The 144,179-nt window shown below is 42.1% G+C and overlaps 1 protein-coding gene across 1 annotated transcript; it reads right to left on the reverse strand.

Moving 5' to 3' along the window:
* Positions 1–4,042: 4,042 nt before the first annotated feature.
* On the reverse strand, positions 4,043–109,580 carry VIPR2 (vasoactive intestinal peptide receptor 2). The gene is made up of 13 exons (XM_050942268.1): positions 109,347–109,580; positions 101,846–101,948; positions 75,100–75,207; positions 71,399–71,496; positions 33,817–33,914; positions 28,987–29,128; positions 25,706–25,856; positions 24,225–24,285; positions 22,882–22,951; positions 16,002–16,093; positions 10,475–10,604; positions 10,346–10,387; positions 4,043–8,751 (listed from the first exon to the last, which is right to left on the reverse strand). Exons 1-13 carry the CDS (start codon positions 109,395–109,397, stop codon positions 8,578–8,580), a joined length of 1,320 nt encoding a protein of 439 aa, XP_050798225.1. The 5' UTR covers positions 109,398–109,580; the 3' UTR covers positions 4,043–8,577.
* Between the last annotated feature and the right edge of the window lie 34,599 nt (positions 109,581–144,179).

Raw genomic sequence — 144,179 nt, forward strand, 5'->3', positions numbered from 1 at the left:
TTCTAACCTCCCATTTGAAGTCCCCATGCATTCCTGGTTTAAACAGAGAATGGCAGCCACTTAGGGAAGCATGGAGCAGCGAGGGGGGTTGTATGGGGAGGTTGTGTGTGTGTGCGTGTGTGTGGAGGGGTTCGAGGAGTGCAGGGAAAAGGAATGGAAAGGAGGACTGTCTGAGCTGTACAGTGGGAGATGTTAGGGAGGTTTCATCTCTGTCCTCCCAAAAGCCTCACATCCATGCCCCACCATGTCAATTCCCTCTGTTAAAAACATCCCCACAAATGCCTGGGTAATCCAGGCACTGTTCCTGCTGCCTTGCTCCAGGTTCTCACCCTGCTGACACCGGCCTCTGTGTGCGCAGGAAGGAAACCAGGCTGTGCTGGATGGGCAGAGAGATGGGAGACAAGGAGATGATACAGGGGCAGTGAAGGGACTACCATGCAGCCAGTGCTTTCTGTGTCCAGAGTAATCATTGCCAAGGTGCCAGTAATAGTAGTGGGGGAGGGCTGGGCTGTGAATTACAGGGATGTTGAGAAATTATTTTTTAAAATACACAAAGAAAATTAAATGCCCTAAAATGTTAAGAACACAGAGTTAAGGGTACCCAGTGATGCCTCATGCTCTTCCAGAATGTGGAGAGTGGCTAAATGTAAACCTCTGAAAGCTAGGAAATACAAAGTTAAGGTACAGGTCATCCCTCTGACGCAACCTGAAAGCTGCCCTGTTTGCCTCACTATGTCAAGACCACATACCAGCACTGTACCCTCAGAGATGCTACAGGACACCTTGGGAACAGAACACATGAGCACTGCACGACAAAGTCTAACGCTCTGCTAAGGGTTAGGTTGGATGTAGCAAAGAGGAACCACCAATACCTGCCTACATTCAAACACTGCGCACCCCAACTCCACACAAACAAACCCAACTTGCTAAATGGCCCCATCTCTTCACCTGTACCCTGAGGAGTCCTTTTGAGATATTGCCTTACTTCTCACTAAACCCTGGAGACCACTGCCATGTATGCCACCAGCCTGCTGACAATCCCCAGGGCAAGAAGACAGCCTTGGGCACCTCTACTGACAGCATACAAAATTCAGCTGAAATGAGGCATATTTGATGATTCAAGATACACATGCACATTTCTTCACATCACAGTTCTCGCGTCATCATTCCAGCTGATACTTCCACCATTCAGTCAGTACAGCTCCCAAAATATAGCTGGAGTGCATGCAGATCCATGCGGTAATTCAACTCTGTGGAACACAATGGCACATTCTTAGTCCTTCCTCATAGCTATTTATTGCAGATTCATAGATTTTATGCCCCAAAGGGGCCCTTAGATAATGTAATCTGACCTCCTGAATACCAGAGTCCATAGAATTTCCTCGTTACTCCTGTATTGTGCCTATCAACTGTGATTGACTAAAGCATTTTCCAGTAAGGCATCCAGTCTCGATTTGAAAACATCAAGAGATGGAGAATCCACCATCTCCCTTTGCACTGCACTTAATGAATCATTGCCAATGGTTACTGCCAGCTTCACGGGGGCAGAGTTAAGGTTGCACTGTGGTGGTGGGGGGTGATGTGTACCATAACGTTGTATTTCCTGGTTCAGAGGGTTAAGTGTAGCTGCTGTCCACATTCTGGAAGGGCATGAGACATCACTGGGCAAAACCCTTAACAAGGTTTGGGGGCATTTACTTAATTTTTGTCAGTATTGTGAAGCAGTGCAAGGCATTTCAGCGGAGACAGTGGTGAATGTAAAACATTGACAATAAATACAATACCCATCATCATAGCATTTCTCATGAAAGACTTATTTAGTTATCCAGCTCATGTGACTATGACTCCTCCCTCTTACCCCTCGTTACAGGTGTTAAATCCTAAACACCTGCCTCTTCATTCTTGATATTTATACCCTTTGAGTATTTGTGCCCAGTAAATCTGCTTCTCTTAGTCACCATTGAGCCCAGCTGTACTCACATAGGCATATTGGGCCAAATTCAGGAGGAAGGTGTAGGCCACACACCACAAAGTGCATATAAATCTAGTTAAATTTAAAAGAGACTACAGTGGTGTAACGCACATGCTAAACAGCCATGGGGGTGGGGGCAGAGGGAGTAGGAAAAGCAGCTACCATAAGGGTATAAAAAGAAAGAGTCATCTTACACTCTAAGGGGCAACATTAAGGTGTAAGTTACACTATATCACATTATCATCACATATCACTTTACACCTCACTTCTGAAATGGACCCAATACGATCGAATGTCATTACATGAGTAACGAGTCTTGAATGATGAAATAGACAACGTGCAGGAGAGGAATACACCAGTGGCTTCAGCAAGTTGAAATGCTGAGGATCTGGAATAGGGGATGAGCACCCAAGTGTTGCTGAGAGGTGAAATGGAAGCGGCATCCGCGACTGAAAGAAGGAGAGGGCCAAAATTAATAAGTGCTGCGAGTGTGGATCCCTCACAGTGGGTGGGCCATAGGAAATGAAGCTTCATGGGACACGGGGACCTTAATGCTGGCCAAGAAACTGGTCAATCCCTGCCCCAAGATAATTCTTGGATGTCTCCTAACACTGGGCAACATTGATTTAACTACAATTCAGCCTGGGGCCATATAAATTACAAAATTTAAGGCTAAAAGAGCCCACCATCTAGTCTGACATCCTGTATATCACAGGCCACAAACACCTGCACCTTAAACCCAACCACCAAAATTAGACCACAGCCCACAAGAAATTAGACTATTATGAGCCAAAGGAAATAGGTGGTTGGGGCAGCCAATGGAAAGGGGCGGCATGTCCAGGTCTTCTGCTGCAATTCGGCGGTGCGTCCCTCAGTCCCTCTCTTCCCCTTTGAGCTGCTGCCAAAGTGCCGCCAAAGAGGAAGAGAGGGAGTGAAGGACTCATTGCCAAATTGCCACTGAAGACTGGAGCGGCACGACTGAGCTGCTGCTGAAGTGCCACCGACTGGCTTTATTTATTTTTTTCTGCTTCACTGCTTGGGGCATCAAAAAAGCTGGAGCCAGCCTTGCCCTCAGATCCCCCTTTGTAAAATGGGGATATTATGTCCCTATCTTGCAGAGGTGCTGGGCAATCCAGACTGTGAGGTACACAGATTCTGTGGTAATGGGGACCACAGAAATAAGAATGAATGAATTATAGTTAGTACTCCCAGTGAATAACACTGGCAGAATCAGGCCCTGTATTAGGACATAAAAGCATTGCATTATCGATGGAAAGAATGCCTTCAATTTAAACTCAAGGTTGGATGAAATTTTAAAAAAAAGTTATGCTCCTTTGTTTTGGTAAACTGGCTCCTAGACACAATGAACTTGTCAAGTTAATCAAGACACAAGTAGAGCTAACTTGCTCTCTTATGCTAGGGAGATACACAAGATCTTTGATTAGAATGTATGAGCTCACTCCTGTAAATTAGGTCTGTTGCAGCTCTGCTGACTGCTGTATCACAGACACTGGGAATATCTGGGCAAATGTATTAAGCAAGAGAGGCAAAGACTGAGAAACTGAGATCAAAATGCATGCCCTGACATAGGGAAAATACTGATTCATTTGGATCAATCGTGTATATGTGTGCGCATATGTCTGCAAGCAACTGAGAGAATATTTTAATACCAACACAAATTCACTGGAGTTGAATAAAGATTACCTACTTCTCAAAGAAAAATCTCAGGGTTACTTTTTTACATGCAAGGATTAAAGTTGTTTACTAAAAAGCAAAGCATTAACTATAGACACATCTCTTGGAATACCTCTGGCCTGACATATCAATGAGCATATGGATCATGTGACCAGTTGGGAGGTTTAAGCAGTGCAGGTGTTGAACCAAACCATCCACAAATACTATTTTCTGACACTATTTTCAGTCTATTATGGCTAAAGTGTGCTACAAAACTGAGTAAACTGCATTCCTGTTGTTAGAATAAAGCATGTGAACATCTGCTTTTTCACAGATGTTGCATGGAGTAAACCCCAGAGAAATCTGTAAGCATTATGACATTATAAATCAGTAGGATAACAGAGACCTCAGATGCTGTATTACAAGTATGAAAAGCAAATCTATTTACACACATTTATCTATACATCATCATAATCTGTACATTTTGTAAAAAATACCATTCATTTACATCATGTTTAAGGTTTACTGTACTTGACACATAAAAACCATTATCAATACAGAGAACCAAAGAGAATGTGTTAAACAGTTTTTTATGCGAATGCACTAGGAAAAAGTTGCAGGATGTAAATAATCTTATTACAGTACATATAGAAATGAAGCAGTTTTATACTTAGTAGCTTAGTATAAAGTAGCTTACAAAGTAGATGTACCTGGATTATGTTTAATTACACTTTAGTATAAGATGTATCACTGGGAAAATACATTTTTATACTAGCTTACTAAAGCAGACTCTGGAATTTTCTGTGTTCAATGTTATGGTGATGTAGTCCTCATAACACACTTGTCAGAAAAAGTGTTTATCTTGATGTTTTATTTAAATCACCAAAATAGCACAGTGTACTAAATCATGCAGTTTGGTAATGGCAGTGCAGTATTCACTACCCAGAGATTATCAAGGTGTATATAGGCACAGATGGTAATTTAAAAGTAGTCTTTTGTTGGTAAATGACACAGCTTGCTGCATCACTGCAGATACAGGGTTGTAGTCTAAGATTATGGAATGATAACCTATAAATACAGAGTAGTTCTTTCTGCACATTACTTGTCAGTTCTACTTGATGTTGCCAGAATAGTTTAGTATTTGATTATCATTAGGGATGTGTTACAAATTCTGCACATAAAGTGGAGAAGGAGAATTTTGGCTTTTGTCGTTTACACATTGTCACTTTCCCTGGGTGTAATTTGGATGAGGTGGGGAGATAAGTTTGGGGGATGGCAGTTTACACATCTCATCCCCGAAAGTTGTGAAGGGCCAGATTGTGGTACTACACTGAGAAGAGCCTTTCTCTGGTCTGCTAAGGCCACTTTGTACTTCACTTTTGTGCCAAATGCCTTCCCGTCCCCAGTGTCAGAGAAGGGAGAGGGCATTCCCAGAGTGCTCTAGGGTAGGGAGAAGGGTGCAACAGAGTTGAGCAGGCATACTCCTTATCCACTACTGGAGTAGGGTCTTTGTAGAGCCTTACAGCAGTGGCATAAGTTAGAGTTGTTCCAGAGCAGCTCCAGCTTGTGCTAACATAGGGTAGCTCCAGATCAGGGAGACACAAACAGTTACCTGTGCCCCATCCCCCAATCTCCACTCTGTCCAGATGAAGAGGACAATGTATTGATGTCAGAGGAGCTATTTGTGATGTGCAGTGTTATTCAGAATAAGTAAGAGAAACACAATCTGGCCTTCTCCCCATGCCTTAGACACAGGATCAGCCACAACCTGTCCCAGTGTATTTTAGATGTAAGAGGTATAATGAAACTGAAAACCATGCAAAATCACCAGGTTTCAGGTTCTGCTAATGACTCCAAGATCTCTTTCTTGAGTGGTAACAGCTAATTTAGACCCCATCATTTCATATGTATAGTTGGGATTATGTTTTCCAATGTTCATTACTTTGCATTTATCAACACTGAATTTCATCTGCCATTTTGTTGCCCAGTCACCCAGTTCTGAGAGATCCTTTTGGAGCTCTTCACAGTCTGCCTGGGACTCAACTATCTTGAGTAGTTTTGTGTCATCTGCAACTTTTGTCACCTCACTGTTTACCCCTTTTTCCAGATCATTTATGAATATGTTGAATAGGACTCATCCCAGTACAGACCCCTTGGGGACACCACTATTTACCTCTCTCCATTCTGAAAACTGACCATTTATTCCTACCCTTTGTTTCCTATCTCTTAAGCAGTTACCAATCCATGGGAGGACCATCCCTCTTATCCCATGACTGCTTACTTTGCTTAAGAGCCCTTGGTGAGGGACCTTGTCAAAGACTTTCTGAAAATCTAAGTACACTATATCCATTGGATCCCCCTTGCCCACATGCTTGTTGACCCCCTCAAAGAATTCTAGTAGATTGGTGAGGCATGATTTCTCTTTACAAAAACCATGTTGACAATTCTCCAACAAATTATGTTCATCTCTGTGTTTGAGAATTCTGTTCTTTACTATAGTTTCAACCACTTTGCTTGGCACTGAAGTCAGGCTTAGTGGCCTGTAATTGCCAGGGTCATCTCTGGAGCCCTTTTAAAAAATTGGCATCACGTTAGCTATCCTCTAGTCATTTGGTACAGAAGCTGACTACAGTTAGTAGTCCTACAATTTCACCTTAGAGTTCCTTCAGAAAACTTGGGTGAATACCATCTGGTCCTGGTGACTTATTACTGTTTAGTTTACCAATTTGTTCCAAATATCTGAATATTTTGACCAACGTTAACCTACAAGTATCACTGAACAGTCAATTTTTTAAAACTTTTTAAGTTAGCTTGACAAGTGACTGTCTCTACAAAATATTCTGAGTGGTTTAAGGTAGAAAAGGCTGGTATGAAAGTCCCTTGATTGTCAGATTATTTTTGTAAAACAGGAAAAGCCTTGGTTGTGCAACAGTAACTATTTGCCTTTTGAACCAAGGCTACTGTTTGTGAATATGGCAATAAATAGACTGTTACACAAAACAATATTATTTCTATTACTTATTGTTACTTAAAATGAACTACAATACAGGGTGTTTATTGGTAATACTAATTAGAAGATATGAATTAAGTGATTATTATTTAAATCATGGCAACTGTCACATAATGTACAATTTCCTGTTTGAAATATTGTGGTAACACTTCAGTTTATGAGGCAAAATACTCATGCAAATGCACAGTATTCACACTTGTTATTGAGAGAGGACATGGTCAGTTGTGACACGAGAGGTAAACATAACAGTGCTTATGTCTTGTAAGATTGCAGAAGTTGTGTGTGTATTTATAAGCACTTGTCAGCTCCGTGTCTTTCATTTCACTGTGGGTACATAAGGGGCTTGAGGTTACCAAAAATGCTTTCAATTTATGCCTTTTATGGTCATTTGAAAGGGATTGTGTCTGTTTTTTTTCTGGCCTTGCTGGTCAGGATTGCATTTTCAATCACCTCACAGATATAAAATGGCATTATGTTGAAAGTATTTACATAGTTCATTAAACTCCAGTAGTATTTATAATTTGATACACTTAATTTTAGCTGCCAAATGTGAAGTTCTAAAGATATATTTTAATAAAATCATTATGTATAAAAACATGTTTTCAGTGGGTGAGTGGGATGTCCATTCCTGTTTAGCCTTCACTAGGCTGTTCTATTAGGAAAATACCTCTTTAGAAAGTTAGGTAATAAGAGATTGAGGTGCCCAGTTTGTTTCTATGTGTTCCTAACTCTTTTCTAATGTCAGTGTGGGTTCCTTTCTGTCTGTTTATCTTATATGATGGACATCTATCATAAATGTAACCAAAATATATTTTTCTTTTGAAGCAAAGCAAAGAGGATACCATTTTTGAGAACTCATAGAACCTGATGGCTAGGGTATTAAGGTTCAGCCCTGCCTTTCTGAAACACACAGATGTACTGTCAGGTAGATAGAAAAAAATCAGATGGAGTAGAAGTCATTAAAAACATTAACATTTGCCAAACATTACCACACAGTTACCAGAGATATCTTTGATTTTTAGCATGGGGTAAAACTCTAGTAATCTCAGATACCACTATTGGCAAATGCTGACTGTTTAATGATGACCACTACTGTGCATTGGGCTTTTCTGTAAGGACTGCAGGGCTAGCCCCACATTCTGCATTAAGATATGTAGAAATGGGCATTCGTGCAGGAAAGCAGGATCAAGCCCTTAGGATCAAATATTGCAGTGAGGTAGCTCAGAATTGAATTAGGATTTATGTAAGGAGCTAAGAAGGACTAACATTTTCCTCTGTGCAAAATATGGACTTATAATGCCCTTCACCTGTATGCTAAATTCCCACTGCCATTAACTGGATTTCCATATGGGGATCAAGAACATACATATGGCCCTAAATATATCTATTTCAATTTTGTTTGCTATAGTAGGGTCTAGCGTCTCTGTGAAAGAAACATTCTATTAAATATAGATGGTATATATGATATTCTCTCTCACTTCCCACCCTACCTCCTTACACATGGACCAAAGCAACATACATTGAGCGGGGTTCAGCATACATTACATATTAGAGAGATATATAAATAGAAATATAGCATTAAAATAAATTATATTTAGAATAGTTACTTCTAGTACAAATGACAGGATGTAATGTGAACAGGACTAAATAAAAGCACAAAGGCTCAGATCTCCAAAAGTATTTAGGGCCTAACTACTGCTGCTTTCAAATCAATGGGCGTTAGGCAGCTAAATGCCTTTGGGGAGCTAGGCCAAAATGTCTGCAAAGCCGCCTGCCCATCTGTTACCTGATTTGCTGTGCCAGGCCATTCTCCAGATAGCAATATGTAGAAAAGCAAAGCATAAATGGTTCATTTTAGAAAATATTACATTGAGCTCCATATAGTGATAGATCCCATAGTCTTTAGTTTGAGCTACATGGTTTATATCACTGTGGTCTCTGTCTGCATAAAAGACTGCGCCTCTGAATTCCGATGGAGCTGGGAGACACTTTCTGAGCCATTTCGAGAAACAGAACAGCTATGGAGTCTGTAGTCGCGGCCCACTGTCTGGCTCAAACACAAACTCCGCCATTTCCTTTTCAGCTCACCTTGGACCTATATTTAAAAAATGCATGTGAGCTAAAAACGCACTTTACATGGGAAACATTTGTGCTTTCATTAGTGTCACATGCAAACTACTAAAATCTCTATTTTACTTGAAAACAAAATTGAGTCAAAGAGTCTCAGAAGAGTTATTAATAATACTTTGAACTCATATAGTGCCTTCCATCCCAGGACCTGAAAATGTGCCATAACCCTTTGGTCTCCTGAGAAGTAGGAAGAAAAATAAAAGTAAACACAAGTCTTCTAAATTCAGATAGGCAGCACAATCTTGAGATTAAAGCACAGGCATAAGAACCTGGAGTCTAAGTCTAGCTTTACTATGGATTTATTGTGTGATCCAAAGAAAGTCGCATCACATCTCTTTATCTCCCCAACTTTAACCTGGGTGTAATATTTACCACAACTGCCTCTCTAGGATATAGCTCCAAAATCCTCAGGTGGCAGCGTCTAGCTATTATTATTAATAATAACAACTCAGAACTCTATTACCAAGAGCAGTTGACTAATGCATTTCCTAGCTCCAGAATTTAAAGTGTATTGACTTGTCTGAAGAATGATAAGAGAACAATAAAAAGGGTTTGTAAAAATGGTGGGTAGCTATTTATGATAAGTTTTTACAGATGAGTAAGCCAAGGCATAAATAATTCAGTGACTAGCCCAAGATAATGCAGCACATCAATGTCAGAGCCAGGAAAACTCAGGAGATCTGGCTCCTAATCCTTCACTCTAGCAATTGCACACACTCCGTCTGTGATATACTCTATATTATTTAAAGCGTGTTTCTACTCTGAAAAGTGACTGCGCAAAAATGGCATCTTCTTACTCAGCGGATATGTCCTCGAGTCTATTGGTCATCATTTGAAGTCGGATGACAGCACTGTGAAGGAGGGATCACATGTGCCAAGTCGTACAATAAGGGCTAAATTGTAGTACAAGCTGAGCATCCAGAAGCTCCCATTTAGGGACCTAAGCAAGTTCTCAGATTTTTGAAAGAGCACAGGCTCCTATGCAGGCACCTGAATGAAGTGGTCAGATTTTCAGAAGCACTCTGCACCCTGCAACTCCCCACTGAGAACAACGTAAATCATCAGCATCACTGGTGCACTTCAAGAACAATAGGAGCTGTTGGGTGCTGAGGATTTTTGAAAGCCTGGTCCTAATTGTGCAGGCTGAAATGTGTCCCAGAGAATTTAAAAAATTAACCTTTGAAAGTTTTGTAATGAAACCTTAGGCCCTCTGAATCCAATAAAAAACAACAACCTCCCATTGACTGCAATAGGGTCAGGACTTCACCTTTGGGATTTTCTTAGATTAATAAACAGTAAGAGTAGAATTTAATAACGCTTCCTGGTGTTAGGGCTCAGACAGAGTTTAACCTCCCTTCCCCCCACAATTATGCCTTAGTATGGTGTTTTTTATATCTAATATAATCCCCTTTCATATAGAAATCACCATATTCTGTACAATAATAACCCACTGATACCTTTTATGATTTATATACTAGAAAGCTAAGGCTGCTACTACACTTATGGCTACTAAATTGAAAACATTGTTCAATATCACTGGGGAGAAAAGGGAAACTTACTTCACTGTTCAAAAAGCAGTACAGGACTGCAACAACCAGCCCCTGTAAACAGACAATGTGTATCAGTTAGTACACAGCTCTGAACTCAATCAGTAAAAGATTTAAAATTTGTAAAGGCTTAGAATTTACCTGAAAAGATCCCAAACATAGCTCAAAAATTATCTGATAGTGACTGGAAATGCGTATAGGAAATACAGCAAACACCATGTAGTGAACTCCAAATAATGGAATAAGCAGCAATGTTGATTTTGCAAGTCTCCTAAATAATCAGAGCAGAAGAATTGGAGCTTAATGGAGTATCCCAGCAAAGTCTTGTTTCAGTAACATATATATTTAGTGCACTATTGTTTTTTTTTTTTAGAGCAATCCTGTAAGCCCTCAAACAGTATGATCTGTAAATTAATATTCTTCATAAGGGCCACTCATACCTACTGAAAACTATATTTTCTCTCACATCTTTGCTATAGTAAGCCCCACACTAGCCTTATAGTCACCGGGTGAGATTCTGTGCTTGGTTCAAAGAGCTATAGCGGCTTTAAACTATCTTTGCACCCTCCTGATTTTGGGGTTGTTTCAGGGGCTAGAGAAGCCCCCAGCATAACTCAGACAGCCATGTGAGGGCTGTCTAAATTCAGAAACCTCCTTGGCCTGTCCTACGGACTGTACCAGGTTCCAGAAACTCCACAGTACGGTGTGCTGTAGCTCCATCCTTGACATACTCCTCTTGTCCACAATGTGGCCCCTATGTCCAGGTTTGTGAGGAGATCCTTGGACAACAGCCTTATGGCTGCCTTCCACAGTGCTTTCGTCCAGGCAATCATCACCCAGCTGGACAAGAGGCTCTTAGGGTGACTTATGCTGCCCTGGCTCTTTTTAGATTGCATGAAGTGTCAGAGCATAGTAGAAGATCTGACCCAAACAGTAGGGAATACTGGAGAGTTATACAGACATCTTCATTTTCTGTAATTTGAAAATTAAAATACATTTAAAATGTACAACATGTAAACAGTGCCTAGAGAATGTGATCCCAGAGCAATCCTTCAACCATGGCATTTCATGAGCAGTTATACACTGATCCCAGAGTCCTAAAACCTCATATTTATACTGATGATATGAAGCATTTACCCTTCATTACTTAAAATTCCAAGAGTTACGTAACAATAATTATTGAGGTACAAGAGAAAATTATATAAGTATCTGGAGATAGAATTTTAATTTATTAAGCAGCATGATTTTGTCAAATTGACAGTAAACCCTTGAAAAGGTGGGAAGCTAATTATCCTTTAGCTGTCACTCATTTCATTTTAATAACATAAACTTTACATATTATATGGATGCCTGATCTTAGATAAAATGCAAAAAGTTACAATGGAGAGTCCAGTGAGTCATCACTGTCTTGACCATAACTAGACTCAGCAATGAAACAGATAGGCTGTCTTGAAGCAACCATCTTAAACCCAAACTATCTATTTAGGAGACTAGGCATTTGAAAATCCTTCTATTTGAAAGTGACTGTGCCAGTCCTCAAAGCCCTCCACGGATCATGCTCAAAATATTTTAGAGTCTGCCTCTGTCTAAGTGACAATGACCTTCTGGACAGCAAAGGTCCTCAGGAATCACAATATGTCTGGACCTAAAGGTGAAACCAATGACAGTGGAAGATAGGGCTTCCTCAGCAAAATGTCCTAGCTTTGAAATTCACTACTGGAGGAGAGGAGAATGACCACAAATCTCACTGCTTCCAGCTTTCATGCCTTCAATATAGCTTTCTGACCACCAAAATCAAACCAGCAGTAAAGCAGATGAAAGAGAGAAGAAGGAAAGGGAGCAGGTGGGGAAGAGGGAAAACAGAGAAGAGGAGTGAATTGGGAAGGGCAAAAAATAAAGAATAATAAAACCAAAATAATTAATCAGAACAAATTAGTGAATCAACATCTGCCCCTATTTGGTTTGTGGGGGAGTTAGAAAGGAAATAAGAATCTTGACAAATGGATAGAAGTCAAATTTAATTTACCTCCATATATATATAAAATGACTGGCTGGGTAAAACCCAATGGTCGTGGCTTGGTCAGCCATGGTCTCTTGTATGACTTTTTAAAATTTAATGTTTCCTTGTAGTCATTTAGGAGTCAGTGGTCCCAATTTTTACAATTATATCTGAATTTAGATTAAAATTTCTAATAAATATTAGCAATCTTTTTCATTATCTTTGGCCATATAGCTTACATTAACCCATCTCACATAATCGTGAAGACTTTAACTAAAATAATATGAATGTTATGAAAATTTATCTTTGATTTCTGTTTGTGGGTATCAAATCAATCTCAGGGCAGAAAGTGTACTCATGATCCTACACCCTACTTAAGACTTACATTAAGGGATTATGAATAGTGTAGGACCTGGCAGGGCCTTCTACAATGGGATGAATTTCATTCCATGGATGGAGGCATGCTACTGATGTTGTAGAGGAACATTAACTTTTTCAAAAGTGCCTAAATTATCTAAAAGCTAAAGTCCCATTTTCAAAAGTGACTTAAGTCCAGATCCTCAAAAGATATTTAGACTCCTAACTCCCACTAATTTCAGTGGAAGCTAGAAGCCTGAATACCTTTGAGGATCTGGTCCGTAGGAGTCCAAGTCTCACTGACTTTCAGTATCACTTAGGCACTTTTGAAAATGTAACGCAATATCTACTTTTCCTGGCAGAGCCTGGTGCGACTCTTTCCAGAATGCATAAAGATATGTCGTGCAACCACTTTATCTTGTCATATGTCTCCAAAACTAATTAATGGACTATGGAATACTCACTCATGTTGCTAAGCAGCCTCACTGAAATCAGTGGAGCTAAGGATATTCGTAAGTGCTTACCAGTATGAAAGAGGGTTAGACAATCAAGTCCTAATTTAACAAAAAACCTCCCTATATCCACATCAAAAATTTCAGTTCATTTAAAGTCAAAGCCTCCATGATGATCCTGACTTTTGCAAACCACACAAGTTATCAAATTCCAGGATATTTACACAAACTCTGTACCTTGTGATCTCATGCTTCACTTTCATTGTTTCTCAACTTTCACATTAGCATTTTTGCTTTAATAATCTTTGACTGACTGCTGAGCTAACTCTATATGACACTGACACTTTTATGGAGGAAACATCCATACAAAAATAGCCTCATGCCCCTCTGCATTTTAGAAACTGCATTTGAATGTACATAAATGAGGCTTCTGGACCTTTAAATTGCTCTTCAGAATCAATATTTCTCAGTGAGCTTGATCTACCACTCTCATGGGTGTCTACAGAACAGCAAAACACCATCCAAACCAACATTAAAAACCAGGCAACCAGACTCTAAGAGCAGAGTTCACACTGACGAACAGTGAAAAACAAGTCTGCTTCTAGTAAGCAGCCTACACTGTAAGACACTGAGATGCCCTATGGAGGATGCTTGGAGCAAAACAGAGCACATGGGACTGAACAGAAGTATAAAAATGAAGATGGGGCGGGAGGGAAGAATAGCTCTTGCAAGAAGAGGTGACTGCACAGATGTCCTGCCCACAGTCTGTTCAGTTTTCTGAATGATAAATAGGAGACCCCAAAATCTCAAGTCGGGTGGTCCATGGATTGAGCTGGCCATTCAGCATGGTCCAACAGGGCAGCTCAAAGGATTCAGGATGCCTGGGGTCCTCGGTGGCGTGGAGCCCCCGCTTCGGCGGTAATTCGGTGGTGGGGAGTCTTTCTGCTCCAGGACCTGCTGCCGAAGTGCCCCGAAGACCTGAAGCGGGGCCCCCCCGCCATCGAATTACTGCCGAAGACCCAGCTCTTCGGCGGCGGGTCCTGGGGCAGAAGGACCCCCTGCTGCGGGTCTTTGGGGCACTTCGGTGGCAGGTCCCAGTGCGGAAGGACCCCCCACTGCCGAATTACCGCTGAAGACCTGGAGCGGAAGAAGCTCCGGGGGCCCGGGCCCTGCAAGAGTTTTCCAGGGTCCGCAGAACGAGTGAAGGACCCCGCAACAGGGGCCCTGAAAAATTCTTGTGGGGGCCCCTGTGGGGCCTGGGGCAAATTGCCCCACTTGCCCCCCCCTCTGGGTGGCCCTGTGGTCCACTGGCTGAGACAGCAAACATGCCACCTTCACAGAAAGCTCAGGTATCCCCAGCCCAACCTGCTACAATCTCTACTGGTGGGTTTCTTTGTCTTGAGACATCACAATCCCTAACCACTCAATTACCAAAACAGGGAAGCAAGGTATCATCATATATATGGATCCATAAGTGAGTTGCTCCTGAAGCTAGCTACATTAGGGGCAAGGAGGAAAAGCAGATCACTTCAATGGAACACCCAGCACAGATGTGGCAGCATGTTTAAACTGCTATCCTAAAGCCCCTCCTCTGCCCCAAAATATCATGGTTGAAAGGGACCTCAGTCATCTAGTCCAATCTACTGCTCAAAGCAGGACCAATCCCCAGACAGATTTCTACCCCACTTCCCTAAATGGGCCCCTCAAGGATTGAACTCACAAGCCTGGCTTTAGCAGGCCAATGCTCAAACCACTGAGCTATCCCTCCCCCTGTACTCTACTGAACAGTATGGCTGCCCCTGGGTCGGGGTGTAAAAATAAGCACTACACCACAAGCCTAATACTCCAGAATGCCTAGACATTACAATATCTTATTCACTACATTATTTTTGTGAGACCTGTCACATCCTATTGAAATCAGTACAGAGCAAGTAAAACCAAGTGTGAGGCTTAAATGGACAGGCTGGTATATAGTGCCCACAAACTAAAGACAGTTCAAACAACATCAGGTGAAAAGCGCACATCCATCCCCTCATGTGACTTAAGAGATGATCCAAGGAGGTTTGTTGAAAATTTTTGTAGAATATGGCTGGATTCTTAAATGACTTGTGGAAACTACAGGAGAATTTTTACAACGCATATTTCCATATTTTTAAAAGAATTGTGATGCAACAGTAAGGTGCCAAACATGTCACTCTGGTTACAGAAAATATACACAGGTTTTATTGGGTATTTTTCATTTTGGCATTGTCAGAAAGTTTCTTTCGCTTTTTAAATATGTACAGCAACAGCTTGTTTTGGTGAAGTGTACAGGTAATTAACAAGGAGCCCTATTAAAAAACTTACTGTGTGTGACTAGATGCTTGGGGTTTTCAGTGCTCAAATTAGACTTAGGCATCAACATGCCATTTTTTGTTCTCAAGTGAGCATCTACATTGGGATCTGGGCTTTTTTGGGCAGAGTCTGTCTTTTTATTATATGTATAGAGCTTAGCACAATGGGGCCCTGATTCTGTATTGGAGCCTATAGGCACTAATAAATTATAATTAATAGTAGTAGTAGCAATAATAAATATTAACCTTGTTAAAGACCTTTGTTCAGCAAAACACTTAAACCCATGCTTAACTTTCAGCATATGCTTAAATCTCATAACATTGTTGATTTCAATGTGTTTACAAGCTTTGCTGAATCAGGGTTCTATCCCCAGCTATCCATCCATTTGAAAATGGGTCCCATTGTATCGAATAGTTATCATAGCATCACAACACTGGATGGTTGCTGGCAGTCTGCTCCAACAGATGAAATCTTTAAATAGATTACTTTCACATATTGTATGAAGTTTCTAAAACACATTACTCACTTGTATTGTGACTGATCATTGCCTCCGACATCGGGTGATCTTAACTTTTGCAGTAAAATTCTTATAATACTAATGAAAAGTATAAAATTCACCTGCAAAAGAAATTATATACGTAAGTGACTTCAAAAGCTCCTCACTTTAGTATGCAGTGTGCTGGTAAGAGGTAAACAAGCCAGATTAGTCAGTTCATTAGTGAGCCTGGAGTGCTTGCTGCCAGAACATGTTAACTTGCCCTCTCTCAGATCTACTGCCACTTTCCTGCCTCACTGACAGTTTGTCACATCCAACAGATCTCTGCATGACTGTAAATACCACTATGGAATCATCCTCTGAGATACTTAAAAGCCGACAAAATCCCTTTCCACCAGCAATCCCATTAAAGGGAAAGTTCTCAAGCATGGGGCTTTGGTCAAGTCTCAGTACAGCCTAACGTTATATTAAACCCTTTGGTGGATTTACCACTGGATGCTGAAGGGATAATGCACACCCTATTTATAACTCTTTCCCACACTTGGCCCTTAACTCCCCTGTCTGGAGTCATGGAAGGGAAGCTGTTGTAGAGGTGACATGTATTCATAAATCAATGATGAAAAGGGCCTTTTCATATCTATCTAAGGTACTGATATGGCCCCTGCATTACCATAGTAAGTGTAAACCTCACAATCTTTAATGTATTTACCCTCACGACTCCCCTGTGACAGAGGCAAGTGCTATTATCCACATTTTACAGATGGGGAACTGAAGTAATTGGATAAAAAGAAGCATAATCTGACCCAGGGGTGGGCTTGAACTCAGGTCTGGAAATCAGAAATTGCTGCATCTGAATCCTATCTCCCATAATATCTTCTTCTGTGGTCTTTGGCAAGTCCTCAACCCCTCTGCCTCAGTTCCCAATCTACAGAACAGATGCCTTAGTGCCAGGCATGTAAGATGGTGCTGGATTGTGTAACATGGTCTATAAAATACTTTGAACATGAACAGTGACATATAAATGTTAGGTGAGGTATAATATCCTACATCCATATAACCTTTTTCATAGTGCTTAACAGCAGTAAAGTGAGCTAACTCAGATCACGGATGCAGAAGCATTAAATACAAGAGGAAAACATTCTGGTATTGAGCCAGGGACCAATATCTTATTTTTCATATTTAAAAAACAAACAAAATAATCAACATAATCACCAATCTGTGCACACAGCTAAACAGAACCTGCATCTTGGCATGGATGTAGCCCTAGTCTCTCCCCACCCTAGCTCTGCCCCTGGTTGTTCAGTCTAACATTTTGACTGAAAGCTCTTTGAGGCACCATGACTTTTGGTGTCTTCTATGAAATGCCCAGTATCATTTTTAAGTGCAAATAAATAATAAATGATTATAATAATTGCATGTCATTCTGTGCCTTTTACTGTTAAAGGAAATGCTAGGGCTAAAGAAGGGATGGTGGAAGAAAGTGACAGGACACAGGATCCCAATTATATAAAAAAAGTCACGAAAATTAGGTCTAAATTTTTTTGTAAAAGAGTAAATTAGAAGGGGACCTCATGGAAGTAAAAGAAACAAACAAAGAGGATAAATATGCAGCCTGTCCATATGCAGAATTCCCAGTGAAGTCACTGTTAGTTCAGCAGAATGAGGCCTTCTCACTGTTGCCGTTGGGTCCACAGGTTTGTGTAATGAAGCACAGTACAAAGGTCAGGGATATACATTTTATAAGTATGTATGTTAAAGTCAATATGGTCTAATGGTTAAGACACTGTGGTGGCAGAGAGATTCTATTCCTGGCTTTTCTACTGACCTCCTGGGTGACCATAGGCAAATCACTTCATCTCTGTTTCCCCTCTCCTTTTGCCTGTGTTTATTTAAATAATTGGGGCAGGGACTGTTTCTTGCTGTGTATTGTACAGTGCCCTGTCAAAATGGGGCCCTGGTCTCAGCTGAGGTCCCTAATTTCTCCTGTAATACAAACTATTATCAATCAAAAAACATTAAAAACTGTGGTCCTTTTTTAAAAGTCAAATAAAATAATTGGTTTTCTGAGCCAAAGGCATATCTTGGAGCACTATATTTGGGTGAACTATATTTTCAAGTGTTTGTATCTAGATCTCTTTTGAGGCTAGTCAATTTTTTCTGTTGGTCTTTAGTGATATTTTATAAGCATTGTGTATGGCTAACGTTAACCAAGTATCTTTGTTTGCATGATGTGAGTATCATCAAAAGACAGACCTACTGGAGCATTAAATCCAGCCAAAAGAGATCAGGCATTTAGATATCATGGTGCTATGTATCCTAGAAATACTTTAGGTAGCGTATGAGATTATAATTCAAATAATCACTTAAGACAGTTGTTAAAGACTCCAATTTATCCGAATTAATCTTAAAAATATATATTTAGTTTAAAGTCTCATATAGTTTCAATATGTTTAGATAACAAGATTAGAAGCAAATGACAGTGTATGTTCACACTTGAGGAGATTTTTTGTTTAGTATTATAGATTTAGTTCTATAATATTCTTTGGGGTGGAATTTCTTTATACAGAAAGCAGATGATACACAATGTTGAATGAACTGCTAAGGACAGCAAATTAAGTCAATAATATAAATGCAGGGCAGTGTCAGGGATGGGTACAGCAGTGGAGGTAAATGACAAAGTAGGAAGATAGGAAGGTAGTGGAATGACACCAGATCAGTGATCTTATCATTTTGGCTGCCCTAAATTGACAGTAAGTTTTGAGCCAATTACATTGTGAATACATGTATCACTTAAAATGTCTTTTTGTTACCTCCTTCTTGTTATTTAATTCTTTACAGAAGTTTTAACATGTCACAACACAAGGGACACAACTCTCTTATTTTGATATGATACATGACTGCTTCTGGTTTTTGAAAGCCTATTAATTCAGATTTGTGTCCACCTGAAAAGACACACAAATGAGAGCAGTATGTATGGGAGAGGGGAAGGAAAAGGATCGCTGTGGTGGCATTTGCCAAATGGAGAACATGGGTGGTACTCCAAATGAACTGTTTGGTATAGTACATCTCCAATTAAAGAAATCAGAGAGGCTCTGAAATGTGCACAGCATGATGCATGGAAGGCTGCCAAGGAACATTTCTCAGGCCAAAAATGTTCAGAGGAAAGACCAGGGGAAGGCCTCTGACATGCTGAATTGACTGTGAGGACTGACCCTCAAGAATTCAGTTTGAGAATGCTGTTTTAGAGCAATCTCCTAAACCAGCTAAAATAATTGGAAGTAACATAGAAACTAATGCCAAAAAGGGGAATACTGAGTGAAGGTTGGTTTATTATACCTATTAGAGGTAAATCCTTGCTTGAGTCGCTTCACTTGCTTTGCCTTTCCTTTAAAAATACATTTATACTCTTACCTTCCCATTTAGATCATCACACAACTCTCATTTTGCCTCTGTCTCTGCTCCCACTTCATCAAAAACCCCTTCTTGCTCCACCTCTCACACTCCACTTTGGGCCCACGTACATGCTATTTCATATGGTGAATACAGAACAGCTTCCCTTTTCAAATATTCCACTTGCTTTCCTTTTGCTCCAGGAAAGCCTTCCTCAAAAACAACTTATTTCACAGACTTCCTACCTTAATCTCCTTACTGACAACTTGTCCATAATGTCTTGGTTCTCACGGTTGTCTCATGTATCACATGTATTTGAGGCAGACTGCACGCTCTTTGGGGCAGCAGGACTTTGTTTTCTTATACAGCATGTTTTGCAAAGCTCCATGAGCAGCATGCTTTAAGGGGTGAGAACAAGCAGAGCCTAGTGCTTCTGCTACTTCAATTCTGGAAAACAAGTTTCAAACTTCAAACTTGTTTGCCGGAAGTTATATTTAGGCATCTAGATAAACATGGCCTCACTTTAACAGGTGCTTAACACAGGCATCACCTTTAGATTTCAGTGGGAATTGTGGATACTGTGGCCAGTTCTTCTGGGTGCTTAACATCAGGCACCTGAGTTTGAAAATTAGGGCATGTGTATACACCTCTACCCCGATAGCGCGACCCGATATAACAGGAATTCGGATATAACGCGGCAAAGCAGCAGGGAGCCCTGGGCCCTTTAAAGCATCACCTGAGCCCTGCTGCTTTACAGCATTATATCTGAATTTGTGTGGAGCCCTGGGCCCTTTAAATCCCCGCCCAAGCCTGGATTTAAAGGGCCAGAGGCTCCAGTCACTGTGGGGAGCCACGGGCCCTTTAAATCCCCGCCTGAGCCCCACAGCCAGAGTGCCGATGGTGATTTAAAGGGCCCGGGGCTCCCCGCAGCGACTGGAGCCCCAAGCCCTTTAAATCACCGCAGGGGAAGCTGTAGAGGAAGCTGGTTCAGGCCGGCACAGTGTACCGGCTCTTGCCAGTATGCAGTACCAGATCAAACCCGATATAACATGGTCTCACCTATAAGGCGGTGAGATTTTTGGCTCCCGAGGACCATGTTATATTGGAGTAGAGGTGTACTTGCAGCGTTACCTAACTAATAATAAATGGCCAGATTTTAACCTGCTCTTATATAACTGCACAGGGTACATAAAGTCACACAGAGCTTACCTGGATTAAGAATCCAGGCACAGGGAGCAGAGAAGGCTGCACAGAGCTGCTATTCCCCTAATGACAGGTGGGTGCAGTGGAGAGGAGATAGAGCCTTGATCTGGCCCCACAGAGCTGAACAAGTTGAATCATGTAAAGGCCTATAACAATTAACTTCCCCCTTTGAGAAAGGAAGGGGAAAACAGGACAGGGTTTGTAACTCCGACAGCTACCCAGGGCTCTTCCTGTACTGGCACAGGTAGGCTCTGCCTCTTATCAAACATTAGGTGCAAAGACAATCTAGACCAAAGTGACTATCGCACCTTAACTCAACTGTTGCACTGGGGGATTGAATGTCCATTCCTACGTCTTTCAGCAGTGCAGTTCAGTTCTCTGCAAATGGCTCAAATCCACTGTGAACTGCTTTCACAAATTAACACCACAGATACAAAACTGTGATTCAGAATTAACAGCTGGGGGATCACTTAATCTGACAGGAGTGTGATTTTATTTACAGCTTAAGTAGCAGAAGCACTAGGCTCTGTTTTGTTGTTCTCACCCCTTAAAGCATGCTGCTCACGAGAGAAAACAGATCTGGAAAAAGACAGCCAATCCCAAATGAGTGCACGACCTGAGCCCATACAGTCCATGCACATGGACATTTCCATACTTTATTACTATATCAATTCAATTACCGATGTAGAAAAACAGAGGGCTGTTTTGTACCTCAGTGTAACTCTAGAATCAAATTAAGATTTGGTCAGCTTAAGATTCATAAGAGTTTAATTAAGCATCCTTTCCTCCACCAAGTAGGCTCCCCAGCCTTTCCAGGAATCCTTCTAGAGCACCAACAAGTCTGTCAATATGCACTCGGATAACTGCTGTCTTCAGATATTGCAAGTTCTAGGACTTTTCAAAGGTCAGCTTGAAGCATTATTTTCTGGGACACCAGTGACCCATGAAAGCTCAGCTGCATATACGGTTGTCAGGTGTCCAGTTTTCGATGGGAACGCCCGGTCCAAAAGGGATCCTGGCAGTTCCGGTCGGTGCACAGCGAGGTCTCCTAGGGACTTCAGGATCCAGCAGCCGCTTCCTGGGAGCTGTGGTAAGTGTCACTGAACCTCTCCACCCCACCCCTCTGCCCCAGCAGCGAGGGGGGATGGAGTGAGTGGGGGGTGGGGCCTCGGAGAAGGGTTGGGGCAGGGGTGTTTGGTTTCATGTGATTAGAAAGTGGGCAACCCTAGCTGCATAGAGAATAGTTGTTTAAATGAAAAGTCAGTAGGAGCTTTAATTTTGCACTTTTGAAATATTTTGTATGGTTTATTTTGTTTTATCATCCAGTGTATTCTCCTTACTTCTCCAACTCCTTTGGGACTTTTGCTTCCCTTCATGCTGTACATCTGCTGAGTGTCCATCCCATTATGTAGCAAAACATTCATGTTAGTGAATCCTCATTTCATGCAAATTCACCCAAGAACCTCCTTTTGCCCTGTCTTGTTTAAACAATGTAGAACTCACTCTGATGAAGGAGGAATAAGGTCCTTTGGACTGACACATAGATCATTCAGTGAGTAGACTGCCTGTTTAGGCCCTGATTTAGCACCTCACTTAGGCATGCACTTAAAGTTAAGGACATTCTTAAGTGCTTTGCTGAATTAGACCCTTAATGAACACTATAATGCAGAAGCTGCAAAATATCACCAAATGAGACGCTGAAGGCTACAGCTAATTTGTACAAAATGCATCTGTTTGCAGTAGTGTTTGTATTTAGCATTGGAGGAATAGCTAGTGTTATGCACACTAATGGGTACATCTTCAACACAATGAACAAGAATTTAACTGCACGTCTTCAGTTAACGTTAATGAACTCTATGGAGCACAATCCCTGTGTAGCATGCTAAAAATGTCCTTCTGTGTAAATGTTTCATGTCTAATGTATGTAATTCTAGGCTACTAGTTTAGGAAAGATATACACAGCTGTCATTCTTTCCTGCTGTAGTAATATTTATAAACTAAAGTAAATCTATAATCCACGTAAAAGGTTTAACTTGATGTTTTCTTCCCCCAAGGTTCTTGAGCTGGTGAGAGTTTAAAACAAAACAAAACAACCAAACAAAATCAACCAGTCATTTAACAGGAGGCAGCTAAATTTTAAAGGCAATGAGTTTAAATGACCTGGGTATCTGCTTAAAATCTCCCCTATAAAGTAATTTATTTAATTAAAATGGAGTTTTTGCCTGTCTCTAGCTAGTTGTAAAGAATAATGTGTATATTCACTGCACAAGGCTGCAAACTGATATATAATTCATATTGCAAAATGTAGTTTACTTACTATAATAGAAATTAGAATTGGTAATCGTATAACCCACCAAGGACCACTGTGATCATTTGTATCCCAGCAGCTATAAAGAGAGTAAAAGGGAAAATTATGTTAATACTAATTTTATTTGGCAAGCGAGGTATGTGAAGACAAGTGTTTTGGATTTACATGTCAAAACAAAAATAGCCTGGTCTTGTGAATTCTAAGCAATAGAATTTGATATTCTCCTGCTTTTATTTTTATTTTCACTGGGTTTTAATGTGCACATTCAAATCAATTAAAACAGAACAGTGTTAGAAGAAACCCAGGCAAATACCCCAGAGGGGCTCTCAAGTTTAGTTTCACTCTTTATGTCATGACGCTTTTCCAATAAGAGCTACAGTATCTGGGGCAGCAGAATGATCTGACATAACTGATGGATACAATTAAAAGGATATAATTTACTGCTGGACTATTTGGGTTACAGATGAGTGGAACTGGTTTGGGAAATATGAAGAATAAGCCTGGAACTTCATCTGAAAAATTGGACTTTTATTTTCCCCTTTAAATAATTTGTTCACAGTTTTCCACCTCAAGCCACTTTACCCTTCATTGACCATCTGACTTTACAGTCAGTCATTCTCAGTGCCCACAGCTCCTATTGACTTTAGTATGTATTCAGCACGTCTGAAGAAGCAGAGCTTAAAACTTCTGAGAGAATAGAAGCTACAAGTGATAAACCTTAAATAGGAGAAAGATTTAATAGTTTGTATGTTTCCAACTGTGATGACTATAGCAAGGTATCAGTTTAAGAACGGCATCACTTTCAGTTTATTTTTTTAGAGGTATTACAGATAGGTTCCCTGAGAAGTGAGGAATAACCCATCATCTGTACCAACTATTGCAGATGCCACAGACAAGAGTTTCTAAGTCATCTAGAGCCTAATCCTATGAGGTGCTCTGCACCCACCACTACCAGGTATACTAGTAGGAGTCGAGAGTGCTTAGTACTTTGCAAGATGGCACCATTAGTGGTGCCATCTGCTTCTCTAAAAGTCAAATACTGGCCTTGGATGCAGACAGCTCTCACTGAAATCAACAGGAACCATATATGCACCACAGAGGGCAGTATTTGGCCATAAACTATTTAACTTCATCCCCGTCAGAGCTTTCAGATTGGATGCATCTATAAAACTGCATGTTGAATAACTTCTGAACACCTGTCACTCGACTGGCACCTCTGAGATACTGCAGTCCTCTGCTATTTACCTCCTTCAAAACAGCAAATTATCCCTGTGCAAGCCACGCAATCCCAGGGGAAGACCTGCGGTAGTTCAAGTTTGAAGCATAAAGTTTACATCCTCCTAGCTACTTACCCAGTGTCCTCTAAAAAGATCCTTGTCACTGTCCACAAGATGATGAATACTGTAGGAATTCCTAAGAAATTATAGTTTGTTATAGCAAATGATTGTAAAAATCTATGAACTGAAACCCCTTACCCCTCTTGTAACCGTCTACTACTAGAATATACAAGGTCTGGCATGAGGCAAAATGCAGCACATGGAATAATAAAGTGTAACTGTAGCTGCAGGGTGGGGACCAGCGGCAGGGTGCAAACAATTCCTATCCATCTTCCAGTGAAGACAAGCACAAGGAATGATTACAGGTGAGTGCATTTATTTCTTACAGAACATACAAAGGGTGTGCACTCCTCAGCCTCCTGAGTGTGACCCTTGGGGATACAAATGTTACACATCCCTGGTCTAAATGAAGATAAATATTAGGAGTGAAATTTGACATGCAAATCATTTTACAAAAAGGCATTCACACACACTGGTTCACTCCCATTTCCCAGCTACACCCAAATATATTTTTAAGATCAGTTTCTAATGGCTTCACATCTATAAAACCTCCCTTTGGCTCTTGGGTATGGAAGGAATTAGCGTGTAAAAATGAACAATAATATTTATAATATGTTGGAAAGTATATTAAAGATACAGAATAAGGGACTGGCTGGCACAAAGAGTTACTGGGTCCAACTTTCACTGTCGGAGAGTTGAATTCAGATCCCATTTTACATAACTGTGAAAATGAATTTAGCGGCCTCATCTTATATCGTACCCACACATATCACATCATCACAGTGTTTGGCACTCTTTGCAGTTCCAGAGATGCCCAGCAAAGACAGAGCCATTTCTCTGGCAAGTGTCTAAGGTGAATTGGCAGCAATGTGAAGGATAGCGTTCATAGTGTCTTCCTGTATAATGAAGCATAAGTAAGTGCGTCTAACCCCGCATTCGCACTGAAGGCATTAAAGTCACTCCTAATTTTTAAACAATACAATGAACATGTGGGGCCTGATTCATCACTGAATCCGAGCTCCTTTCAGACACAGGAACTGGGCATGTGAGAGGGAAGGAAAATGGTGGCTTTGCACTTCTCTTATTCTGAGGTCAACCAGCCACTGATACTGATTAAGATAACCTCAAGGCTGCCTTAACTTGTGCCCAGTTGCCGATAGTTTCCAGGGGGCATTCAGGTCTGTGGGAATATTTGAGAAAACAGAAGTGTTCTGCACATATCCACTTTTTCCTGGCCATGCCCTCTACATAGTCACTGTGCAGTGGTCTGTGAGGGAGTGGCATGGAGCCTTTGTGCCAGCTCTACATCCTTTTATGCCAGAACAATTTCTTGGTGGCTAGATTTGCATTGTGGAACAGAATAAAGGGGCTGTGGAATCCGGCCCAGGGATGGTAGCTGTCTAATAGGAGATAATGTTATCTCAGTGGGAAACACTGAGCCTGACCCATCCATAGCTGAAAATAAGAATAAAATATGTATATATTTAAGTACTCACCCCAGCCAATCAGAAGATAGGCTGTGAAATGTCTGTTAGGAGAGAATATTACCACAAGGAGGATGTGGAGGTAAAGTCCTTCAACTAAGAGCCAGTAAAAGTTTGCCATGACACAATACTGGAAAAATACCAAACTAGCCTTGCAGCCAACCTGAAGTGTTACAAACAAACAAAGATTAAACTTCTTGCAAAGAAAATGCAGTAATATTTTGTTACAAACATTTTTCTACAGACCCAAGCTCTCTACATATTATGTTCCCTTATCTCTCTTTTATGTCAATTGCTCATGTACAATATATAGAAAATTTCTTTTTCAATGGCCCCTAGAAATAAGGTGATGCATTTAAAGTATAAAGAATGCTTATATAAAGGAATGTAGTTAGCCAAAACTTTATTTCTATAGCTTCCTTGCAGCCAATTTACTCAGAAACCTTGAAATCATCATGACATGAACATTAAAAAAGGCAGATATGAAAGACCATCAATTAAGATAATAAACACATATAATTGTATAAGTTTTCCTAAGTTTCCTAGAGGTTTTAATTTGTTAGAAAAATAACAAAAAATTGGCTGCATGAATTTTCAAAGGTCAAAGTGAAAAATCCAGAATTAGGTACTGAATGCAGTCCCACTGGTCAAGATGTAAGGGTATTTAGAAAATAAAAATGTGACTGTACCATCAAAATTCCACCCCCCCCACTGTGAAATTCTCCAGTGTTCCCGACTTGTTAAAGACAACCAGAATGCATCACTCCATTATGATCTCTGTAACTTATAGTCTGTGCGGTGTTTTTCAGAATATACCGTTCTAAGAGATATCTGATGGTACAAGGAAGCGTACAGAAGATTTCACACAGGGGAAAATGTAACTTTTAAAAATGTAAATTAAAATGTGGTTTGATGCTTAATGCTCGGCATGGCATTCGGGTCAGAAGAGTTTATCTTGACTCAAAGTCATGATACACTTTCTGTTCATTTACTCCTCTTCGGCCTCTTTTGCCCTCCCTCTTGAAGTTAGGTCTGTAGCTGAGGCAGCTCCCAGCCAATGAAAAGATGCCACCAGCCAGCCAAATTGTGTAAAAAAGTTATTCAGTTTTAGAACTTCTTCCAATTCTTTATAAACGGTTCATTTTAAAAGAGCTGTGCCAAGAGCACAAACAGCTCTGTGGAATGCATAAACACGATGTGAGAGTCAAACTCTCCAAGCCGTTACGTAACTAAACCAGGGTTCAAATAGTGTAAGAAGCAGCAGCTATTCCAAGCAACATCAGATCATCTCAACAAAAATGCAACAGAAATTAGGGAACAGCACATTGATCTGGACCAGTCCAACTGCAAGAATACCCAGCTGCAACCAAGAGTCACTGCAGGACAAAAACAGAAACAACTTGGGTGCCTACAGGCATGATCTGGGCCAAGAACTTATTTCTGCAAGGTTTTGAGCACTCTTGACTCCCTGAGATGTCAATTCAAGTGACCTGTTTACAATGATTTTACAGTGCCAGTATTAAGTATTTCTTTAGTGAGAGTGTTTCAGTTGACAGATCATGTACATATAGCTTAAGAGTCACTTGGAAAAGCTTTGCACCATGGAAGAATGTACCTTTATCAATACAAAAATATTGCACTGCATTTTTCTTCAGTTTTTTTCTATACTCTAAATTTAGCCACAATGGGCAGGGGAAAAGCACTGTAAATTAAATTCTCAGAGGTCTTCAGCAGTGTCTGCAGATTTATTTTGCAGCAGTTCTGCTCCAAACCAAGGAGATGGGGATACTCTATACCGGTGGCTTACAAACTTTTTTTTTCTGGTGACCCAGTTAAAGAAAATTGTTGATGCTCACGACACAATGGAGCTGGGGCAGAGGGTTGGAGTGCGGGGGTGAGGACTGCGAGGTAGGGCCAGGAATGAGGGATTCAGTGTGTGGGAGGAGGCTCTGGGCTGGGGCTTGAGGTGGGGCTGGAGATGGGTTGGGTACGGGACGGGGTCAGGGTTCTGGGCTTGGGGTGGGGCTGGAGATGAGGGGGTTGGGGTGCAGGAATGGGATCTGGGTTTGGGATGGCTCAGGGCTGGGGAAGGGGGATTGGGGTGTGGGGTTGGGGCACGGACTTACCTCTGGTGGCTTCCAGTCAGCGGCGCAGTTGGGGTGCAGAGGCAGGCTTCCTGCCTGTCCTGGCACTGCAGACTGTGCTGCGCCCCAGAAGCGCGAACAGCGGACCTGGCTCCCAGGCAGAAGCGTGCAAGCAGCTGCACGTGGCTCTTGCTTGCAGGCACCGTCCCATCCAGCTCTCATTGGTCATGCCCCACGGTCCCCCTGCCTATGAGCTGGACCTGCTGCTGGCTGCTTCCGGGGTGCAGCACGGTGTCAGAACAGGTAGGGACTACTTGTTTTTACTGGCCGGCCCCCAGGGTCTCTGAGTGCTGAGCAAGGTGACCCAGTGCCTTGCATTCTGTGACCCAGTACTGGGTCGTGACCTGACCTTTGAAAGCCACTGCTCTGTACAATGGTATGTGATATACACATCTACCTCGATATAACGCTGTCCTTGGGAGCCAAAAAATCTTACCGTGTTATAGGTGAAACCGCGTTATATCGAACTTGCTTTGATCCGCTGGAGTGCGCAGCCCCGCCCCACCCCCCTGGAGCACTGCATTACTGCGTTATATGCAAATTCATGTTATATCAGGTCGCGTTATATCAGGGTAGAGGTGTACCATTTAACGGTTCAACCTTCTCAACCTCTGAGATTTTGCAACCCCGCATACTGTGTTAATGGCTTATCCCTACTGTGCCATATGGTTTGCCAAGAATGCAGATGACAGCCCTCCATCACCTACTGGGCACATGGTTTGGTTGCTAGAGCCCTCTTTCCCTCCTACAAATACCCACTCAGTCTCTCATTGCTCTCCCTTCCTTAATGCTCCTCCTCCAACTCCGATGTTCTCAGAACATCTAACCTTCCCCATTTCCCAGCTGATGTATCTTCCACTTCTAACCTCTACCCTGACTTACCCCACCTCCTCACTGTCATATTTATCCCGGGCCACAGCTGCTTCTGTTTTTTAATAGCTGAAATTCTTCTGCTACCTGCCTGAATATGCAAAGCTGCATTAGGTCAACTCCCAGCAATTCCACTCCCTTTCTTCTCCTGCAGTTGTATCCCAATTCTACCTGCCACTAGTTCTCTCACAGTTCCCTCCACTGATAACTTAGTGTTTGCAAAAATTCATAAGGGATGCAGAGGTGGAGAGGGTTAAAAGGCAAAAAGAGCTTCATTACCCATGACGACTGATCCTCTGAACAGTGAGCTGTGTTGGAATTGGAATAAAGAATATCATCCTTGACTAAAACAGAGATTGCTCTTAGAATGAAAGAGAGGAACAAGTTCAGATGGATGTAGTTCCGTGTGCAGTGAAGTTTTCTACATTAAAGAAGAGATTTAAAAAAAAAAAGCATTTAAGTTTCCAGGATGGAAAGGCTGTCAGACAGTCTTTTGATTAGTTTTCAACTGTTTCTTAGTGAAATGAACCTGTAGTGAGTACCTGCCCTTTCTTTGTGTGTGACTCATAGGTATGACCCTTTCAAGGTTTAGAAAAAAAATTCTGACCAGTGAATACAATTAAGGGAACTTTGACACCTTTTCAATGTCACAGATTAAAGGCCCTGCTGCCATTTTCTCCACATATTACCATGAAGAGTATATAATAAAGGTGATTTTTCATTTTCTATTTTTGGTGTGCTCTAGCCTTTGTCTTCTAGATTACCAGTTAAAAGCCTAGTTCTTCTGGCTAAGTTTCTGAAATACCTCTTCCTAATGTATTCTTGTTGAGTTTTTCTATCCTTAATTCCAGTATTTTGATTCATAAAGTGTGCAATCATGGGATGCAGGTGCATGTACAAACAATTTAGAAATAGTGTACCTACAAAAATATAAATTGGACTGCCCTTCCCTCCAGTCCATCAGGACTTAAAACCTCTACTCTTTAATCCACTTGCTCTGTGAAAGCTTGGGAAACAGATGAGGTTTTCAGTGTGCCAGGAAAATCAACAAACTCTAGTGGGAAGTAGGTTCCGGAGGCAAGAACCTATCACCTGAAACACCCTCCCTCCAGCACATTGTCTTTTAATGCAGTGTTTATCCTAGCTGATCTCATTAAACAGCAGAGGAGAGACGGAATCTATAAGGTAGACAGGAACCAAACCACTCAGGATTTTATCAGTATCATAGAGCTACAGTATCATAGAATATCAGGATTGGAAGGGACCTCAGGAGGTCATCTAGTCCAACCCCATGCTCAAAGCAGAACCAATCCTCAAACAGATTTTTACCCCAGTTCCCTAACTGGCCCCCTCAAGGATTGAACTCACAACCCTGGGTTTAGCAGGCCAATGTCAAGTAAAAAGCAACACCTTGAACTGCAGCTGGAAACTAGTACAGCTCAGAGAATATGGTTGTTACTGAAGGAATGCAGACAGAGTAGATTTTTATGGCAGGTTACTGCATTCTGTGCTGCCTGCAGCTTCTGAGTGGTCTTCCGGCACAGACTTCTGCAAAGAGCATCAAATAACCCATTCAGGAGGTGACAAAAGCATAGGTAATTGTGGTCAGCTCTGCATCTGAGAGAAGAAGTCACAACCTTCTAGCGTGGCAGAGATGCAAAATGAATTTTTGGTCTATTCAGCAAAGGACATAATCCCATGATTAACTTTAAACACTTGCTCAATTTCCATTGACTTCAATGGCTGTACATATGCCTAAGAGCTTTGCTGATGCAGGGCCTGAGACATCCAAAAGCAGCTGAGGGTCCATCGCTATTACGGTACATAGCTTAATACATTCCTATGAAACCCAAGGGCACATTCCAGGGAAGAATGGACATCTATTTATTTTCCTTGGATAATTTAATAGGAACAACATGTTTCTCTCTCATGCTGGATTTGAAAGAATAAAAGTCTAATCCTGCCAGGAGCTAGGTGCTCCTGAGAGATGCAGTACTCTTGCAGTTCAGTGAAAATGATAGGCGCTCAGGGCCCTTACTATAGTGATAGTTGCTAGATTTCTGCATGTGTAGAAATCTGCTTATATGCAAATAGAAGCAAAGTCAGACATACAAAAAGTTTTATACATAGCAGAAATAGCAAATGTTGATATTACCACAAAATGAAATTTTTAAAAACATTTTGTTTTGGGTCAGTTGAAATGTTTCATTTTGATTTTAACTGTTTAAAAATTGTGTAAGAGGTAGTGTGGCATAACGGGCAGAGCATTGGACTGGGGGATGTAGATTCTATTCTCACCTCTGACACCGGCCTGCTGGGCAACCTTGTGTCTTTTCGCTTCCCTGTGCCTCAGTTTCCACATCTGTAAAATGGGCAATGATATTAACCTCAATTGTAAAGTGCTTTGAAATCAGTTGCTGAAAAATGCTGCATCAGAATGAGGTATTATTATTATTTCAAAATGAAAAGTAGTTTTGAAATGAAAAGTTGAAATGTTTTGTTCCAATAAGGTCATTTTGATATTTTTTCTCATCAAAATTGAAATATTCCTGTGGAGCATTTTTATTTTGACAAATCAGCATTTTCTGATGAAAAACACTGTCAGAAAATGTTCAACCAATTCTAATCATAATGTTCATACAAAGTGTCACCTGGGATGAAAAAGTCTTGACATTTGAAAAACGGGGACAATTTTGAATAGCAAGAGGGTTTAGGAAGCTCAGTGTCTCTGGCTGGCAATTTAGGATTAAAAAAAATCTATCAAAGAGATATGCCAGGGTCATAATTCCTTCCCTGTAAAATACTTCAGAATCTGCCCTTTAGTGGGAAAAAAGTAGTCAGAATCCAGATAAGGTCTCTGCGCTGACTGAAAACAAGGGTCAAATTTATTCCCAACTCTGCAATTACATGAAAGAAGTTTCAATTTTAATAAAGAGTGTACAAGAGAACCTTGCAACTGTGTGAAGCAAAATTTCCTTCTCTTATCTAATTGCCCTAATTTTAGCATGACTAGTCATGAATAGTGGCCAGGACATTAAATAAAGACCAGAAAGCACTGAAGTTGTGTCAGTACTGCTATTCATAATTCCTCAATATGTGCAAGACTAGAAAGGGAAAGCAAACAGAGCCAGCTAAATGAGAGATTTTATATATTTGTCAAACGTACATAAAGCATCAACAGTTAAATTGAACTCCTTCCACCCCAGAACTTTGTTTCATAAAATAATGGTGTACATGGATAAATGCTGTATATTTTGAGGATAGCACATCCAATTCCATTGATACAGTTGTGTGCATCAATGCACAGTTTAAAAAAATCGTATGTATTACTAACATCAAAAATTCAAATTTTAATCCTGTTGGATGAAGTTAGAATTTTGTTTTTTTTGGTTGCTTTAGTAACTTTTAATTTTTAACTCACTAGTGTAATTGCCTGAAATTCCTCCCAGGAATTTCATTTGAAGAAGTTATTCTTTACTCCTCCTCTTAAATACTATTGTATAGGCTGGATGGCTCCACCCCAAAGATGGATGTATTTCCGTGGATCTTTATATACAGTACATTGGTACTTTCTGTAAAGCACCTTGGGATCCTTCCAGACAACAACTGCCTCTTCAATATAAATATAAATAGCTAACAAAGGTGTTTTCAGCTATTCTGATCCTGGAGATTGGGAAATGGAGCCGTTCACTACCTATCCTTGGATCACTCCCCCACAAGATATAGGTTTTTAAAGGGATTTGGGTCATTTACAGATTCTCAAACCAATATTCCCAAGTGTGATTTACCATTGAGGATCATTAATTCGGTAGAAGGGAGAGGGATTGAAATTCTAAAAATATCCCCACTTCCCAAAGAACAATCCCAATGTATACAATGCCCCATTTTGTCAATACTGTGTGAATGAAGAGTGCCTGCATGCACACACACACATAGAGGTTTGTGCCCATTTCCATTGCTGGTGACGGACACTGTCTCCCAGGGGACTAGCTTTCCTCAAATAAGCATTTATTTGTTCCCTGTATGGGAAACTATCACCCTCTCTTTGACCTGCCTTTTTTGGGTGACAGTTTTGAGAAGTCTGTGATAAGGCTTGCACTGATGTCCTCTGGATTCCTTATTTTCTACCTTCTAGTGATGGACGTAAGTCAGAAGTCTATGCTAGAGTCCTTCACATGCATTAATAGCCCTTGACAGTGCTGATTACAAGGTGGTGTTGATTTGTTTGCAGACCTTAACTAGGATAGAGGAGATTACTCCTGAAATTGCTCTGTTTGTTCTTTGCAGAAAGACCCCAAAAGATGTTGTTCTTGTGGTAGATTGTGACAGGGTTGGGGATATGGCACCACCATGCTGCAGATAACATGCAGCTCAAAGTCTCTTTTTTGCTGAAGCTGGATGATGCCTTTTCTTAGGTTTCAGTACCTGGTGGAGACTGGGGCATGGATGAAAGAAAGTTGATTGAAGCTTAGTTTGAAGAAGATAAAGGTGATGCTAGTAGGCAGGAGGAGGTGAAACTCTTAGGCAGGCATTTGAAGCTATCTGTCCCCATAATATATTCCTGCCCCTCTTTATTCTGTGAACCAATCTGAATTGCGGGTTACTTCCAGAATCTCTAGTAGTGTCAATGGCCATTTAACGAAAGCGTTGTTACTATGGCATTTCTCTTCAATATCTCACCACCTTTGTGACTTTCAGGAATGATTATTGAAGATACTCTATATTAGAACACACTTGGAGACCATCCAGAAGCTTCACCAGAACATGGCTGCCCACTTGGTTGGTGCTGACTGCTTTCTATTTATTTTCAGGTACAATTCAAGGTGTTGATTTTGATCAATAAAACCTTAAATGGTTTAGATTTCATCTAATCTTGTGCATGTAGGTTGTACTAGGTATGAATGTCTAAAGTTCTTTGGAATCATCTGATATGAGTGGTGCAAACATAAATTCAGGTTACCAATGCAACTATTATTTGTTATTCAATTCTTCAAAGTTTAAAAATCATCAATTTTATAAACATCTGAATAATCATAAAACAGACAAGGATTTAAAAATTTAAAAATCTTCCTATTTTCTTGCTTATTTTTGTTCATGTGAGATACTTACCTGAAAAGGCAAAGAATTATACTTCCTGTCGTTAGAGCAATCAGAGATGCACTATGTCCAAGGGTGTAGATTGCCCTCACTAGTACGTAGAAATTAATCTATGAAGAAAAATATATATTCATAAACCACTAGTGATATGTGCAAACAAATGTGTAATAATGTGGCATCGCTTTAAATAGTTAAAAGAATAAAAACTGCATAATTTTCTAACAATTTTTAGTCTGGCTACCAGCTACAGAATTCCTGTGCAAATGTTAAACATGCTTATTCCCTTACACTCATGTAATACAACACCCCTAAAGAAGTCGTCTCTAATGGGGAAATCAAAATGTGGAACTTCTTGATCTTCAAACATCAACTTCCTCAACCAAATAACCCTGCTCCATTTGTAGGTTTGTAAGCCTCAATGTGGTTCAGCCACAAGAGAAAGTGAGAGCCACATTTTGTAAGCATGGGTTAGACTTGGAACAGTCTTCCGCAACTTCTGCTCCATAGTCCTGATTCAGTAGTCCAGCCTTGCTCAGCAACAGACATAAGAAAGCGCTTAAGTCCCACTGACTCCAAGTGCATATATTTAAATGCTTTGGTAAACTGGGGCCCAACAGCTCTTCCTCTCTCTTTTCAAATTCCTCCTTAAAAGCCTAAAAGCCACTTCTACAAATCAAAAGCAGCACAAAGGGGATGCACCACTGACCAATCATCATTGTCCCTTAATTTACCGTCTAAAGATTAATACATGCAATGCTATCAGAGAAATAAAAAATTCATAAGAGTAATGCCAAAATGTCAGAATTAATCTGCTACTTCTTTTGATGCCTACAATGAAATTGTATTTGTCTCAAATTATTTTCCACTAACGCACTATAAGGTATTAATACTGCAGATGTGATTTATGAGAAACAAATTAATAAACCATTTCTTGTTATCAGATGGAATTAACTGGTCGTTTTTTAACATCAGTGCAGGATGTTGTATCTTATGGAACTAATTTTCAAAGTTAGGCACATGCATTTATGCGCATACACATTCTGGGGCCTGTGTTACTAAGGTGCACAAATTCACAATATTTTAAGAATATCATATTTAAGATACTAGGCTAGACTCTCTGCCACTGTAAGTCAGCCTAGCTCCATTTATTTCAATTCATCTATGCCAGTTGAGATTCTGACCTCATATTTCAAAAAGTAAAAGTACGCCGCTTACAACATTTTGTATGTGTCTAAACTTCCATTTGTACAAGATTCTTCATTTGGATTCAGCACTTGTTGAAAATTATACAGAGTTAAACAGAAATATTGCAAAAACTCATCTGGTAGAAAAATTGTTGTTTTACACCATTTTAAAATTGCTAGAACACAGTGATGAGGAAATAACATTAGGAAGTTGTAATTTTTCCAGAAGAACAGCATTAAAAAGAGGTAATTTTAGTGATCCTGGTTTATGTCAAAATTAGCAGAACAACGTTTAAATCATTTTGTAAGCACAGCATGCATTTGGGCAAATCTAAATTAAATGTTAAATGAAATGAAGTATCTTGCAAATGCGGTATAATAGATATTCTTGAAGTTAAAAATTGAGGGAAACAAATTACCTACATTTAACAAATAGATCTTAAGGACATTCCAAGCAAATGGCATCAGTCCCTGTTAGCAGCTGTCTGAGGGAACATTGGCTAGTTATCTAAAGAGCATGGCCTAATTCCAACACACTACTTCAACAACTAATCAAACACCACCATTCTCCTAATTTCCAAATGGTACAAATAGATACTACAACGGAAATAGATGCCTACTTTTATTTTTGTACTAGACAGTGCATAGAAGTGGACTGTCTTGACACTTTTGTAGAACTCCTGAAATTTTAGTATTGAGTTAGTTTGTTTTTAAAGTAGCAGTAAAACATTGGAGTGTGTGAAGGGGTACACTCTCACTTTGTGGGAGAGGAGACTAGTAAGCTTTTCTGAGCTCCTTCAGCACCAATGAGGTGCACCTGTTAGGTTTGCTCTAACTGGAAAGAGGAGGGGAGGGAATCTTAAAGAGATAAAACCCGCTAAGGGTGGGTTGGGTTGTGGTGAACAGGAAGCAGACCGCTACACTTCAGAGAGTGATCTGCCAAGAAAGAGACACTCACAGACCTTACTGCTCCTGAAACATCATAAACTAGCTGTAAAGCAGGATGCCCCAAGAGAAGGGGGTGCAAGTAGAGCCTAATTAAAGACAGTCAGCCAGCTGATAACCAAGTCCCAAAGGGCTGGCCCCAGAAAGCCTGCCTAAGAGACAGGCCACCTGAGCCGTTCTCTTCCTTTACTCTGATCATCCTCTCTCACAAAGTAGTTTTGCTTGTTTGTTTGGTGTAGAGAACCCCTCATGGGTTACGAACACGGGAAGCACATTATAGAAAACTTGAATCGGGAACCAGTGGAGATGCAGAGGGGTCCCAACCCCTCCCCCACCGAGGCACCAGAGAAAACAGGGCCATGGAAATTAGTAAAGGTCCCAGTGGAACAGGAATGATCTTAGGAAGCTTCCCCAATTAAAGGACCAAGGACTGATGATAAACTTTCATTTTAAACTGAAATCCTGGACTTTCAATGGTATAAAATAGATTATTCCTTTTATTGTACTTCATAGGGCCCCAGTCCTACAAATACACACCCTTTTGCATAACACCCTTACACTTCTGTGGAGTCCCACTGACTCAGTGGGATTCTGTGGGCACAGGAGCCCAGATCTACAAAGGTATGTAGGTGTTGCTCCACTTAGCTTTGCAGCACCTAATCCCCGATGGCCAGTCTCCTAGTAGAACCGCTAGCCCCAAGCAAGGTGCCCAGGCTCCTAGGGAGAGTCATGTGCCTAAAAGAAGAGGAAGCTGAGCAGAGAGCTAACTAAACTAGCCAGGAATGAAATGCCAACCTAAGAGAGCTGAGCTAGTACACCTGGTCGACTGGGCAGAGATAGGCACCTCCCTCCACTCAGGATTCTCTGCTGCAAAACTCTTCCTTGAGTTAGGCCCCCCTAAGCCAGATCAGCTGCTCAGCTAGCCCATGCTCTAGGAGCTGAAACCATCACTGTTGCCCTATGTTTCCCTGTGCCCCTGGCTGTCTTTGATGTGGGTGCAGTACTGCTCTCCCCTCCACCTCCATTGGCAGCCTGTATCCTGTCCTCCAGTGTGGGATCTCACAGGTATCAGATCTTAGACCTGCTTAGAGCATGCCTACAGGATTGGGCCCAGTTGACAAATAGGTATATCTCTCTCTAGTTTGAGAATCCTGCTTGGAGACCTCTCTCCTCCCTTTTGAAATCCACTTCTTTCACAAACCCTCCCACGCTGATCTTATCACAGACAATGTTATCAGGCCTTACACGGGAAGTTTGTTGGGTGTTTCCTGTTCCGCTGAGTTCAACTGTAAGCGGCTCAGGCCAAGAACCTTGTTTTCTACACTTCTTGTAAAACACCAGGTGCACAGATGGTGCTCTATAAGTAACAGCCAGCAGGAGGTTCTAGGGCAACTTTCCTTACGATTCAGAGTACTGTGCAACCAGCACAATCAGGCCCATGCTAGAAAAATTTTTAAATTCCTACAATAATATTTAGTCTGTACTAAAAACACTAGCAATTTTATGAAATGTATTCCTGTTACGGTGACTACCTAGCCCATATTTTTAAGAGCGATCCAGCAGTTTCAGCAAGGATTAGATCTTGAATTTGGACATTTTCTTTCAAACAAATGAAAAGTAGATATTCTTAAAAGAAATATGTTTGTCACCTCTGAGAACTTATTACTTAAGTGGTTGGCTTCAAGATGAAACTGAATATAGCAAGTATCAGAGGGGTAGCCGTGTTAGTCTGGATCTGTAAAAGCAGCAAAGAATCCTGTGGCACCTTATAGACAAACAGATGTATTGGAGCATGAGCTTTCATAGGTGAATACCTACTTCATCGGATGTATTCACCCACAAAAGCTTATGCTCCAGTACATCTGTTAGTCTATAAGGTGCTACAGGACTCTTTGCTGAATACAGCATTAATTTGTCAGGGAGAAATCATAAAATCCTGTCTTTTTAATTCACCAAATTGGTTCCAGTATTTACTGCTAATGGATGGGTTTCAATTGTTGTAATAAGTGTGTATTTCCTTAATGTTTTCAGTGACTAAGTCTTGTTTTATTACATGTACACCTAGAATTATTGTCATGTGCTGTATTCTAGATAACATTCATTTAAGATATATTAACACCACGCCTTTAAGAAATAGTGACTTCAGTGAACTGTCAGTTGAGTATAAACTTCCTATAGACCAGAAAACTATGCAGATTATCTCTGGTCTTTTAACAAAGCAGACCTATTACTCTGCTCTTACAGGAAATATAATGTTTCTCTGTTAAAAAGTAAGAAGCTGTGAACTCTGTTGTGATATAGTCATAATATGCTGTAGCACATCTTTATGTCTTGGTTTATTAAGATCATGGGATCTCAGGATTGCACTGTTCTGTAAATTATTTTATACAGAGGAGGAAACTGGCTCAAGCAAGTATTATTAGTCCTCCATTTTCTTGGAAATAAATTCACACAAATTAAAAAGGGACATAAAAGTTAATAAATTCAAAGCTATATTTTATATTGCATTTTTTAAAATCCTTATCTCTGTTACTGCCATCCGTATAGATGGTTATTAAAATAGAAATAATATTAAGGGCTAAATGCTCCTGTCATGTGTATTATGCAATTCAAAGAGGATGTGTGCATGTTACATTCTTGGCACAAGAAAATGAAAGCTCCAAGGTTGGGAATACCAGGGAATTAAATTGCGTTATATTGAAAGTACAAGTGAGAATGGAAAAAGATGGTACCAGAAAGTAAAGAAAAGAAAACCAGGATGTTACAGTCATTATAGTGGTCCTTTACCTAAAGTTTCTCTGTTACTAAAATATCTGCTCTTGTATGCTACAAATAATACAATTAATAAATTAATGAATATCCTCACTAACCATTAAAGTAGTGATCCATACACCTTCTTCAGTGAGCAGCTAAACTCATTCTTATTGCCAGCACAAAAACCAAACAAACCACTGCACCTTTTAAACTCTGTATCTGGTAACATCTTAAAGTTTTTCTGTTTAGTATACTGGGCTACTGAAAGTCTCTGAACAAGATCAGATGAGACTTTTGTACACTCAAAAGCCTTAGATTGGTAAGAACTACATTCACTCAAAATGTTGTCTTGTGGTCATATGACTGCATTATTGGCCATTTAGATATCAAACTAATGTTTAAGGTTCCGTTCCCCACTCTGTCACTTAGCCTGATAAGTGACCTTGGGCATGTCACTTCACTTCTGTGCCTCACTTTCCCGCCCTTGTGAATCTGACCACTGCCCTTCCTGGTTGATGAAAGAGAATCAGGCTCATTTGGTGCCCTTCATGACCACCACTTGAGTTATCATGCAATTCTTGTATTTCCTAAAACGTTAGTGACCCTTTGAGATGCACTATCCGATCAAGAGAGATTATATACATTCTTTTTAGTTTTGGTCTTGACAGGGAGGTATTTGTTTAGGAATAATGTAAATGGTTGGTGCCAAGTATATCAAATTTATGTCATGTTTAGTCTGTATTGCTTACCCTAACTTTCTTCCATGTTTGCATATTCTCATTTCAGAATAAATTGCACTGATTCTACATTCTTTGCCTTCCCCCATCATCCAGGCACAGCATCAGTTGTACTTTTATAAACTTAGAACTAAGTAGAAACTGATTTCTGAAATTCAGAGGCTCATGAACCATGATTAGTCAGAATATGTGCATTGGGGGCTTGTATGAGAGAGAATGACTACAAGTCATTATAGGGAAATTCATTGTCAGACCTGTCTGGCCTTCCTATGAGAGAGCGTGGTTACAGCAGACACCATCTGTATGACTTCATGTCAAGAACTGATGGGACTTAGATTTCTCTTATTCTCCTTTTTTTAGCACCCTACAACACTACATTTCGATGAGTGACACTATGAGATTTATTTGTATTACTTAATGCTATGGACTATTCTAAAATATGTGGGATTTTTTAACTTTTTATTTCCTAGAGAAGAATTCTCCAAAGTTCTGTATAGATATTATCTTCTGATGAGCACTTTCACTCAGTCTTCCAAGGCCAAGACTCTGTAGGTTGAATTTAATGTTTTGCCTACTCCTAGTAAATTAGAATAAAGTGCAGGGCTGTAAATAAGAGCCTGATCTAACAGCCATTGAAATCATTGGAGTCTGTCCATTGACTTCAATGGGCTTTAGACTGGGCCCTACATGCACTACATGACTTTATTTTTAATCATTATCAAGATTTTTTTCCTCCCCAGTCATCTTCATTATTTAAAAGACAGACACTGGCATTTGCGCTTTTTGTTTTTAGCTTTTCTTGTGCCAGTGATGATGTTTGATGATTAAATATGCCTGCTCTCCTTCAAACTGCTGCAAAAGACATTTTGTATGGGATTTTCAAAGGAGTCTAAGAGAGTTGGGTGCCCAAATCTCACCGGAATCAGTTGCTAAAAGACTGTTGTCTTTGCAATGTTATTGTGGAAATAAAAAATTCAAGATGAGTATATTGAAATTGTTTGAATGACAACTGCAGTTTCAACAATGTGAATAGGGCTCTGTCGTTTGACAGGTTAATGGGATTACAGGTTTTGTGTGCCAGCTTCATCCTTTCTGTTCAAAACAGACCCTACCATTTCCATTACTCCATATACTAGGATCTGCTCCATATACTAGGATTTCATTTCTTCTCTCCTAGCTCTTTCATTTTTGCTAGTTCTGTAACTTACATTTTTTTCCTCTAGTCCATGAGTTTCAAAATCAGTGTGAGATTAGGTTCTATGCTGTCATAAACAGATAAGTAAGAGTTAATAGAACAGAAGTACTTCATCTCTCTTTTGTCTGTAAAGGGTTAACAAGATCAGTGAGGCTGTCACCTGACCAGAGGACCAATCAGGGGACAGGATACTTTCAAATCTTGAGGGAGGGAAGTTTTTGTGGGTGCTGTTAGATTTTGGTGGTTGTTCTCTCTGGGGGCTCAGAGGGACCAAACGTGCAACCAGGTTTCTTTCCAATCTCTCCGACACAGGCTCTTATAAGTTCAGAATAGTGAGTACTAGGTACATAAAGCGAGTTAGGCTTATGTTTGTTTTCTTTATTTGCAAATGTGCATTTGGTTGGAAGGAGTTCAAATTTATATTTTGCTGAAAGGATTTTCATTTGTACTTGAATTTTTAGGCTGGGAGGGTATTCCCAGTGTCTATAGCTGAAAGACTCTGTACATATTCCATCTTAAATTTACAAAGGTAATTTTTATTGTTTTTTCTTTCTTTAATTAAAAGCTTTTCTTGTTTAAGAACCTGATTGTTTTTTTATTCTGGTGTGAGACCCCAGGGGACTGGGTCTGGATTCACCAGGGAATTGGTGGGGAGAAAGGAGGGAAGGGAGAGAGAGAGGCTAATTTCTCTCTGTGTTAGGATTACTGTCTCTCTCAGGGAGAATCTGGGAGGGGAAGAGAGAAGGAGCGGGGAAGGTGCATTTTCTTCTCTGTTTTAAGATTCAAGGAGTTTGAATCACAGTGATCTTCCAGGGTAACCCAGGGAGGGGAAGCCTGGGAGAGGCAACGGTGAGGGAAAGGGTTTGCTTTCCTTGTGTTAAGATCCAGAGGGTCTGGGTCTTGGGGTTCCCCGGGCAAGGGTTTGGGGGGGACCGGAGTGTACCAGGCACTGAAATTCCTGGTTGGTGGCAGCGCTACAAGTACTAAGCTGGTAATTGGGCTTAGAGGAATTCATGCTGGTACCCCATCTTTTGGACGCTAAGGTTCAGAGTGGGGAATTATACCATGACATATGCATACTGGAGTTGGAGTGGAATTAGAGCTGTGCCAATTCACTATATCAAATGTCTTTTCTCCCCTGTCCCTTTAACTGACTTTTTAAATTCTAAATAAACTGTGTTGCAAGACGTGTGCTGATAAATTGCAATAGCAGGGCCATATGCCCTAATAAATATTACACAATGTCCAAAAGTTTCTTAGACAAATTATTGTAACACATCCAGCTGATATTACTAGTGAATGTGTTATTAATTATCAGAGGGGTAGCTGTGTTAGTCTGGACCTGTAAAAGCAGGAAAGAATCCTGTGGCACCTTATAGACTAACAGACGTATTGGAGCATGAGCTTTCGTGGGTGAATACCCACTTTGTCGGATGCATGTGTCCAATGAAGTGGGTATTCACCCATGAAAGCTCATGCTCCAATACGTCTGTTAGTCTATAAGGCGCCACAGGACTCTTTGCTGTTATTAATTAGGTTATTAATTTCTAGTGACATAATTCTACAATGTTTCATACTTACTCATCTAAAAGACAATCTCCGTTATGTAATTTCTCAGTACAATAACATTCATCCTACTAATACTTAGGCTGCTTACTGTACTAAAGCTAACATGCAACTCCATATGCATATTGCATAAAGTTAATAATATCTGTTGGAGAGAAAACACTGTTTGACGTACAGAAATGCAAAGGGGCGGTGGCTTGGACTGCTATTTTCAAGTTGGTTTAGTTGTACTACAGCTCAGTTGTGTTTGGGTTTGGAGTTTTTTTGCATGTCAATTGATAAAGCTTACACATCTGAATTTACCTTAAAGCTCCTTTGTACCATTACTGCAGTATGAAGGGGCCTTACAGTGCATGTACATTTAAGTCAGTAAGGAACTGATTTATGTAAGCCAAGTTTAAATCAAATTAAGAACGTTCAAAAAAGGTGTTTTGTGCCCCCATCCCCCAAACTATGCCTATGTTAAAAAGTGGAGGGCATGGCCTCCATGGCCACACCAATTCCACCACTGGATCAAGGATATGTAATGGCTTCTATATGAGGACAGACTAAAAAGACTGGGACTGTTCAGCTTAGAAAAAAGACAATTAAGGGGGAATGTGACGGAGGGCTGTAAAATCATGAATGGTATGGAAAAAGTGAATAGAGAAATGTTATTTAGCTTTTCCCACAATACAAAAACTAGGGGTTACCTGATGAAATTAATAGGCAGTAGGTTTAATATAAACAAGAGGAAATATTTTTATACAGTGCACAATTTATCTGTGGAACTCATTGCCATGGGATGTTGTTATGGCCAAAAGTATAACTGGGTTAAAAAAATGAACTAGAGAAGTTCATGGAGGATAGGTCTATCAGTGGTGACCCTGAACCTCTGACTGCCACAAGTCAGGAGCCAAAGACGGTGGATCTCTCCAAAATTGCCCTGTGCTGAACACTCTTTCTAAAGCTTTGGAACTAGTGGCATCTGGAGACAGGATAATGGTCTAGATGGAATATTGGGCTAATCCACTATGTCAGTTCTTATGTTTTCAGTATGGTCATATACCAGTTTAAGTCAATTTAAATACACAACTTCCGTTAAACTGGTGCAACTTTCTGTGTAGACTGGGCCTAAGAGCCTGATTCTCCTCTACCTTGCTTCTTTTGTTGTAATTTACATCTGTTGAAAGTGAATGTGTTTGCATGATACTGCAATTCTGAATTGATAACATTTGCACCCACTTTGCACAGGAAGAACTGACTACACAAGGTGCAAGACAGTGAGAATCAGTCCTTAGACATTTATTGCATTCTTCTAATGAAGAAAGTAATTTATGTATTTTCCACCATGAGAGTCACAGAAGAAAGTGCTAAATCAAACAGGCAAGAACAGCACCAGTCAGGTCTAGCTTGCTCCCCAAATCTTGACAGAATTAGAGAAAATATAAAACACCTTAACAGGAATCAATAACACTCAATATGGCAAAAGGCCGTGTAAGAGTCCTTAGTTCCCTAAGAAACACTATGTGGGAGCACTGCGCTAGTGGTCCACTTTGTTCAGTGTCCTCTTTCTCAATGCCAGATGCTTCAGAGGAAAGTGTGAACCAACCCCTAATATATGTAATTACATAACATTATATGGTAAGACATGATTTCCTAACTCACTTGCAGCTGACCAGCCCTGAAATCTCAGGGTCATAATTGTATTCTAGCTGCTGTAACTGCAAATGTTATTCCTAATTTAAATAAATGTCTAATCCTTGTTTAAAATGTACTATGCTATTTTCTTCAATATAGCAAGTGATGCAGGTTAAATCTATATTACATTAAAAATCATGCTCTCCTTTTCAAATGTTTAACTTTTGAGTACCCTCCTTTGTTCTTTCCCCCATAGGAAAAGGTAGAATAAATATTGTAAGAACACTCAATCCTTCCCTAAACTATTCTTTATTTTATATTCAATCCCATAAACCACATCTCCTCTTACTCATCTTCTTTACTTTTTTATGTTCTGCACTCTGCCTTTTCTGAAATGCTGACCAAAACTGAATGCGGTAGAACAAGACCATTGAATTACATATTTTCTGCATTATTTCCATCTCATTAATGCAGCCTAATATCTTAATTGCTATTTTGTACACTGCACACAGATCAGGAATCTTCAGTGAGCTGTCCAAGATTATGATCTGCCATTTATGTTGCCCAATTACCTAGTTTCAAAAGCTAGAAGTTTGCAATGGTGTCAGATTAAAAGATGAAAGCAAAAAAGCACTGATGTTCCAAACAAACAATGAAAGGAGTTAGACATGCATTTAAAAATAAAGTTCAGGATCATTCAAAGTGAAGTAAACAAGCTGAAATGGATTTACAAACAGACAGTGTCAGCAGAGCACACAGTGAAACTAGTTAGCAACAATTCAGAGCATGTTTTTTGAAGAGTCTAACCGCTAATGTTCCAGACCCACAGTGCGATAGATCATCTGCAAAAGAAAATGGTGGTTGGACCAGAATTCCCCTGAAGGATGCTGATGATGCCTGCCAGGGACATCCTCTCCTCCATTCTGTTCTGGTCTGCCAGTTCCTAACATGCAGTCGAGAGGAACCCAATTCATACAAAGCATCTGACAAGCAGCTTCCATAGCATCAGCAGGAAAAGGGGAGCATGCAATGAAACCGGCACTTCTACTCCCCTAAGGGCCACACTCAACAGACACTGGGTATCTTCCATCTGTGGAAGTGGAGGGGACTGTGAATACAGAGCTGGATACTGTCAGAGTCGGTCATTATCAATTTCTGAACAGATTATAAGGCCCAATTATCAAATAGAGATGTCTAAAAAAAAGTCATTCCTACATCTGGATGCTCAGGCTGGGACTTGAATATAAATGGCCATTTTATGGACCCGATTGGATCTAACTCCTACAGTACAGGATTTAACTGTCCTGTTAAAGTGTTTACATTACAAACCTGCTAGCACTCAGGAAGTCTTTACAAATCATGAAAAAAACAGTTTTTGTAACTAAAATTTTGTTTTTACAGAGACTAATCTTGTAAGGAAGGATTGAGTAATTTAAATATTAAACTTCAGTTCCTAACTGTCCCAACATTGAAATGTTACCAACATTAGCAATAGAAAATGTTTACAAAGAATTTGATATAAGAATAGCAAAAGTTCAGGACACAGGCTAAATTTCACTGAACAATCATACTGCTTCTCTATCGTGCCATCTAGCCTCTATCCCTTATCTGCACAGTGGGCCTAGAGCTTCTCTGTGAACACCATACACTCATTTGAACAGAGCCACTGAAGACTTGTCCTCACTCAAGCATTAAAGATAATGGGCTTCTTATGGTACTATCCTTGATAATAAGTATTTGCATAATCCGGTCTTTGGGTTTGATCCCTTAAACAGTTACATGTGCTTGACTTTACCCATGTGAGTAGTCAATGCAATGACCAGATGAGACCAGTTAAGCATGTGCCTAAGGCCGGGTCTATACTAAAAAGTTAGGTCAACTCAGCTATGTCACTCAGGGGCGTGAAAAATCCAAACCCGAGCAACTTAGTCAAACCAACCTAACTCCTGGTGTAGACAGTGCTAGATTGATGGAAGAATTCTTCCATTGACCTACTTACTGCCTCTCAGTTTGGTGGATTAACTGTAGCAATGAGAGAACTCCTCCCGCTGCTGCAGTGAGTGTCTACATCAGTGGTCAGCAACCTTTCAGAAGTGGTGTGCTGAGTCTTCATTTATTCACTCTAATTTAAGGTTTCGCGTGCCAGGAATACATGTTAACGTTTTTAGAAGGTCTCTTTCTATAAGTCTATAATATAGAACTAAACTACTGTTAAAGCAGCAAAGAATCCTGTGGCACCTTATAGACTAATAGACATTTTGGAGCATGAGCTTTCATGGGTGAATACCCACTTCGTGAGTGAGAGCATAAGCTTTCACCCACGAAAGCTCATGCTCCAAAACGTCTGTTAGTCTATAAGGTGCCATAGGATTCTTTGCTGCTTTTACAGATCCAGACTAACACGGCTACCCCTCTGATACTAAACTACTGTTGTATGTAAAATAAATAAAGCTTTTAAAATATTTAAGAAGCTTTATTTAAAATTAAATTAAAATGCAGAGCCCCCTGGACCAGTGGCTGGAACCCGGGCAGTGTGACTGCGACTGAAAATCAGCTCGTGTGCCGCCTTCGGTCTACATTGAGGTGCTGCAGCTGTAGCGGTTTAAATGTAGACATAGCCTAAGTGTTTTCAGGGTCAGGTTCTTAGACAGGAATTCATCTCCTTGTTTGTCTGGGAAGTGCCTAGCATATTTTAGTTGCTATAATAACAAGTTATAGATTTGGGAGGTGTTTTCTCTAGATTTTATGAAAAATACCAAATTATTTCCTCAGTATGAAAACCAAGTAGCATGGCAGGTGTCAGTGGAACAGAAATGTTTTCTGTAAATATTACTTAAAATAATTTTAAAATCCTTGAGGTTTAGGATGGCAGTTAAACAGAATTACGTACAATATGCCATCAAGAAAGCAGAATTGGTCAAACCAACATCTGACTGAGTGAGCCAGTCTCAACAAGGAAGCAAGAAAAGAGAAAAAAAAAATCTCTCTCATTCTGCACCATCCTGAACACCACTCACCCTCCGCCACTATCTTTAGATTTTTATTTTATTTTTTTCAAAAAAGTTCCTTGTGGTATCTGAGGGCATTTTATTTACACCCTCAAATAAAAAAAAAACCACACCAAAATTAATCTTAGTTTGACTCTTTCCAAAAAGTGCTTGCTCTGGGTTGTACACAACATATATATGTTTTCAGAATGCAATGAAAATATTTCCATCTAGAAACTAACTGAATAAATAAAACCCAGAAGTGAAATTTCTAACAAAGGATTAGTTGTCCAGTCATGTTGAAGCAGCCGTGACCCCAATTTAGCCTTTGGCTACATACTCTAAGCTTGACAGTGACTGGCAGGGAGCCTGGATATGAAACAATTCCTGTTACTTCTAGTCACTAGAAGGAATACAGGTGGGACGTCTTCCTCCAGCAAAACACATTACTTAATATCTCAGCACCACTGTAAACTTCCATGGCCTCATCAACAAAATGTTTTAAATGAAGAGGTGCATGTGCAGGCTGAATGACGCTGCTAGCTAGAAATCTCTTATCAAGGGTTTGAGAGGCTCATGCTCACCTGAAGTGGAGCACCCTTAGGTGACTTGAAGACAAATGTTGAATCATAGAATATTAGGGTTAGAAGGTCATCTAGTTCAACCTCCTGCTCAAAGCAGAACCAATCCCCAGACAGATTTTTGCCCCAGCTCCCTAAATGACTCCCTCAAGGATTGAACTCAAAACTCTGGACTTAGCAGGCCAATACTCAAAGCACTGAGCTATCCCTCCCCAATATTTCAAGCCATATTTCATTAGTCAGCTTACAGTACTCTGATGAAGTGTAACCTTAACCATGATCTTGTAGTTCAAACCAGGGACTTGAGTTTGTAAGAAAACCAGCAGTCATTACTCTTAGTGGGATTAAATTAGTTTCTCTTACTACACACACACCACTGTATGCAAGTTTTTTAAATGAGTCTCTAGTCCACCTTTTAAAATATGACCACCTTTCTTTCCGTAGCTCTTGTACGATTTTATTTTATTTTCCCTCCATTATAACCAACACAGAGCATAGAGTCTAGTAGTTTTCCACTGAGAATCAATCATGCTTCTCAAAAGATAGCAAATTCAATATAACAGATTGTCTTCAAAGGGCCAAGAAAATCACTTTGAACTATATCTCCAATTGCATTTTCTAGCTTATAAATGCAGGTTATGAACTATTAAATTTAGGTGCCAACATTTTCAATGTGACTAATGATTTTGGGGTCATAACTTGCAACACTTTAAAAGGTCTCATTTTCTTATGTGGACATATGTCTGCTAAGAGAAGATGCACCCACAATACTTGCTAAATTTCATGTGTGATCTTAACTCTCAGTAGCTCAAATTAAAACAACAACACGAGGAATGGTCTTCTCTGAAGCTTTAAAACTACCTCCTTATAAAACATTCAAACAATGGTCAGGGCCCAAATTCTGCTCAACTGGTTTAAATGTCACTGAATGGAGCTGCTTCAGACTTATATCAAATCAGGGAAGAGTAGAGTTTGGCTCAAGGCCAGCACACTGCAAAGAAGATAATATTTTACCATTAATTTTTATCATAGATAATACCATTCATAAAGCGGACTTTATACTGCATAAGGATAAAACAAATACACATAAACAAAAACAAACAGGGCATCGCAGCCAGCAATAATGCAGGCAACTGTGAAAAGCAACGTTAAAGAGGCAAGCTTTCATCAAGCCTTAAAAATGTTGGCACACTAATTCTTTAATGCAATTTGGAAGAGTTCCATACTGAGCCACAATTGCTGAAGTCCTTGTCCCTGTGAGTTTTTAGTTTCACCCGGAAGATTTGCAATAATTAGTTCATTGAATGGAAGCTGTCATGAGTAAACTGAGGATAGCAGACTAGGGTACACACTGCCCCAAACTAATTTTTAAAACAATGAAAACATTTTTAAAACGGATCTTAACACGGACATAGTGAAACTGAAGCTCTCCTAGATTTTCAAGTTCTATTCAGGACATAAACGGCTGCAATTCCATCAACCAAAGTTTTATGAACCTACTATTAACAAGTAATTATAGAACATTACAATACACCTATACCCCGAAATAAAGCAACTCGATATAACATGAATTTGGATATAACGCGGTAAAGCAGTGCTTGGGGGGGGGAGGGCTGTGTACTCCGGCGGATCAAAGCAAGTTCGATATAACACAGTTTCACCTATAATGTGGTAAGATTTTTTGGCTCCCGAGGACAGAGTTATATTGGGGTAGAGGTGTAGTTCATATTTGTGATAATAAAGGCATGAATAGAACGCTTGGCCTCAAGAAAGTTCATATTGTCTTACATTTTGGAAACATTGCTTCTGAGAGGTAAACTTTAAAAAGAGATGACAAAGTTTTATTCATTACTGTATTTACTGAGGAAAATTTGCCATGCATAGCCACTAAATATAATCCAGCAGGTGGGGAGGGCCCTGCAGGGTCAGCTGTTTTCAGTTTTCAGAGTAATTGTCATGGAAATGTTTATATTATGATGAATTTATACTAAAAGTTTCAAAACTTATCCTACGACATTTTCTTTCTAGTGTGGTTGCCTGATTTAACAGGTTTTAAGAGGATAAAGGATATAAAGGAAACTGCATGTAAAAATAAAATGTAATAGAATGTGGTTATGTAATTCGCATTTGCTAGAATACTTCTCTGTAAGGGCTCTTCTTATGCAGAATTGTAATTTATTTTTTAAAAAGGTACTATATTATGGGCTAATATTTTAAGTGAATTTAGTGCTGTCTTTACAAAGTTCAGAAATCTGAAGTCTTCTGTATATCCACAGAATAGACACAGTACAGAAAGTAGCAGTGCAAAATCTGGTTGTTCTTTCAACTTCAACCTTGGCTTGGAAAGACCTCTGGGGGAGAGGGTAGTTTAATCCTTGGTCGTTCAGCTGAGACTGACTGTAAGGATCCAGGCTTTGATAAAAGTTTAGGAGATGGTCTTGCTTCTATGGATATCCATGGGAATATTGCTATTAAGACGACATGGGCCCTTTTTATTTTTGTGGAACATTGGTCCACCTGTTATGATGAGAGGAGACTGTACAGTTTGGATGACCTCCATCTAAGTAGAATGGGAACCAACTTCCTTGGAGTCAGGCTGGCTGGCATAATCGGGGTGTGTGTGTTAAACTAATAACAAAGGGGAGGGTAGAAAGAGGCACAATATGAACACTCAGTACAAAATCGAGACATTGAGAACAAAATTAATCAAAGGAATCAAAGGCCACAAAGAGAAGAAAAATTTTAATTGGCTCTACACCAGTGCTACTAGCCTGGATAACAAACTGGACTTGGTTAATTTATTAACATTAATTTGATCTAGTTGGTCTTACTGAAAACTAGTGGGATGGTTAACAATATTGGAATATAAAACTCAATGGTTATAACTCACCTATGAAATATTGAGTAGGTAAAAGGAGACATTATGTGTTTGAGTCACAGAGAACTTGGAAGACAGTGATCTTGCACGCCTATGGATCAATGTCCTAACAGACAAATCACAAGATGAGATATTAGCTGGTGTCTGCTACAGACCACCAGAATGACAGTAGGGAACAGGATGAGTGGCTCCGTAAGCATATATCTATTTGTACAGAAAAAAACAGTTACTAACCTTTCATCACTGTTGCTCTTCAAGATGTGTTGCTCATGTCCATTCCATTGTAGGTGTGTGTGCTCACCGCATGCATCGGTGCTGGAAATTTTCCCCTCAGTGGTATCTGTAGGCGACCCGCTCTGGTGCCTTCTGGAGTGGCGTGCGGATGCGCCGGTATAAAGGGCACCACCAGCTCCCCATCTCTAAGTTCCTTCTTGTTGGAACTTTGACAGAGGGGAAGGAGGGTGGGTCATGGAATGGTCATAGGCAACACATCTCAAAGAACAACAGTTATGAAAGGTTAGTAACAGTTTTTTCTTCTTCGAATGCTTGCTCATGTCCATTCCATTGGAGGTGACTCCCAAGCAGTACTTCCAGAGGCAGGTAGGAGTTCATGGACATGTCAATTGCAACACAACTCTGCCAAAGCCAGCATCATCTCTGATCTGCTGGGTGATGGCATAATGCGTCGTGACTGTGTGTACCAAAGAATGTGTGTACCAGAAAGGCAGCCGAAAATACCTGAGCCCTTGTCGAATGAGCCTTCGCTATCGGTAGAGGCACAGCCTGCGCTATCTCATAACAAGTACAGATGCAGTTGGTGATCCATGTCGAAATCCTCTGAGAAGACACTGGCAGGCCTTTCATCCTGTCAGCTATCAAAAGAAAGAGTTGAGTTGATCTGTTGAAGGGTTTGGTGCTCTCCAAGTAGAAAGCCAGGGCATGCCTGATATCTAGAGCAGGGGTCAGCAACCTGTGAGCAGTGGTGTGCCAAGTCTTCATTTATTTATTGTAATTTAAGGTTTTACGTGCCAGTAATACATTTTTCATTTACAGGGGCTGGAGGATGGAAACCCAGATTGGCAGCAGGCTGAGTGGAGCTGGCGGCTGGGACCCCGGCTGGAAGGGGCTGGTGCATGGAACCCCAGACCAGCAGCGGGGGGCGACAGACAGAACCCCTGGATTCAGGGAAGGAATGACGGAGGCTAGAGAGACCATGCGGAACTTCAACTTCTTGAGATACCTGTTGAGGGTTTGCAGGTCAAGAATGGGGTGTAGACCCCCCCTTGGCCTTTGGAATCAAAAAATAGAGGGAGTAAAACCCTTTTCCCCTCAGGCAAAAAGGAACTTTCTCCATGGCTCCCACCTGCAAGAGGCTTTGCACCTTCTGAGCGAGCAGATGCTCACAAGAAGGCTCCCTGAAGAGGGAAGGGGAGGGAAGGTGGTGGGTATACCCCTCTGCTACTGTGCTGAGGACCCACTGGTCTGATGTTAAGGGCCCAGGCAGGGAGGAAGGGGAACAAGCAGTTGGAAATAACAGGAGTTCTGGATCCCAGACACAAGCTGGAAGGTCGCCTTCAAGTGCATCTTCAAAATGCCTGCTTATTACCCGGTTCGTTGTGGATAGAGTTCGAGTAAGGTGAGGAAGCCGGCTGTTGGCCTTGCTGGTGCTTGTTGCCTTTTCCCTTCTTCTGGAAGGGCTCCGATCGGGAATGGCCCCCAAACCTGTGGGACTGCTGTGGGTTGAACCACTTTCTCACAGGCACTGGTGTGTAAAGGCCCAGAGAGCGCAAGGTAGCCCTAGAGTCTTTCAGGCCATGTAACTTGCTGTCCGTCTGTTCTGAGAACAGTGCCAAGCCATCGAATGGGAGGTCCTGGATGGACTGCTGAACCTCCATCAACTGGCCTGATAACTGTACCCAGGAGGCACGCCTCATGGAAATGGTCAAAGCCATGGTCCGGGCCATGGAGTCCATTGCATCTGAGGCCGCTTGGAGGGCTGTCCTGGCCACAGCCCTACTCTCGTCAAGGAGAGCCTGGAACTTTTTCCTGGGCTCCTCCAGCAGTGAGTCCACGAACTTGGCCATGGACTGCCAAATGTTAAGATCATAATGGCTGAGTAGGGCCTGATGGCTGGCCATGTTAACTGGAGGCTGACCATAGAATAAATTTTTCTGCCAAAGAGATCAAGGCTCTTAGAGGTCGATCCCAGTGGCCCTGTCTATCGTGCTCATTGGCTGCTGATACAACTAGGGAGCCAGAGGATTCTGCCAAATCCTCGGCCTCCAGGCTTTGACTTCTCTTTAGAAGCTCTTGGTGGGCCTTTACATCATCCTGGGGAACAGCGTGGGAAGGTTCCGCTATCCTCATTGGGCAAAGAGGTTGAGGAGGCGGGTATAGGCAGGTCAGTCAACTCTATTCCCTCCACCAGAGGAGCTTCCACTGAGGTAGCCTGTTCCTAGGGACCTTGCTCCAACTCTGTTTCCAAGTCAGGGAACGTTTGGGAGACTGTCGCTGACTGTTTTCCAGATGCCCATGAGACTGACTGGTGCCCCTGTGATGGTTGAGGAAACCCCCATGGGTTCCATAGCTGCCAGAGAGCTGGCCACTGGCCACTAGGGGCATGTGTCTGCTGGTGGCACTGAGGGGAATGCCAATGCCCCCAGTGGTTGGCCTTGTCCCATAGGCAGTTCTTCGACCTCACTCTCAGAACCTGAGGGGAAGGACACTTGTCTGGGGGACCAGAATGGTACTGCTGTCATCTGTCTACCCCCTTTCCCATCAGCCTTCTCCCCGAGTATCCACTGAGGATCTGTACCAGGATAACAGCTCTTGGTGCCACATCCCCGGTGGCAGCATTTGGTGGATCAGTGACAGTAACCTATTGACCAAGGCCTCATGCTTTGACAGCGGTGTCACTCTGTTGACCGGAAATGAGAGCGGGAGTGAGAGGATCGATGTCTCAGCTTGGGAGACTGTTGGCATGTCTCTGGAGACCCATATCAGCAATCCGGATAACAGTGACAAGACTCCGGGGGACCAGCGTCTCTACTCTGGAGCGGTGCCGCGAGATTGGAAAGCGACATGGACACTTCGGGCACCAATGCCAGGACTCTGGGAACTGGTGATGTGCCTCCACAGGTCTCCGCTAGACAGTTGGCGATCGGTGCCAGGATCCTGGGGAGTGCTGTCTAAAGTCCGGGGAGTGACCCTGGAAACTCTGACAGGTAAGCCAACCTGTATCTGGGGGCTGGCATTGCTCAGGTGAGCACTGGCAGGGCATGCTCTGCAGCAGGGAGTGGTGCCACACAGACGGGGATGGCTGAAAAGACCCCAGGGCAGGTTTACCCATCGAATGGGGCACCTCGCTGGTTGGCGTGGGCAGCACTGGAAGGGACAATATGCCCTTACCTGCCTGAAAGGCCTCTAGCATGGATGACACTGCCAGGCGTCAAGTGACTCTGCCACTTCCCAGGGTGGCAGGCAGGTCTCATAGGAGGCTCGACACCACTGAGGAGGAGGAGCTGCTCCATGTGGGTCTTTGCTCTCCCCCGGCGCTCTCCTTCCCTTTACGGGATGTAGGAGAATGCCAGTTGGAGGTAAGTGCCCGTGGCACACTGTACTGATGCTGCGGTGCTTGGAGAGGAGTCCGATCCAGTTGGCTACAAGGCCAATGCGACTACTGACTCCATAAGGAGCACTCTAAGTCGAATGTCCAGCTCCTTTTTGGTTCTTGGCTTGAAGCTTTTACAAATGCCACACTTGTCACTCACATGGGTTTCTCCTAAGCACTTCAGACAGCGTTGCTGGGGATCACTGACTGGCATAGGTTTTTTTGCAGCAGTCACAAGGCTTGAAGCCCGGGGATTGGAGCATGCCCATCCCTAGGCTAAGTCCCATACAGGACTAACAAACTATTTTTAATTTAGCACTAAGGGATCTAATAAAACTATACAAACTTACTATAAACTATCTACATGACACTCGCAACTAGGTACAGTTGAGAAAGGTAAGCTTGGCGAGGCAAGGAGACATTCTAGCACCATCACCGGTGGTAAGAAGGAACTGAGGGAGGCAGAATCCTGATCATTGGGGACTTCAATCTAAGTGAATGCTGGAAGTGTCATGCTGCCAGTACCAAAACACTCTTGGATTTTCTAAATATTACAGATGAAAATTTTCTAACTCAAGAAGTGTTGCATCCAGCATGCGGGAATTCGATGAGACGTTGTCTTGATAGATAAAGAACCACCAATCACAAAACTAAAAATTAGTAGTAGCTTTGGTACAAGTGATCATGACTTTGTCACAGTTATAATGTGCAAATAGAACAAAGGCAAGACCAAAAACATATATATATGTTGCTTTGAAGGGACCAGTTTCACTCAGCTGAAAATAATTATGAGATAAATCAGCTGGGAGGAAGAATTCAATTATAAACACGTGAATGTAACTGGGAATTGTTTAAGAACACTTTACTAGATGTCCCAAAAGCTACATTTCCACAGTCTAGGAAGAAGGTTCTACGGGTTAAAAAAAAATGACCTGGCTTGGACAGAAAGTGAAGGCAGCTATAAAAAAGTAAAAAAAGGGATAGTTGATAATCATAAATATACATCTGAAGCTAGGAATTGTAGAAATTTATAAGGAAAGCAAAGGAACACAAGGAGAAAACAATGATCAGCAGCATTATGTTTTTAAAGTACATTAAGAACAAAGAGAATCCTAACAATGGTATTCGTCTGTTACTAGAGGGAAATAGTAAAATTATCAGTACAAAAAATGCAGAAGTGTTCAATAAATATTTCTGTTCTGTATTTGGGAAAAAAGCCATATGATGTAGTCATATCATCTGATGATGATGACCACACTGTTTCCATTCCAACCGTAATTCATGAGGATGTTAAATAGCAGCTACTAAAGTTAGACATTTTAAAATCAGAAGTTTTAAATGAGCTGGCTGAGGAGCTTAGTGGACCTTTAATGTTGATTTTCAATAAGTCTTGGAATACCAGGGAAGTTCTAGAAGACTAGTAGAAAGTTAATATTGTGCCGATACTTCAAAAGGGTAAATAGGATGACCTGGGTAAATATAAACCTATAAGTCTGACATAGATCCTGGGCAAAATATGGACAAAAATAATGATAAAATAAAGGCTGAGAGCTTCCTAACAAGGCTCTAGCCTCCCATCCTTTGACCTCAAATCCCTATAGATTCCCTTGATAGGAAGAACAGGGCTTTGAAAAGCCAGCTCCCAAGCAATCAGAGAAGCCAGCAAAAAAGAACAACAAAAAGGGGAGTTTTGCGAGGGAGTTTAGAGAATGTTTGTTAAGTGTACCTGGGGCTCACACTCCCTCTCTAAACTTAACCCACCTCAAGATGGAATGCAGAGATAAGATTTCTAGATAAAATAAATGACGGCTTCTTGGAGCAACTAGTCTTGCAACCCGCAAGAGGAGAAGCAATTCATGATTTAGTCCTAAGTGGAGCACAGGATCTGGTCCAAGAGGTAGATATAGCTGAACTGCTCAGTAATAGCAACCATAATGTAATTAAATTTAACATCCTGGGAAACGTTTGGATGAATGGGCTACAAAGTGGATAGAAAGCTGGCTAGATCTTTGGGCTCAATGGATAGTGATCAATAGCTCAATGTCCAGTTGGCAGCCAGTATCAAGCGGAGTGCCCCAGGGGTCATCATTAATGATCAGGATGATGGGATGGATTGCAACCTCAGCAAGTTTACGGATGACACAAAGCTAGAAGGAGAGGTAGATACGCTAGAGGGTAGGGATAGGGTCCAGAGTGACCTAGACAAATAGGAGGATTGGGCCAAAGGAAATCTGATGAGGTTCAACAAGAACAAATGCAGATTCCTGCACTTTGGATGGACATGCACCGCTACAGCCTGGGGACCAACTGGCTAAGCGGAAGTTCTGCAGAAAAGGACCTGGGGCTGGATATGAGTCAGCAGTGTGCCCTTGTTGCCAGGAAGGCTAATGGCAGCATTACTAGGAGCACTGCCAGCAGATCGAGGGAAGTGATTATTCCCCTCTATTTGGCACTGATGAGGCCACATCTGGAGTATCGCGTCCAGTTTTGGGCCTCCCACTACAGAAAGGATGTGGACAAATTGGTGAGAGTCCAGCAGAGGGCAACAAAAATGAGGGCAACGAAAATAAGAGCTGGGGCACATAGCTTATGAGGAAAGGCTGAGGGAACTGGGCTTCTTTAGTATGCAGAAGAGAAGAATGAGGGGGGATTTGATAGCTGCTTTCAACTACCTGAAAGGGGGTTCCAAAGAGGATGGATCTAGACTATTCTCAGTGGTACCAGATCACAGAACAAGGAGTAATGGTCTCAAGTTGCAGTGGGGGAGGTCTAGGCTGGATATTAAGAAAAACTGTTTCACTAGGAGGGTGGTGAAACACTGGAATGGGTTACCTACGGTGGTGGTGGAATCTCCATTCTTAGAGGTTTTTAAGGCTCGACTTGACAAAGTCCTGCCTGGGATGATTTAGTTGGGGTTGGTCCTGCTTTGAGCAGGGGGTTAGACTAGATCCTCCTGAGATGTCTTCCAACCCTAATCTTCTATGACTCTAAGATTCGAGAAAATACCAAAGAAACCCACCACAGTAGCATTTAACTTCAAAAAGGGAAACTACATAACATTGAGAAAACTAGTTAAATGGAAATTAAAAGGAACAGATACAAGAGTGAAATGCCTGAAAGCTGCATGGAAGATTAAAACCCCCCCACCATAACTGAGGCTCATACTAAACGTATATCCCAAATAAACTAAATTTCAAGACAGGGCCGCCTCGAGGGCGGGGGTCAAGTGGGGCAATTTGCCCCAGGCCCCAGGCCCTGCAGGGGCCCCATGAGCCCTGACCCTGCAGTGGTCCAGGTCTTCGGCGGCATTTCAGTGGCAGGAGGCCTTCAGTGCTGCTGAAGACGTGGAGCAACTGAAGGGCCCCCCACTGCCGAAATGCCGCCGAAGACCAGACCGCCACCAGATGAGTACAAGCGCCGCAGCTCCCCTGCTTTGCCCCAAGCCCCCTGAATCCTCTGGGCAGCCTTGCTGCAAGAGGACCAAAAATGTGCCACCATGGCTAAACAGAGCAAAAGAGGTGATGAGAGACAAAAAGGCATCCTTTAAAAATAGGAAGTCAAATCCGAGTGAGGAAAACAGAAAGGAGCATAAATTCTGGTAAGTCGGGTGTAAAAGTATAATTAGGCAGGCCAAAAAAGAATTTGAAGAGAATCTAGCAAAAAACACAAAAACTAACAGCAAAAATGGTGTTAAGTACACCAAAAGCAGGAAGTTTGCCAAACAAACTGGGGCCACTGGACGATTCAGGTGCTAAAAGGTGCACTTAAGGAAGATAAGGCCATTTGCATCCCTCTTCACTGAAGAGGATGTGAGGTCCCGTGCTGCCCCCTGCCAGCAGCGATGGCGGCGATCCTGTGCTGCCTCCCCCCCCAGCACTAGCAGGTACCCCAGAGTCCCCTCCAGTCCCAGCACCAGTGGGTGCCCCAGAGTCCCTCTCTAGAGCAGCAGCTGCACCCCCGGAGCCCCACAGAACACCAAAAATTTAGTCAGGGGTATATAGTACAAGTCAAGGACAGGTCATGGGGCCATCAATTTTTATTGCCCGTGTTCTTTCCATGACTAAATCTTAGCCTTAGTTATCAGTCTTTGAAAAACTGCAGTTTGCACATGCGCAGTACAGACTTGCTACAGTTTAACAGATCATCCTCCATGAGCATGCTCAAGCCTTTCAGAGCTTCTGGTGCTGATCAGACTGTGCATGCACTGTCCCCCAGAGTAACTGAGGCCTGGTCTACACTACACGTTTAAACCGATTTTAGCAGCGTTAAACCGATTTAACGCTGTACCCGTCCACACAATGAGGCCCTTTATATCGATATAAAGGGCTCTTTAAATCGGTTTCTGTACTCCTCCCCAACGAGAAGAGTAGCTCTAAAATTGGTATTACCATATCGGATTAGGGTTAGTGTGGCCGCAAATCGACGGTATTGGCCTCCTTTCCCACAGTGCTCCATTGTGACCGCTCTGGACAGCAATCTGAACTTGGATGCAGTGGCCAGGTAGACAGGAAAAGCCCCACGAACTTTTGAATTTAATTTCCTGTTTGCCCAGCGTGGAGCTCTGATCAGCACGAGTGGCGATGCAGTCCCAAATCCAAAAAGAGCTCCAGCATGGACTGTACGGGAGATACTGGATCTGACCACTGTATGGGGAGACAATCTGTTCTATCAGAGCTCCGTTACAGAAGATGAAATGACAAAGCATTTAAACAAAATCTCCAGGCTGTGATATAGAGTCCACAGCACAGTGCTGCGTGACATGCGTAACGGAAAGCCAAAGAATCAAATGGACGCTCATGGAGGGAGGGAGGGGGTACTGAGGACTCCAGCTATCCCATAGTCCCCGCAGTCTCCAAAAATCATTTGCATTCTTGGCTGAGCTCCCAATGCCTGTAGGGTCAAACACATTGTTCGGGGTGGTTCAGGGTCTATCTTGTCAATTTGCCCCCCCTCCTCCTCCGTGATAGAAAAGGGGAAAAAATCATTTCTTGACTTTTTTATATGTCACCCTATGTATATTGCATGCTTCTGGTAGACACGGTGCTGCAGCAGTAAACAGTAGCATCCTCTCTCCACCCCTTCCCGGTGGCAGACGGTACAGTGCAGAAGGACTGATAGCCGTCCTCGTCATGAGCCCATGAGTGCTCCTGGCTGGCCTCAGGTGAGGCCGGCCGGGGGCGCCTGAGTAAAAATAGGAATGATTCCCGGTCATTCCCAGTAGATGGTACATAACAGCTGTAACCGTCCTCATCATAGCAACTGGGGGCTGAGGTCCATCAGCCCCCGCCCTTTCATGTGTAAAGAAAAGATTCTGTACTGCCTGGACTATCATAGCAGCTGGAGGCTGCCTCCCCCTCATTTTATCTCACTAACAAGTCAGTGTTTCTTATTCCTGCATTCTTTATTACTTCATCACACAAATGGGGGGGACACTGCCATGGTAGCCCAGGAAAGTTGGGGGAGGAGGGAAGCAACGGGGGGGGGTTGTTGCAGGGACACCCCCTAGAATGGCATGCAGCTCATCATTTCTGCAGGATCTGACACGGAGCGGCTGTGCTCTCTGGTACACTGGTTCTCTAGTACACTTGCCCCATATTCTAGGCAGGACTGACTCTATTTTTAGATACCATAAAAGAGGGATTGATTCGGGGAGTCATTCCCATTTTTGTCTTTGCGCCCCTGGCCGACCTCAGCCAGAGGCACCCATGACAGCAGCAGACGGTACAGAACGACAGATAACCGTCATCTCATTGCCAATTTACAATGGCGCAGCAGACGGTACAGAACGACTGATAACAGTCTCTGCTATCATGCAAAGGCAAATGAATGCTGCTGTGTAGCGCTGCAGTACCGCGTCTGTTAGCAACATCCAGTAGATATACAGTGACAGTAAAAAAAACCTGAACGGACTCCATGGTTGCCACGCTATGGCGTCTGCCAGGGCAATCCAGGGAAAAAGGGCATGAAATGATTGTCTGCCGTTGCTTTCCCGGAGGAAGGAATGACTGATGACATTTACCCAGAACCACCCGCAACAATGATTTTTGCCCCATCACGCACTGAGATCTCAACCCAGAATTCCAAGGGGCGGGGCAGACTGCGGGAACTATGGGTAGCTACGGAATAGCTACCCACAGTGCAACGCTCCGGAAATCGACGCTAGCCTCGGACCATGGACGCACACCGCCGAATTAATGTGCTTAGTGTGGCCGCATGTACTTGACTTTATACTATCTGTTTTACAAAACCAGTTTATGTAAAATCGGAATAATCCCATAGTGTAGACGTACTCTGAGTAAGCTCACCCCAGCAGGGCTACACTAGCCAAGACGGATTTTCCCTGTAATAGTTGTTCCCACCTCCTTTTGACCGGGGCAGGGCTGGGCATTGGAGCTGAGAGCAAGGAGCCTTTATCTCTTGGGCTCTCAGTGACCCCCTTCTGGCTCTCAGGCAGTGTGGAGGAGGAGGAAGACATCTGATTCAAATGCAGCAGGGACAAAAGCCAGACCGGGCTGGAGAGGGAAGAAGTAGATTGGGGCTGGTGAGACTGGCATGTAAAGAGAGAGAGAAACTGTGACTGGCTGAGTAAGGAGATTGGGACTGATAGAGCAAGGAGACTAGGACAGGGAGCAAGGGGAATGGCGGCAAATGCTGAGGCTGGGACTGGGATCCTGGGGGTGGGGGAGGGAGAGATGCTGGAACTGGCTGGGTAAGCAGAATTGGACCGGAAGCCAGTGAGGGAAATGTGAGGGATGACTGGGAGCTGTTTCGTTGGTGAGACTGCTCAGATGATGACATGGGGGAGGAAGGGAGATTGGGACTAGGAACCAGTGTGGGTGAACAAGGATATGGGAGAGGATAGACACATCTGACAGGAGGCTGAAGTGTGGGAGGAGAACTGGGACTGTGTGGCAGAGAGATGGGGACAAGGGAGAGGGTGGTGTGGAAGACTGAATTTGGATGAGGAGTCCAGGGAAGGGGACTAGGATTGGGAACAAGTTGGATAAGGAGCTGGGAATGGGGAACTGCGCCTGGCTATGAAGGAAACTGGGACTGGAATGAGAAACTCGAGAGGAGATTGGGACTGGGCAGAGAAAGAGAATGTGACTGAAATCAGGAGCCAGGGTGGGAAAGAGACAGGACTGAGACAGGTTGGAGTGGACGAGACAGAAGAGTCAAGCTTGGGAGCAAATGGGCAGAGCATGGAACGGACCCGAAGTTCTTGAGTTTCACCATTCCTCCGAGGCCCGCAAATATGTGGCCATCCTCTAGCAAACTGTGTTTTATCCCCTTCTTGTACTTGTCCTCACAGAAGATGACAACTTACTATTGCTATCAGTTATTCTGTTATCTCAAGAAATCTATGTGGTGAATCTAAAGTTTTCAACTCCACTGATAAACCATGTGGATGTCAATATGATGCCACACAGTTGAATTTTTGGTTTTTTCAGTTTGCTTTCCTAAAAAGCTAGGAAATTACACAAAAAAGTAAGTTAGACTAATATTGCTAAGGTCATAAAGTTAAACACTCACCAGTTAATTAATTCCATACAATCAGGGCCGGTGCAAGGATGTTTTGCACTCTAGGCGAAACTTCCACCTTGCGCCCTCCCCCCCGACCGTGCCCCCACCCTGAGGCACCCCCTCCCCATGGCAGCTCCGCCCTGAGGCGCCCCCCTGTGGCATATCCCTCCTGCCCTGAGGCACCCCCCTTGCGGCAGCTCCCCACCCCCACCCTGAGGCACCCCCCCCCCCCCAGCTCACCCCCGCTCCGCGCACAAGCACGCTGTTGCTGCTTCACTTCTCCTGCCTCCCAGGCTTGCGGCACCTAAGATGATTGGCGCCGCAAGCCTGGGAGGTGGGACCAGTGAAGCAGCTAACCGCAGCCCCGCCTCCTCCCCAAGCACGCCGTGGCTGCTTCACTTCTCCTGCCTCCCAGGCTGCGGCACCAATCAGCTTAGGCCCTGCAAGCCTGGGAGGTGGGAGAAGTGAAACGGCCACGGTATGCTCGGGGAGCAAGAGGGGCAGGGGTGAGCTGGGGCAGGGAGTTCCCCTGCGTGCCGCCTCCACCCTTTACTTGCTGCAGGCGGCCCTCCCTGCTCTCCCCTGCCCAGGTCCCTCCGCCTAAATGCCAGCAGCGACCGGCGCAGCTGAAGATCCGGCCGCCACGGTCGCTGCCGAAGAAAATGGCGCCCCCCAAATGCTAGCACCCTAGGCGACCGCCTAGGTCACCTAAATGATTGCACTGGCCCCGCATACAATGCATATTTTAAAATCAGAATTTCATGTAGTATTAGATCAAATTTCTTGGAGAAATCCAAGTATACTATATCAACACAGTTAACTTTATCAACCAGACTTGCAATCCTGTCAAAAAAAGACAACAGGTATGTTTGACAAGAGCTAGCTGCCAGGAAACCAAGCTTACAGGCATGAATTATATTTTTAGTTTCCAACACTTTACTTTACAATTTACCATCCACATCTAGCAATGGACCTATTCCATCTGTAGGTATTTTTAAAATTCCTAATAGGTTTCAAAAATGTCTTCTTATTGTCTTTAACACCATTGGCCATTGATTCCTTTAGCCATAACAATCACCTACATTTTTTAACATGTGACTTCTATTCATTATCATTTACATTCCCACTTTTCCATCCTTTATATATTGATTTTGTTATGCTTTATCATCTCTACTCCTACTTCTCCTTGTGTGTTCCTTATTTTCTGGGTTCCCAAGTTGATTCACTGGGGCCTAATTTGCTGAAGTGCAGAGCACTCACAACTGCAAATGAAATTAAGGACAGCTCTGCTTGAATGTATAAAAATGATATATAATGATAAGTTCTCTGGAAAAAACAGTTCTTAGGCATCTCAAATTGGCTCCCAAAATTAGTGGATACTTTTGACCTTAATCTCTCTGTGCCTCAGCTCCCCATATTTAAAACTGGGATAATAATGCCCTCTCACTTACAAGGTTGCGGGGAAGATAAATGAATCAATGGGTACTAGAGTGATGAGTGCAACAGGAAAGCCAGGAGGATATTCTGTCTTCAAAGCAGGGTTTGAACAGTTTGCAGTATATAAGGTGAACAATGAGGAGAAAACAAAATTTTCAGTAGTGAGTCATTAACTGAACTGGGTCCATCCTGTGCACTGAAAGAGGCAGCAGTCTTGTGGAAATAATATGTGATAACATAATTAAAGATTGTATTATAATGCACATGCACAAGCAGGTTGAATTAAGGTTGCTCAGACAACCTTAATTTTGGCATTTCTTAACTTTGAGTGGTTGGCTTTGCAATCTAATTTATGTTCTTTTAATGTAGTTTTTTGTGTGTAATATATTGTATGTGTGTGTATAGTAAACTCAATTATTTTCTATGGTGAGTGGGAGAATTTGCAATTTGTAAGTTATATTTCTACTTTGCAAGACAGAATAAGAGTTTTTATTAAGGGTCCAGTCCTTAATGGGAGTCTTTAGATTTACTTTAATGAGTAGAGGAGAAGGCCCTTAATCACTTCTCATGGAAAAAGTAATGAAAAAAAAATGTAGAGCGTGGTGTAAATAAATACAGTATGACGCACAGATGAGTCATATCATAAAGAGCATCAGTAGAAGTAAGTCCTGTATTATATTTTCTTGAAGAGGAAGGGTCCAATTTAGACTCTCAAGACAAACAGTCCATTAGTCCACAGCAATGATATATTTTAGAGATAACACTGCTGTACATATGTTCTGAATGCACTTAGTGACATTAAGGAACTATTTGAACAAGTCATGCTCGGCCTGATTTCCTTACTTCAGTTGGATCTGTGGGTGCTCAGCCTCTCTGAAAATTCAGAACAGCTATGTCAGGTCTTTCTACTGCTTATGTAACTTAGTCATAACCAAAGAGCATCAGAAATGGAAAGATAACATTATAAGTTACCGTGGTACCAGACATTCATATTACTTCAAATGTGTATTATGTCTTGCATTAAGTTCCTAGCTGTGTGTGGGTACCTGCTTACGGCCTACAAATACATATCAAGCCCCACTCCCCATAATTCATATGTACTGTTCTGTTTTATCTTAGGGTCAACCTACACTGCACACTCCCCTTACAGCAGTGTGTAAAGTACATACACAGCATGCCCCCCCGCAGTGGTATAAATAGCAGCATAGATGGTGAGGCACTGCTCAGGTGAGAAGAGTAAAGAGATGCCTGAACCCTCAGGGTATGTATCTGACCCAGTTCTCTAGGCACCCATGCAGGGCCTCCCCCATCCACACTGCTATTTCTAGCAGTGCAGTGTCCCGCACTCTCCCCACTGCTGGAGTTTTCCACCACCACAGGGAGCTGCCAGAGGCTTTCCCCGTTACTGTGAAAGACTGGCAGTGGGGAAAGGCTCTGGCCATAGGAGGCAATAGCGAAATGGTTCAGGGCAGCTCCCTGCTGCCGGAGCCTGTCTCCGCTGCCTCCCCCTGCCAGAGCCTTTTACTGCCACATGTAGCTGCACACCACAGTGTGGATGCAACCTGCTTTTCACTGCAGCGTGTAGCCACACATATCCTACACACCACGGTCAGTGGTGTGCAGTGCAGACATATCTGTAGGCACAGCTGACTTGCCCAGTCTAGAAAAATGGGTTGAGGTTACGGTATGGTCGCTCACTTACTTTTTCACTCATGCGGATGAATTTCAATGCCTTTTACCTTGCCCTGACCAGCTTGTGCTGTGCCCTGTGGCAGGGTCTTGGCACTACGTAAAACACCCTAAGAGAGAGCCTAGGGTACACCTCGACCTATTAAATCTAGATAAAAGATACTGAAATGCATCCACACTACAAAAAAGGTTGTGACAAGGTTCAGATTAGTTAACACATCCCAATCTACCCTTGACCCATTTTTAAGTATTGACAAGCCCAGTTATTCCTATTGCTGTTTTACCTACTAAATATACAATACAAATATCCAAAGGAGAAAAAAAAGGAATGAGAACTTGGATGGCTGAGGTGGCATCTGGAACCAAATCTCTGAGACTCTTGAAGGCTGATAGCTCATATACTGTATGGAGATGAGAGACTAAATACTGTAATAAAGATTTAAATTAAGCTCTGACTTAGCAACATACATGGCCTGATTCTCCTATCTCATAGCTGCCAATCAAGAGTAACTCCCCTGAACTCCAGAGTTACAGCAGTGTAAACCCAATGCAAATGAGAGGAGAATCAAGCTGAGAGTATTTTCTTCAAAGCTACTATTGCAGGTAGGTTAGGAGAGAACTATACTTTAGCAAACATTCTCACCAAAGCTTCTATTTCACGACTATGTGCACTCAGTATAGTGGGTAATGAACATTTTTTAGATGTGCCTAACTTGATGGCTATTGAGTTACATACATTCTAAACAAGTGAGATAAACTGCAATTGTTAAATTAGTTATTTAATATATATATTTTTAAATGAACACAAACTTAAAATTCCATATGTAGGGCCAAGTTCTGCCCTCAGATGCCAAAAACCTGCAACTGAAGTGAATGAAATTGCTTACATGCATCTGTTCTTACAAACCTCCAGTGATGGAGAGTTCACAACTCCCTTAGGCAATTTGTTCCACTGCTTAACTACACTGACAGTTAGGAAGTTTTTCCTAATGTCCAACCTAAACCTCCCTTGCTGCAATTTAAGCCCATTACTTCTTGTCCTATTCTGAGAGGTTAACAAGAACATTTTTTCTCCCTCCTCCTTATAACAACCTTTTTATGTATTTGGACAACTTATCATGTCCCCTCCTCAGTCTTCTCTTCTCCAGAGTGAAAAAATGCAATTTTCCCAATCTTTCCTTACAGGTCATGTTTTCTAGGCCTTTAATCATTTTTTTCTTATGTCCTCTGGACTTTCTCCAATTTGTTCACATCTTTCCTGAAATATGGTACCCCAGTACTGGACACTGAAGTCATTCTTCCGCTTTACTCTGCGCTGGTTAGGCCTCAACTGAAGTATTGTGTCCAGTTCTGGGCACCGCATTTCAAGAAAGATGTGGAGAAATTGGAGAGGGTCCAGAGAAGAGCAACAAGAGTGATTAAAGGTCTTGAGAACATGACCTATGAAGGAAGGCTGAAGGAATTGGGTTTGTTTAGTTTGGAAAAGAGAAGACTGAGAGGGGACATGATAGCAGTTTTCAGGTAACTAAAAGGGTGTCATCAGGAGGAGGGAGAAAACTTGTTCACCTTAGCCTCCAATGATAGAACAAGAAGCAATGGGCTTAAACTGCAGCAAGGGAGATTTAGGTTGGACATCAGGAAAAAGTTCCTAACTGTCAGGGTAGTTAAACACTGGAATAGATTGCCTAGGGAAGTTGTGGAATCTCCATCTCTGGAGATATTTAAGAGTAGGTTAGATAAATGTCTATCAGGGATGGTCTAGACAGTATTTGGTCCTGCCATGAGGGCAGGGGACTGGACTCGATGACCTCTCGAGGTCCCTTCCAGTCCTAGAGTCTATGAGTCTATGAGTTGAGTCCTTATCAGCGTGGAGTAGAGCAGAAGAATTACTTCTTGTGTCTTGCTTACAACATCCCAGAATGAAGTTTGCTTTTTTTTTTTTTTTTTTTGCAACAGTGTTACACTCTTGATTCATATTTAGCTATAAACCACAGATCCTGTTCCACAGTACTCCTTCCTAGGCAGTCATTTCCCATTTTGTATGTATGCAACTGATTGTTCCATCCTAACTAGAGTACTTTGCATTTGTCTTTATTGAATTTTATCATATTTACTTCATACCATTTCACCAGTTTGTCCAGATCATTTTGAATTTTAATCCTATCCTCCAAAGCACTTGCAACCCCACCTTGTTTGGTATCATCCACAAACCTTATAAGTATACTCTCTATGCTATTATCTAAACCATTGAAAAAATTGAACAGAACTATACTCAGGACCAATCCCTGTGAAACTTCACTCAATATGAACTGAATCTATGAGATAAACTCATTCAGCAGCAAAGATAAACTGCTATATCTGTAGGCAACAAATTAAGAACCAGATTTCACTAGCTTGGCACATACTGAACAACACTATGTTCAAGGGGACAGGTTGCAGAGGAAATGGCTATTCAACATGAATGAGGGTATCAGAATCTGGTCCAAAACATTAAACCACCTGTTTCCATAATTCTAGTGGTAATACCTCATTACACCAACATGTACACCCTTAATAGACACCCAGTGCAAACACAGTTCCTTTCTTTTTACACATTGCTGGTGTACAAAGAAAAAGAAATGTGAAGATTTCATCACTGAGCCCTGTGAAGGGGAACACTTACCATTCGTGCTGCCTAGTGGTCAAGCTACCTTCCCCTTGGGCATTCCCCTTTCTTCCCTACCATTCTGCCCTGTAATGGTGTGCCCTTTCTGTGACTCAGCCCTGAGCCAGGTCACATTCTCAGGCTATATAAGAAGAGTCCAATAACAAGGAAGTCTTCAGGGTTAAGCAAGGGATTTAGGGCTTCCCCCTTGTTTGGGGGTCTCATGGTCCAGACTCTTGTGTCTTCCCCCAACTAGGGATTCCCCACCCAGTTCAGTAGCTGTCCCTCTTTAGTGACTGATATGGGGGCCCAGGCCCAGGGCCACCCTTTCCAGCAAGCTCCAGTCCAGGGCTCAATGGCAGGCAGCTAAGTCCTGCAGTTCAGGGTACTATGCAGCTGCCTCCTTGGATCACTGCCTAGCAGTCTCCTCTCTCCCCACAAGATAAAGTACTAACACACAATGATAAAGGCTCTAACCTTTAGAGAGTCACAGGTCCTTCTTTGTAGGCTTGGACAGGTCGCTATAGTCAGGCCTCAAGCAGCAAGTGCTCCTGCTGTGCTCTTTCCCAGGAGCTCAGAGGGCAGGTCAGCTTCCTCCCACTGTCTGCGTAATACTGAGCTACTCTGCTCCCCCTTTTAAGCTCCTCCTCCAGCCAGTTCAGGCTTTGCAGGTACAGTGGAGTGGTGCCACTTGAGCCCAGAGTAGTTCTTTAACCCCTTCCTTTGCAGTGTAGGCTTTGTTACACCCCATCACAGGTCCTCTTCGGACTTTTTGCCAAAACTCAGGACCAGATCCAGCTAAACTATGCTGATTTCCACCAGCTAAGGATGTGACTCTTTGATAGTACTGTAACTCTGTACTGAGGCCTCATTTCAAGGAAACAACCCGATTCAGGAAAGCACTTTAAACATATAGCTAAGTCTCACTGACTTCAATGACACTGAAGTACATATTTAAGTGCTTTCCTGAACAGAGCATGTGTTTTTCTGAAGTGGGCACTATCACCACAAAATTTCTAAGCAAGGCCTCAGCACAGAGGCTTTCATATTTCTTCCTCTACTTTGAAACTATAAATAAAATAAAATGTTAAGAATTGAAAAAACCAACTATTCTTGTTTGAATGTATGGTCTATTTGCACAGGAAACAGCTGCTTTCTACTGACCCAGAACTAGTAAATTTAACTTTATTTTTGATACTAAATAACATTGAACAGATTGTTCAATTTCTTGTCAGGAAGGAATTTTCTGTCATGTCACATTGGCATGGTCAATTTATTTTCTGGCAATGAAGTGCCCAGAACTGAACTTAATATTTCAGGGTCAGCCATGCCAGCGCTATAAGGAAAGAGGCACCTGAAATGCAGCCCAAACTTGCATTATTTCAGTTTCCATAATACACTATCCGCTCAGAGCCCGCTAGAAAGCAGTAACACCACAAAAGATTTTGTAGTAACAATGGGCTGCTAAGTATCTCCTTTCTACTTCTATCTTGTGGATTTTACCCTAGATGCTTTATTGTTGTTCAATTTATTCCAGGTTGATTCACATTTGGTTACTTCTGCCCATATTTCCAGCCCCTCTAGTTTCTTCTGGACTATGATTTGCAAATTTAATTAATTTAAGTTTCACTCTCTTCACTCCAGATCATTAGCAACAATGTTAAATACGAACAGGTCTATTCATATACTAATTCCTTCATCTTCCATCAGGAATGTTACAATGTATCCCTTTCTATTTATAGGCCTTTGGTTGGTTTTCAATTCAGGTGAAAATGTTTGGGTCTAGGATAGTTTGGTGGTTGTAAAAATGGTTCTCTAAAACAGTAAAGCACTTTCAAATTTCCAAATATTCAGATGATTCCAATATCTCAGAATAACCATTTGCATACAAAATGGGAGAATAAAATGTTCCAGTCCATTTCTTTGTCAACTATTTTTTAGTTATTTACATGTCTGCACTTTTTAATGCATTAATAAGCCACACTAATTCATGATATTTGCAAAACTCTTCATATACATAAACTAATAAAAAAAAGTTCTTTAAAGTGGAAAAGAACTTGGAGACTACAGATTGCAGCTATGTGCATATGTGAGATGTGGAACTGTTAAGTACTCGCTGGGTTTTGACAGAGTCCTAATTGAGAAAGAGCAGAAGTGAACTAATTATAGTTTTCCAAACACATTGTATTTTCATGGAGCACACTGATTACTGTTAACACACATATGTATACGGAGTAGCATTGTTTTTTCTTTTAGTGTCTAAAAAAATCTAGAATCCCTATATTATTTTGAAGAAAACTCAAGTTTTTAATATTTACAACACGTGAAATAAGACAGGAAAAAGATCAGGAGGGAGTTTCTGGCACTCATTCTCCGTGTGTGTGTGTGCGCGCGATGGGGAGGAGGGAATGGGCATAGGCTGGGAAAATAGGCCTGCTGCTCTGGACAGGGTCCTGAAAGAGGTCAGCTGGAAATGTCATGCACTCTTTTGAGGATCAGGCTATTCATTGACTCCTCCAACCTATTTCACCCTGACTAGCTCCACCACTTAGACACTGACTATAACATCTTTAGCTTGGATTTTATCCGATCTGGCAGACAGGGCAATGAGTGATAACATGCATATCAGACATGCCTACAGTTGACAGCATGTGTTGCTGGCAATCCTGGAAGGAAGGAGCAAACTGCTGGCAGTGACAGCTGAGTCAAGGTGGGTATCTATCTGTCTTACAGATTTCTTTTAGTGCCCACCACCAAAGTCATTAAGCAGCTGGAAGAAGTGGGACATATTCCTTCTTGAAGAACAGGCATCAACTTTATCATCACCTGGGAGGTACATAGGAGGAGCCCATCTCTCCATGTGCGAATAGGAATTTGACTGATGGTGGAATCCTGCATTTGCAAGTGAAGTCTTGCTCTGGTGTGATACTACAGAACTACTAGAAAAACAGGAACATTTCTCACAAATAAACAAAGATTGTGAAAAATGTGTTCCCTTTTCCTGTTGAAAAACGTGAATTTATCTAACGGTTCTAATCTGCAGATCATTCAGGAAGACCTGGTAGCTCTCCTCAAAAGACACATAAGGGCAAAAAATGGTAGAGGCAAACTGAAATGATTACATTTTTACACTTGCTAGGATCATTTGTTCGATATCTGACAGTCTCTGGTCCACACTCTGATGTACATTATAAACTGATGTAAATCTGGAGTAATTCCCCTGAAGACAATAGAGCTAAATGTTCATTCTACCTGTTTACTGTATTTAAATATACTGTACAGATTAAATAATGTATACAATCATATTAAACTAAAGGAATACTAGTATGTATTATAAATACACAAAATGCTTACAATGTTAGTAGTATGCAACAGTAGCAGAAATTTTATAGTATAGTCACTGATAATGGCATCATCATGGGTCCTGATCCACATCTGGGGCTACTAGGCATTACAGTAATACAAATAATAAATAATAATGATGATGATAAAAATAATCATTAGTTTTTGAGCATTCTAATTTATGAACCCTACACCTCTGCTCTTAGGGCATGTCTACACTTCTAGTTGGAGATGTGATTCCCAGCTTAAGAAGACATTCCTGCACTAGCTCTCATCAACCTAGCATGCTAAAAATTGAGTGTAGTCACAGTGGTGGGCCAAGCCCTGACTACATGCTTAGGGTCTCATACAGGTACGTACTCAGGTGGATAGCCTCTCCCACAGCTTGTGCAGTCACGGTTACATTCTATTTTTCATTGAGATAGTACAAGTACGTTTTCTCAACCTGGGAATCAGACCCCCAGCTCAAAGTGTAGACATACCTTTAGCTTAGATGAGATCAAATAAAAGATTATCTATACTCTCAAACGTGCACACAATTCCTGTAGATTTCAGAGTAATATGAATGTATTTGGGAGCAGAATTTGGCCCTATAGTTTCAAGCAGAGACAGGTATAACACAATCCAATGGTTGAATGAGATTTTTTAATAATGAATGTAATTAACCATTGGAACAGTTAACCAAGGGTTGTGCTGGATTCTCCATCACTGACAATTTCAAAATCAAGATTGGGATGTTTTTCTAAAAGATCTGCTCTAGGAATTATTTTGGGGAAGCTCTATGGTCTGTGTTATATAGAAGATCAGACTAGATGATCTCAATGGTCCCTTCTGGCCTTTGAATCTATGAGGCTCTTTTGAACATCTGCATCTGAATGAACAGAATAATTGTTTTTCTTACCTTACTATCCTCATCATTGTCATTATAACCACAAGCGCTTATGAAATCTGGAAATATCTCTGACCATCCGTCACTTGTACAATTTTTGCTAATATTTCCTGTAAAATAAAATTCACAAATTTATTCCGCATAGATTTAAAAGTTTCCTAACCAACAGGCCTTAAAGCTAAGCTTCATAAAAACTGTGCCTTCTTGTGAAACCACTCCATTAACTTTCTTTTGTGCCCCAGCACTGTCATTAAGCAATCCCACATATCTCCATTCACGTTCACTTATTGTTTTTACATTTATTCTTGGCTCTGAGTCATACCAAATATCTTTGCTATGCTAAAGAAACACACATACAAAATTGCAATGCCATGCCTCCTACTTTCAATCACGGAGCATTTCACAGAAACAGCCTGAAAGATTTTGTAGTTTTGTTAAAATTACTTTTAAGGGGTTTATTATCTTCCACTTTTAGATAATTATTTGTAGTTAAGCTGGTTTGATGGACAAGTAATTTGAATGAAAATGGCTCTACACAAACCTTGATTACTCTAAACTATTATTTAAGATCTTCTGAGCAGGTGATATTAAGTGTTCTACTGAAAAGTTATTGAAGTGCTTGGATGTAGACAGTGGTGAATGTCTACATAGACAGATGAACATGCATCTGGATTATAACAAATTCTGATTTAGCATGTAATGCATTTTAAAGGCCCTCTCAAATTATGTGCATAGAGGCAGGGAGGAGGGAAAATACCACAATACAGGCAAACTTCAGGGACCTCCATCTATCCTCCACACCCATAATTCAATGGGGGAACCAAGGGAAATCCTTTTGTTTTAACTGCGAATCAACAGCGTGCCCTTGTTGCCAAGAAAGCGAATGCCATATTGGTCTGCATTAGTACAAGCACTGACAGCAGATCGAGGGAAGTGATTATTCCCTCTGTTTGGCACTGGTGAGGCCACATCTGGAGTACTGCATCCAGTTTTGGGCCCCCGACTACAGAAAGGATGTGGACAAATTGGAGAGAGTCCAGCGGAGGGCAACAAAAATTATCAGGGGGCTGGGGCAAATGATTTATGAGAGGCTGAGGGAACTGGGGTTATTTTGTCTGCAGAAGAGAAGAGTGTGTGTGTGTGTGTGTGTGTGTGTGGGGGGGGGGTTATAGCAGCCTTCAACTACCTGAAGGGGGGTTCCAAAGAGGATGGAGCGCGGGTATTCTCAGTGGTTGCAGATGACAGAACAAGGAGCAATGGTCTCAAATTGCAGTGGAGGAGGTCTAGGTTGGATATTAGGAAAAACTTTGTCACTAGGAGAGTGGTGAAGCACTGGAATGGGTTACCTCTGGAGATGGTGGAATCTCCATCCTTACAAGTTTTTAAGGCCTGGCTTGACAAAGCCCTGGATGGGACGATTTAGTTGGGGATTGGTTCTGCTTTGAGCAGGGGGTTGGACTAGATGACCTCCTGAGGTCTCTTTCAACTCTAATCTTCTATGATTCTATGATACTATGAATTTAAGCATGAAAGACATCTGGCCTCTGTCAACTATAAAGTGATTTATCTGTGATAAACTAGGAGCCACACTCTGAAGCAATATGGTCAATAGCACCTGGGGGAGACTTACCAACTAAGAAGTTAAAGTTATTCATATAAAATGCATGCACATTATTCATGATGCAATACATTACATAGGTTCAGACAAGAGAAGTGAAGTCCGATTCAGATAAGCATACAGGCTTTCGGGACCTTATCTCAACTTCTGAATCTGTAACACTGGGCAGAAATTTTGTGAGGACAGGCTTTCTTTTAAAACTCCGATCAGTTTTAGGAGGCCCTGTGTCATGTGAAGTGCCATCTTTTGGGGAAAAAAATTCAAAATAGAGGTCTGGAGCAATTGTAGTGATTAAAGATCTCATGGCACTTTTTGAAAAAGAAGAGGTGTTACAGTGGCTTTCCCAAATTCATGTTTAGGAAATTACATTCTGATCCCTTAAATTCAGCCTCTAGTTTCAATTGTATACATTATTTTCTTTACTCAGTGTTGTTTTGTATAGTGTTGCTGCAAGCTGTTGAGCAATAATCACTCAAAAAAGAGGGTGCATTTCACGGATGGAGAAAAGCATTACTGTGTATATGCAGTATAGCAAATGATTTCCCATTTCCCGTCAACTGGATTTGTCTGAATGATAGATTTGAGCTAGAAGATCTTGATCACCTTTTACACATTCTAGAACTCTTTGTTTCCTTTTGTGAGTTTTGGTAAGGAACAATATAACTGTTGCTTAGCACTATGAATGTAGCTGTGCTTGAAGAAACTGCCTCCTCCTCGGAATTCTAAATTTATGCTTATTCTAATTTATACTTAGTTTGTGCAACTGATGACCCATCTCTACTCCTCAATCCCATGGACAAGGGCCAGAAAGATTAGGTTTTCCTACTACCAGTGTTTTCTTGAAAGAGCCACAACGGAAGCCGCTGAAAAACTAGTTGTGGAATTTTGGTACAATGATACCCTCTCATAAGTTCTTGGTATCCAACAGAAAAGCTTATAGTTACAGGGATATGCTGTATGAAAATAATCTTTTCCCCACATGTAGATTACAACCCACTTTCATATTTCTTGCCAAGTAACATGTCCATGAGCCACCAACAGCTGAGGTTACAACAGTGAAATACTGCGAGAAGATATGTTTTCTGACCCTTTTTTGACTTTCTTTCCTTTTACAAAGAGAGACAGACCTATTTCCTTGCTGATTCTGCCAGTCTCTAAAGCCTAATACTGGCTAATATGGTCCAGTGAATAGAGCACCAAATTAAGACACTAGGACCTGGGTTCTATTCCTGGTTCCGTGATTTACAGTGTGAACTTGGGACAGTTATATAACTTCTCCATGCCACAGGTTCCCTACCAGAAAAATGGGGAAAATAATACTTACCCACCTTGCAAAGCACTTTGAGATCTACATGTGACAATCTAAATGTAAGCATTGTGTAATATTATAATTGCACTGACCGGATGTGCTGCAGAATTAAAGCACCCTGGATAGACATGACACTGGATATTACCAGCTAAACTAGGCCCCCTAGCAACCTGGCTAGGAGATTAAGTTGGGTCTTTCAGTTGTGGTTAAAAAACAACACGAAGATGATTATAATCCCATGTAATTCCCACCAGTGTTAATTTATCTAAATTTATGTAGTATTGTTGCATTCATTTTTAAGTGCTCGTCACCAGAGGATAGGGGAGCTCTTCCCACAAACAAATGGGAACTGCTCATAGGCACCGAGGCAGTGACTAGCTTCTAAAAGAGCTGCATCTGTGTGGCGATCATGAGTAATGTAATCAGGTCAAATGCAATAGGACCCTCAGGCTTGATCAGTGTCAATGTATGAGAACATCGACTGAAATCTGAAGTTCTGGAAACAATAAATGCCATTTGAGTCATTGGTACAATTCATTTAGTGCTTTCATGGTGGCATCTCCTACTTTCTTACTAGTGCCATTGAGAAGGCTCACTCTTCTCTCTAAAAATAAGACAAATATCCTAAACTCCAAATACATGCTTTTACAATTTACAGATTTGCCATAGACACAGAATAGATTTCACCCAACTAAATGGTTTCAGGTGAACCTTGCAGTGTGTGAGGTTTTTCTTTTAAAAAAATAAGGCAACTCTAGTTACATAGAATAACGTAAAACAAAATACCTGGTTTGCTGAAAAAGTGGCTAAATACTTTTGGACAAGGGACAGTGACAGTCTCTCCAATTTCAGCAGGGCGCCAGCAAGTAATGTTATCCCAAACTCCAACACATCCTGTAAATGAAAATGAAAGTTGCAGACCTGAATCCATCAAAGTGAAATAAACGTCTGGAAATAAATCTTGGTCATCTTATTCCTACTTAAGCCAATGGAAGTTTTGCAGGAGTAATTAAAGAAGGATTTGGCCCTTTAAGGAAAATTGCTAAGAAAATATTTACTAAGAGAATGGTAAAAGATTTTAAAATAAGAATCCACTGATTAACCAGTCACTTTGCAAATCATTGCCCTTGTTCTGGAAATGCATGTATTTATGAAGTCTACCACACAAATAATGTCATTTTGATGTGATCATCTTGAAAGAAGCATCTGTATGTAATGAAGATAACAAAGATTAATGAGTAATTTCTGAGGGTTCATATGTATTGGTAGCAATACTAAATTTTAGAATTCTATTAACATTTGCTTAATTAAAGCTAAATAGGATTGGTGCTTCTATAGCAATTCACACAACATCCAAAAAAGGAGTTCATTGCACTAAGCAACAGGATAATGAATTATTTGAGTCTGTTCTGATTAATGTATTTTCAAAGCAATGTTCAAGAGTTACAAAATTAACTTTCCTTACTGAAAAAAATGGGTTTTAGGCAAAGAACTCCTCCTCCCACAGATGCATTTCCAGGGCATTTGATTCTAACTTTCAGATCGACAGATGAAGTACAAGGCCCTGATCCTGAAAAGATGTATGTGTGCTCTGAACTTTATGGAACGTGGGCACAATCCAATGCCTTGTCCTTCCAATGACCATATTGGGCACTGGATCAAGCCCTGTGAATATTCACTGGAACTAATCATAGTGCATAGAGCTAAACATGCACATAATTTCTTGCAGGATCAGAGCCCAAGTAAACAGCTGAAATAATTAAACATTATTTTTATCAGGATTTATAAAAACATCCATTGGTGTATGTGCAAGATTCTAGGCAGTCACATCGATAAAACATTTGTGGCAAATTGCTGGCACTATTATGATGGGTCTCGCGCCTTCTCTTCTTTGAGGGGGATTCAAGGCTCCATTTCTTGCCCCTGAATTGGAATATTAACTGCCCCACTCATGTCCTAGAGGAGGGGAGCGGAGAAGGAGGGACCTGGGCCCGCCCTCTACTCCAGGTCCCAGCCCAGGGGCCCTGAGGATAGTGGTGAACCATTTGAACTGACGGTTCCTTCCCCTAGGCTACTTCCCTCTTCTGCCCTTCAGCTTGTGGGGGGGGGGGCTTCCTGCCCTCCCTCTGCACAAGCCAGGTGCCCCTTTACGTAGGGTCTTAGACTTCTTAGCTCACTGCAGCACTTTTCCAAACTTTCCTCCGCTTCCCTTCAAACTGTTCTCTGCTCCAATACCAATCCTTTCTGCTCCAACTCCTCCAAACTGTTCTCTGCTCCAACACCAATGCTTTCTGCTCCAACTGCTCCTCTGTCTGATTGAAACAGGGGTTTTTATCAGGTGACTGACTGCAGGTGCTCTAATTGGCTTCAGGTGCTCTAATTAATCTATAGCAAACTTTCTTCCCTCTACAGGGAATAAAGCTCCCTTCTAACCCTCTCTTGCTGCCCTCTGGCCATGCTGTATCACACATTTTTAAAAAATGTATATCATGTTGTCAACAACCGGCAGAAACAACAGATTACCTGCAAATTAAATGTACAGTAAATGTAATGGAGAGAGAGTTAAAAAAACCAAACCTATCTTACTCAGTACTTTTTACATCTTTTGGTAAAAGATGAAGGAAAATTCGTTCCTTTCAGCAGAGAGCATAAAAGGTCAAGCTGATTCAGAAACTGCTCACATTTTAGGATTGCTCCGCTAAAATGTTGATAGTCTTAAACACACTTAAAGACTGTAGATTTAACGTGTGTCAGTGGTGTCACACTTTTTAAATTCTAGAAAAAATATCAAAAAGAAAAATTGGATCAGTAGAAAATAATTATTTTATCGATTTCATTTCACCATGACACATCAAAGGCTAAGCGCCATCTTTTATTAAACATGTCAGCTGTGCTACCTGTCACTAGTTTTACTCATTCAGTGATAACACCATCAACACAAGATAACATCAGTGTTCCAACATTGATTATTTTTTATTTAATGAAGAGATTGTGAGCAGATTTGTGGTGCAAAAGGATACATGTAGTAATTTTCTATTTGATAAATCTACAGTACAAAATGCCACAATATACATTCCAACAGAGGAGTTGGAAATAATTTGCATACTCAGGGTGCTGAGAGCCATTGAACCAAACTATAAACCCTGGATATGATAGAACCCACTTCAAGCCAGGGGGTGCAGCAGCACCCACAGCACTCCTAGTTCCAGCACCTATGTATTCCAAAATCTTCTGCTAAAGCCAACCTACATTGCTTTACATTGTAAGGCCAAGCCAGCACTCGAATGGAAGATGGGTGGCACAGTTGATAACAAAAAATGGAAGAGCTATATTAAAAAAGAGCTTTGAGGCGATTTCTTGGCATTTCTTTAAAGAAGTAAAAGGAGCTGGTGGGGCTGGTGGCTCCTTAAAGCGATCTGCTGTCTGGTTAGTCCACCTTGAGCAAGAAAGCTGTGTTTCATATTCATTTTATATTGAACCCAGTAGTAGGGGATACATTATCATAATACATGTAGGGCTTTTAACTAAAACAGAGGATCTCAAAGCATTTTATAAATAAAATAATGAGACTTCGGCATCACCCGTGCGAAATAGCTAGGTATTATCACACTCATTGGCAGTTGGAGAAAACAATCAGAGACAGGGTGACTTCCTGGTAGAACACAGAACATAAACAGAAGTCCTGACATTCAGTCCCCAGATCTAGTCAGTAAACAATATTTCCTCTACAATGTTGGGGATTATAAAATATGTGTCTCTCATTGACATTAACTGGAGTGATGTGTTTTAAAATTCAAGAAACTGGTTTGACTATTAAGGGATATGAGTTCTGAGAGTAATACTATGTGACTGCCTAAGAAATGAATGTTTTATGAATAACTGCAGACAGAAAACTTTACAGTTTTTTTCTTCTGTGCTGTAGAAAACAGTAATAGAACAAAGTTAATTCTATACGTTTCACCGATTAGATGGACTACAACAGAAACAGTATTATGAGATTCTACCTTCAAAATCTGGCAAACTGAACTAGGAAAAGTAATATTTTAATATTTTAGAAGTTGTATATTTAGATTAAACCATCAAGGTGCTATAAATCTTGAGCTAGCTTGTTAACCACATTGAGCAGTACCTCACTTTATAAGCAGTACCTCACTTCACTAGCCATTGATTTCAACTGGCCACACAAGGAGAAAGGTACGACTCAATGTAAATAACGTTGGCAAAATCTAGCCCTTAGAAAAATTGTGGATTCATGTTTTCTGAGCTCAAAAAGTTTTAGGACATGACATACACCAAAACCATTTGTAATAGAACCATAATACACAAGCACCCGAATGCCATATAGACGTTAGTTACCATATTCATGGTCATGAATATTTAAGGCAGTGAATTGGGTTTAGAGAGGAAAATGAAAGTTGGAGGTAAAATAACCCCATGGTAATTATGGGACAAATTCTGCTCTCAGTTACACTGTTAAATTCCAGAGTAACTCCTGCAGGAGTCCTGCCTCAAATTCTCTATACCTGTAATGGGGTTTACAAACTCCATACTGAGCATAGATAGAGGTGCAGGGAAAAGTCGCTCCTGTTTACAAGCAAGCAGCTTGATCACACCCACACTTAGCTGCTGGAACTGCCAATCATTACACCATTACAGGCGCAGAGAGTTTGAGGCAGGACTCCTGCACACTTTGTAAGGTGCCAGGGGAAGCCTTGTTTTGCTGCACCTAAGGAACTCCACATCTGGGGAAGGTGCAAAGCCTTCCAGCATGCTCCATCCCTGGGTGGATAAGACCAATAAAATGAGCTGAAATGTGTCATGAAAATGTGTGCGTACTCCCCACCTCCAACCCCCCCACCTCCTAAGAGCTGATGGCTACAAGGATTTTTCCAGCGGAACACTCAGTCAAATCCATATAATTATACCCTTGAATCTGTCAACGTGAGACAACCGGACACCCTTTTCCCAAAATACTCTGTGTATAATGGTGAATGTACTGCAATGATTTGCAAATTCTTTTGGTGCCTTCACAATGTCTCAGTTCTTAAACATGTCATGATGTTATTGCGGCTGTAGTCTGGGCTGCACTTAAAGTGATTCAGACAACATGAACTGAGGGATCATTCTGGATCTTTAGTGTAAAAAATAAATCTCAGATTCAAAACTTTATTTGCAGAAAATGTCTGACAGAAACAGTCACACAGATCCAAACACTGAAGTCAGTGGGAATTTTGCTACTGATGTCAATGGAATCAAGACTCGGTCACTAAACTGTAAAAGGCTAGTCAGAATTAACACAAATGCAGACATAGTATGTCTTACTACCAGAGGCATGTGTCTTTTCCTGTGGTGTAGTTTGTGAGCGATAAACCTGACTGAGATGTTTAGAACAAGAAGTATGAAAGCTGTTTCGATAACACATTTGATAAAAAATTGTATTAACCTTCTGATTTTAAAAATTCACAAAATTTTTTTAAAAGAACAAAAATGGAAATGAAAAACAGAATCAGCCTTGAAATTTAGAATTCCACACTCACCACATTTTTTAACCTGCTCTAGTGACGTGGGGAGTGGCCTTTTTTTTTAATGACTGTTATCTAGAGTTATCAGTGAAATGCAATGCCTATTGCTGAGAGCTTTTCAGACATTGCAAGCTCTCAACCATAGATGAAGGGACTGTATCTTTTCTAATTCATAGATCCAATGGATGTAATAATAAGAAATGCAATTCCATCAAAATGCCAAGCCTGAGTGCAAGAAAAATCATGAGAATGAAGTTTGAATGTCTGTGATCAGAATTCCATGATGGATTTTCAGGTTTAATTTATGTATATTTTTAGGTTTATTTATTATGATCCATGGAAATCTGATAGAGTTGCTGAAATGTCATGGAGGCATGTGTAGTCACTGAAAGGCTGTAGGTGCTCCTGAAAAATGCCGGAGTGCCAAAAACTATAATGCTGGAGTCAGTGAAAACTGATAGAGCTGCTGAAAGTGCTAAAATCTAAAAATATATTCTTTTCTGGGCTCTCAAATTCTTCTCCCCTTTATTATGTACCTTTGGTGACGTGACATTTTAGTCACATATACATTTTTGTTGTTAGAAAAGTACTTCACCTAACAAATATTTGCAACAAAATTTGAAAACCATGAAATAAGAGTTATAGACATCTTCTAATTTGGAAACATTTTCCCAATGTAGTTAAAAGTCTGAAAAATCTCAATCAATTTCAATCAAACCAAGTCCTGATAATTACTGAGTGACTATTGTTCTTTACCCAATTTTCAAGGGCAAAAACTTTGAGATAGTTAGACAAATATTAATTTTCACAAAATCATGCATAATTTCATGAAAAAATATAGATTGTTTTTAACAGTCCTACTAATCTTCCTAACAAGACCTACCATGTCCAGTGGTGTACATATATTACAGACATTGCACAGAATATTCATAAGGCTATTCACTTACTGTAGGAGTCGTGACTCTAACAGATCCTCACTGCCAACTGGCAAAGCATTCACTGTCATGTAACAGCAACTTCTATCACACCTAACAAACTTACTACACCTAACAAATTGCTGTCATAGTATTTATCTATAAAGAACGTCATGCATAGTATCAAATGAAAGCTTATATGATACTGGTCATCTGAAACATTGCAAGATGTATGTAGGGTTCTCATTCAAGAAGTTATATGCATGTACTAAAAATATGTTTAAACTATGTAACCAGGCACAGTTGATAAACAAAATGTTCCCAGACAAAGGAATGTTGATTTACTGGTCTGCCTAGATCTGTGATGTGAATTAAGCAGGATAAGCCAAATATAAACTTATTTGCACCTGAGATAAACTGGAAGAAAAAGTTAACAAGAGGATGAGAAAGCAGTATGGCGTCAGCATACTAGAGCATAGACAGCAGGGAAAAAGGATCTTAACTGGGGGTCCTCTTCAAAACTATACCTTTCAAAGGTTTGCTGGACTATAAAAGGACATGAAAAGAACCCCTTTAGTTCTTTGCACCCATGAAAGTTAGATCCTGGTGCTGAGAGGTTGCTGTAGGTCAGAGGTTCTCAACCTTTTTCTATCTGAGCCCCTTGTCGCCCCCTTCTCCCAATATGCTATAAAAACTCCATGACCCACCTGTGCCACAATAACTGGTTTTCTGCATATAAAGCCAAGGCCATCATTAGGGGGTAGCAAGCAGGGCAATTGCCTGGGGCCCCATGCCACAGGCCCCCCCCCCCCACAAAGCTACATTGCTCAGGCGGGGCACAGGAACCTGGGCTTTAGCCCATGTGGTGGGCCTTTGGTTTTGTGCCCCGGGCCCCAGTGAGTCTAATGCTGGCCCTGCTTGGAGGCCCCCTTGAAACCTGCTCGAGGCCCACTAGGGGACCCCGGACCCCGGTTGAGATACTGCTTCAGGTGAGAAACTGACCTTCGACAAAGATTTAGCCTGTTGAAAGTTATGATTAGTGTCTTAGAAGCTTGTTGTTATACTTCTGTTTTATTTGTACCTTCACTGTTTCCATTATTCTTACTCCACACTCACTTGAATCTGTGAATCTCTGTTCTTTGTTAATAAACTTATTCTCTTTTTACTATAAAGTCATCTCAGTGCTGTGGTATTAAGTAGTCTGCCTTCTCAGTTGAATCAAATAAGCTGGTGTGTATACTGTGGTCTCTGGAGGCAGCAGACTTGGTAATTACTGTGAGTGCCCAGTGACAGGGACTGGACACTACAGGGGAACACTTCTGGGAAGTTCAAGAACTGGGATACAGCAAGCGTTAATCTATAAGGCAAAGTAAGATCTGAGAAGTTTGTCTGGGACAGCAAACAGACTGGTGTGACTAGAAGCCATCATCCAAGCTAGTACCAGCAAGTCTCTCTCTTGCAGAGCAGGCGGGTAACACAATGATCTATGGTTTTGAATGCCTCAAGAAAGTGCCATAGGAATATTAAGAAACAACAGCAATATTATTTGCTGAAAAAGCGGTGGTCTCCTCCTCTGAGTCTATTGGATTTTTCCTTTTTTCCTTATCTGAGGAGGTTGTGAAGGCTAGGACTATAACAGTGTTTAAAAGGGAACTGGATAAATTCGTAGTGGCTAAGTCCATAAATGGCTATTAGCCAGGATGGGTAATGAATGGTGTCCCTAGCCTCTGTTTGTCAGAGGATGGAGATGGATGGCAGGAGAGAGATCACTTGATCATTGCCTGTTAGCTTCACTCCCTCTGGGGCACCTGGCATTGGCCACTGTCGGTAGACAGGATACTGGGCTAGATGGACCTTTGGTTTGACCTGGTACGGCCATTCTTATGTTCTTATTATCTAAGTATTTTTTAGGGGTGGGATACAGCCAGCAATTCAGGTGTTATACTTACACTGGTTAATCTCAGGGTAGATAAAAATCAATATTTTTAAAATAAGACTTTTTTATTCAAATTGGATTTTTTAATTTAAGGTTAGGATTTAATTTAAGGTTAATGTAGGTTTTCTTTTAAAAAATAAACCAATTTAAAATTTAATATGAAAATGACAACTAAGGTCAAGACCTAAATTTATTATAATATATTAATATTAAGTAGCATATGTTTGCTGCCATATTTTAAGGAAAGTCAAACCCCTGACTGGTAGAAATGGTAGACGGTGGCGTCAATGCAGTGAGTGTCATACTCACAATGGTGGGAAGACTTTTCCCACAAGAATGTTTTGTGGAATTTCCAAAAAAATGTTCAGATTCTAGATTCACCCAATCTCCCCTGGAATCTTTACCACACCATCCCCATCTCTCTGTTCCCTACTATCCCCAAACAGAGCTCAGATTCAACCACATCTCATCAATTCCTCTTGGAAGAGAGTTACTCAGGTTTTTGCTTTCTCATCTCAATAATTCCAAACCCTTATTTTACACAATTCCTGATGTAACCCTTCTGCCCCTCTGAGCTGGCAGCAACAAGGGCCGGGTTCAGTATCCAGGGGTTCCGTTTCAATAACCCAATGCCAAACCAGCTCGAGCCCTCACCCAGTGACCTGGGAAAATCTTACACACACCCCTAGGCGCCTCAAAGAGGCAATGCTTCCCCTCTCGCAAGCACAGAGTCTCGGTGTAGCAGAAAAGGTTTAATTACATGAGATAAACAACAAACACTAAATTGGGAAAACACCTTAACTAGAGTTCCTAGACCAAACCGTGAGCAAAGACCCACCCCAGGAAATTGGGCTGTGTCCGTTTTTCTGGGCCCTTGAGTCCAGCAACCCCCAAATCACCCACAGTCCCAAAAGTCCCACAATCCAAAAGTCTCTGTCCTGGCTCAGTGCAGCCCCAAAGTTCGAGAGTCTATCTGCAGAGGTCCCTCCCCCCAGCCTGGGTAGAAAAGGGCACCTTACGTGGTCCGGGGCCAACTGCCCTGCCTCTCCGTGGGTTCTGCTTCCGCCTTCTCCATGAACTGCTCCGCTTTACCAGCCGCTCCACTCTGCTCCTCCAGCCGTCCTCAGAAACTGTTCCGCTCCACCAGCTGCTCTGCTACACCAGCTGTCCCATGAACTGCTCCAGTTGCCCCTGCAAACTGCTCGGCTCCGCTTGCTCTGTGGGCCGCTCCGCCTGTCCCACAGCTACTCCACTCTGCCAGCTGCTCTGCTCCACCAGCTGTCCCGTGATCTGCTCCAGCTGTCCCCACAAACTGCTCCACTCCGCCAGCTGCTCTGTTCCACAGTATAGCTTCAGGCTCCCCCACTAGTTAGCACAGTACTTAGTGCTCTCAGCTCAGTAATCTCAGCTCTTTAGTGATTTCAGCTCATAGTAGGGGAGCCCCAGTGCTAGTGCACCATTAGCCCAAAGTGAGTTCAGCTCAGTAACCTATATCTGGATTCTTAAGGGAATAAAAAAATCAACTCTGACATTCCACAGTGGAGAGAGGAGGGGGTGGAACTAGTGCTTCTGGCTCCACAAGGAGACTGCCCCACCAGACACAGATACCTGTCCCCAGCCTCTCTCAATTCACTGGGTTTTGGAACCCATGTCCCTTGTCGAGCAAGTACCACCCAACTGAGGTTGAGTCATTTGTCACAAAGCAGTCCCATAGCTCGGCAGCCTGGGATGGGGTAGGCGTGCCTATGCAAATACACTCTCTGAAATTCCTTCCACCAGATGTCAGGGTAGAGCTTATCCTGACTCTGTTTACACTGATATTCATTTCTCTGCATTTCAGCTTGTCTAAAACACAGCAGCTTATCTTTTCTTGGATGCCCCAGAAATGGGAGCACATTCCCACCATGTTAGATTCATTTATGCATTTCCTCTCCATGTTAGCATCCTGTACAAATAAACTCTTAAGTCTTGATTATTAGCTGTGTACCTTCCCATCCTGACACACACATACACAGAGTGTACTGTGCCAGTAGTGTTATTTCTCTGACTTATCTCTTTCTTGTCTCCGGCCATGGCTAACACTAGAGAGTTGCAGCGCTGGTGAGGGGGTTACCAGCGCTGCAAAACTGTGAGTGTAGACATGGCCTCCCTGCCATTCCTCATACATCTCAAATACTATACTTCCCTTTACCTCCACCCACTACAGCTACCACACTCAGAGAACAGCTCCTTCTTCCATGGAGAGCTTCCAGGGAGAGCTTCCTGACCCTAACTGATTCTCTTTTCAAGTTTCCTCATAAGGACCTTTTCTTCTTCCTGGCCTATGACTCCCACCATGTAAAAAAACAATCAACTCCAACCCCTCACAATCTAGCAGCTTCCCTTTGCTCAATAGGCTTCGAAACCTGGCCATGGAATCGCTGTTCCCTTCCTACATTAGCCTATAATACACATCTTATTTGCATGGTTGGACTGCAATGATTGTGATGCATTCAGCATGAAAGACACAGTAAACTAAAGTGCATTTCTCATCTTTCTGTTTGTGTAGGTACTGAGACTACATGTATCACCATGGTATCTCGTCTCCTATCTTTCTGAATGAAAATTATTTAGGTATATATGATTCCATCCCCCTAAAAATATAAAACACTAGGTTGGATAGGAATAAATAAATATATAATATAATATAATATAATATAATATAATATAATATAATATAATATAATATAATATAATAAACCACTAGGTGGCACTTTACAATTGGATTATAGAGGAGAGTGCCAATTCAAACAAAGTCTTGAAGAACTCTGGGAGGAGGGGTGGTTAATACTTTTTAGTAAAGGACTTGTGTACAATAAACAAGATAAAATGAAAGCTGTCTGAAAATAAGCCAGTACGTTGTCAGATAGCCCATGGTTTGTTTTAAAGTTTGGGAAGCAGTTATATTTTGTACTTGATTATCACATGGTAATCAGACCATACATTAAAGAGGCCTCAGTTCCTATGGGCAATGTTTTTCCAGTCCAAAGCTCTGAATTCAATACTATGAAGAACAGCATACATGGCAGTTTACAAACATATGGACAGAAATTCTTTCTGCATCTTTTGATATGTAAATGAGAAAGAGGAAAAGAGAGAAGGGCAAAGAAATTACAGGCTTGGGAACCAAGCAAATTTAGAACAAGCTCACTTAATGCTAATGACAAGGTGACTACAGCCATAACAGGGCCGGCTCTAGCAATTTTGCCGCCCCAAGCATGGCGGCACGCCGCAGGGGGTGCTCTGCCGCTCGCCGGTCCCGCAGCTCTGGTGGACCTCCCGCAGGCTTCCCTGTGGGGGGTCCGGTGGTCCCGCAGCTCCAGTGGACCTCCCGCAGGCTTCCCTGTGGGGGGTCTGGTGGTCCCGCAGCTCCAGTGGACCTCCCACAGGCTTCCCTGTGGGGGGTCCGGTGGTCCCGCAGCTCCAGTGGACCTCCCACAGGCGTGCCTGTGGATGTTCCACCGGAGCAGTGGGACCAGCGGACCCTCCGCAGGTACGCCTGTGGGAGCTCCACTGGAGCCGCCTACCGCCCTCCCGGCAACCGGCAGAGCGCCCCCCGCCACATGCTGCCCCAAGCACGTGCTTGGTGCGCTGTGGCTTGGAGCCGGCCCTGGCCATAACAGTTCCATACCAGCTTTCTCTGACACTAACTCAGTTTTACCTTGATAGTAGCCTTTTATGTCTCGTTTACATCTACTTTGCACAGGGATAAATGACTGACTGAACAAGGTGCAATGCAGATCAGAGGGGGCTGTGTCACCCTGGCTGGGCAGCCTGGGGTGTCTTGCAATGCCTTACCATTGTAGTGCCCAACCTGAACCACTCACAAACAGCTTGCCAGCATGCAGGTCACCCCCAGATGTGTTTGTGTAACTGCAGCCTGCCAGTCACACTCTGGATCTCAACAGCCTTGGTTATCCTGCAGGGTAATCCCAACACACTCCCAGTCCCAGATTTCCCACCAGAAATGTATGCCTTGTACTGCTCCGCGGTCTCCCAGAGAGTCCAAATACATTAAATCTGTTATTCTTGGAAGGGAATAAAATACCACCTTAAATGGAATTACCCAGACACTTAAGTTAAACACACTGGATTAGATAAAATAATAAAACAAGTTTATCAACTACAAAGAAAGAGATTTTAAGTGAGTACAAGTGATGAGGCATAAAAGGCAAAAATGGTTAGAAGAAAATAAAGATAAAAATGCTTTCTAGTGCCTAGTTTAACAAACTATATTAGATTCAAAGGAAAGTTTTTCACCACATGCTTCCAACAGCACTACTGACCAAACTTTCAGGTCAGGACCCCTTCCCCAGAGTCCAATGGCTGTTTCCTTTGCCTTCTCAGGAGTGGAGCATGAGATGGGAAGGAAGAGAGAGGGGACTCTTAGGGAGTTTGCTCCTCTTTTTTATAGTTTCAGTCCCTCTTTGAAAAGCATTTCCAGGTGGGCAGCAAGAGATAGGGGTCTGGTGGAGGAAGGAGACCTCATACTGTTTCTTTGCTAAGATGCAGATCTCTTTGTCCCTGCCCCCCACTTTCTTGCCAAAGAATGGCTACTTCGCAGGTGATGGTCCATCAGCTTTGAGAAACTGGTTTAGCCGCTCTCCAGACTTCTCTGGGAACCACACTTTAGTCATGATTTCAGCTTATGTTCAACTTCATATCTTTACACATTAACATTGCTACATGCATTTTACCATGATATTACTGATCCACAAGTTATAAGTTTTGAAATGATACCTCACAAGGCATGCCATGTACAAAGATTATTATAATAGCGTGTAGGATGTGAATACAGGGATGCATTCCATCACAATGACTATACTGAGTGCAAGGCTGTGAACAATCCATGTAATATTGGCTGCAATGGGCTGAAGCAGTCTTGCACAGTTTTCCTGAATATTTACTAGTCCAGAGAGAATCTGGTTGCCCAACAATACATAATGGAGTTAAATTAAACCAAAAAAATTACTTGCTAGTTTATAAAAATTACTAGCTCTTGCAAGTAGAATTTTGCAAGGCTAGACTATACAACAAACAGATTTCCTTGGTTAAAACAAATAAACATAAATAGAACTTGGTTTTTATTTATCAAAAATGCTTCTTTTCTAATGTATCTTTGGACTTAGTCTAATAAATGTTGTTGGTAAAAAAATTCTATTGAAATTTTTTGACCAATTATTGGGTTTTGATCAAATTAAATTTTTCAGAAAAAGTATCTGCTTACCTTGAAATTTTTCAATCTTACAACAGCCAACCAAAACTCCTAAACAAAAATTTTTTGGCAAACAAAAATTTTCATTTTGTGGCTGTTCTGTTTTTTTACAACAAGTTTAACTATTGAAACCAAAATGAAAAAATTAAAATTTCAAGCAAAAATGAAAAAAATGTTTATGGGAAAATTTTCCAGGGAAAATGTCCTAATTTCCTGACCAGCCCTACTTTTAATATTGTTTGGGGATTATAAATATTTGTTTGTATGCCTGAATGGATGAATGTATGCATGAATGGCCCTGAACTTTATCTAGAACATTAGCAGTAGAAAGTCATGCTAAAGATGTTTAAAAGACAGTTTTCCATTGGTCTGCAATAAAGTTTAGGACTTGCATCTATGATCTTACATCACAATAATTTGGACATTCTTTATAAATATGTTCTTTGAATACTAGTGTAATAACAAACACCAAACCTCAATACACATGAAAACTGCACATTTAGAAAAATAGTAATGGTAATTTTAGTCTCTTTACTAGCAGTAAATGACTGACAAGTCAGTTCTCTTCTCTGCCTAAAGCTAGCTAGAACATTCAACTAAATGGATGAGTGCAGCCGCCATGAACAGCCATGTTCTTGCAGAGAGAAGCTGAGATAGCTGGGCTAATTGGCTTGAGGGCCCACTTAAATTAGCATAGTGTCCTAGAATTGGATGCAATATTGGATATCACTACGTATCTTGGGATTGGACACCAGGAGATGTAGAGATAAGAACATAAGAAGATCATACTGGGTCAGACCAATGGTCCATCTAGCTAAGTATCTTGTCTACTGACAGTGGCCAATGCCAGATGCTTCAGAGGGAATGAACAATTATTAAGTGATCCGGCCCTGGTGTCTAGTCCCAGCTTCTGGCAATCAGCGGTTTAGGGACACCCAGAGCATGGGATTGCGTCCTTGACCATCCTGGATAATAGCCATTGATTAACCTATCCTGACAGATGCATATAATGTCCAAAAATTTCAAACATGTGTCCTCATGAAACTCACTGTACAAGATTGTCCTCACAAATTTTCATCTTGAATCTGGGCCTATTGACTATGAAAGCCCATGATGATGGCCAAGCTACCAAGATAGGGCTCAACCAAACAACCAGTCACCTCTTTTAGCTACCATATAAAGATAATAATGAGGCATTCTCACACATAAATAATTCCTTAGTCAACTAGATGTAAAACTATAAAGACACTCAAATGTAAGAATTCTCTACCTTTCAACACTCATTTGATCCAGCACCAACCACTAGTAGTGATTTGTTTATATAATCAGCTGATCTGAGAGGACATGTTCATCACGGTCTAATCTTGCGCCATCAGAACTGATATATTTTTATTAATATTTATAAACATTTTTAACTCTTTAATATGACAAAATCTATATCAGTTAACAAAAAAATTATGTCTTTTACCAAATCACATCTCTCATTTGCTTAAATTTGCAGCTCTAAGCTGAGAGAGTGCGTCACATTGTAGGGATATTAAAGAAGGTACTAAAAGTGATTCCCTCAAGTGACAGTGGCCCCCCCATAATTTGTCCCCCACACTTTAAAAATCCAAAAGTTTCACCAACTACAAAAATCTCTTGGGTCTTCTGTTAAAACTTGCAAGCTACTGTCTGTACAAACCATTGATTGTATCTGTCCTGTGAAAGATCTCTATTACTATGTAAAACTTACAAACAAGTTAATTGACTTTGTTCTTGAAGTGAACGCTATGCTACCATCCCTGCTGTGAGCCTTAAGCTGTAATTGATACAATGTAAACAAATGCTATAAGCCATTAAGTGACTTTCACTTCATTGTAACAGCAACAGCTCATAGGAACAGACCCCCACTCTCTGTGATTAAAGGGCCAGGAGTCTCAAATGAATTAGCATACACTCCGAAAGTGGTGGAGAAAGTACATTAAAATGTGGTTAAGATATGGAATGTATGTTGATGAATGCTTGATGTATATGAATGATTAGGGAGGTGCCAGCCTAGAAAGGGAGTATCCATCGGCCGAAGAATGTGTCAAGTGGACCACCAGACAACTCCTGGAGGGTAAACTGGGATCCACCCCATCACCTGGAAGGATGAGAAACACAAACTTTGAACAGTGTGGAGCCACCAGGAACGTGCCATCTGCTGATTGCGTCAGCAACAGCAGGATGAAACAGTTCCCATAGACTAACATAGGAATTAAATCCTATAAGAATGGACTCTAAAGACTGAAGACTTTGAGTCTCTGGTTCCGCTGCCAACCTCCAGGACCATCAGGTGCATCTGACACAGACTCAGTTCCATCCTCATGACCAAGATACCTGGCCAGTAACTTGGCATGAGCAACTTCTAGGCTGGTAACTATAACACCTATACAGAACTTGAATGAATGATTATGTGAATGAATATCACTCACTCACTCATGCCCGTCACCCCAATCGGGGTATGGGCCACCAACCACAGATCTCCAGAGTCCTCTATCCTGGGCCATTCACTCTAGCTGGTTCTAGGTATAGCCCATTTTTTTGCTATCGGCCTGAAGGTCGCGTAGCCAGGTGTTTCTTGGACGGCCTCTTTTCCGCTTGCCTTGGGGGTTCCACCGCAGTGCCTGTCTGGTGATGTTAGTTGGCTGCTTACATAGTGTATGTCCTATCCAACCCCACCTTCTCCTTCTGATTTCTTCCTCTGCTGGGAGTTGACAGGTCCTCTCCAAGAGGTGGATGTTACTGATGGTGTCTGGCCAGCGGATCTGGAGAATCCTTCTGAGGCAGCTATTAATGAAGGTCTGGATCTTCCTGATGGTTGTTTTGGTTGTCCTCCAGGTTTCAGCTCCATACAGTAGGACTGATTTCACATTGGAGTTGAACAGTCGAATTTTTATTGCCAAAGACAGCTCTCTGGAGCTCCAGATGTTCTTGAGCTGTAAGAAGGCTGCTCTTGCCTTACCAATCCTTACTTTGATGTCTGCTTCTGTGCCATCCTGCTGGTCGATGATGCTACCTAGATAGGTGAAGGACTGCACTTCTTCCAGGGGGCTTCCATTCAGTGTGACTGGGTCATTGCTGATGGAGTTAATCCTAAGGATCTTGGTCTTGTCCTCGTGAATGTTGAGGCTAACCTGTGATGATGTGGCTGCCACTACGTTGGTCTTCTCTTGCACCTGCTGTTTACTGTGCGAAAGGAGTGCAAGGTCATCAGCAAAGTCCAGGTCATCAAGCTGGGTCCACAACATTCACTGGATTCCGTTCCTACGCTCGTAAGTGGATGTCTTCATAATCCAATCGATGACGAGGAGAAAGAGAAGTGGTGACAAGCATCCTTGCCTGACTCCAGTTTGCACCTGGAAGCTGTTAGTAAGCTGCCCTCCATGGATCACTCTACAGTGTATACCGTCATATGAATTCTTGATCAGGTTGACCACCTTTGCTGGGATGCTGTAGTGCCGAAGGAGCTTCCAGAGGGTCTCTCAATCCACGCTATCGAACGCTTTCTCATAATCAACAAAGTTGATGTACAACGAGGAGTTCCACTCCATAGACTGTTGGACTATGATGCGAAGCGTTGCTACCTGGTCCGTGCATGATCTATTCTGCCGGAAACCTGCCTGTTCATCTCGTAGCTGTGTATCAACGGCATCCTTCATTCTCTCTAAGAGGACTCGGTTGAAGACCTTCCCTGGCACTGACAGGAGTGTGATTCCTCTATAATTGGTACAGTTGCTAAGATCTCCTTTCTTGAGGATTTTGATGAGATATCCCTCTTTCCAGTCTACCGGAATCACTTCTTCCCATATCTTCTCAACGAGGGGGTACAGCATTTCCACTGAAGCATCCAGGTCTGCTTTCAGGGCCTCTGCTGGGATGTCATCAGGTCCAGCTGCCTTCCTATTCTTCATCATGGTGATGGCTTTTCTGATCTCAACTCTGGTTGGTTTATCGCAATTAATTGGGAGGTCCTCGTTGGCTGGGTTGATATCTGGTGGATTTGGTGGTGCTGGTCTGTTCAGGAGTTCCTCAAAGTGCTCCGCCCATCTGTTCATCTGTTGTTCTATTCCTGTTATAGACTTTCCCTGCTTGTCTTTAACGGGATGTTCTGGCTTGCTGAACTTTCCAGACAGTCGCTTGGTAGTATCATACAGCTGTTTCATATTACCGCTGTATGCTGCCTGCTCTGCTTCTGCTGCCAGTTCATCCACATACTCTCTCTTGTCCTTCCTGATATTCCTCTTCACTGCTCTATGGGCTTCAGCATACTCTTTTTGAGCTTTGGCCTTTGCTGCTCTAGTCCTGCTGTTATTGACTGTTGCCTTCTTCTTCTTTCTGTCTTCTATCTTGATCAAGGTCTCTGCTGTGATCCACTCTTTCTGCTGGTGTTTCTTAATTCCAAGCACTTCCTGGCATACTGACCTAAGTGTCTCTCTCACTTTCTGCCACCTGTTTAGTACACTGTCTTCCTCTTCCTCAGACCGATCCTGTAATACTGAAAACTTATTCTTCAGCGTCAGTCCAAAATCTTCCTTGGTCTTATGGTCCTTCAGAAGGCTGACGTTGTACTTCACTCTTCTGTCTGACGCGTCTATCCAGTTCTTTTTCAGCTTCAGCTTCAATCTGGCCACCACTAAGTGATGGTCGGACGCCGCGTCTGCTCCTCTTCTAACTCTAACGTCCTGCAAGGATCTTCTGAACTTCTTGCTAATGCAGACATGATCGATCTGATTTTCTGTCATGCCTGCTGGTGATACCCAGGTACGCTTGTGGATCCGCTTGTGAGGAAAGATGCTACCTCCTATGACCAGGTTGTTAAGTGCACACAGATCCACAAATCTCTCTCCATTCTCACTCATCTCTCCCAGGGCGTGGGTCCCCATGACTTGTTTGTATCCTGTGTTGTCAGGTCCAATTTTGGCATTAAAGTCTCCCATAAGGATGATGATGTCTTTGTCTGGGAGAATCTCTAATATTTTCTGGAGTCTGTTGTAAAAATAATCTTTGTCCTCCTCTTCGCTGTCATTAGTTGGAGCACTGAACAACATTCATCTTAATCCTCTTCATTTTAGTTCTGAAGGATGCTGTGATGATCCTGGGACCATGTGCCTCCCAACCAATCAGTGCTCTCCGTGCCTGCTTGGACAACATGAAGCCTACTCCCTGTGTGTGGGGTGCGTCGCTCTCTTCATGTCCTGAATACAGCAACAGCTCTCCTGTCAACAGTCGTCTCTGTCCCGCTTGCGTCCATCTTGTCTCGCTAATGCCTAATAGGGTCAGGTTGTTGCTCCTCATCTCTGCTGCAACCTGCGCCGTCTTTCCTGACTTGTACATGGTCCTCACGTTCCATGTGCCTATGGTAATCCTCCTGGTTGCAAGAAGGGTAATTGGCTTAGTGGCTTCCTCACGGCTTTTACCATCCAGCGTCATACATCTTCGAGTTGAAGACCGTTCTTTTTCCAGGGTAAAAGTCTCTGTTGTCTCTATTGTTGGCGTTTCTGTAGCAGGTTGATTTTTTACGAGCTGGAGTTGCTAGTCCCATGCCCAACCCTCCTCCTTTATCCTGACTTGGGACAGGCAGATGGCCCCAAAGGACCTCTCTGGTGGAGTTTGAATGAATATATATGTGTGTATAAGGAATAAGCAGTGATAGGAATAAGTAGTCAAACAATGTTGTTTACTTTTATCTTTTGCTTTATGATTATATTTACAATAAATATGGATTCCTTTGCCTTAACCCTCTTAATAAGATCCTGCTGGTTTTTATTCTATTGGTATAACAACATTTTGGTCCAATAGGGATGCGTATAAAAACAAGTTGCGAAACTTATCAAATGCCAAAAAATTAATAAGTGTCTAAATTTGCTGCCCACTTTGAGCTTGAGGCCCAGGCCAAATGGCCCTCTGCCCATTCACCCCCGATTGACCCTGATTTTGTGTGGTTTAACCCATGGCATATGTGTCCAGAGTATAGGACAGGCAACTAAAACTATATTTAATAATGCAAATAAATGATCAGGATGATAGTTTTCATTTAGATAAAATTAATCATTTAACAATATGCCAAAGGATGTGGTGGAGTCTCTATCACTAGAAATCTTCAAATCAGTATCTTCGATACTTTCTAAAAGACATGCTCTAGGTCAAGTTATTTGCTCTGGTACAATTCTATGGCCAGTGTTATGTGGGAAGTCAAATAAGATGATCACAATGGTTCTTCTGGTCTTAATATCTATGAATAAGTTAGAGTATCTTTTTGCTTGTCCTTTTGTTTTTCTATTACCCATTGCATTTTGAAATTTTTCTTTGAAATGTTTGTAAAAGTTCTCTGTGAAAATTCCTGCCAAAGCTGGTTTCTTATCTTTCCATTTGGATGCCTTCCTGGAGATTACATGCCACATCAAATATTAAAATTTTTAATTGGCATATGGGTTTCACAAAACACATTTGGGAAGTAACATCTGAAACTATTGATTTAGAAGTGTCTAAGCCACAAAGCCCAAAATCAAAGAGAAATTCAGATTTCAGGGATTTTTTTTTAAATAATTAAATCTTGATTGGGTTTTTTTATACAGAAAACTATGATACACAGCCTAATTATCTAATGCTTTTAACTTTTCTAATCTAGCTCCAACATCTTTGACCTTGACAGTCACTCTTTCTCTTTTACAAGGTTAATTAAAGGTGCACAGATATGAATCTATTGCTTTAGAACTGTGTGAAATGTCAAACCCACAGCAACAACAGTAGTTTGCTACTGGCTTGTTTTAAGATTTTTAAAAAGTAATTTTTTATTTGGTATAGGTTTTTTCCCCTTGGATTTTTTATGAGGTCAAATAAAAAGGCAATAGACCAAACAAACTGTCTACAAAATATCCTAAATGGAACCAGGATCAGGCCTGCCAACAGGAGAGGTGAGGGCAGGGGAGGGAAGGGGAAGAGGGCGCAGTCCCAGAAGTAATGAATTTGTCACTTCCTTCCTTGGCCCCATCCCCCCTGGGGCCCGGAATTTCTGTCGACAAGCCTGCACAGAATCCATGTTGTTAGCATAAACTGTGGATTTGTTATATTTATAGTATATATACAGCGTTCGACTAACAGAGGGCATGGTCCACAATGTTGATTTGTTGACCCATGAAGACCACAGGATCTTCTTGGACTCCACAACCAAAGATTATGGGTATAATGCAGAAATTACTGACAGGTGATATGTATGGCCTGTGTTGTGCAGATGCTCAGACTAGACAATTGTAACGGTCCTTTCTGACCTACCAAAAAAAAATCATGAATCTATATTTCTTCTCCCTCTCACTGCTGATACATTTTCAGGCAAAAGGAGAGGCTGCCTCTCCCAGAGGGAATGGAGGCCTACCCTAACCAATCTTATCACCATGTATGGCATTCAGATTCTGGAGAATTGTGCCCAGGGACTCGGGGCTCAATCCTATGCCCAATTATGTCAGTGGAAAAATTCCCACTGACTTCAGTAGTGCAGGCTCAGTGAGTTTTTATTCCCCAAGTGGAAGTGAGTTCCTCCATTGCTGACTAAATTTCAGTCAATGGGGATAAGCAGTGTTGTTGGAGCCATGTCAGTCCCAGGATATTAGAGACAAGGTGAGTGAGGTAATATTTTTTATTGGACCAGCTAGTTTCTCTCACCAACAGAAGTTGGTCCAATAAAAGATATTACCTCACCCACTTTGCCAGTCAATGGGGAAGAATTTTAACATTATTATGGCCTTGGTGTGACAGGCAGCAGATACCAAGGTCAGTGAGAAAGATGAAGCAAGGACCATGGAGAGAGCCTTCCTGTTCAAAATAAGAGAAATATTTTTTATTTAATTTATTTTATTTAAATAAGCTTTAGATTCAAGTTTAGGGCAAAGATTTCAGGCGGTTCTTATTTTAACAAAGCCGACTAGCCCATCTCGAAGTAAAACCATTTGACTACATTGTTCTTATCAGTTAAGTAAATTGCAATGACTAGTGCGTGTGTTGCCTTCCTGCTTATTGCTTCCTGTTCCTGTTTGTTTCTTGGTTCCTGCTTCCTGAACTCAGTGTTCCAATTTGTGTGCATGTGCATGCATAGCATTGGGAGCAGTGATGAGCTACCAAAATCTTAACAACAGGCTCCCTATAAAAAGTTCTGATTTAAGGGATGTGCCACAGTATGTATTTTTTGTACCTTTCTCCATAAGAAGTGGCAATGCATTGAGTCATTGGGAGTCATACTTAACAATAAAAAATATAAAAAACATTTTTCATGTTTATTACAATAGAAACAAAGTATTGCTTTATTAAACACATTTAAAATACATTTGAAAAGAAGAAAATATAAAGAGATGTATGAGTAAGCAAACAATAATAATATTTAAGAATGAAATGCCTATTATTCTTGTATTTTAAAATATTACATGTGAACTGCTTAAGTTATTAAAAATAAAAAGTATATTTATGTTGAAGTATACAATGCAACAAACAATATTTTAAAGAATATTTAAGTACATTATTTATTACTAATTAGGTAGTAATTTCCAGATGGCTTCTTGATCTTCTCCATAATCTTTGGTGTTGGATACACGAACTCTGGTATCTACTGCAGACTGATGACTTCTCATCCATAATTTAACATATGGTATTGGGTTTCAGGAACTTAGTGGTTTTCCCAGCAAATTGATGGTCATAAAGCTTGAGATATGTTTAATTGTTAAATTCGCCCTTTAATCACTACAAATAATATTCATCAACGAAAAAGCCCTTTCTGCTTCTGCAGAACTAATTGCAATTGTGTTCATAGTTTGCTTTGCTTTCCTCATTGTTTCCGGGTCAGGAATATTTTCTGATTGAATGTTATTCTCTACATAGTCATGAAAATCATTTAAATCGACTACAAATTTTATGAATTTATTTAATTCATGCACTTTTCTTCTCCTGATTTCAAGGTAACCTGACTTCTTCAATATTCCATGAAGCGGTATCCACGAATAATTCAAATATTTTAGGTGTATTACTAGAACGACCTAAATTATCTTCTTTATATTTAATGTGATTTTCGTTTAATAAACTTGCCTTCATTTTTTCAATAATACACTCTATTTCTTTGTCTCATGGCAGTGATTTAAACCTTACGTTATCTTCAAACTCTATGCATTTAAAAGCATCAATTTCGATCATTTCATTAATTTTATTGTTGTGTATACCAAAACTATCTTTCAATTGTATGAAAAAAATCAGTCGTTCATTTGATTACCTTATCTGCCTTTGTTAAACTCAATTGTCTCGCTTGCAGTGCATTTGATAATAATGCAAGTTCATCCAAAATGTCAATCATTAATGCCAAGTCTTTTAAAAATTCTTTGATTTTCAATCTTTTTTCCATGCCAGAAAATGTATTATTTTTGGAAAAATAAATATAAAGGCCTGGATAAGCTCTTCAGACCACTTCGATAGCTCTAAGGCTACAGGAAGCCCATCGTGGACCAAAAACACAGCCTATTTTGATGATTTCAATATATAGTTCTTCAGAAACTTGTTTAAGTTCAAACTGACTTTTATTTGACTAATGAAAAATTGCATAAATCTTGTCCAAAAAATCTTGATACGGCTTATTTCATTGATATCATATAGAGCATCATCTAAAGCCAGTTGTAGCCGATGATTCAAACAATGCCAGATTATAATGTTTGGAAAATCTTGAATCAGTCTTGTAGCAACTCCAGATTTATGTCCAAGCATGGTGCTCACGCCATCAGAACAAAATCTGATTACATTTTTCTCTAAATATTCTGTGTCAAATCCTGTTTTGGTTAGTGTATTTCTCAAAGTATTATTAATATTTTCTGCTTTTGTTGATTCTAATTCCACTAAATTGAGAAAAATTGTTGAAGAATTTTGTAATTCACATTTTATAAGAATTACAAGCACAGTTTTACTTGAAATTGTAGAAGCTTCATCAATAATAATACAAATCTTTGAATTGTTTTTGATGATTTTACTAAAAATTTGTTTTCTTATTAATTCAGCAATATGCTCTACGATTCTGATGGCTGAAAATCGAGAATGTAGGCAGTTCCCTAAATCAGTTTCATTCTTTATTTGTAGCTCTTCTTCATCCTCCATATCTGACATTGGTCGTTTTTTTTTAACTAAGCTGTAAACTATGTTGAAAATTTTGCTGGTTATTGCAATATTTTTTTCAGTAAGTTTATCAATCACTGTAGTGAGAAGTTCTTTTTTAGATTCATTTAAAATATTTATAACTCTCAAATGAGAGCTTGATTCAAAATGTTCCTTCTTTTTTTTTCTTAATGAAGCTTGCTGAACTTTTTAATCAGTTCCAGATGCTTTAATAGTACACTTTTGCCATTCCGAAGAAATGTGTAAATATTTTCCTCCAAGGACCCCCAAATGCGACGTATTTGCACAGTGGGAACAGCCAAGTTTTTTGCCTTTAATTATCATGCCATTATATTTCTTTAAAAAATATTGTGCCTGCTCAGAAGTCCAACAATCGGGTACTAAATTTTCACAATCAGGTAAATCTTCTTCCACTGTCGACACATTTTCAGATGATTCAACATTTAAGATATTTTCATCACCAAAATTATTCTCATCAGCATTTTAATAATTATCTTCACACTAGAACTACAGACTAATGATTTTGTCATTTTATTGGAAAACCAATCACTAATGCTTTTCTGGTGTTTCATTATGAAGGGTAAATAATATTGAATAGAAAACTTCAATCTTCGAATAACAGTCCAGTTAGTATTACACATCAAAATCTCACATGCAATGTACTAGAAACAAACAGACCGACTATGACTCACTGGTCATGTTGAATTGTATAGAAAACAGTTGAGCAAGTGCATGAATGAGGTAAGTGCAACCCCTGTTAATAAAATTATAAATAGACGTTTCTGTCGTGTCAGGACGAACTTGGATGCGACCGAGTCGCAGCCTGCGATGACATTAGAAGCGCATGTGCATAGCAACATAAATCTTGACCTATCTGTTGTAGAAACAGCTCTTTAACTGCTAGAATTTTGCGTCCTTTTGCATTGGAAATTTATTTTGTACATTGTATTATTTTTACACCATTTTATAAGATTAAGATTATTTTGTTTTAAGATCATTTTATAACATTTGTTTTGTAACAATTTTTAACAACTGGTTTTCAAACTGCTTCAAAATTTAACAACCGGTTTGCGTAAACCAGTACAAACCGGCTCCAGCTCACCACTGGTTGGGGGTGTGTAGTTACTCAAGGCCTGCAGCTATATGCTTACCATTTGGACTGTTACGTTTGTTCATACTGTTGCTGACTTAACTGGTTCATGGTTATTACATGTTTTGATTGACAACCTACATTGCTTCAGTTTCCTGGTGTTTTGAGATTGCTGTTCTGGAGTGCATCAGAGAGTAACACAAATGTGAAGGGTGTGTATATCTGAGTATAGAAGATTCCTTAAATGAGGATATTTTGCTCATGAACAGAGACAGTTTACTGGTGCATCAAGGACACACATATAACAAATATTTCTGGATATGCAAGTGAGTATTATTAGCCTAGGGGTGCCATTTGGCCAGTTTCTTGGTAGAAGTTACCTTTAACATCAGTTGTAGATATAAAATTATCCAAGGGTGTTAAGCATACACCCCATAAACTGGATTCATTTCCCTGGATTTATTCTCCAGCCTAGCACGTAATTACATGTGCAAGCCTATCTTCTAACACTGGGTCCCCTCTGCCACACTGCACTGAATCAATAATGTCAGAAGTACTGCTTCCTTGCAAGGCATGAGAAGAAACGTGCAGATTCCTTTTGAGAAACCACCACCATAAAATGGTAGGAGGGCTTGAACAACATGTTGAAAAGAAACCCCTCAGAAAAGTCAAAGCATCACATTAGCACTTCCTCTCCAAAAGCCAAAGGCAGCTGAAATTCACAGCAGGGGCCTCCTCCTTGGACCTGCCCAGCAACAGTGAACACCAAAACTGGATTTTAAAGTTAACTAAATTGGGATTTTTAAATAGCTCATATGAATTTATTAATTTAAGATTACTAGGCCTACTTAAATAATTAATCATTTCACCATTTGGCTATGCATTAGTATTTTTCATGTAACATTTACCACTTCCTTTAACACCTATTTCCATAAAACAATTTCACTATGAATACAGAATCTATAAGTAGATTTCAGTGGGAATTTTCTTGGAACAGATATCAGTGTACATAACAGCCACTGTTATTACAACTGCACTTCTTCTAATGTCTGAGCCAGATTAATCAAAAGGAGAAATGATAGAAAAATATACTGCTTTTGACTGTGTTAGTGCAGGCAAATGCATATTTGAATATGTATTCTAGGAGTCACACACTGAAATCTCAGAGACCTCCAGGGGATCATGAAATAGGGATCATGGTAAAGGGACGTTGCTGATACCTGGTAGTCTGGCAAGTTCTGTGGCACTGAATCCCAAAGAGGTTGCACGGGTAGAAGAAACTCATTATGCACCACAAGGCTCAATCAGAGGGAAATCCCCATTCCATTATAGGAGATGTAGTCCTCAAGGGATCCCAGTCCATAAGAGGGAATTGGGGCCTGAACTACAATTCCACAAGGCCATGTGCTGATAGGGAAATGCAGTTTCATGTTTTGTTGAACTGATTCAAAATGAAATGCATTGTGTCAGATAAAAAATGAAATATTTCAATTCAGAATATTTAATTTCAATTTTCTCAACTGAAAACAGAAAAATTTCCCCATGAAAAATTTTGATTTTGTGGAAACTGCAAAATTCCTAGCCAGCTCTAGAAATAAACTTTTTACCACAAGGTAATATAATAGCTCTTTTCCTTCTCAGAGCCTCCCTGGAGCCCATTGTCTTCTAAACTCCCAAGTTCATCTCAAGTGTCACAAAGGGTGTGTAGGTGTCTGTGCAAAAAAGAGGTTTTTATGGCAGCACTTTTCCCTTTTCATCAATAGAGAGAGTAGAGAACTCTTTCCCCTCTGTAGCTTCTGGCCATAGGGCTTATGCAAATATAATATAACACTAATAATTGTAATGAAAATATACATATAACAGACATCCTCTTCCAGCTGAGAAACACCTTACCTACAAATGATAATAAATTGTTTGTTTTTTTAAACAAAGTTCTTAATCAGGGCTTCCATTCTAGGTACTTTAATGCTACAATCTGTTTTTCCTTTGCATCACTAGATTATTTATTGTTTTTACATTGAAAATGCCAGGGTGCATTTCTTACCTTCATACTGAAAAGTATATTTGCTCTGTGAACTGGTGACCTTGTCAGAGGCTCTAACTTACAAGGAAAACATCATACATTTTTATTTGTTTTCTGATCATCTTATCTTCCACTCATGTTACAACTGCAAAGAAGCCCCCCTAAAAGCTTAAAACAGAAAAAAGAAGTAGAACTGGTCTCCTACTCATGAAATCTAATTATAGGTCACTTTCTTTCTCCTCCCTCCTCCACCTAGGTACAGTAAGTTGCTCGTGTATATTTTTAGTGTTATTGTATCCAGAAAACTGTGTCTGTGTGGGGGTCTTTTAATAAAGCTGTGAGGTCCAAGTTCACCTGTGGGATAACTCCATAAATTTCAATGGAGATACATCAAGGACTTGATCCTGTATCTGAATTGCCATGTGCATCAGAATGTTAATTAGGCCTCTCATCCTTAGTTTTTACTTTCAATATGAAGTCAGCATGAATTATCCAATTCATAAAAAGTACAGTCACAGCACAAATAAATTCTGAAAATGTAATTTTAACTGTCAAAGAAGTTCAACAGTGCTGATGAATAAGGATTTTTTCTTTATAAGCTATCTGTGCATTGCAGCACATCTTTTTCTTACCTTTAAATGCCACTGTTTTGACACTGTTTAGAAGTTCCATACATCTTATTTCCTCTTCATGAATCTCCAGCTGAAATCTGCATTCTGGGTGGATGCCATTCACCTGTTTAAAATGAACAAACAGGACTAGGTCTTAAAGCATTTTAATTAAAATGTTCCATGATGGATGCAACTACCAGTCAAAGAATCCACAAATTTTATTTGTTATTTTAAGAGTGTGCTAGGCACAGTCCCTTCTCAAAGTCTATGCATTTTGGCTTTTCAAAATGAAACATTAAAAGAATGCTCTTCCATAAAAAGGAGCCCTCCTCAACTCCTTTCTGAAGAATTCTAAAATCAACATTGCCATTTACAAAAAAGAGTCCTTGACAACATAGTGTATTTACCAACGTTCTTCTGAAAAACTTTGCCCCCGCCCTACAGAAAGGCAGTGTGTCAATCTGTGCTCCAATATAACATCCTTAAGGGGCGACAACTACATTTTTGATTTTTTAAAGAAAACTGCTTCGTTTTAGAAAAGCTGAATTTGCATCATTATGTGTGTCAAGCAAGCAAACTGCACCATCTTTAATGTAATAACATTTGCTTTTCTTTGTCACAGTGTGACCATTACCTTCTGGGGGTCACAATACTCAGGGGCAGCTCCAGGCCCCAGCACGCCAAGCGCGTGCTTGGTGCAGCATGCCTTGCGGGGATGCTCTGCAGGTCAGCAGGCAGGGCTCTGGTGGACCTCCCACAGGTGTATAGGCTTTGGCGGGACTGGCGACCGGCAGAGCGCCCCCCACGGCATGCCGCCATGCTTGGGGCGGCGAAATGTCTAGAGCCGCCCCTGACAATACTTCATCACAGATTCTTTGATTTAAGCAAGCAGCATGCAGTGAGAAACTCATTTTACAACAGCTGTGTTATCATTATTCCTCCTTTGCTTATAGCACTGCCCACAATATGGGAGGCACTTTCCAGGCAGTCAAGAAAGAAGGGTCCCTGCCCATGAGCACAGACAGTTAGATAGACTGAGACTAGAGGAAGGGGAACAACAAACAGAATTTTTTTTATTCAAGTCAATGAGATTCATGGCAGGGAGCACAGCAGGAGAACTGGAGGAATGAACTCAAGAAGCTCATGCGATGCACAGGAGTCTGCATGGAACAGGTGACTGTGCAATAAATTGACAGGCAGGAGGGTAAGGGTGGGAATGTTGGCAGAGTTGAGGGGGTAGGGACAACAGAAAATATTTAGGAATAATAATACATTTTAGTCTCTCGGAATACAGCAGCAAGATTAAGCAAATGAAAAAATTATAAGGCAGTAAGACTTTGCTGAACTGTTCAATCATCTGCACATTTTGTAATTCATGCACAAAGTGATGGCCTCTCTCTCCTCTTGTCAGCAAAGATTTAATAACCTGTAATGAGGTCTAATTTACGAAACACCATTACTTTTACATATATTAGAACATCAGTTAGTACACTATGAAGTATTATAAATAAGTGAGAGGCAGGATGGTCTTGGGTTTAAGGCAGTGCAGTGGGTCAGGAGATCTAGGTTCAAGCCCTGGTTTCGCTGCAGATTTCCTGTTTGATCATGGGCAAGTTAATTAAGACCAGATTTTCAGGAGTCAGAGCACTGGATGTTCTATTCAATCTGGCCATAGCATCACAGTGGAAATTCATGAGTGTTAAGCACTTCTGAAAACTTGGCCCTTGATCTCTGAGCACCTCATAGGCTTTGTTTACACAGCAATGTAAGCCTAGGGTTAGTGGATTCAAGTCAGCTGACCCATGTTAGGAAATCTTGGGCTTGAGCATCTACAATGCATTTTAACCCTAGGTTAAGGATTTTCTGACCCATTCTGGAGCCTAGGGCTCTGGCATCCACACTGCAGTGCGAAGACCCGAGCCAAAGTAACCCTATCCCAGAGTGCCTTCCTCCCACCAGTGTTGACACTCGAGCACTGTGAAAATGTTGAACTGTGGAAAAACTCTCATTCCCATGTGCACCTATTCTGACGATAATTAGGACATCAGTCTCCAGGGCTGTCAAACTATTAAAATGAAACTGTGATTCTTAATTTTTTATAATGGGATGTTCAGTGAAGGTGGTTTTGTTTGGTTGTTTTTTTATCTATTTATTTTTGTCTGTTTGTTTTGAAGTTTGACATAAAATGTAGGGTTCAGAGGAAAAACTGAGACACACCCCAGCCTGTCTGCTTCTGGCTGCAGAACAGTGAAGTGCATCCCCCAGGGTCACGGTGCAGTGTGCTCCAACATCCTCAGAAATCTCTTATCCCTGCCCCTGCTGCACCCTGGGAGGCAGGGATAAGGGATCCCCCGGCAGGCTGTGGGGAAGTTTTGGGGCTGGTTTGCACTTACCACCCTCACAGTGCACTCTGCCAAGGCACCTCTGCACATACAGCCCTGTGAGCAGGGGGAGGGGGGAGTGGAGCAGGGACCAAGTGGCTGCCCTGTATGGAGAGGGAGCCATGCTGAGCCGTTAGGTCTGCCGCTCCCCCTCCCTGCAACTCGACTCTCTGGCCCTTGCTCCCAGGCCCCCCCTGCCCTCCCTGGGGCTGCATGTGCAGGAATGCCTGGGTGGCGTGCACCAAAATCTAGCTGTGCTCTTGTGATCAGGAAGCAGCTGTCTTTGCAAAAATCATCTTCTGATCGGTCTCCATTGAAAACCCTGCAGGCTCTCTGATAGTGTGCTTGCAGACTGACATTCAGCAGACAATGGATTAACCCTGACCTGAGCGGCTGCCTTTGTAAAGGGAGGTTGGCTTCTATTTGCAATAGCATGCAACAGACTGTACCACAGATTGTCCGCTTAGAGAGGAAGAAGGAAGTTCCTCTAAGGAACCTGGATACATCTGGAGGACTTCCTAAACCCAAATCAAGCCTGGGCTGTGTGCATACAGGAAAGCAATAGGGCTCAAACTCAAGATCCCAGTTTAACATGGGCTCAGAGCCTCTATTCCTGTAGGATCTTGGACCATAGATCTGAGCCCCAAGTTAACATCATTGGTATGTGGACACAAGAGGGGTTAGGCTTGAGGCCAGGCTCGAGCCTGGGCTTACATTGCTGTGTAGACATACCCTTTAAGGCCAGAAGGAACCACCATGATCATCTAGTTTGACCTCCTGCACATTGCAGGCCACAGAACCTCAGCCACCCACTCCTGTAATAGACCCCTAACCTCTGGCTGAGTTACTGGAGTCCTCAATCATGATTTAAAGACTTCAAGTTAAGGAGAACCCACTATCTACACCTGTTTAAATCTGCACGTGCCCCTGCCCCATGCTGCAGAGGAAGGCAAAAAAAAAAACCCCAGTGTCTCTGCCAATTTGACCTGGTGGAAAATTCCTTCCCAACCCCAAATATGGCAATCAGTTAGACCCTGAACAATAAATTATTATGAACAAGTTTAAGCTTTGTTGTAATGTGCATTGTTTGCCTGGACTGCTCAACACCCGAATGCTTGTGTAGGAGGAACTCTGTGATTTGCTTCTTAAATACCTTCATGCTGTTTCACATCTGATATTCCTTGATGAAACATAGGAGCAAGAGGTGCCAGTATGGGGGCGGGGCAGGCGAGGGTCATGTGCCATCAGCGTGTCCCCACACAGGTCCCTCCCCTTTTTTCTGTGCCTCCCCCCACTTTTCTGACAGTGCCCACCAGGCCCCAGGGCCTTTGCCCCTGCTACCCTTTTTTCTACTGGCACCTCTGATGGGAGCCTTGTCTTATAACAGGCTTAATCAAAAGTGATACAAGCTACAAAAGTGAGATCTTGGAATAGTCTTGGTATTTTCATAATGTAATAAAAATACTGTAATGATAAATAATAATGAATAGTGTGTAATAAGCATGTCATAACAACAAATTTTATATTGCCAAGATCACTGCTTTTATAATTTACGCTGAGGTAAGGGAGAAAATCCATAGAATATTTTAGTGAAAGGGCTTTGTGATTGTTAAAGTTTGGGAACCACTGCTATAGATGGAGGCCTATGAGAAGGAAATTTGCAACCTAGCTCAGGTTTCTATTGATTTACCAGATATTTAGAAAGCAGAAAAGTGATGTGGGCAAGACCCACCCACCAGGCACCTGGGAAACAATTCTCTGGATCCTCTACACCCGAGACAAAACGGGAGTACGGCCAGCGCTGCAAACAGGGAGTTGCAGCGCTGGTGGTGCCCTGCAGATGTGTACACCTCCTAAGTTGCAGCGCTGTAACTCCCTCACCAGCGCTGCAACTTTCTGATGTAGACAAGCCCTCAGAGCCCTCCTTATCTAGTGTCCCATCACCAGTCACTGGAGATATTTGCTGCTAGCAGTCGCAGATCGGCTCCATGCCATTGTAGGCAGTCTCATCATACCATCCTCCCCATTAATGTATCAAGATCACTCTTGAAGCCAGTTAGGTTTTTTGCCCCCATTACTCCCCTTGGAAGGCTGTTCCAGAACTTCACTCCTCTGATGGTTAGAAACCTTTATCTAATTTCAAGATAAACTTATTGACAGTCAGTTTATATTTATTTGTTCTTGCGTCTACATTGGTGCTTAATTTAAATAACTCCTCCTACTCCCTCTGATATATTTATAGAGAGCAATCATACCTCAACTTCTTTTGGTTAAGCTAAACTAGCAAAGGTCTTTGAGTCTCTTTGCATAAGGTAAGTTTTCCTGATCATCCTAGTAGCCCTTCTTTGTATTTGTTCTGGTTTGAATTCATCTGTCTTAAACATGGGAGACCAGAACTGCACACAGGATTCCAGATGAGGTCTCACCAGTGCCTTGTATAATGGTACTAATACTTACCTGTCTCTACTGGAAATACCTCACCTGATACATCCTAGGACTGCTTTAGCCTCAGTTGCCCATTTGTAAAATGAAAATGTTACTTCCTTTCTCCCACCTTTCCTCTATATCGTCTATTAAAATCATAAGCTCTTCAGAGCAGGCACTGTCTCTTACTCTGTATTTGCACAGGGCCGAGCATAATGGAGCCCTGATATAGGTTAGGGTTTCTAAGTGTAATAATCAATTATTATTATTATTAATAATAATAATAAAACCTGCAAGTATTATTATTTTATTATTACTAATTATCTGCATTTTAGTAGCACTCAAATGCCCAATCAGGATCAGGGCCCTAATGTGCTAGGTGATGTATAAATCAATAGGAAGATGTAGTCCCTGCCCCAGTAGCCAAGAAACTGTCAAAATAAATGAAGTGTATTTTGTGATAAATATCCTGTTTTATAATCTCTTGATTTGCCAATTGGCAAAAATTCAGTAATCTGCAATATGCCTGCTACTCATTATTATTTATTGTAAGTGCTAGTGTGAATTGCAAATAACAATTTACTGGAGAACCACCAATGCAGAGTGTAAATCATACTATAAACATTTTGGCAAAGAAACTTGTGAAAAAACAATTTCAATCACAGGATTGAAAGGATTCCGCGAACTGAGATTTAATAGAAATGGTTACTCCTTTGAGAAAATACAATTCTGTAGTGCCCAAAGACTATAACTAATGCAATACTTCTTTTTCAAATTTCCACTGCATGTCGGATATGTAACAACATCCATTTTCTAATACAGGAACCAGTATAATTCAGATGTACTTTATCAGAGTTAAAAAAGTTTAGGGCCCAATCCTGTACAGTACTGCTGATTGGTCTTTTAGGCTATCATTCCCCCTGTTCTACCAAAGAACAGTTTACATAAGTAGTCAATATAGACCTGTGCTGTCATACACACTTAGCTGGGCTGCTGTTTAGTGTCTGTTAGCATTCCCATTAATAAATCAATTTTTCAGGCACCTGAAATACAATAATTTTACGACAAAAATTTGCTTCTGGCAGCCATTTCGCATTTACCATTAGTATGGCTTACCAAGTTTGGTGCACAATAGTCTGTGTTTTTAAATTTACAATGTAGAGAAGGTAACTGTTCTGTTGTCAGATGCTTTTGTGTGTCTCCCTTTAAGCCATGAACTAGTTAATAAAATAGTCAATAAACAACATAATTTTAGATTCAATTAAAACAAGGAAGGTTTTACAGCAACTAATTTCATAAGGATTTTTAGTGTAATTATTATTACATGCACAGTATAGAAGTTAGTTAAACAACATCATTTTTACCCTAACAGATCAATACACTCCAGTAAGTAAAACTCGTTAGCCATAAATAATAACCACTTCCAAACTCTCCTCTGACAATACTCTAAGAACGTTTCAAACCTCTGCTGGGACCGTTTCCTGTTTTCATTTGAATCAATTAAAGAAAGAAAAGAAAAATATATACTAATAATATAAAGGGCCAAATTAGGCTCTTGTTATATTGGTGTAAATAAAGGATAACGCCGTTTAAATAAATTACATTATTCTGGATTTACTTCGGGGCAAATGAGAGCAGACTTTGGCTCTGAGGCTTACTGAAACCCACAAGGGAAGAGCATTCAGATTAAGGGCTTTCACTACTACTGTGCCAGATATTGCAGCACGTTAAGTCCCAAATGTCACTCACTGCCTTCTCTCCCTTGATGTGCACAAACCGGCACGTTAAAGATAAAGTCTTAACTTTGAGTGAATGACTTTGATGAGTAAATACTCCAGCGGTGTAATTAATGCAGCATTAGCCCGATGATGGATCACTCTACATTTGGCCACTCCACATGTTTGCTAAGAGCTTGAGTCTCCTTCTCCGGAGTTAAGTGGAGCAGGATCGGGATCCAGGTCTGTAACTTTTCAGTGGGTTGAGACATTTGTTTCTCATTGAATAGCTTGGACACTTTCAGGAGACACCCAAGCAAAGGGCTGCTGTAGTGCCTGCCCTGTGGTGCCCCTGGCTGGGATGGGCACAGCCCGTTCTATAATCACCGGGTCCACACTGCCCTTACAATCACAGAAGATCAGGGTTGGAAGGGACCTCAGGAAGTCATCTAGTCCAACCCCCTGCTCAAAGGGGGACCAATCCCCAGACAGATTTTTGCCCCAGATGGCCCCCTCAAAGATTGAATTTACAAATCTGGGTTTAGCAGGCCAGTGCTCAAACCACTGAGCTAGCCCTCCCCCCCTTACGCCACTGGATCCTGTACAAGCGGGCGAGCCCCTTCACTGCACGAACCCACCCTGCCCCACGCCTGCTCCTTTCAAGCTGAACCCAGGCGCTTGTTCTCGCAAGTCAGGGGGGTTACGAGAGCCCCCCGCTCGGCCGCTCTGTCCCCGCTCGGGTCTCAAAGGAGTCGCACCGCACCGCACAGCACGCGAAAGTCGCCGCGTGGCGCGCACCGCGCGGCCCATGAGGAGCCCCCCGGGACACGCGCTGCGCTGCGGGCTGACTCTCCGCACGGGGCTTGCGGGGCGAGGTCTCGCTCCTGCCCCGCGGCAGCAGCCTCTGGCAGGGCCGGGCTGTGCCGGGCTGTGCCCCGAACCCGGCACCCCTCCCCGCAGCCAGGAGCCCAGCGGCCCCGGGGGAGGCGGCGGCGGACTTACCGGCCCCACGCTCCAGCAGGCGGCGAAGAGAAGGAGCAGCAGGTTCCTCATCCCGAGGGCGCCCCGCGAAGCAGCACAGCGGGAGAGCGCTCCCGGGCCAGACACATAGGGTCCGCGGGAGAGCCGCTCGCACAGGTGGGCAGCCGGCACCTGCCCCGGCTGCTGCCTCTCAGCCTCAGCCAGTCACTCCCTCCCCGGCTGGGTCCCGTCCGGCTGCTCCTGCGCGGCCAACTTCCAGCCCAGACTGACACCACCTGCCTGCCCCGCTGCAGCGTCGGGTGGCTCCTCCTCTAGGCTCCGCTGGCTTCCCGCCTCCCCTCTGCCCCTTGGCCGCCGCTTCCTTCCCTTCCCTAGGAGGGGCAAGGCACCTGCCCCCTGTGGGGAGCATGGGCAACCCGCTCCCCCCACAGCCCTGGGCCACCTATGGGGGGCATGGGCAACCCGCTCCTCTCACAACCCTGGGCCACCTATAGAGGGCAAGGGCAACCCGCTCCCCCCACAGCCCTGGGCCACCTATGGGGGGCATGGGCAACCCGCTCCTCTCACAACCCTGGGCCACCTATAGAGGGCATGGGCAACCCGCTCCCCCCACAGCCCTGGGCCACCTATGGGGGGGCATGGGCAACCCGCTCCTCTCACAACCCTGGGCCACCTATAGAGGGCAAGGGCAACCCGCTCCCCCCACAGCCTGGGCCACCTATGGGGGGCATGGGCAACCCGCTCCTCTCACAACCCTGGGCCACCTATAGAGGGCATGGGCAACCCGCTCCCCCCACAGCCCTGGGCCACCTATGGGGGGGCATGGGCAACCCACTCCCCCCACAGCCTGGGCCACCTATGGGGGGCATGGGCAACCCACTCCCCCCACAGCCTGGGCCACCTATGAGGGGCATGGGCAACCCGCTCCTCTCACAACCCTGGGCCACCTATAGAGGGCAAGGGCAACCCGCTCCCCCCACAGCCTGGGCCACCTATGGGGGGCATGGGCAACCCGCTCCTCTCACAACCCTGGGCCACCTATAGAGGGCAAGGGCAACCCGCTCCCCCCACAGCCTGGGCCACCTATGGGGGGCATGGGCAACCCGCTCCCCCCACAACCCTGGACCACCTATGGGGGGCATGGGCAACCCGCTCCTCTCACAACCCTGGGCCACCTATAGGGGGCATGGGCAACCCGCTCCTCTCACAACCCTGGGCCACCTATAGAGGGCAAGGGCAACCCGCTCCCCCCACAGCCTGGGCCACCTATGGGGGGCATGGGCAACCCGCTACCCCCACAGCCCTGGGCCACCTATGGGGGGCATGGGCAACCCGCTCCTCTCACAACCCTGGGCCACCTATGGGGGGCATGGGCAACCCACTCCCCCCCACAGCCTGGGCCACCTATGGGGGGGCATGGGCAACCCGCTCCTCTCACAACCCTGGGCCACCTATAGAGGGCATGGGCAACCCGCTCCTCTCACAACCCTGGGCCACCTATAGAGGGCAAGGGCAACCCGCTCCCCCCACAGCCCTGGGCCACCTATGGGGGGCATGGGCAACCCGCTCCTCTCACAACCCTGGGCCACCTATAGAGGGCATGGGCAACCCGCTCCCCCCACAGCCCTGGGCCACCTATGGGGGGGCATGGGCAACCCGCTCCTCTCACAACCCTGGGCCACCTATAGAGGGCAAGGGCAACCCGCTCCCCCCACAGCCTGGGCCACCTATGGGGGGCATGGGCAACCCGCTCCTCTCACAACCCTGGGCCACCTATAGAGGGCATGGGCAACCCGCTCCCCCCACAGCCCTGGGCCACCTATGGGGGGGCATGGGCAACCCACTCCCCCCACAGCCTGGGCCACCTATGGGGGGCATGGGCAACTCACTCCCCCCACAGCCTGGGCCACCTATGAGGGGCATGGGCAACCCGCTCCTCTCACAACCCTGGGCCACCTATAGAGGGCAAGGGCAACCCGCTCCCCCCACAGCCTGGGCCACCTATGGGGGGCATGGGCAACCCGCTCCTCTCACAACCCTGGGCCACCTATAGAGGGCAAGGGCAACCCGCTCCCCCCACAGCCTGGGCCACCTATGGGGGGCATGGGCAACCCGCTCCCCCCACAACCCTGGACCACCTATGGGGGGCATGGGCAACCCGCTCCTCTCACAACCCTGGGCCACCTATAGGGGGCATGGGCAACCCGCTCCTCTCACAACCCTGGGCCACCTATAGAGGGCAAGGGCAACCCGCTCCCCCCACAGCCTGGGCCACCTATGGGGGGCATGGGCAACCCGCTCCTCTCACAACCCTGGGCCACCTATGGGGGGCATGGGCAACCCACTCCCCCCCACAGCCTGGGCCACCTATGGGGGGGCATGGGCAACCCGCTCCTCTCACAACCCTGGGCCACCTATAGAGGGCATGGGCAACCCGCTCCCCCCACAGCCCTGGGCCACCTATAGGGGGCAAGGGCAACTACCTCTCCCCACAGCCCTGGGCCACCATGGGAGGTATGGGAAACCCTTCCTTCCACAGAGCCCTGAACCACCTATGGAGGGGGGCACGGGCAACCAGCCCCCAGAGAGCCCTGTGCTGCCTATGGGGGGCACAGAATCATAGAAATGTAGGACTGGAAGGGACCTCAATAAGTTATCTAGTCCAGTCTCCTGCTCTCAAAGCAGGACTAAGTAATAACTAGACCATTCCTGAAAGGTGTTTGTCAGCCTGTTCTTAAAAACCTCTACTGTTGGAGATTCCATAACACTTTTTTTTCCTAATGTCCAATCTAAACCTCCCTTGCTGCAATTTAAACCCATTGCTTCTTGTCCTATCCTCGGAGGTTAAGAACATGTTTTCACCCCCCTTCTTGTAATAACCTTTTATGTACCTGAAAACTGTTATGTCCACCCTCAATCTTCTCTTCTCCAGACTAAACAAAACCAATTTTTTCAGTCTTTCCTCATAGGTTATGTTTTATAGACCTTTAATCGTTGTTGCTTTTCTCTTGACTTTCTCCATTTGTCTACATCTTTATGAAAGATGGGGCCCAGAACTGGACACAATACTCCAGCTGAGGCCTTACCAGAGTGAAAGAATTACCTCTCGTGTCTTTGTTACAACATTCCTGCTGATACATCCCAGAATGATGTTTACTTTTTTTTGCAACGGTGTTACACTGTTGACTCATATTTAGCTTGTGATCCAGTATAACCCCCAGATCCCTTTCCACAGTACTGCTTCCTAGGCAGTCCTTTCTCATTTTGTAGTGTGCAATTGATGGTTCCTAAGTGGAGTACTTTGCATCTATCCTTATTGAATTTCAGTCTGTTACTTCTGACCACTTTTTCCAGTTTGTCCAGATCATTTTGAATTTTAATCCTATCCTCCAAAGCAATTTCAACTCCTCCCAGCATGGTATAATTTGCAAACTTTATAAATGTACTCTCTATGCCATTATCTAAATCATTGATAAAGATATTGAACAGAACTGGACCCAGGACTGATCCCTGCAAGACTCCACTCAATATGCCCTTCCAGCTTGACTGTGAACCACTGATAACTAGTCTCTCTGAATGTTTTTCCAACCTGTTATGCACCCATCTTATATTAGCTCTATCTAGATTGTATTTCCCTAGTTTGTTTATGAGAAGGTTGTGCGAGACAGTATCAAAAGCCTTACTAAAGTCAAGATATACCATATCTACCATTTCCCCCCATTCAGAAGGTTTGTTATTCCCCCTCCCCGCCCCAAGTCCTATGCCACTGCTGGGATGCATGGGTGTGACATGATCCCTGGGGTACAACCTGGAAGTGTGGGACTGCAGTGTTCCCTGTGCTTTAGCCTGAGTTGTCTCTCAGGAAGCTATGCCCATGATAAGCAGCAAGCCCCCTCCAGGTGCTGTGATCACTCAGCCATCAGCATGTGGAGCCCCACACCCTGCTGCATTACATGAATGCTCCCTGAGCTACTCACGAATCATACACAGAGAGGCACCAGCCAATCACCCCCGCCTTGCACCCCAGAAATGTGCCATCTTACATTGCTCAAGACTTCCTTGGGCAGTGCAAGCTCATTAATTAGCTTGGCACTCCATTAAAACGGTAGTGGATGTGCAACAGCCCTTGTTAAGCTGAGCTGAGATTCCCCAACCACTTCAACCAAAAACACACTGTTTTAGGTAAAATATAAAGCAGATTTATTAACTACAGAAATACAGATTTTAAATAATTATAAATAGCAGGCATGGAGATCAAAATTGGTTACTCTAAGAAATAAAAATAGAAACAGTCTAAATTCTAACTTCAACAGACTAAACAAGATTTGACTCAGGCAGTCTCTCACCCTAACAAACGTTATAGGCAGCTCACAGTTCCAGGTTGTGCCCTGGGGATCTCATCACAACGGGGAATCCCCTTTCTTTCCAGAGCTCTGTGCTACTACTGTGGAGCACTGGCTGCTTCCCTTCCTCCATCGTCAGCAATCTATGGAAATTTATAAAGCAAACTAGGGAAATGTGGTCTAGAAGAAATTACTATAAGGTGATTTCACATCTGGTTGAAAAGAGTAGTTATCAATGGTTCACTGTCTGACTGGAAGGATGTGTCAAGGAGGCTCTTGCAGGGGTTAGTTCTGGGTTCTGTACTATTCAATATTTTCATTAATGACTTGGATAGTGGAGTGGAGAGTATGCAGATGAAACCAAGATGGGAGGATTTGCTACCACTTTGGGGAACAGGATTAGAAAGGAACTTGATAAATTGGAGAATCAATCGGAAATGAACAAAATGAAATTTGATAAAGACAACTGCAAAGTACTATAGTTAGGAAGGAAAAATCAAATGCACAAATACAAAATGGGGAATAACTGGCTCAGGCAGTAGTACTGCTGAAAGGAAGCTGAGGGTTATAGTGGATTACAAATTGAATATGAATAAACAATGTGACGCAGTTGCAAAAAAGACTCATACCATTCTGCGGTGTATTAACAGGAGTGACATATGTAAGACACAGGGGGTACTAGTTTTGCTCTACTCGGCACTGATGAGGCTTCAATTGGAGTACTGTGTTCAGTTTTAAGTGCCTCACTGAGGACAAATCTATACTACAAAATTAAGATTAAGTCAACCAAAGTTATGTTGACATGCAGCCACCACAGTAATTGAATCAGTTTTGCATGTCTACACTATGATACTTGTGTTGGTGTTTCCTCACCAGGAGCCTTTGCACCAATTTAACTGCCAGTGTGGGCATTGTGGGACAGTTTCTGAAAGGCACCAACAGTCAATGTAAGCAACGCAGTGTCTACACTGACACCGTGTCAACCTAACTATATCGATTTAAGTGCTCAATCAGGGCAAACCACAAAGAATGGAGCAAACAATCTCCAAAACTGGGGGTTATTCTAATAATTAGATTCACCTAGCCAGCAACAAAACAGCTTCTACAATACCTGACTGCTTATGCAGAAGCCAAAACCACAGCTCCCTTAAGCAATCCAGCTCTGGGCTCCCACCCAGACAGCCAAGTCAAATATGGTGAGGGTTACTTAAAATATTGTTCACCATATATAAAGTTCTATCAGTCCTAAGGTATTTGACACATACTCACCAGGTCAATGAATATTTCAGATATTACCCAAATTCATGCTTATAACCATTTCTTATTAACTAAACTAATATTTATTTTAAAAAAGAGTTATTGTGGTTAAAAGATCATTATACATGCAGATATGGATAAAGTTCTTCAGTCAGTTTCATTGTAGAGATGGTGAGCTGCTGATTTATAGAAAGCTTTTCCAGAATCAGTTCCACAGATTATAATCCAATAGGCAGTCCATGTGCAGAGTCTGTTTAAATTTTTCCATGAGGAATAGCAGGGTAATCCAGACTGGAGCTGGAAACCTGTCTTGCAACTTGAGCTTCCCTTGACCAAGCTGGACCTTAGCGTCCAAAATATGGGTGTTAGCATGAAAACCTCCAAGCTTAGTTACCAGCTTGGACCTGGTATCGCTGCCACCAGCTAGGAATTATACAGTGCCTAGCTCACTGTGGTCTCCCCAAAACCTTCCCTGGGGGGCCCCCAGACTCAGATGCCTGGGAAATAACCCCCTCCCCTGGTTTCCTTGTTACTTCCTCCCAGGCTCCCTTCCCTGGACGACCCTAGGAGATTCCCTGCTTCCAGTCCTTGAAACACAAGTACCAAGATATCTAATCTCTCTTCCCCCTTACCCAGAGAGTATGCAAAGTCAGGCTTAGTAAATCTAACACAAAGAGATTTTCCCCCTGACTTTTTCCTCCCACCAATTCCCTGGTGAGCTGCAGACTCAATTCCCTGGAGTCCCCACTAAAGAAAAACTCCAACAGGTCTTAAAAAGAAAGCTTTATATAAAAAAGAAAGAAAAGACATTAAAAATAGTCTCTGTATTAAGGTGACAATATACAGAGTCAACTGCTTAAGAAAAAAGTGAATAAACAGCCTTATTCCAAAAGAATACAATTTAACACATTCCAGCAACTACACACATGTAAATACAAAAGAAAACAATATAAACCTATTGTCTTACTATCCTTGTACTTACAACTTGGAAACAGAAGATTAGAAAGCCAGGAGATAGAAAGATCACTCTCAGAGACGAGAAAAAGAACAGACCAAGAACAAACGACTCACACCCAAAACTTCTCTCCACCCAGATTTGAAAAAGTCTTGTTTCCTGATGGGTCCTCTGGTCAGGTGTTTGGTTCCCTGTGTTAACCCTTTACAGGTAAAAGAACATTAACCCTTAGCTATCTGTTTATGACAAGGTCCCATAATTCTTTTATAGCTCTCTGGCAGATTACGATAGCCTCTTGGGGCAGATCACAGCTGGTATGCCTTGGACGAAGAACAGGTAATAAACATTGTGCCAATACAAACACTATGGTCTATCTAACATGGTTTTGATAACTATCTACAAGAAATGGCCCTATTTATCATGTCAATACTTCTCTAATATGTTCTTAAAGGTTGATCTGGGTCACTTTAGTCTGTTGGTTGCTTAACCCTTTCTGACTCAGTGTCACTCCTCTATACCCTTATCCCATCACCATTGATATCTGTCCTACATGAATTGGTGGTCTCAGCTGAGTTCTTAATAGATAGGTGTCTATATTACAAAACCACTTTTCCCCCAAATTGCACCTTTGTTGGATGTATCATTAGAGAAGACATGGATTGGGTCAGATTTGGGGCTGACAATTTGAGCCAGGCCTGGGAATCTAGACTTGCCTTGATCTGCATATAAAACTTACTGTGCTGTCATGAGATGCCATTGAGACCCAAAAAATCTAGGACACATTTGTAAAGAGAAGTGGATGTTGTACTTTGGCTTTTGGTTGCAAGTTGGAAGATAGAATAAATCATAAACCTCTTTTTGGTATTATTGTGCTGTAATTACTTGTTATTAATTAGTGTCCTTGTTAATCTGGAGAAGTGTCAGTTAGTAACACAAAACTATTTCTCAACAGTGCTATAGATCTGGAGACAATCAACCATAGACAAGTCATGGGCTAAAAAGGACAGCCTCTCTCTTTTTTGGAGGTTGGGGAGGGTTACAGGGGAGGATTTTCATTGTATTCAACTTCTCACAAAGTTGCACTAGACAGACCTGGAGGGCTCTGCAATGTAAATATTAAAAATAATGAATAATACAGCTGCTCACACGCTGAGAGCAAAGAAGAGAGAGGGTAAGAAAAGCAATTATCAGGATGTAAGAAGGTATAAATTAAGGTACCGTAACCTTTGCTACAACCTGATCCAGTGCTCCTCTGAATAGACACCAGTTTGTTATGAGTTGACCCACATGCTGGGTCCCATGTGCTTCTAAGCCAACTGGATCCAGGCAGAATCTAGTCACTATTGCTAGGTCTGGGCCTCAAGGGTGCACCTCCAGGCTTGAACCTCTTGTTTGAACCCTTCTGTGTCATAGAGGATTCTGCAGTCCAGCCTCTTTAGTCCCAGAAACCAGTACCTCAGAACTCCTAGGCACCTAATTGCATACACATGCTCCCCCAGAGTTCCACCTGTGACAAGATCCAGAAACCCCAAGGGGAGAAAAGAAGAGTTAATGCCCCCAAAATGTGCAGCTAAACAAACTGATTGCAAATTGTATTATTGTTCTATAGAAGTATATTGAGTAAGGTCATTTATGAAAGCTTGTGAAGTTCTGAACTTGATGGTCATTATGAGCTATCTGTACAGACTGTGGTTCTGTGAATCTATGTATTTGTGCAAAACCAGCTTCAGGTAACAATGCATTGTCCAGCCCAGGAAGAGACAATGATGGACCATTAGAGTTAATGGAAAGACATTGAGACATTAAGTCAAAAGTGAATATCTCCAATTTGAATACCATGTCTGAGAAGGAAAAAAAGGGAAAAAGCCATTTTAAAGGATGCTTGGAACTGAGAGTTTTTTGTCCAGAATGGAGGGACAACCTTGAGTGGGGAGACTGACAGGACTGGAGGAGATGTTGGTGTCACCCTAAAAGGAGTAACTAGGCTAGCTAGTACTTGAAGGCATGCTACTGGTCTCAGGGAATTGAATCATAGCTGTGCAGCATTAAGGCACCCCAGGGTTACAGGGCAGGCAGTGATGGAACCCCTTACTGCTCAGGGTAGACCCCAAAACAGCACAGTGGCATAATCACTGCAAGAGGGGTACCTCAATATACTTAAGAAACAGGTTACAAAATAAAAATTCTCACCCAAAATGTTATTTTAGGCAGGTTGCAAAGTTTCTGTGGTTTAGAGTTCCAGTTATATTTCTTTTCAGACTGGACCCCTGTCTCAGTCTGGACTCCCCCCACCCCTTCCTTTCAGGTGGCTTTTGCAGTCTTTCTTTTTGGGCAGACAGGCCATGGAAAGGAGAAATCCCATTTGCCTTCCTCCTCACTCTTAAATAGGATTTACATAAGGCAGGAATCCTTTTTTTCCCCAAACTTGACCTTCCTTTCTTTCCAGTAGAAAGTTACAGGAAGTCCAGACTCTCAGGTAATGTTTAGTATCAGGTGACAAGACTACCAGACTCTGTAGTATCACAGTGTCCATGAGACATTGGCAGTATGGAGCATCTGCAAGAAGGCCAAGCTTTTCACAGTCCATTGTCCTTGCTGGTGGGTCATCAGTCCTGTCATGAGCTTTTCCATTGTTGTACCTGAAGTTACAGTACTAGCAGTGGGCATCACCCTAAGTAGCATCGTTGAAATAGATACATAGTCAATATTCCTAACTTCGGATACAGAAATGATACAGGCATATAAACTGGGTAATCACATTCAGTAAATTATAACCTTTCCAATGATATCTTATAAGACTCATCTTGCATAAAGTACATCTCAGTTATGTCATTCATATCATAAGCATATTTTCATAAAGAATATGGAGTGAAATGTCACGCACTGCACTCATGGCAGGACTAAGTATTATCTATTCTAGAATATATGAACAGCAGCTCTGACATGAGGTTTTTTAAGCATGAGTTTTGTGTGCGCCAGCCCCTATGTTTTGCATTTGATTATTTTAAGCTTTCTGTAAGAAAAAGGTAACAGTTAGAAGGGACACAGATCTTTAGATGATTGCCCAGTAATAATATTTAGCACTTCTGTAATATGTTAGCTCTTCAGAATCACTCTACCAACATTAAACAAACTTAATCTAAAGCATTTCAGCTTTTGAATGATTAGGAGTTGACAAAACAGAGCTATTCCCTGTTGTGTGATCTGGCTGTGTCCTCACCCCATCCCCACCCCGTTCCCAAAAAAAAATTCACTGAAATCAGCATCTTTAAAGAACCATTAACGATCTTTCAAAAGAACAGTCCAACCAAGGCAGCTGTAATGACACCCTTGTCACATCAGATCTGATGTTTCTTTAAGGCTGGTGTTCCTGTTTCATTTGCTTGTGTAAATCAAGCAGACCTTGCTTATTTTTTTCCTTAAAGTGCTCAGAGTTTAGGGGAGGAAAGTGAATGAGATTCTGCTTATATCAGGTGTGAAAAAACAGAAGGGACCAAAATCTATTCTTGTGCAAAAATCTGTTCTCCCTACAGTCAATAAGGCTGCACCGGTGTAACTGTCAGCAGGAATTGTCCTGTGTTCTCATTCCCTTCTCAAATCACTTTCCAGGCTTACCCAACATTTTCCACTTGGGAAAGAAGTTAGTTTGAGTTGGCACAGAAATATGAGGACTAACTTCAGATTTATTTAGCTTTAAGTTTTTAGAATGAAACTCAAAAGAAATCAAATGTGAGGTACCTTTATGATGGATTGAACTGCTAGAGAACCGGCAAATAGACAGAACCTGCCTTTAGTGCTGCTGTAGTGGCACTGTAACAGTGCAGGACTCACCCCTGTGGCACCTCCTGCTGGTGTACTGGGAATTAGCTCTTTTTCCATTTCCAGAGTGCCCTCTATAGGCTGGTGTCCCACTGCCACTGGGTCCCTCTCAGGACCCCAGTGCTCTTTTACCTTGGGTGCTGCCTTTCCAGGCAATACCCCACAGACCTGGGTTTCCCCTTCCCAGGGAACCCCCACTCTCTATCCCTACCTTGCCTCAGGCTATGGGCTACTGTCAGTCACCATCTAGCCCCCTTTCACTGGGGCCAACTGCATATAAGGGAGATTTTGACCTGCTGCCTTTCCCGGCAACACAGTCCTCCAGGAGCCTTATACGAGGCCCTTCAGCCTGGGGAGTTGCTGGCCCAGAGACCCCCAGCTCCTCTGGCCTTTCCCCAACTCTGTTTCACTCCAGTATCCTTTAGCACTCAGGCAGCTAGGTCTATCTCCCTCCTCAACTAGAAGGAGACTCTGCCAGCTCTTAGCTCACTGGCCTTTTATAGGGCCAGCTGTGGCCTGATTGGGGTGTGGCCCAGCTGCAGCTGCTTCCCCAATCAGCCTAGTAGCTGCTTTCTCCCAGACACAGCGCTCCCCAGGACTAGTTTTAACCCCTTTCGGGCAGGAGTCAGTGATCACCCCGCTACAGACACCCTTGTTACACATTGCATGTGTAAATCAAGCAGACCTTGCTTATTTTTATTCAGCCAGTTTTTCTATCATAGCCTGCTGAGAAGTTGATTTAAAGTCCTTGAGGGAGAGGGGAGGGAGAAACCTACAACGTTGTGTGTTGAGCTTCCTCCAGTACTTTTGCAGCCCCTTAAAAGTACAAAGATGCCTTGGCATGTGGAACTAGGCTGAACATAAGGAAAGATCTTGGTGACCTGTTCATCCCAATACAGAAAAATACATCAAAGAAAAAAATGGTATTTCTTTGATTTTTAGTACAGTTTAGTACAGTACTGAACACAGTGCATCATAAATCTGAAGCACCTCAATGGAAAGTATTGTAAAAGTTAAAGTACTGGTATCCAGAATGGGATGTTTTGTTTTGTTTTTCCTACAAATGTGTGGGAATTCATTCCTTATACATGGGAGAGGCAATAGTTCTGGCCGGAGCTCGACAGAGGTTCTGTGCAAGCTTCCCACCCTTCCGCTCTGGTACTGCCTCTTCCCCCAGCCAACCCCTTGCCCTGCCCTCCCCACCCCCAGGCACTCACCAGTTGTCCAGAAACGGAACCTAGCACACATAGAAGATGATGGTGATGGGCACTAGGACTCAGGGATCAGTATCCTGGAGCTGCCTATCAGCCTTAGCTGAGGAGAGGGACAGAGGGAGCCTCTTCCCTCCCTGCCAGCTAAGCAGAGCTCTAGAGAAATTGGAGGTGAGGGGGGGACAATACCTGCTCAAACTACACCCATGGCTGGCACAGGTTCCCATGGTGTCCGGTCACCAGTGATAGCCAAATACCTAACAGTGTGTTCCTGCAGCAGTGTGTTCCTGAAGCAGACCAGAGGGAGCAGAAGCAGCAGGCTACGGGCTGAGCCCCTTCCAAGCCACAGGGGGCTGCTTTACCTTTCCTGCTGGCAGGAGCTATGGGAGCAAGCTCGCTCTCCCTCCCCCACCGAGGCCTGGCCGCACCCCCTGCCTGACCAGTAGGGCCTAAAAATAGGAGGGCCTAAGGCTATATGGTTAATCCCGCCCTGCACATGGCTGTTGGGCTGCTGATTTGCATGTGCAGCAGACATGCCAAACCCACGAAAAAAACACAAAAATTGGGCTTGTTTTTGGCTTAATTGGCTTGTGAGTTGCTTGTTGGCTAGTTTTTTGGCTTGTAGTTTGTTTGGCTTGTAGCTCGTTGCTTGTTGTAGCTTGTTGCTTCTTTTTTTTTAATCAGCTCCTGGCAAGCAGGGGCAAGGGCAGGCAATCAGGGGCAAAGGGGAGAGAGAGTCAGGGGTGCACAGCAGGCCCACCATTGTCCCAGACTGCACACCGGAGGGATCTAGTTACATGAAGTGTTGGGGGGGTCTTAGGGATTAGCTTGTTTTGATGTTGTTTTGAAATGAGATTAACTTGATTTTTGGCTTATTGTGAAAGTCAGGGTGCTTATTTATTGTGTGAAAGTTGACAACTGTGATGTGCAGGCCAGAATGGGGACTGAGTAAAGGCCCCAAAAGGAAGCCCAGAGGCCTGGTGTAAAAGTGGGTCCCAGATTTGTTCATGGAAGGAAGGAGAGAGGAGAGGAGGCCAAATATGCTCTTAACAGGTACCCTGCAAGTAACCCCAATTACAAACTTCCAGCCTAGCATGAGGGCCCACGAAAATGCTGTATGTGTGATTGTATTGAACACATAAAGAGGTATTGCCCCAAACTCAAGCCCTGTTTTACTCAGGTTAACAGCTATTGTGAGATCAGGACACATAAAGGTCCTCGTGGGGGTGTTAATAAACTTCGTAAGGTCTGAATCCCTGGAGGCAGACAAGATGTTAAACAAAAATGCTAAAGTTAATGGCAGGGTATGCCAGGCATTGCAAGATACTGCCACACAGATTTCACTGGTTAAAAGGGAGATGGGCAGAGTCTGACATGCTCTTAGGGGAAAATGTAAAGCTTCTTGCTTTGGGAACTTTTGAAATCACAGAACCCTTCTCCCACATACCATTGGAGTACGAGTGGGTAAACTGTGATTTGAAATTGGGAATATGAAACAGTATTCCATCAGATATGTTAGTTGGAAATGATATAATATCAGTGTATAAAGTTATTTATGTGGTAACCCATGGGGAGAAAGTGTGAACCCCAAAAAAGCCTTTGTCTAGTTCAGGGGAGAAAGAGACAGAGGGAAGGCTACTTTGTCTGCATCATAGGGTGGAGACACATTGTCAGGGAGGAGGGAAGGGGGTTAGCGCCTCTCACAAAGGCAGGCCTCCAAGTCAACCAGAGGCAAGCGGCTCTGGTTAAAGATTAGGATGTTTCCCTGGAGAGCATTAGGGATGCAGCTCATAGTAATTGCCCCTATAGAGGATTATGGGGGAGATTTTTATGGAAGAGGGCAGGATATACAGGGAAGCCGCAATGGGAAAGAGCAAGAGCTCTGGGGAACCCCATAAATAGTTCCTAGTGCCCAAGAAGCACAGGACAGAATTGTTATGTTTAGTCCATGACTGTCCATTCACTGGACAAATACGAGCAGAAAGGACATTTAAAAGGCTTCAGAAAAATGTTAGTGGTCTATTACCAACATAGAAGAAAAGGCTTACTGTGAATCCTGTGACTTGTGCCAAAAGTGGGAAAAGACTACAGGTCTCCACACAGCCCCCTTGCAACAACTGACTGTAACTGGAGAAGTATTCCATTGCGTTGTCATAGATATTACTGGTCCATTCCCTAAGCCATCCAAAAATGGTGAAAAATATATATTGGTGGTAGTTGACTTCACCATCAGATACCCAGAGACAATGGCCCTAGCTAATATAGAAGCAGATACAGTGGCAACTGCACTCCTCTTCATATTTACTAGGGTGGGTTTTCCCAAATAAATCATGTCGGATTGTGGGTCAAATTTCATACTCTACATATTCTTTGAATTATGGAAAAGGTGGAGAGTAAAACAATTAAAGTCTGCCCCATATTATCAAGAAATAAATGGGCTAATTGAAAGATTTTGCGGGACACATAAATCCATGCTAACAATGCATGTAGGTAGGAAGGGAAGGGACTGGGATATGCTACTGCCTTTCCTATTGTTTGCTTACAGAGAGGTATCCCAAGAATCAACAGGGTTTGCCCTGTTCGACCTCCTATATGGAAGGAAGATCAGATCCCCTTAAATCCAGTCAGACATTTGTGGGAAGGTAACATTGGCTCTGATGGGGAACTAATGACTAAATGTGTATCTAAGTTTATGGGAGAGCTAAAATTCATTATGGAAATGGTACAGCATAATCTTAAGAAAAGGCAAGCTGTACAAAAAGCATGGTATGACAAAAAGTCATGTGAAAGAGCCTTTGATATAAGTGATTTTGTTATGGTATTAGCCCCCATAAAAAAACATAAAATGCAGAACTCATGGGAGACTCCCTTTGAAGTGATAGAGACTAAATTAAGTCACCTATCAATTACAGAAAACTTATGGTTAGGGCTTACATCATATTAACAGATTGAAAGTTTACCATAACAAGGATGCTATAGTAAATATGATCTGCTATGCAAATAAGGACCTCACAGTATCATCTTGTCTAGATTTGCTGTCTGAGAGTCAGGGAGATGCCCCTTTAGAGAGCATTAATTTAAGTGAAGGGCTAACCCCATTAGAAAAGAAAGAAATGATGATTGTGTTACTGTGACATTGTATACCTTGGGGGAGCGTACTGTAACCCCATATTCCTCATTTTCATACAATCGTGATCTTACATTTAAAACATGCCTTGTAAGGTATCAGGGGAAAGGTTACGATCTGCTGAAAGTCATTTCTGTATCCATATATGTGTATCTTTAATGTATATGAAGTTATGAGAATTGAGTTGTGTGGTTGTCACTAAAGCATGCTGTAAGTTGGGGGATCAGCCAGATATTAGCTCCCTAGAAGCAAAAGCAAGGAATGTAACCAATGCCCAAGTGGGGTGTTAAACGACCCATCAACAGCCGTTGTCCAGCAAGGGAGCTACAATGCAATCACTCACCTGCATGAGGCCACACCAGGGGAATTGCTCAGCCTTGCTTGGAGAGATTCAGCAATATCCCACAGACATGCTTGGACTTGAGCTCCCCAAGCACATGGACTGAGCGTATAAAACAGACAGAGTGGACACATATTGGACCCTTCTCCTATCCCCACCTATGCTACAAGCAACCAAGACTCTGAGAAGAAGACAAGACTCCAACACAGGAGATTGGCACAGGTTTAAGTCCTGTATACTAAGGACTGCAATATCCAGTGGGGTGAGAAAAACTGCGTAATCTAGTTGCTGCCCAGTCTAGTAGGGTTGAGAGTTTAGACTGCTTGCTTATATTTTCTTTTCTTTTGGTAACCACTCTGACTTGTTATGCTTTGACTTATAAACACTTAAAATCTATCTTTATAGTTAATAAACCTGTTTGTTTATTCTACCTGAAGCAGTGTGTTTGGTTTTAAGCATGTCAGAGGCTCCCCTTGGGATAACAAGCCTGGTACATATCAATTTCTTTGTTAAATTGACAAACTCATATAAGCTTGCAGTGTTCAGCGGGCATAACTAGACACTGCCAGACGGAGGTTCCTAGGGTTGTGTCTGAGACCGGAGATATTGGCTAGTGTCATTCGGCTGCAAGTAGCTGGGAGCAACTTACATGCCAGAGGCTGTGCGTGAACAGCCCAGGAATGGGGGTGCTCACAGCGGAGCAGGGTAAGGCTGACTCCCAGAGTCAAGGATTGGAGTGACTTTGCAGATCATCAGTCCAGACAACACCAGAGGGGAATGTCACAGTTGCAAAGCCAAAAAAGGGGGACTTTTTAACAAACCTGGTCTAATTCACCTGGGAGAACATCACATTAACACCAATGAAGCACATCCAGTAAGCAGAAGGGCTCCCAGGACAACAGAGAAAAGAGGGAGTAAATCAAGGGGAAAGTGTAATGCACGCTTGGCACAGAAATCATAGCAGACCCAAACTGTTCCTGGGTTGTCCAAAGAAAGACTCCACAATAAGGTTTTGTGTGGATTATAGAAAACATTGTGGTTACAGTGCCAGATGCTTACCCTGTGCCTCATGTGAATATGTTACATATACTTGGCACAGCTAAATATTTAACTACCTCGTATTTAACCAAGGGATACTGGCAAATTCCCTTGAATACTGCGTGACAGAAAAGAAGTCTGCATTCATGCCCAGTTTTGGGCTTCTTGAGTTTAAGATAGTACCTTGGATTAAATAATGCGGCAGCCATGTTCCAGGGGCTGGTCAATCAGGTATTACATGGGTTCCAGTACTTTGCTTTGGGCTATAGAGAAGATATTGCTATATTCAGTGATACCTGGGAGGAACACAGAATGCCTGTGGGGAAGGGGTTGGAAAGCCTCAGGGAGGAAGGCCTCACAGTCAAGGTATCAAAGTGTACAGTAGAGGTAGCTAAGATCCTTTACTTGGGTCATTGGGTGGGTGGAGGCCAAATCCCCTCAGATCCTCTGAAAGTGGAAGCTATTGTGAATTGGCCTGTCCTCAAAACTAAAAAACAGGTTCAATCTTTTATAGGTCTGGCTAACTATTATTGAAAATATGTGGGTGGTTTCAGTGACATTGCCGCTCCTGCCACAGGTGTATGGCAGAAAACAATGCCAGAAAAAGTGGTTTAGTCAGATGCCTGTCAAAAGGGCTTTGATACATGAAGTAAATTTTACCAGTGATAAAGTCTTGACTGGCCATAATGGGTAAGAAAATGTTTGAAGTGTGTACTGATGCATCCAGCACTGGTCTCAGAGCTGTATTGATGCAAACTGGAAAAAAACAGGAAACACCCCATTGATTTCTGAGCAAAAAAATTGTTTCCCACTGAGCAGAATTACTCTGTGACAGAAAAACAATGTTACTCTATTGCATTGGCTGTAAAACCACTCAGTTCCTACCTATTCAATAGACCGTTCAGAGCTTAACAGACCACTCACCATTAGTATGGCTGCATAGAATAAAAGGAACCAACTCCAGATTGCTACACTGGAATATAGCTTTGCAGGAGTATATGGAGATTACACATATTAAGAGGTTGGAAAACAAGGTAGCCAGGGGCCAAAACTTCATCATCAAACTCAGAAGAGGAGAGCGACAATCAGGGTCTAGATGCCACAAGGGGAATAGAGAAGGTTTAACACCCCCACCCCAACAAACAGCTAAACCAACTGATTGCATACTGTATTATTGTACTATACAAATATCAAGAACGGTGTTTTATGAAAGCTTGTAATGTTCAGAACTTGATGGTCATTATAAGATATGCATTCAAACAGTGGTTATATTTGTGTATACAGAAAATTATGCTCATAATCTATATTACAACTTCAGTTATACCTTACAGCAGGGTGGTGAGCAGTTAAGCAGTGAGAGGTACCTGCAAAGCTAGGTATTAGCAGCTTTAGGTAACAATCCATTGTCCAGCCCAGTAAAAGACAATGATGGACTGTTAGAGTTAATGGAAAGACATTGAGGGCCAGTCTACACTACAAAATTAGGTCGACCTAAATTACATCACCATACAGCCCCCACAGTAATTGCATGTCCACACTATGCTCTTTGTTTCAGCACAGCAGTGCACATCCTCACCAGAAGTGCTTGCACCGATTTAGCACTCAGTGTGGGGCATTGTGGGATGGCTTCTGAAAGGCAGTAACAGGCAATGTAGTGTCTACAATGATACTGTGCCAACCTAACTATATTGACCTAAGCACTATGCCTGTCATGGAGGTGGAGTTATTGCTGGTGTAGTGGGTGAGTTAGATTGGTGGGAGTTACCTTTTAGTGTGGATACTCACAGAATTATGTTGATGTAAACTGTGACATCCCCTCACATCAAGTCAAGGTGGAATTTCCTCGATTTGAATAACTATGAGTCACCATGATCAGAGAGAGAAAATAGGAAAAACTTTTTAATAGGAAGCATGGAAGTGAGGATTTTTATCCAAAACCAAGGGATAACATTGAGGCAGGAGACTGTTGGTAAATGCTGGATTCCTCCTTTAGCTATGGGGTACTTTAGAAAACTGTTTTAAGGCAGGTAACTTGCATTAGAAAAGGGATTTTAATCTAATTTGAAAGTATAAAGTCTGAGGTTGTGTCTTCATGTTTATTTCTGTGTAACTTGTATATGTTTGCTTTCCCTTACTCTTTCACCTTTGAATTTGTGGTTTTTCTATTAAATAAATGGTTAGTTTATTTTTATTCTAAGCAGGTCTCTGGTATGCAAACAGTGTGGCATGTCTGTGCCAAAGTAAGGTGGTATCTGGGGTGCAGGTCTCCCACCTTTGTGGGTAATGAACCAGAGTGGAAAGGTTCAAGTGTCTGGTAGATAAGAACTGGGGGAGGATATATATAGGGTGACTCAGAACTGGAAGCGATGTTCGTGTCACCCTGCAAGGATTAATTAGGCTGATAGAATCCAGGGTGACACCTTGCACTTGTGGGTAGGTTACTGGTGGCAGGGAATTGAAGCATAGCTGCATAGCATTATGGCACCTAAAGTTTACAGGACAGGTGGTAACAGAACCCCTTATTGGACTGAGTGGATCCCAAAATGTTGCACCACCTGATTGGACACTCTGGTTTCTAATTAACTCCTTTGTGGACAATGTGACAGGAAAGCAAGGCAGGAAATACAGGCTTAGCAAAGGAATTTCTTAACCATAGTCACTTTATTCTTAGAAAGCACTAGAGATTTACAGAACTTTGTATAATCATTGAAATGTAGAACCAGAAGGGACTTTGAAAGGTCATTGAGTCTAGGCCCCTGCCTTCATAGCAGGACCAAGTACCCTCCCTCATAGATTATTTTGCCCCAGATTGCTAAATGGCCCCCTTAAGGATTGAACTCATAACTGTGGGTTTAATAAGCGAATGCTCAAACCACTGAGCCATCCCTCCCTGCAAATAATAGCTTAAGTCCTGAGATGCATCTTTCTGTCTAGTGTGATCTCCTCTCCAGTGAAGCCAAGATCTTGTCAGTGATCCAGGCTGGGCAGAATCCCTCCTGCCTTTTATCTCTTGATGTTCTAACTTGTTTTACTTGCATGCAGTGATTGATGGATGGTCCCTTTTTCCAGAGGGCACCCCCTTCACAGTCTCTTTCCTATTAGCTCAGGCAGAGAAGCTGCAAATCCACCAGCCATGCTGGCACCCCTTTGTAGAAGAACCATTCTTCCATAGGGTTAGGCCAGCAGCTGAGAGACAGTCCTAAACAATGGCCCTATATTGCTCCGTGATGGCTTCTCACTTATAGTTCTTGAGCTAGGTGTCAAGCATGTTTCCTGTGGAAAGTAACTGCCTAGAATACATCATAACCATGCAATGGGAAAGCTAGACATGAGTTCAGCACACAAAAGTGATGTCCTGATACAAAATGGAGATTACAATATTAAATGGAGTCAGGGCTGGCTCCATGGTTTTTGCCAACCCAAGCGATGTGGGGACAGGGAGGAGCCGTGATCGTGATTGGCAGCAGCTCCACTGCGCCGCTGTCTTCTTCGGTGGCACTTCGGCAGCAGGTCCTTCCCTCCGAGAGGGACCAAAGGACCCGCCGCTGAATTGCTGCCGAAGAGCCGGATGTGCTGCCCCTTCCCCTTGGCCGCCCAAAGCACCTGCTTGCTGCACTGGTGCCTGGAGCCGGCCCTGTATGGAGTTCAAAATTTGACCCGTACTTATCCCACTGTGCTCCATACTGTAAAATATACACCTTCTGCAGGCTTTTAAATGTGTAAATTACACCAATGTAGATTCCCTTAAAACATTGGTAACTGGGTGTAAATGTGTATGTAGGAATCTAAGCTCGTATGAGCCTAAATTATACCCCCAAAGGAATTTGGGTCATTACATTTACCCTTTTAATTGCCTGCTAACCAAAAAGAGTAAATGATTGTATAGCTGGGGAGAGCAGTATATACCATCTGCTGAAAAAATTGAACTTCTGGATGGTCAGAGGCAGAGGCAAAGGATTGATTTCATTGCAGTTCTCCTCAAGGGGCACTGTTCACTACATAAAAGTTCATTAAATGCATTGAAAGCCCATAACGGCTTGACTGCTTGACTGTGTAAAGGCTTGTCTGCCTGGCATGTTAAGTTGCCTAGTGCACGGTGTGTAGCTTTTAGTGCATGCTAGAAGGATCCACACAGCCAGTTCATGTGCAGCACACTAGTGCGTTGTTGATTACAACCAACTTGCTGTACACTAACATACCATCTAGACAAGCCCAAAGAGACACAGAGGAAGATAGAGTGCATGGACTGAACATTGAAAGTGTTTTTTTTGGACATTAATTTTTTCCTGTTTATTAATTATCTGCAAACTGTAATCTTAACAATGATTGTCCTGTGTAAGCAAACTTCAGACTCTATATTGCACACTGCAAGTATATGAATACTGAATTTGAAATTCAATATTCAAGTTGGGCAATTGGCCAAATGAAGTCATATGATATTTCTTGCCTTCCTTGACCCCACTACTTCCATCCAACATTAAGTTTGCTTAATTGTAAAATTTTGTGTTCTCTGCCATTAGCCCAGAATTTGCTTTCTGTGTATCTTCATATGAACCAACCTGTGTTTGCACTGAATGTTCATACAAAGGGATGAAATTAATGGATGAAATTAAATACTACTGAGAAGTCATTGCCATGTCTGTCAATATTTCCTAAGCTCGATCAGTGATACAACAGATTATTCCCAATGGTCACATCCCTCTACTTGATTTTTAAAAGTCAATGTAATGACTTACCAAGAACTGGTAACCAAAACAAAGGAAAAAACTTGAAGTATTATGTAGGAAGAATTTAGTGCTATGCTACCCCTCTGACTGCAGCCAGAGGAATTTTTTTTCTGCGAAGAATTTACACACTGACTGAGAAGACATGTTACTCCAGCCCTGTCAACACAGCTCTGTAACAGAGCTTGCTCCCATCTACACAGGCAAGATGTAGCTGTTGGAGCCTTACTGTGTTATAATTCTGTTGTCTGACATAACAAAAGTTGCTGTGGAGGCAGGTCCAAAGGGTCAGAAGATGTAATGAAAATGCTACCTATAATAATTTGTGGAGAACTATCAGAGTCTATCTATACTACTTATTGTGACTCAAATTGTGCTAGCAACATCTGTGTCATCACAGTTGTGTAGATGGACAGTTTTCCTAGCCAAAGTGGGCAATCTTTTAACACCATGATATGGGTGACACAGAACTGGTTGATAGCATGATTTGATTAGTGAGATCTTCTGAAAGAAAATCCTGCTCATTGGGGTCAGATATGTCCTACTAACTATCACAACATGATTATTGCTAATACCATTTCAAATGTAGTGTGGACTCATTCTTCAGGACAATGGAAGAAGTTCCCTCTGCAACCACTTTGTGATTCCCTCCCCCTCCCCCCACAGACGCCGAACATATTCCAGTTTTGTTATTTCAATTTCAAGACAGATCTAACATTAAGAAAATTAAGGAATGGGTGTTATACTGCACTCCCAAGGGGGGAACAAAATGGGGTTTGATCTTTCATATTTGTTAAAGAAAAACAATCTTTAAAATCAATGTTGACATTAGTTTTGCCAGCTATTATCTGTTATATATGTATTAATTTTTCTCTGGTCTGTTTACCTTGCCACGCTCAAAATTAAATTCTCCATTAATTCTCCTCCCTAGGCTTGCAAGCTTAATACATTGTTTGTTTTAAGTAAAAGAAACCAGGATCAATCCCCTAACCTGTATACATATAAGTCAGTGGTAAAACTCTCACTGAGTACAGTGGGGGCAGAATCAGGTTCTGGATGTGTTTCCATGAGGTCCATCAGCTTGACTTCTGGTAGAACATTAACTCTAAGAGGTGCAGCAGGAAAATAAATATGTGGGTGGCTAATATAGTCAGATGGCTTCTGTGTCAAGCTTTGCACTTGTCACCAAAATGCCTGATTCTAATGATAATTCTAATAATCTGGGTATCTGATACATATTGGAACGTAGTTGGCTAATGTCTTGTCAGCTGCTGATTAGAAAGCTTCAGGATTGCACAGCAATCGGAGTCTATTAATGGGCATGGAACAACAAATCAACCCTTTTTATTTTTAAAAGCAGGGGTGTGTGTGTGTGTGTGTGTGTGTGTGTGCGCGCGCGTTGATGTGTTGATTGAAACTTCATTCCTTACTTTGTCAGTTCATATTACAATGCTGCCTCCTTGACAGATTACAATTTGATGGAAACAGTTCTTGCACCAAAAATTAGTGGGAAGAAAAAAATGTATTCCATTTAGGTGCATATTTTAAGGATAAACAGAAACTTTGTAGAAAAAGCTGAAAAATCTGCCATTTGGAAACACTTTTATTTCTGATGTATTTTCTGTTTGTTCTTTCTTCCTTCCTTTGTGATTTTTAAAAATTATTAGAAATAGGAATAAAACAGACCTCCAGTGAAGTGAGTTGTAGCCCACGAAAGCTTATGCTCAAATACATTTGTTAGTCTCTAAGGTGCTACAAGTACTCCTGTTCTTTTTGCGGATACAGACTAACACAGCTGCTACTCTGAAAACAGACCTCAGTGCCTCAGTATTTTTTTAATCTGCTCCTGCAATTTATTCCTCATCTGAAGTCATAGGACAGAATCTTTGCTGTACCCAGCTTCTGCTTTTTGTCAGAGGCAACAGTTCCCTGACTATCTGCCTCAGTCCTGGGGCAGGCTAGAGCAGCCTTAAGTATAGTCTTAACTTGCACCAGGTAGCTATGGTCTCCTAAAGACCAATCCTGTCCTAGCCCCTGTACATCCCTCCTGTGGGGAAGGACGGATAGGATCCGACTCCTCAAGTTCCATGCCCCTGGGAACTTCTCCATGCTGGAGGATCACCTAATATGGGACTAACCACAGGTTTCCCATCCCTTTGTGTCACCTGACCTGCACAAAAGGAGCAGAATGGGGTGGCAGATCTGTCCCAGAGTCTGCTTCACAACTAGAGATTTGTCCTTCATGGGTCTCTAAAACAGCTGCTTGAAAATATTTAGACAAAGCTGTTTTTCTGTGGAAACTATGTTTTCTGGACAAAAAGAAATTTTCTGTGGAAAGCATCTACCACTTCTATAGAAAATGTTGACTAACAAAAAAATTAAAACATGAAAACCAAAAACTTTTTGGCTGAAAACTGAAAATGTTTGGGTTTTACCTGCATGTTTTCAGATTTGGGGGTTTTGATGAAAAAAAAAAAAAGAAACTTTCCACAGGAGGGGGGAAAAAACCCCAAACCTTTAAGTGTGAAATTTGGATCCCTGTCTTCACATTCCTAACATCTGGGTATATTTACATCTGGAGTTTTGGTTTGGGTCCCATCTCAAAGAAAACGAACAAACATACATAAGTAATAACGCTAGGCAGCAATATGAGAAAAGATAAAATGTCCTAATCCCAGCAGATGAGAAGGAAGGAGAAAGTGTCTTGGTATGTCATGATGTTAAGTACTAATATTTTCACAATTACATACCTTTGAGTATATCAACAGATACTATGTGTGAATATACGTAGTGTATGTTTATCTACACCAGTGGGTTTCAAACTTTTTTCATTTGTGGACCCCTAAAACATTTCAAATGGAGGTGCGGACCCCTTTAGAAATTCAACACCCATCATAGAAGTCTTAGAGTGAAAATTGGCTGAACAGAATTCAGCTATAAATGTTACACATGCTCGGCACATCATTTGATGCAACGTGAGAAAGGGCACTGAACTGTGGACCTCTATAGTAACAACACTTCCTGGTTTTGACCTGTAGGTGAGGAGATTCACATACTTCTTATTGATCAGAAAAACAGAATGCCTTTTCTGAGATCTGAAACTTCATTTTCATAGTCACCATTCATAGTCATCCTTAGACATAGTCTGTGGACCCCCAAGGGTCTGAGGACCATAGGTTGAAAACCACTGATCTACAGTATTTGCAGTGTGGTGCCATAATTTCTGAGTCTGCTCTGTGCCAGCTATTTAACCATTAGGGTGGATTATTTTTAGCACTGGCTTTTATTTCAGCCAGGTCAGGAAAGAAAGATAAGAGATAAGGATGTTATGGGGGTTCAATACATCATTTTATCCAAATCTTCCTTACCTCAGAGGGTTTCTGAGGCAACTAGGCTGTGTAGAGGGCAAAAGATTTAGGGAGAAACCAGAGATATGAAATTCACTGTAGCAGCCAAAATAAGTCTTAGTTTCTATTGTTTATCTCAAATCTACCTACAAGACTTCAAAGGATAATTTCATCTTTATTGTAATCAAAACTTTTAAACACCCTAATATTGCTGTGTCCTTTAAGAGAAAAATTCAACTGGCAAAAAAGTAGCAATTGGAGACTAAGGTCTGTTTGTACAGCATTTTGGAGCTTGTAGGAATGAGCCTCCCAGCCTGGGTTGATAGACTTGAGCTTGAGCTAGAGCTCTAAAAACTAGCTGTAGACAGAGCTTTGAAGTTGCAGCTTGGGCTGGAGTTTGGGCTCTGAAACCTAAGGAAAGGGATAGGTGTCAGAGCCCAAACTCCAACCTGAATACAACTTCAAAGTGCTGACTACAAAGCTATTTTTAAAGCACTAGCATGAGCCCTGCTAGCTGGAGTCTCTAGACTCAAGCTGGGAGGTTTGCTTCTTCTCACTCCAATATTCTGTGTAGATATATCCAAACAGTCCAGTGGAATAGGAACTGAAGGACACTGGAATCATGATATGGGCTTCTGTAAGTTGTACAAATAATTTTCTCAAGTAGTAAAAGGAAAAAAAGAAGTACAATTTGAAACAAACAAGGAGCAGCAAAGTGAAATTTGTGGGAAAACTCTGTGTCCCTTAGATTTTTATTTTATCGAGTGTGGAACAAGACTTTTGTGCTAAGAACTTAACCTAGAAGTCTTTGGGTCTGATTTTACAAGATCCATGTTGATTCTTGAGGTGCCCTCAAGTATCATTGATTTTATTGGGAGTTCAAAATGCTCAGCATCTAGAAAGATCAGACCCTAACTCAGGAATAACTGAATTTTTACTCAGGATTGCTGGATTTGGGGCCTGATCCAATTCCATTGAAGTCAATGGCAACATTCCCATTGGCTTCAATGGAAACAGGTTCAAGCACTTGGCTCTTAAACAATATAAATATTGCTCAGACCTAAAATTTCATAAATCATGTTGCCCTTTTCGAGCTTAGCATGTAGCTGGCTGGATTTGGTATTAGTCAAACAAATGGTGATGCAGTCGCCTCCTAATTTAAATACCTTTTAGCAGCCCTAATATAATGCAGGGCACCTCATATATCAAGTAATGATGTGCACTAAATAAATATGCCAGCAATTAACTAACTAAAACTCCAGCACTTAAATGCCAATACAGTTTTGCCCCTGACTTAATGCTATTTTGGGTTTGAAAGCTGAGAAAATTAATCTTGAGATGCATCTCCCCCGGCTTTAGTACACAGAGTTTTTAGCTAAATCACATGACTCATGATTGGGAGACAAGTGACAGAACACCAGCCAAACAGTGACTCGTCAGCTTCAGGATTCAAAATGGAGACCAGGTTATTGAAACATAAATGGTCCTGATTTTCCACTGCTTTGCACCTTGTGTGGCATTTCCATCTGAGCAAAGTGAGTGCAGTGTGGGTAAAATGCTCTACCTGTCTGGTTTGGCAGTGTTTTATACTTTCTTCACATAGGTGCAAATGACTATACCAGGTGCAAGACAACAGATAGAACAGGGCCAGTGTATCCTAACAGGTGACTTTTGACAATAGATTCAAGGTGGGATTGAAATGCTACAGTTCTGCCCAAGTAAAGGGCAGCACATAGCTGTGCTAACTCAGGAGCAGGACACGAACCAGACTGTGATTTCCTGTCCCATTCATTCTCTGCCTTTCCCCTTTTTATCAATTTATTTGCATACCCTGCTAAATGCCTTAATTATTAACATTTTCTCATTTGAAAGAATCTTTGATTCAAAAAAACTTTGCTTGCATATGCTGCTCCATACCAATGTGACCCATACAACATTACATTTGAACAAATTGCATCCAAAGAGTAAAAGGAGATCAGTGCAGACCTGTATAGGCGGAGGATCACTTGGAGATTAAACAATAACAATAGTACTGAGGCAATGCTAAGGTTACAGATTCTAAATGTGCAAAATCAAGTGCTCAAAAATGAGATAATTCCAACAGCTAAGTTTTTACCTGTACTGTTCACTTGCCCATCCTGGCCCATAATTCCTCTATGTTTATGTGAGCACATGTGCTAGGCCTAACTAAGCAAAATGTGGAAAAAAAATTCAAATTTTGAAATTTAGTTGATTTCCCCCCCAATTTTTTCAGTAAAAATTCTAAATTTCAACAAGCAAATTTTCTAGTGAGCATGTTCAGAACTTTATTTAAAACAAAAATCTTGGTTTTTTTTTCCTAATCAAGCAAAGACTCTACTCCTCAATGAAGACTACGTCTAAATCATTTCGTCAAACTTCAGCTGTTTTAACCCTAGCTAAAATAAAGTAGTTAGATTCTTTTTAAGTGAGAATTCTTTTTTTTTTCTTTTTTACCTTCATCTGATTCAGAATGGTTGACAGAGATTTTCTCCCTCTTTTTAAGTGGATTTCCTTTAACCTTTACCCAAATCTCCCCCAAATTATTATGTTTTAAAAAACACCTCTGGCTGAATCTAAGCTTGAGAAATTTCAGCTCTAAAAGAAATGTTTGGAAGAGTCCAGAATGGCTGAAAACAAGGATTTAGAATGAAATGTCCATCTCAGTTCCTAGTGGAGAAAGGAGAACATATTTTGAAAAAGTAACACCCAGTCCTGGGAGATGCAGACTGCTTCCTGAAGAGCGCTGATGTACTTTATCTCCCATTGGTGTCACTGGGAGATCCACAGCAGCTCTAAGGATTTGGTTCCTAAAACTCCCATGGATATTGTTTCATCATTTTAAGATTTAATCCTGCAAGATGTTGAGCACCTCTTTTGTGAAGTGTTAAGCACCCTTTACGAGGGCTTGGGGACTCCTTGGCATTTTGTAGGCAACACTCAGAGGCTTGCAGGATTGGGTCAAGTAGTTTTGCTAACTCCAAATATTTATTTTATAAAATGTATTTCAGTAACAAGTTCTGTACCGTTTTGTTATGTTTTCCCTAGAATTACTCAGAAACAGAAATATAAATTCATTTCCTGCAAGGTTTAGTGTTGCTACATTGGTCTACAAACCCTTGTTTATTATTTTTGTTCTAAACTGTTCTATTCCCTCTATAACAACCTTTTCAGACAGATAAATCTAATTTCCAGATCCTTCCTATCAAATTATAAACAACCCAGAGAAACAACCATAAACTAATTCAACCAACAAACAGAAGATAAATCCTCTATCTTCCAGATATCAATATGTATAATTGGACAGCTAGTCAAACAAAAAACAAATACATCCCCTGTCCTTCACCATAAGTCTCCATTTCCATTTCCCACTTTAGACTAAGTGAAATAACCCAAATGTCCTAGTCAAGTTTTTTGGACTTGCAACTGATTACAGGCACAAATATTAAGGGTTGGATAACTGCCTCATTTGTGCCCATCCACTCACTTGCATTTGTAACACTCACAGACACCAGGTGTCAGCAGGTGGAATTGAACCTGGGGCCTCTGGAGATTAGTGCATGAGCTAAAAGCTATATGCCTGTTTGTTAAGGCTGTAGAGCAGACTCATTAATCTCTCTCTTTATGTGGCCTTGGTGCCATTAGGTGGGACAGAGCACCACACACAGGAGATGGGTTACACACTCATTTGACTTCAATGGGAGTTATGGAGAAAGTATTATAACATTTACCTCTTAGTGGTTATCTTTGCGGTGATGCAACAATCCAACTTATAAATAAGGACAGATCCACTGAAACATTTAGTTTACTGAATCACAATAGATAGCATAGGTTAAAGGTTTGTTTTTGTGTTCCCATACCCAGAATTTTTTGTACCACTGCTTAAGGGCCACTTGACTCCAAATGATCACGTCACAGAAGGTGCTCAACTCTATAAAACCACAAACTCCCTGTGTCGGGGCACCTATTAGATAGAGAGGAAGGCAGCAGCTGCTTTCATTGAAAAATAGCCACATCATTTATTTTTCATTTATACCTGTAATTGACCACTGCAACATCCCCCTTGCTAGCCTCCTTGATTCTCGGTCTGCCCTTGCCCCAGTCCATACAAAATGCCACAATGAAAGACACCCTCCTTGGCCATCATAGTTATCAGTGGTTCACAGTCATGCTGGAAGGGCATAATGAGTAGGGTCCTGCAGGGATCAGTTCTGGGTCCTGTTCTGTTCAATATCTTCATCAGTGATTTAGACAATGGCATAGAGAGAACACTTATAAAGTTCGCAAATGATACCAAGCTGTGAGGAGCTGCAAGTGCTTTGGAGGATAGGATTAAAATTCAAAATGATCTGGACAAACTGGAGAAATGGGCTGAAGCAAACAGGATGAAATTCAATAAGGACAAATGCAAAGTACTCCACTTAGGAGGGAACAATCAGTTGCACACATACAAAATGGGAAATGACTGCCCAGGAAGGAGTACTGCAGAAAGGGATCTGGGGGTCATAGTGGACCACAAGCTAAATATGAGTCAACAGTGTAACACTGTTGCAAAAAAATTGAACATTCTGGGATGGTATTAGCAGGAGTGTTGTAAGCAAGACATAAGAAGTAATTCTGCTGTTGTACTCCACACTGATTAGGCCTGAACTGGAGTTTTGTGTCCAGTTCTGCACACCACATTTCAGGAAACATGTGGACAAATTGGAGAAATTCCAGAGAAGAGCAACAAAAATGATTAAAAGTCTAGAAAACATGACCTATGAGGGAAGATTGAAAACACTGGGTTTGTTTAGTCTGGAGAAGAGAAGACTGAGAGGGGACATGCTAACACTTTTCAAATACATAAAAGATTGTTACAAGGAGGAGGGAGAAAAATTGTTCTTCTTAACCTCTGAGGATAGGAGAAGCAGCAATGGGCTTACACTGCAGAAAGGGAGGTTTAGGTAGGACATTAGGAAAAACTTCCTGTCAGGGTGCTTAAGCACTGGAATAAATTGCCTAGGGAGGTTGTGGAATCTCTATCATTGGAGATTTTTAAGAGCAGGTTTGACAAACACCTGTCAGGGATAATCTAGATAATACTTAGTCCTGCCATGAGTGCAGGGGACTGGACTGGATGACCTCTCGAGGTCACTTCCAGTCCTATGATTCTATCATTTTGATAAAGCCAATTCCCTCTTTGTATCCTTTCACTGGCTCCTCTTCCCCATCACATCAAATGCAAGCTTGTGGTCACCTCTGTCAAAATTCAATAAAACTCTACTTTTTGCACTCTTCCTCATGTCACTGTGACAAGGCTAGCTGCACCTCTCCTCCTTTTCTGGTCTTAGTGCACTCTTCAGGTATTAGGCTATACACCTTTACCTATCCCGTGGTAAAGTTTTGCAATTCTCCCACTCAGGGTATGTCTACACTGCAATTAAACAACTGAAGCTGGCCAGTGTCAGCTGACTCACACTCATAGGGGTCAGGCTAAGGGACTGTTTAACTGTGAGGTAGACATTCGGGATTAGTCTGCAGACTGAGATCTGGGACCCTCCCATGTGGCAGGATCCTACAGCCCAGTCTCCAACCTGAGCCCAAAAGTCTACACTGCAATTAAACAGCCCTGCCACCCAAGCTTCAGTTAGCTGGCACAAGCCAGCCATGGGTATCTAATTACAGTGTAGACATACCTTCTTAGACTAGGCCCTGGGCTGCAGAACTTGATGTGTCAACCATTCTGAGTCTGTAGGTCTGACAGGTTCAGACACGTGTGGTTCTTCCTTTTGGAGGGTGTGACCAGTGGTCTACGGTGACCAACAGTCTTCTTAAAACCAAGCTATTGTTATTTAGCAGTAGGAACAAAGCATTAGAGGAAAAATAACTTTAAAACAATCTACACACATGCCTGCCTGACCTGAAGGTTTACCTGCTCCTGGTGGTAGCCTAGGTAGGCCTAACTTCTTCAGACACCCAGCAGGTGCCTGTGTCTCAGACACCATCTAGCCATGGAGAGAGAGTGTGTGTTCCTTTTTAAGCCTGCTACAGTTCTTTTGAGCTCTGGTTCCCAGGCCTTTTCCTGTTCTGGCATTGCCTCTGAACGCCTTGCTGAGACATGGATTAGCTTGAGCCCTTCTCTTCTCCTTCCTGCTTGTTTTTCCTTACAATCTTCTGTTAGATGAAACCAAGATATTAATATAGAAAAAAATCTCAATAACAAGGTGTAATAGTCCTCACGTGGGTGAGCTTCAGGGAGGCCCTTTAGGCAGCTGTGTCAGAGCCACACTGCTCAGCTCAACTCAGCTCGGCTCGGCTCTGCTCTGCCACCCAAATGAGCCATTTCTCTCTCTTTTAATTCCTCCAGCAGATGGATCATTTGCTGCAGTTGTGGTGGGGCAGGACTATCTGAGCCCAAAATAACCCCTTAACCCCTTGTTTCCCCGTGTGGGGTTTGTACACCCCAGGTTAACACACAACATAACTTATTGCAGAGCAGCTCTAATTCCATCACACCAAGGCCCCCTAAATCCCAGGCTAGCACCCTAGCCACTGAACCTATCTGTTATATAGCACCTTCCACCTGTAGATCTCAAAGCACTTTACAAGGTCAGTAGATCAGCCCCATTTTACAAATGAGAAACTGAAACACAGAGAGATGAAGTGACTTGTCCAAGATTATGCAGCAGGCCAGTTGCACAACTGGGATTAGAGCCTAGGTCTCCTGAGTTCTGCTGGGCTACAGACATTAGGCACTATTTGCTAAGCCAGAGGTGGACAGACTATGGCCCACAGGCCGCATCCAGCCTGCCAGCCATTTTAATCCAGCCCTTGTGCTCCTGCTGGGGAGTGAGGTCTGGGGCTTGCCCCGCTCCAGCCAGGGACTAGGGTTGAGGACTGCTCCATGCAGCTCCCGGAAGCAGCGGCATGTGCCCCTCCAACTCCTATGCATAGGTGCAGCCAGGTCACTCCACTCCTCATGCTGCCCCCACCACAAGCATCACCCCCGCAGCTCCCATTGGCTGGGAACAGTAGCCATGTGCAGCAGTGCCACCTGGCTGCGCCTCCACACAGGAGCTGGAAAAGGGAAATGCCACTGCTTCCAGGAGCTGTTTGAGGTAAATGTTGTCCTGAGCCTGCACCCGAGCCACCTCCCGCACCCCAACCCCATTCTCTAGTCCTGATCCCCATCCTGCCCTCCGAACCCTTCAATCCCAGCCTGCAGCACCCTCCTGCACCCCAAAACTCTTATCCCCAGCCCCCCCCAGAGACTGCACCCCCAGCTGGAGCCTGCACCCCTTCCTCTACACCAACCCCCTGCCCCAGCCCTGATCCCGATCCTGTCCTCCGAACCCCTCAGTCCCAGGCCGGAGCACACTTCTACACCCCAAACTCCTCATCCCCAGCCCCATCCCAGAGCCCACACCCTCAGCCGGAGCCCTCACTCCCCGCCACATCCCACACCTCCTGCCCCAGCCTGGAGCCCCCTCCCACACCCTAAACTCCTCATTTCTGGTTCCATCCCAGAGCCTGCATCCCTAGCGAGAGCCCTCACCCTCCCATCCCCCACACTCCAACTCCAATTTGTGAGCATTCATGGCCTGCCATAAAATTTTCATACCCAGATGTGGCCCTCGGGCCAAAAAGTTTGCCCATCCTTGTGCTAGGCTACAGAAATAAATAAATAAATAAATAAATAAATAAAACTTTCCTAAAAATTCTCTCCGAGATTAAACAGAGTCACCTGTCCAACATGCTGAAGAAAAACTGAGCAGAGATAGTTACTATATTTCAGCAACAAATCTGTAGTGCAGGAAATATAACATTCTTATCTGGTATGTATGTTTCACTTGCTAATTTAAACAAGAAGCAAATCCTTTTTAAGCTGTTTTAACAGGAAGCAAAACTGCAGTATCTCCAGCTCAGTGCCAGTTACTTCATTATGAAGGTACATAAGTACCAAATGGATGAACTGGTTTGGAAAATATACTCCACCCTCCATATCAAGTTATAAACCTGAGGTAAATTGAAAAGACTAGATTAAGCAGATGGCACAAGCCCATTAAAATAGCATATAAACCCGACCTTGATTTAAGTGATTTCACTGTTTCACATGAGCTTCTCTCCAACTAAAAAAAGCATTAGTTTTCATATTTTCATTTCCTTGGAGTTCCACTTATAAAATTCTTTTTTTGATAAATATGCTATATGAGTCACCTGAACTATAATTCCTATGAAACACTGAGGTGGGGTTTCCAAACGGAAGTACTTTGGTTTTAGGCTTTTTGGCAAAAAGTCCAATTTCCATGAGAAAGAAAAAAAAATTGATCAGCTCTAATAATTAAACACTGGAACAACTTACTTAAGGATGTGGTGGATTCTCTATCACTTGAAGTTTTTTAAATCAACAGTGGATGTCCTTCTAAAATAAGTACTCTAACCAAACTGGAAGTTATGGATTTGGTGCAGGAATCAGTTAGTGAAATTCTATGGCCTATGTTATGTAGGAGGTCAGACTAGATGATCAGAATGGTCCAGTCTAACCTTAAAATCTATGATTTTGGCTAACTTCATTTTGCTGCCAGTAACTTTTCTACATTTCCCCACCCTCCCCACCATACATGGTTTTACAAGTCTAAGACCTCAGGAGAAGGAAGGTCTTATCTGTGGTTAAGGCACTGCACTGGGACTCAGAAAATCAGGGTTGAATTTCTGGCTTTGGCACAGACATTCTGTATGCCCTGGGGCCAGCTAGGAGTTCAGCTCCCACTTAAGCACCTGGATAAAAGTAGCCACATTTTCAAAAGTGCTCAGTATCCAGCAGCTTCCACTGAGTATGTCTACACTGCAATAGACACCCACAGCTGGCCCATGCCATCTGACTCAGGCTCGGGCTAAGGGACTGTTTAACTGCTCTGTAGAAGTTTGGGCTTCCACCTTCCATAGTCCTAGAGCCCGGGCTCCAGCCCAAGCCTGAACATCTACATGCAATTCAACAGGCAATTAGCCTGAGCCCTAGTCAGCTGGCACAGGCCAGCCATGGTGTCTAATTGGAGTGTAGAGATACACACTAAGTGCAGTGTTTTAGTCAAGGTGCCTTTAAATCACAAGGTAGCCTTAAATGTTCAGCATGTATTACAGCTCCTTTGTTCCCAAATGTGTGTAGAAATTAGGGCTGTCAATTAATCGCAGTTAACTGACGCGATTAACTCAAAAAAATTAGTCATGATTAATTGTAGTTTTAATTGCACAGTTAAACAATAGAATACCAATTGAAATTTATTAGATATTTTGGATGTTTTTCTACATTTTTATTTATATTATATTCTGTGTTATAATTGAAATCAAAGTGTGTATTATTTTTATTACAAATATTTGCGCTGTAAAAATGCTAAACAAAAGAAATAGTATTTTTCAATTTGCCTCATACAAGTACTGTAGTGCAGTTTCTTTATTGTGAAAGTGAAACTTACAAATGTAGATTTATTTTTTTTGCATGGCACTTCTGTAGCCAGCATTGCAAGGTACCTACGTGCCAGATATTCCAAACGTTTGTGTGCCCCTTTATGCTTCAACCACCATTCCAGAGGACATGCTTCCATGCTGATGATGCTCATTAAAAAAATAATGTGTTAATTAAATTTGTGACTGAACTGTTTGGGGGAGAATTGTATTTTACCGTTTTAGCTGCATTCTGCCATATATTTCATGTTCTAGCAGTCTCAGATAACAACCCAGCACATGTTGTTCATTTTAAGACCACTTTCACTGCAGATTTGACACAACGCAAAGAAGGTAACAATGGGAGATTTCTAAAAAATAGCTACAGCACTCAACCCAAGGTTTAAGAGTCTGAAGTGCCATTCAAAATCTGAGAGGGACGAGGTGTGAAGCATGCTTTCAGAAGTCTTAAAAGAGCAACACTCTGATGCGGAAACTACAGAACACAAACCACCAAAAAAGAAAATCAACCTTCTAATGATGGCATCTGACTCAGATAATGAAAATGAACATATGTCAGTCTGCACTGCTTTGGATTGTTATCAAGCAGAACCCATCATCAGCATGGACACATGTCCCCTGGAATGGTGGCTGAAGCATGAAGGGACATATGAATCTTTAGTGCATCAGGCACATAAATATCTTATGATGCCGGCTACAATAGTGCCATGAGAATGCCTGTTTTCACTTTCAAGTGACATTGTAAACAAGAAGTGGGCAGCATTATCTCCTGCAAATGTAAACAAACTTGTTTGTCTGACCGATTGGCTGAACAAGAAATAGGACTGAGTGGACTTGCAGACTCTAAAATTTTACATTGTTCTATTTTTGAATGCAGGTGGTTTTTTATACATAATTCTACATTTGTAAGTTCAACTTTCATGATAAAGAGATTGCACTACAGTACCTGTATTAGGTGAATTAAAAAATACTATTTCCACCTCTACAGTGCAGTCCAATATAATGCAAATTTGGATATAATGCAGTAAAGTAGGGCTCCAGGGGACAGGACTGCTTTACCTTGTTATATCTGAATTCATGTTACCGCAAGCAGTTCCTCTGTGCCCCCCATTACTTGCTGTGGCCCTCCCCAGGGCCCACCCCCCACCCCAGATCACCTCTGCTCCGCCTCATCCCATGAGCTTGCCGCAGCTCCACTTCTCCCCGCTCCCTCCCAGGCTTGCCGCACTAA

This window comes from Gopherus flavomarginatus, chromosome 2 (genome assembly GCF_025201925.1).
Source record: "Gopherus flavomarginatus isolate rGopFla2 chromosome 2, rGopFla2.mat.asm, whole genome shotgun sequence".
Classification (NCBI taxonomy): domain Eukaryota; kingdom Metazoa; phylum Chordata; order Testudines; family Testudinidae; genus Gopherus; species Gopherus flavomarginatus.

Excerpts from the sequence above, each read along its gene's own strand:
- VIPR2 (XM_050942268.1), bottom strand. The coding sequence starts at position 109,397 with ATGAGGAACCTGCTGCTCCTTCTCTTCGCCGCCTGCTGGAGCGTGGGG. Across the intron at positions 25,857-28,986 it reads CAGAGGATCAGTCGTCATGG|GTTGGCTGCAAGGCTAGTTT; the intron begins GTAATGAAGCTC and ends GTAACACTTCAG. Across the intron at positions 24,286-25,705 it reads CTATCTTCTGATTGGCTGGG|GAATTCCTACAGTATTCATC; the intron begins GTGAGTACTTAA and ends ATAATTTCTTAG.